Genomic DNA, 101,777 nt, shown 5'->3' on the forward strand with positions numbered 1-101,777 from the left:
AAATTATTTTAAGCAATGAAAATAAGATGTACATATATCACCAAAGGTGATAACATATAGACAACAATCATTTGGGTGTATATATTGAGTTTTGTCTCCCTAAAAATATTTTATTAACTTCCAGGCACTCTTCATTTATATCTGTTTGTTACAATATTTATTCAAAATATTCATTCATGTTTACTGAGTGCCTTCCTTGTGCCAGGCACTACTCTAAGTGTGAGCATAGAGATGTGAACAAAACAGACAAAAAGAGGCAAAAAATCTTTCCTCTCATGAACCTTATAATGTGAGAGGAAGAATCTTATAATTCTACAGTACCTGACTTACTTGTAAAAATATAACAAATGATTTATTTCTCAACTGCTTAAAACTGAACACTATCTTCTCTATAACAAAACATTTGAGGTTCAGAGACCAATTCATTATAATTTAGATACGTTTTACAAGAAAATCTGTGGTATAATTAATATTTGGTCTGTTTTATAATTTGGTCATTACAGATAAGAAAGAAATCTTCTCTGATGTATGGATATGTACCATGTAGTAGAAGTAGTTGATTAGTTTCTCTTGACAAGTCAATGTTTAGAATTCCTGGTAGACAGTCCTAGTAATCATTTTTAAAAGTAATCTCTGTTAAAAGTCCTTCTGAACTGTTTTTGATAGTAAAGTTTTTGCATAATCAAATCACATGCTTCTTAATAATGCATAATATTTATTAGCTGATTTAACTTGCATTAGGATTATCCAGGTAATGTCTTATAAATTGATAATTCTTTCAGTGAGAAGAATATTTCTGAATGTAGGAATGTATTCTTAGTTACACATAAAATAATTGATTTCAGACTTGGGGGAAAGGATGGGTGTAGGATGACGATGTACTTTTAAGCTGCTAAAAGTGGTGTGGTCTTCACTATTATCAAGGGTAAAAAGTGGAGGAAAGAAGCATTTCAGATGGAATAACATTTAACATCCTTTTTCTTTGTTTCTTATATAGTACTTACATACGTTACCCATTCTGTACTCTATTTACTCTTATATTAAGACATGTTGACGAGAGACTTTTGGATCAGGAAGGGATGTGAGGTGTGAATCATGATTATTATTAATGTTTGTTATGGGTTGAATTGTGTCCCATCTGAAATTCCTATGTTGAAATCTTGACCACAGTACCTTAGAATGCGGCTGTATTTGTAGATAGGGCATTTAAAGAGGTAGTTAAGGTAAAATGAGGTCATATGAGTGGGTCCTAATCCAATATGAGTGGTGTCCTTATAAGAAGAATGAGGACACAGACCCACAAGAGGGAAGACTGAAGACCAGGTGAAGACACAGGGAGAAGATGGCCATTGACAAACCAAGGAGAGAGGCATCACAAGAAACCAACCCTGCCAACACCTTAATCTTGGACTTCAAGTCTCCAGAATTGTGAGAAAATAAATTTCTGTTGTTTAAGCCCCCCAGTCTGGGGCATTTTGCTGTAAGTAGCCCTAGTAAATGAATACAGTTAATAAGAACCTTTAAAAAAAAGAATTGGTGACGAATTTCAGGATTATATTATTTTTAATTTAAAACAAATTGGCACCAAAAATGCACTTATTTTTGTCTTATTTTGCACTTTCGTTGAACTTTATTTTACCCTCAGGGCTTTTAGGCTAGCAGTATATTTTCTCATGCTAGTCACAGGGTAGCTTTTCTGAAGATTCTCTTACTCTGTTACTTGATGGTTTGATGAATGAAATTTGCTGATGTTCTTCTGAATGTTTTCTTGTTGTCTTCAAATGTAGAAACAATATTTGAAATTTAGACCAGTTAGACTGTATTACAGCATTAGACATGTTTTGGACTTTTTGTCATCACCACCACCTCCTGAATCTTCTGCAGCTAGTAAAAAGGAGAAAAGCAGTATTATTGGGAGTCAGTGGATATACAGTGTTTTTTTCCTAATATTAGTGTAACTTTATAGCCTACTTCATAGTTTTAACCTACAGCAAGTACTAAGGGTTTGACCATTTAAAAACTTGAATTCATATTCAGAATTAGTCCATTTAGAAAATAAAATCTAATAAATGATTAGCCAATTAACGTCTCAGTTTCACAAAAGAACCACTGAACTATGCGATCCGGGAATCTGAGTTGTTGCTTTGTGCCAGGCACAAAGCTTGTTGCCTGGAGATAAAATAATATTCTTAGTTTACAGAGACTTCTCAGTGTAGTAGGAAAAAAATTTGGAAGTAATATTTTATGTAAATAAGGATAGAAGATCCATATCCAATATACTGAATACTAAAAAAAAAAAAAGTTAGGAGCCACTTAAAGGGCTTGATAACCTGTTCATCATAAAATTGAGGTAAAGATTAATTGTACTAAGAAATACCTTTTCTTTTCACTTGCTCAGTAAAAATGACCATTTTTGTTATCTTTTTGAAGTGCAAATCAGATGTTATCGCTTTCCTGTTTAAATCTCTTTAAGGATTTCCCAGTGCTCTCTGGAGGACAAATCCTTAGCAAGGCCTTCAAGGCAACACACTGTCTGGCAGAGCTGCCTGCATTCCCAGCTTCATCTGGCACTTTGCCCTCCTTTGTAGCTCTCTAGACTCCAGCTACACCAGTTTTTAAGTTCTTTAATTGCACCAAGCTTATTTCCACTTCAAGGCCTTTGTGCACATTCTGTTCTTTGCTCTTCAACTCCTCCTCCTTTCTCCACTTCGGCAGAGCCTACGTAGTCTTACGTTTAGCATAAGCATCCTTTAAGAAAGCCTTCCCAGTTAGTATAAGCATCCTTTAGGAAAGTCTTCCCGGATGCCCCAGGTACATACCTCATGCTTCCTCTGATAGTTATAGTTAGTTAGATAATCAATTGTTCATTTGTTGGTTTGTCTAGCTCCCCCACCAGGTGGTAAGCTCTATGAGATAAGGACCCCATCTTTCCCCAGGGCCTGCCTAACACAGGGCTTCATACAGACTACACACCCAATAAATATGTAAATGGATGTATATCCCAGAGTCAGTAACTCCTGTTTTTATTCTGTTGAAGGCTATCCTTAACCCTTTAAGCAAAATGCTTTCTCCCTCTATGAATTCTTTAAAATACCAGTAAATATAAGAACCATCTAAAAAGAATGTTGCATCTTCTTTTTTTTATGAGGCCTTTCCAGATAGAGATGATTTCTTTGTTAAACAATAAGAATTTCTTACAAAACCTTTTGAGTGTTGAGCTCTTGAGACAAAATATAAAATCATGATATTAGTAGTCCACTTTCCAGATGACGTTTGAGGCATCTGATGAACTAACAGGTGATCCTAAGCATCTTAACAGAGGCTTTCTGAAGATTATCTTCAACCTAACTGAGTGACTTTAGGAGTAGAAATTTCATCAGGATAAACAGCACTAAGTAGAGACATCTGATGCATAGGCAAAGTCTTGGGGTACCGGTCAAGTCACCCCACTCAGCTGACCAGCTTTACATCTAGGGCTTCCCTAGGTCTGGAAGTGAGGCTGGAGATCTGTAAAACCTTCTCATTATCTGGAGAGGAACGTTAGGCTCAGACAGGTTAAGCAAGATGCCCAAAGTCTCACAGCTAATGCATAATGTTAGGACTAAAATTATTTTCTCACCTAATCCTGATTGATCCCACTGATTCTATGGTTTTCATATTATTTCTAAAAACTCAGTATTCTGCAGAGGTACCTCAGGAGCCATATTCTAGAGTGGATGAAGAAACCTAACCCTAACCTCTACTTCAACTGGACCAATCAATTCCATCTGGAATTACAAAGTAAGATCTTGTTTGAGGGGGATAAAAATCCCTGAAAACCACTAATCAACTTCTTGTAATTACCAGTCTGTGTGCAGTAAAGCAAATTTCCTGTTTGCATTTACTTTTTATGCTTTTGTCGTGAGATTAAGCTCTGCTTGACTTTCAGCTACTTTACAAGAAGTCAAAACAGATTCCATCTTACCTTTTTCAGTCATATTTCCTTCTTCCTGCTTTTTCTTCTCTTCAGTTACCTTCATCTTTGCATCATACTCATCAGCTAGGGATTTCCATTCCACTCTGTTGTTTTGAAGACCATTCAGCATAGGTATGATTTCTTTGTGAAACCGTGAGAACTCCTAGATAGAATTTTAGGTCAGAAACTACTTAGATCATATAGTTCATTTTTAGTACTTTTCATATGCAGAGAAGGAGCCCTAAGGAATTATTACAGCGCTCAGAGCTGCTAGGATGAGATTAACTCAGTGCCTCAGAATTGGGAAAGGTAGCTGTTTTCCTTCCTGCCTGCCTAAGTAAGTCTGTTCCATTTGCTTACATCTGAGTTCTCTCACCTTTCATTCCACCCCTGAATGAGAGATTAAGGTAATACCTCAAACTACCTTGGAGAAACAAGGACACCCCTAATGACTTTCCTTGAGGGTGACTTTGATTTTGGTTACAGTTTGAAAGAAAAATTCTCATCCAGAAGATGATATATTTCACTCAGATAATCAGTTTGTTTACTTACCTTATATACAAAAGTACAAACAAAGTCAATAAATCCAACTTGAAGTTTAGGTAGTTAATCTTTTTTGTTTCTGTCCATCATAGGCTAGAAAGAGAAATAAATTCTTTAAAGATCTTTTTCTGAGATTCAGTGAGCAAGATAGACTGATTTGTATTGATAGTTTTTAATAAGTAGTGCATTTTTATGTCAAGGTCTTTACAATTGGTTGTTGCTGCAGCACTGTTCTCTCCAGATCTCCTTGTTCCCAAAATTCATTTGCAACCTGAAGTGCTACCTGCAAAGAAGGACATGATTCATGAAAGTGACTTGTTTGCATTTTATTGTGACATTTAAGGATAGAATTTATAATTAATGCTTGAGGTGTTGTTATACCATGTGCTCTTTGGTTTTAAAAGGATGTCATTTACAGATTATATTGAAATGGGAAAAGGGTATTTCTTTTCCTACTTCAGCGTGGTAGACTCATTCTAGGAGTGCCTATCTCCTATATGCTATTGCCACCACCTCTCAACAATAAAAGGGGGAGATGGGAGATTGTAATTCCATTACATTCTGCTTCATGCTCTAAAGCTTCCCAGATCCTCCTCTTGTCCTGCTTATCTCTTAGCATCTAGCATGTATCTGCTTGTGTGTTAGTGCACATACATGCAGTTTAGAACACAACTTCACCTGATTATGGTGTGAGCATATTTGAGGGTTCATTTATAGTTTTTTAAAAACCAGTATTTATCAAGTTTATTGAAAACCTGCTAGCTGCCTTACATTGGCATGAGCCAGGCTTACCAAGAGGAGTAACATGTGACCTTTATCTTTAATGATGCTCACAGTCTAATGAAGACAGTCATGTAAACAATGTGGTAAGTGCTATAATAGTAACAGTATGAACTGCTGTGGATCAAGGAGAAGGGAGAAAGATAAGGGAGGTTGCATTTATGCTGTATCATCAAGGATGACTAGTAGTTTGCCAATAAAGAAGAGGGGGAAGACTATGTACAGATAAAATTCAACATCCAGCTTTTTTTTTTTTTTTTTTTTTTTTAAATTTTTGGCTGCGTTGGGTCTTCGTTGCTGCGCGCGGGCTTTCTCTAGTTGCGGCGAGTGGGGGCTACTCTTCATTGCGATGTGCGGGCTTCTCATTGCGGTGGCCTCTCCTGTTGCGGAGCACAGGCTCTAGGTGCGCAGGCTTCAGTGGTTTTGGCTCACAGGCTCAGTAGTTGTGGCGCATGGGCTTTGTTGCTCCGCGGCATGTGGGATCTTCCCCGACCAGGGCTCGAACCCATGTCCCCTGCATTGGCAGGTGGATTCTCAACCACTGCGCCACCAGGGAAGTCCCCAACATCCAGCTCTTATGTGAGTAGGAGCTTAGAGTGTGAGGCGGTGACACGGGAAAGAGTGAAAAGAAAGAAACTGGGGAGCAGGAGTTAAGGACAGGTAATGACAGGCCATGTAAGCTTTGCTGGGAAGTTTAACCTGATTCTCTGGGCCAATAGTTCTTATTCTTTGAGCCATAGGGTCCCTCCAAAGTGCATGAGTGGCACAAAAGTGGATGCCAAGAGAAATTTAAGCTAAAGTAACTTTGCTTTTTTCTCTTTTATAAAGCGATCTTTGTACAACTTTGTGTGTGAGAAAAATAGACTTTGCTTCTTTCTTTAAAAAAAGGTTGAAAACCTCCAGCATTGAGGAGTTTAGAAGGCTTTTAAGCAATGCTGTGGCCAAGCAGAGGTCTATTTATAAGCAGTCCCAGCAGCAGCTCAGAGGAAGGTTGGAGAGTTCATGATAAGAGAGGATCACTTAGGAGGCTGCCACCATAGTTCTGATGAAAGAGGGAAAGTATTAACTAAGGTGGTAGCAAGAGTGATGGACAAGAATGATTTTGCAATGAGGGAGATGGACTCAAGCAAGACCCCAGGTTCTGGCGTGGGTGATGACGTAGACAAAGAATAGAGAAGGAAGAGCAGGCAGCCAGTGCAGAAGGACCACAAGTGTTTGGTTTGGGCGTTGATGGCTCCGATTATTCTATCTTTACAAATAAAATCCATATTTATAGTTGAACCCAGTGAATTCTGGCCTCTTCTGCTTAGGGTTTTCCCTGTGCATTAACTGAGGGAGAAAGAGAAGCTTCTTTCATCGATTAGTAAGAAACCAAGTGGTAAACGAATGGCTCCCACTCTCACTCCCCAAGGTTGGGGAAGAACTTCCTTGGAAGATGCCCATAAATATGACCTCGCAGATAGTGCCATCTGGTAACTGACAGCACACTGAAGAGGAGATTGTAAGTGCAAAGCCACCCTTGACGGATGAAGGCACTAATGATTCATCCTTGTCTCGTCCTTTATCTCCTCTATTAAAAATGCAGACACTCCCTGAATAATTTTATATAAACTTCTTACAGCCAGTCCAGTGATAAAGGAATTCTTTTCAGAAAGCATTTTCTTTCCAAGGTTCCCTCTATTTGCCTTGTTCTGGGCCTGACCAAATGACCTATTGTCTCACTGACATTTGTGAGCTCTTGAAAGCTGTTTGCTTTTCTTCACTAACAGAAACCCAACAGGGAACATTGTACTTTTGTCTTAACTTCTTAAATTCCTTTTTTCTTCTTTGTAAATTATAAACCTATTGTTTTAGAGGACAAGACCAGGGTAATGAAGATAATTGCTTACAAAATATATTGTCATATAACTGATAGCTATCATTAAATTCTGAGGTTGCCTGATACCTTCATGTTCTCTTTCACATGGGACCTAGACAGAGCCCGAGTATGCAATAGAAAAGGGGAACTACTCGCCTGACTTTGTATCTCCCAGGGCTTGGTTATAGCTGACAGGTCACACGCAGTCATCATCATTGCCCTTTAAAAGAAAACAAAAAGTGTTAAAATAGAAATATAAAACAAGTTATTTTTGCCAAAAGAGAAATAAAATTCTGACTACTCACATGATAATCTCTTTTTTGGTTGGATCAATGGTTACGTATTTGATGCCCTCTTCTTCAGTTTCCATTTTTTCACAGGCATCAACAATTTTTTGAAACATGGTTCTCTTCCTAAAAAAGGTAGAGCTGTGCAACAATTTTAGCATATAAGACCAGAGACAAAAAGTGTCTTTAATGCGTGCTTTTCAGGTTTCATGTTCCCAGTTTTCATCAAATGTCCATGTAGTGGATCAAAGGGGCAAGGGAAGCAGAACAGGGAATGGCTGTGTAACTTTGGCATAGAAAGGGTTTAAGACAGAAAAAGCAGCAGCCAGGAAGGGAAAAGAACCGGTAAGTTTGAATACATTAAAACTAAGAGTACATGTGACAAAAAAAGATAACATAAAGGCCACAGGCTGTGATGAAACACTGTAATGCATAAAACCAACAAAAAATTAGAAGCCAAAATATATGAAAAGATATGAAAATACAAGTGTGAACGATAAGATATCATCTCACACTCAGATTAACAAAATAAATAGATTTAAATAAGCCCAGATCAAGAAGAGTCCAGATATGGGATAACAGGGACTCTTGTATGCTGCTGGTGGGAGTTTAAATTGGCATACCTACTCAGGAGTGCAGTAGATTTGCAATGTGGTATAAAATTAAAAATATGCAAACCCTACAACAATCCCATTTCTAGATATGTACTTTATAGAAACTCTCATATATATACAAGGATATACAATGTAGGCAGTGATGAAAATTTGGAAATAATCTAAATGTCCATGAATAGAAGAATGGCTAAATTATGGTATATTCACACAGGTGAATATACATTTAAAAAGAATGAACTGGATTTCCATTTACCACCAAGCTAAATCTTCAAAACATTGTTGCGTGAAAACAAGCTGCAGAAAGGTATACACGGTATGATACCATTTATGGAAAAATTTTAAACACACTTAATGCCATATAAAAACATGAATGGCAAGGATGAATACACAGCAATATCAGGATGGTGGTATCCGCGAAGGAGAAGGGAGAGGGTTTTCATGATAGAGTGGGCATGGGATGCCTCAATTGCATCACTTTTTCTCCTCAAAAAAAAAAAAAAAGAGATGTAAGACAAAATCTTAGCATTTGTTGAATCTGAGCTATAGCTATTTGGATATCAATTATATATTTCTAAATATCTGTCTTCATGTTTGAACTATGTAACAAATTTTTAATGAAGAAGGATCAGAGAGGCACAATTTAATACTGCCCATCCAAGTTGTTAAATACTTAGATCCTATAACTTGTTCACCTTGTTCTAATGCATTTTAAACTTTATAATTCACCGACAAGAAATTGTACGGAAGCTTGGAGTATCTGGCCTCCTTGGTAATCATTATTATTATTATAAATAGGGTAGCGCTCTGCTGTATATAACTCAGCATTTTTTGAGTTTGTTAATGTGCATCAGTATCACCAAGATTTTTCAGCTCTCAGACTCTGGCAGGATCAAATGTCTGAGCCTGCAACTCTAAGTACCAGATTGTGGACTACAATGAATTCACCAGGACACAAGGCACCTCGTAAGGTTTTGTCGCATCGCTCTTCTGGCAGTGCACCTACCTTGCTGCATATTCTTTAATTCAAATTTCTTCAGATAAACTAATTAATATTAGGGGCTTAGCTTTTTAAAATATGTTTCCAGATGTCATTATCAGGCATCTTAAGGGTATCCTATTGATAATCCAAAAAGAAAAGAAGTGTGTGTGTAAATAAATACCTTTTAACTTTAAGGCAACAGACCATTTACGGAAGGCAGAACCACACAGAGTACAAGGGAGTTCTGTACTTACTTGAAATATAAAGCCAGGTCAGTTGCTATTATTGCAACTTCAAACGAGTAACTGTTTCAAACTGGCGTTTATTTAGGTTCTGGAAGATGTTTAAACTCTGTAAGATGAAAATTCACAATAAAGTGCCATCGTTAACTTGCCTTTAATTCAACATACAAACCAAACAATGCTTAATAACATATAGATTATCCTATTATAGAAAGAAGAGAAACTAGGTCTTTCACTTTTTTTGCTTTCAATTTTCTCTCTTGGATTAGGTTACCCCTCTACTGTACTTTGAGTAAGGTAATTTAAACTGTAAAAACAGATATCATTAGCAAATATTCAGGTAATCAATGTATAAGATTTTGGAGCAAATAAAAATGTTTTCTTCCAGGACCATTTCAACAAAAACAATTGATTTAAAATTTTCTGTAGTAATTGAGGAGCCTTAATAAAGAATATCTGGTATTTGTCCTATTAGACATGTTGAATTATTTACTAGATAATTTCAGAGTGATTACAGAAATTGCTGGAAAACTTTCAGAAGCTGCAGATTACAACAGTACTCACATACTCATAGGAAAAAGTAAATTCTTCCAAGTTCTTAAAATGATGTCTTGCAATTATATTTTACAAAGACTTAACTATACCTTTCTTCAAAGAGTTTCCCACTAATTATCTCTTCATACATGGATCAGCCTCAATTTTTAGTGTTCTAGAAAATGAGAGTGTAAATCTGGGAGTGTGTTTTTAAAAGGTATGATATTCCAAAAACACCATTTTAGGAATACAGGCCAAAGGACAAATGTATAGTGGTTTTGCCAAATGAAGTTAACAGTTATGAAATACAGAAATATTCCACTGGAAAGGAGGAAACAGTCTATTCACCTATGTAGAGATAGAGGCAGCATGATGTAGAAAAGAATACTGGGTCAAGCACCAAATAATAATAGTAAACACTCACCTAATTAATGCTTACTACTTCCCAGGCACTGTTCTAAGTGCTCTATGAACACTCTTAATTGCACAACAAACCACAGCATAGAGAGGTTAGGTAATTGCTCAAGGTTAAACAGTACACAGCAGAGCAGATATTTAAACCAGAGCAGCACGGCACTACACTGCCTCTCAGCAAGGAGCCCAGGTTCAGCTCCCAGCTTCCCCAATTGGTAGTTGTGTAATCCTGAACACCTCACTTAACAACTGTATTTGTTATATCAAATGGGGATAATAACAGCTGCCCTGCTAACTGCCTAGCACTCAGTCTGTGATCAATAAATATTTATGGAATGTTGATGCAAATGAGATAACTGGGAATGCATTTCAGAACTATAAGTTGCTACAAAATTTACTTAAATTATTTAATTATTATATATCAGTATATATAAAGTTTTGAGGTAATCCCCGGGTAAAAATAGAATTGCAAACCCAAGACCAAATATAGCTCTGTCATTCCAGGAGATTGAAATATTAGCAAGAAGTAGACTAGAATTACGTGTTACTGTATACATAATACAAACCTCCACTTAAGTCATCTTTTTATAACAGCTTCCATGACAAGAAAAATGGTATTTTACACAGCAGATATAAGTAGTAGAAAAGCAAGCTGTAATATTTGTTAAAATAATGAGTTTATAATGGCAGTTATATTTTTAAATTGATAGAAGGAAGAAATGGCTGTTGGACACTACAATAAACAAAAAGAAAGCTTGTCTAGATCAAAATTAATGTCTTAACTTGAGACAGTGCACAGCAGCCCCTTGGGCATAATCTCTGCACCAAATTGTCTGGATACAGGTTATTTTTAACCTGGTCTGGATTGACCAAGAAGAAGGAAGAGTGGGCCATTTGTCATTTTAATCCCACTTAACCTGCTCCTGATTTTGGTACACTGGTGGCCTGCCCTTGGACTGGTGAGCACCCAGTTGCGTATTTACATCACTGAGTCACTGCCTTTATCTGTTCACTGATACACCTTATTATGTTCCCAAAGTAATGTGTATTCTGTAATTCCGACACATACTTTGTAGATCCAGTAGCACTTAACGTCATCCTTGACTGCTGTACTAAGGACAAAAAGTTGGGGTCATGTGTGGAAATGCCTTAAACTTTTAGACAAATTAATAGCACATGAAATCATTTTAATCCTTATTATATACTGAAAAATTTGCTAAAAGTGGATTTCAGGTGTTCTCACCACACACACACAAAAAGGTTAATATTAATTAACTTGACTGTAGTAATCATTTTACTATATATGTATATCAAAACAGCATGTTGTATACATTAAATATATGTAATTTTAAAAAATTAAAACAAAAACTTAGAAAACAAGAGCCAAATAAAAACATTATAGAATGGGGAGAGGGGGCACACAAAGCAGGCTGCTGAATTTAAAGAAATCCCTTAGGATAGACCTTGAGTCTACCAAATGCCAGATTGTACAGACTACACAACCATCAACCAAGTAAATCAATATTTTTTATGCACAAATTACTTTAATACAGGTACTTTTATTTTTAAATCTGGATACCTGTTGCTATTTACTAAATATATGTGTGTAAGAGAGAAAAGCTATATATAAAGAGATAAAAATAAATGACTTAATACTGTTATACTTCATTTAAGTCATACCTTTTTCTAATCCAAAATAATAAAACAGCTATATTAAAGCAGACAGATTGTCAAAAGGTCTTTCACTTTACAAAGTAAATACTGGATTTTTAAAAAAGATGATTGTCACACTTTTTAAATTAGTATAATTAAGAAAAAAGTGTACATTCAACTCTTTTCAGTAGTGCTTCCTTTGTTGATAGCACAATATTCCTTATTTTCACTCTTATCTTTTTCTTCTCACTCATTTTCACTTTCATCTAAAAACACTGTACAGGCCTCTAATTGAAAAACCCTTTCTTAATTCAATATTCTATTTTCTCTTTTCCTTCTCTCACAGCTAAGGTTCTTAAAAGAAGAGCTTCTAAGTGGTTTCTTTTTCAGCTATGGATATAGAGTCACATAAAAGATCCTGTTTCTGTTTTGTACTGGTTGCTAGAAAGCTCTTCACCAAATCTGTGGCCCATGTCTAATAAATGTTTATACTTTTCACCGTATACATTTTGGGCCTTCACCATACTTCATCTTATTTTTATATTCCCATTAGCCCTCATTTTTTTTTCTTTAATGTTATATTAATTTTTGGACACTCCATTAAAAACATTTTGGAACAAGTTGAGGATTAAACATATATACATGCATGCAGTTTTTTTTTTTTGAGTAAGCAAAGGCAGAGCCAGTGATCTTTTAATCGGAGCAAGAGGTCTTAGGATGTGGACAGCACACAGAAGAAGGAAGGATGTCCCTCAAAAATCCAGTTTGACAACACAGAGCAGCAGCAGAAGAGGAACTGATGGGAAAGCTATGCTGACATATATCTGCACTGACTCCGATTACTTAGTCGTCTGTGCCAAAGAGAATGTCCTGGGTAACAAGAAGGGATGGCAGGAAGTTTGGCATCAATGGCCGGATCCTAACACAGAGCCTGTAGCTTCAAGGGCTTTGCTTAATATGAGCCTTCCCAGCTTCTGGAAAGCCCAAATTAAAGAGGTGTGTTCCCCAGACCAAAGAAATAGAATCGGTGAGGCAGTGTTTGAGACAATAAATAGGAAGCTGAGGCTGTCCTCAGTGCATTTCTGCCCTTCCTCACAGGATTCTTCAGCAGATGGCAAATTCCATTAAGGAATGAGTCGTTTTCAAAACAAAACAAGCGTAAAACCTCTGCATGAAAACCACAAGAACACAAATCTATGGACTCAATGCAATTCCAACCAGAATACCAACAGGTTTGTGGATATGTGTATGTAAATTGACAAACTGATTTTAAAATTCAAATGAAAATACAAAGGTTTAATAAAAGCCAAGGCAGACTTGAAGTAGAACAAAGCTGGAGAATTTATACTGAAAGAAATTAAGGCTTATTATAAAGCTATAGTAGTTAAGATGGTATGATATAGACAAAGGAGAAACTGATCAGCGGAACGGAACAGAACAGAGAGTACGGAAGCAGTCCACCTTATTTTATAATCAGTTACCTGATTTATGACAAAAGGTCTCACTGAAGTGAAGTGAGAAAAGGGTGGCCTTTTTAATAAATGGTGCTGGGTCATCTGGATTTCCACCTGGACAGAAAAATGTATATTGATCTCTACATCAAACCATATATAAAGATAAGTTGTGGACTTCCTTGGTGGCGCAGGGGTTAAGAATCTGCCTGCCAATGCAGGGGACACGGATTCGAGCCCTGGTCCAGGAAGATCCCACATGCTGCGTAGCAGCTGAGCCCGTGCATCACAACTACTGAGCCTGTGCTCTGGAGCCTGTGAGCCACAACTACTGAAGCCCGCACGCCTAGAGCCCATGCTCCGCAACAAGAGAAGCCACCACAATGAGAAGCCCGCGCACTGCAACAAAGAGTAGCCCCTTCTGGTTGCAACTAGAGAAAGCCCGCGCACAGCAATGAAGACCCAACGCAGCCAAAAATAAATTTATTTTTTTAAAAAAAGGTAAGTTGTAAAAAGATTGTGGATCTAAATGAGAAAGGTAGAACAATAACAGTTATAGAGAAAAATATCTTCATTACCTTGAATAGTCAAAGATTTTTAAGATGAGAAAAAACAGCTAATCTTTAAAAAATTGATCAAATGGACTACATTAAAATTAAGAACTTCTATTCATCCAAATCCAACATTAAGAGTAAAAAGGCAATCCACAGAAAGGGAGAAAATATTTGCAATACAGATTTCTGACAAAAGATATATAAACCAGAATAAAGAATTCCTACAAATCAAGTTGAGAACAACCCCAAAACAGAATTTCAAAAGGTCAATAAACATAAACTGTAGTTCATATGTTAATCAATGCTATTTAATTTGACACAAATTAAATTCAGTGCAGTGTCACTGCATTCCCATCAGAGTGACTAAAATGAGAAAGACGGAAAGTACAAGGTGTTGGAGACGATGGCGAGCCACTGGAAGCGTTGGTAAGAACATATATTAGTACAACCATTTTGGAAAACTGCTTGTCAGCATTCACCAAAGTTGAACATATGCTCATCCTCTGGCCAAGCAACTCTATTTCTAGGTACATACCAAACAGAAATGCACACGTGTAGTCACAAAAAGACATGTACTAGAGAGTCACAGAACATCATACGTAACAACCCTGAATCAGAAATCACATAAATGTCTTTCAGTAGTTGACTGAGTACATAAATGTAGTGTACACACACACACAACAAACTAAGAAAATAACAACGGAAGAAAGGAACACAAAAAGCAAATGAAAAATATATCAAAGGAAATACCCAGTGGAACATGAAAAATTCACACCAGTAATATCCATAGTTTCAAAACCATAAGAACTTAAAGAGGAGACTGCAAGGCAACAGTAAAATTAAAAGTGAACTAGCAGAACTAGTAGTAGAATGAAAAAAATGGAATTGAACATAAAAGCAATATAATTGATGAAATCCACGTGAAAGCTATACTCAAGTAGAATAAGCAACTGAACTGCAGCAAGGGACATAGTCCACAGTCTTGAGGAAATTAAAATGGAAAAGAATAAATCTATGAAAATATACAGGCACCTCCCTGGTGGTCCAGTGGTTAAGAATCCGCTTTCCAATGAAGGGGATGCGGGTTCAATCCCTGGTTGAGGAACTAAGATCCCACATGCCGTGGGGCAACTAAGCCTGCACACCACAACTACTGAGCCCTCGCACCACAACTACTGAGCCTGTGCGCCACAACTAGAAGGCCACGCGATGCAACTAAGAGCCCATGCGCCACAATGAAAGATCCCATGTGCCGAAACTAAGACCTGATGCAGCCATAAATAAATAAATATTTTAAATATATATATAAACATAATAGAAATAAATGGCAAGAAGACTCAATATATACATAACTGGTATTCCCAGTGTATTAGAAAAATGTTCAAAGAAACAATGAAAATAAAAAAATTCCCTGAAATTAAAAAAAAAAAGAATTCTATGTGTCATAAGTGTAACCCATGACAAGGAAAAAATAGATGCAGAATGGTCAATACCCAGACATTCAGACAAAGTTACTAAAATATGAAAAATTAAGAATCATATGAAAAGATATACAATGGAGAAAAGACAGTCTCTTCAATAAGTGGTGCTGGGAAAACTGGACAGCTACATGTAAAAGTATGAAATTAGAACACTCCCTAACACCATACACAAAAATAAACTCAAAATGGATTCGAGACCTAAATATAAGACCGGACACTATAAAACTCTTAGAGGAAAACATTGGAAGAACACTCTTTGACATAAATCACAGCAAGATCTTTTTTGATCCACCTCCTAGAGTAATAGAAATAAAAACAAAAATAAACAAATGGGACATAATGAAACTTAAAAGCTTTTGCACAGCAAAGAAAACCATAAACAAGACGAAAAGACAACCCTCAAAATGGGAGACAATATTTGCAAACGAATCAACGGACAAAGGATTAATCTCCAAAATATATAAACTGCTCATGCAGCTCAATATTAAAGAAACAAACAACCCAATCCAAAAATGGGCAGAAGACCTAAATAGACATTTCTCCAAAGAAGACATACAGATGGCCAAGAAGCACATGAAAAGCTGCTCAACATCACTAATTACCAGAGAAATGCAAATCAAAACTACAATGAGGTATCACCTCACACCAGTTAGGATGGGCATCATCAGAAAATCTACAAACAACAAATGCTGGAGAGGGTGTGGAGAAAAGGGAACCCTCTTGCACTGTTGGTGGGAATGTAAATTGATACAGCCACTATGGAGAACAGTATGGAGGTTCCTTAAAAAACTAAAAATAGAATTACCATATGATCCAGCAATCCCACTACTGGGCATATACCCAGAGAAAACCGTAATTCAAAAAGACACATGCACCCCAATGTTCACTGCAGCACTATTTACAATAGCCAGGTCATGGAAGCAACCTAAATGCCCATCGACAGACGAATGGATAAAGAAGATGTGGTACATATATACAATGGAATATTACTCAGCCATAAAAAGGAACGAAATTGAGTCAGTTTTTGAGACGTGGATGGCTCTAAAGACTGTCATACAGAGTGAAGTAAGTCAGAAAAAGAAAAACAAATATCGTATACTAACACATGTATGTGGAACCTAGAAAAATGGTACAGATGAACCAGTTTGCAGGGCAGAAGTTGAGACACAGATGTAGAGAACAAATGTGTGGACACCAAGTGGGGGAAAGCCACTGTGGGGTGGGGATGGTGGTGTGCTGAATTGGGCGATTGGGATTGACATGTATACACTGATGTGTATGAAATTGATGACTAATAAGAACCTGCAGTATAAAACAAACAAACGCACAAACAAAAAAGAATCACATGAGTATCTATGCAGAAAAATCAAGTCACATTAGAGGGAGAAAATCAGATTGGCCATTTATACCTCTCAGGGCAATGCTTCAATGCCGAAAGACATTGGAGCAAGGTCCTACAATTTCTGAGAAAAACAAAGTGTGACCCAAGACCTTTATATTCTGCCAAACTGACTTTCAAAACTAAATGTAGGGGCTTCCCTGGTGGCACAGTGGTTGAGAGTCTGCCTGCCAATGCAGGGGACACGGGTTCGAGCCCTGGTCTGCGAAGATTCCACATGCCGTGGAGCAGATGGGCCCATGAGCCACAATTGCTGAGCCTGCGCGTCTGGAGCCTGTGCTCCGCAACAAGAGAGGCCACGATAGTGAGAGGCCCGCGCACCGCGATGAAGAGTGGCCCCCGCTTGCCGCAACTGGAGAAAGCCCTCACACGGAAACGAAGATCCAACACAGCCATAAATAAATAAATTAATTAAAATTTAAAAAAAAAAATTAAAAAAACAAAACAAAACTAAATGTAACAAACAGATCTTCTTAGGCATGTACTTAGCTTAGACTCTCTGGGAGAAACTACCAGATAACACAAATCGAGCTAATCAAGATAAAATAAAATACACAGGAATGGACAAGCCATGGTAGAAAGACTGTGGTTAAGTATCAGGCTCATTTAAAAGTAGAATTAGGAATAAACCCTTGTGCCTCTTTGGTCTTGGCCACAGAAGAGAGATGACAAAGGGAACACTGTCATTTGGAAAGCATCACAATGAGACGCACACTGTGGCTCTAAGGCCTCCCACCTTCAGAAGCACACCTGTGACGCATGTGGCTGCCCTACCAGGCAGAAGAGGAAGTGTGCCTGGAGTGCCTAGGCTGAGGACAGAACACCACTGGGGCCGGGCAAGTGAAGCACCTACAGACTGTATACTGAAGATTCAGGCATGGATTCTGGGGAGAACAACACCTAACCCAAGAGAGCCACTGGGGTAAGATCCAGTTCATCTTAGGGATTTCAGCCATTAGTCATGCAATAAATGCTCTGGTTTAAAAAAAATAGACAATTGTGGAAATTATAGAGCAAAATGAATTTTATAACTACTGATAACAGTAAAAAAAATACTTTTAATGATAATAAATACCTTACAAAACAGAGGTGGAGATGCTGGAAGCAGTATAAGTATTCTATAATTGTTTCACGTTTCATAGCAGGGAGTTCATGGATGATGTAAAGTTAACACGTATGGTCTAAAATCAAACATCTAAATGCTTGTTATAGTTTTTCACACTTTCCCGTAATCACTGGTTATTGATTTTAGGGTTCTCTTTAAGAACTAAAAGTTCTGTAATTCTTTCCATTAAAAAAAAAAAGTTTCTTCTGTTAAATTCAAGTAAAATTAAAATTTTCATTGAAAATAAATGGACTACCACTCAGCAATGAAAAGGAATGAATCACTGCTGATTCATTCATTCAGCACGAACAAATCACAAAATTATTATTCTGTGTGAAAGAATCCAGCACAAAAGAGTAATAACTGCATGATTGCATTTATATAAAAATCTAGAAGATTTAAACTATAGTGACTAAAAACATTTCACTGGTTGCTTCGGGCTGGGAGGAGAGAGAGGCATCGACTGCCCGGGGGCACGAGGAATCCTTTGGGATGACAGAAGTGGTCTGTATCTTGAGTGTGGTAGTTCCCAGGTGTATGAATAGAAGCCATAGAATTTTTATGAAAAACACATTAAAGGGATGCCGCTTATTGTACATACATTACACTTCAATAAACTTAATAAAAACTCTAACCAAAAAAATAGCTTGGATAGTAAGATCCCATTTTTCTAAAATTGTTTCTATCCTTCTCCCTTTATATATTCACAGAGGGCTACAATGAAGTTCATTAAATGTTAATGAAATGTCTATTTCTGAGTGATAGGATTTAAAGTGATTTTTTAATATTTATCTTTGGAATGTTTCCTATTGCTTGAATTTTTATAGTGGGCATGTGTAATTTTTACAACAACTATTGTCATTAATTTAAAATATAGATAAGTCTATAATATTCCATGTGTTCTTCCGGGGAATTGTGCTGGACACGTGATGTAGAGACAGGTGCACAGAACAAGATAGGAGGCCTCTGTCCCAGCCCCACTCCAGCTGGGCCCCCATCTGCTCAGCTGGTTTCACGTGCCCACAGAAAGCGTCTAACTTTGCTCCCCCTCTACCAATAACAGGCCATTTTTGTTCTCCTAGTGCCATGAAAATAGCAATAAAATATAAGTTCTGCATAGCACACCAAAATAGAAATGGCTCCAATTCATCCTGATGAGGGCACTCAGGGGAGATGAGTTCTAATCTTCAATGTGGTACATGCGACACCCATAAGAGAAGATTGCCAACATGTTTGTGGTTTGCTGGTGACCATACACAAGATATTTAATTTCTTCTTCATTCCTTCTTTGTATAATACAAGGTCAATGTGAAAAAGCATAAATAAAGTTCGTGAAGAAGTGTTTTGAATAATAAAAGTGTTGTTATTTATGCTGAGCAATGCATTTTGTCATTCCGACAGTACACTGTAGTATTAAAGTTTCTATTCTGACAAATTTGGCTAACGACTTTTCCACCTATTCATTAGGTTAAAGGGTGGATTTCTGACTAGTTTAGAATACAGATGGTTCTGTCCTCAAAGCACGGAATCCAACTCTACTGGGACATAACGATATTTTAGTTCAAAGCCTGATAATATACAAAACAAAATGAGTAACGTCCACAATATGACAAAATTGCTAGATAAAATCATAAGGATTTCCCTTATGTAAAAAAATTAGTTTTAAGTGTAAACATTTTCTTTATACAATAAATAAATAAAAGAACTATTGTCTCTCAAAAAAAATGTACTGAGACAACTGTATTGTCTCAAAAAAGAACATCTGATGGTTAAAATTTCATTTTTTTCAGCATTCAATTTGCCTGCTCATAAAATGCTCTGTGATTGCATTTATTGCCTAGCGACTCTATTTACAACCCTTAAAAGTCTGCAATTAGCAGGTCGAATAGCACTGTAGACAGGTCCTCGCCAAGGCGGTACGGATTACTAAGATGCAATATTCCTTTTTAGAAAGAATAATAAGCCTTTATATAGCCATCAAAACCAGTTCAGACTGCAGAGTAAATAACATTTAAAAAATTAAGATGGAAAACAACAACTCTATTATAACTCTCAAATCCCAGAAAGGAAAAACATATGAGCTACTAGGAGCCTTCCAAAGTTAAGCACTTAAACATTTGGCTGTAAAGGTTTTAAAATATATTTTGCGTTAGTAGGTAAACGTGAAATTAAATAAATTATTTTTGATACTACCTGCCTGTGGTATACGTCATCAGTGGGATGAATGGAAAATTCTTACTCAAAAATACAAGACTGTCCCAACCAGTAAAACAAAGACTCATAACAAATTGGATAATAACAATTTACTCTTATCTTCCTGAACTACTTTCAATTTTACTCTTTCTAATTCTCATAGGACAGATATTATCATCCTTTTTATGATACTACTGCAGGGACAGGTCCTGGCTACACATGAGAATTATGAAAATTCTTATTAAAAATGCAGATTCCTGGGTCCAATCCCCAGGGAGCCTGGTAAGCGCGAGATGAAGCCCAGGATGTGTTTTTAAAAGCCTGCCCACCTCCGCCCTGTGAAATCGATCATTCTGACACAGATGGTCTGTGTCCCCCTGTCTGGATGCAGCCTGCAATCACAGGCTGTTAAAAACATTTAAATCATGTGTTTGTTTGTTTTGTTTTTCCACTTTTCTGCTGGTTGCCCTGTCTTACAAGTTTTCCCACTTGGCTTTTGATTATATAGAAGAATGTAGTGTTATCTTTCTAAACTTGGACATATTTCCATATACCCCCGTCCCCTGAGCCTAAAAAAAGATTATTATCGAAACTGAAAAAAGCTCCACTCTCCCGAGGGCTTATTTATCCTAACGAACTCATATGATTCTAGACAGTTTCTCTGTCGAGACAAAACAGTATTCCCCTCCATCTAATAATGATTCATTCTGGGTTAGAATTTTCTCAAGATATTTTTTTTTAAAGTATAACTAGATTATATTCACCACCTTTCTCACAAGCCTATATACCCCCCAAATAAAATCAGTAAAAAGAATAATGACTGCCTTCTACAGAAGGTTAGTAGTACATGATGTTGCGTAAATCAAAGTGAATTCAAGACCAAGCTTAAGCCACTTGCTGTGAAAAGCTTCCTGATCCCGCCCCTCTTCTCCCCTGTGTCCTGCCCACTCCTGATTGTGACACCTCCCTCTGGAACTCTGGGGAGATTCACTCAGTGCCTCTGATGGCAGTTGTCCGATCTGTCGTATAGTCTGATTTCACGCCTGCCCCCCAGCTACCAAAGCTTGACTTTCTCAAAGATACAGACAGTGCCTTACGGTACATGCCACACGAACCAGAAAAGCAGTGGCTGCGTAGCCTCCTTTTCTCTTTACATTCATACATACCCAGGGTGCACAGAGCCCTCTCAAATCCACCTTAAGCTTTTTCTTCTTTCTTCACAAACCCACAGAGATTCTGTGACTTTCCATGGCTCTTTTCTCCTCTATCTCAGCTACTTCCAACTTGGCTGTGCAAAAACTATTGCAGGGGCTTCCCTGGTGGCGCAGTGGTTGAGAATCTGCCTGTCAATGCAGGGGACACGGGTTCGAGCCCTGGTCTGGGAAGATCCCACATGCCACGGAGCAACTGGGCCCGTGAGCCACAACTGCTGAGCCTGCGCGTCTGGAGCCTGTGCTCCGCAACAAGAGAGGCCGCGGTAATGAGAGGCCCGCGCGCCGCAATGAAGAGTGGCCCCCGCTTGCCGCAACTAGAGAAAGCCCTCGCACAGAAACAAAGACCCAACACAGCCATAAATAAATAAATTAATTAATTTAAAAAAAAAAGAAAAAAAAAACTATTGCAATATAGCAATTTCTATCAATTGACTTCAATAAGGGTATATACTGTCAACCGCCAGAACTCAAGGCCGTCCTCTTTCTAAGCGTTTTCTGTGGCTTAGTGCTTTGATCCAGAGCTTGTGAGCTGCCCTAGAGAGAGACCCACGTACCTCATCCTGCAGGAGAGTCTTACTGTACTCCAGGTGGTGCCTCTCCAAGATGGACGATCCATGAAGCCTTGCTAATGGAGATGTGGATCTAGGAGGAAAAGGATAATTTTAGCTATTTAAACATTACACATAAGGTTACATGATACAGAATCTTTACAATCTGAGAATTTTTTTCGTTTCTTCCCTCTCCCCTAATGCCTGTGAAACAGTTGGAAGTAACATATTGGAAAAGAATTTTTAGATTTAGAACAGGAGAATATGCTCTTTTTAAAAAATCCTTTCAAAAAAAAAAAAAACCCTAATTTGTTAAATGCATAAAATGATTGACTTGTTTAAACTACGAAGTTTGGTTCACTCCCTGCATCTAAAATTGTTAACTTCCCTGGAGCTTATGGAGGTGACTATGACTTATAGAACATGTAGCAAACTTGTTGAAGCCCATAGTTTATTTGCACAGGAAGTGTATATTAAGAATTTCCAGGAACCAAAATGAAAATGATAAAGTAACATTTCTTTTCTCCTCTAAGACAGTGACATAAATTTAAATTTCCCATTTGTTAGTGGTGAGGTCACAGTTTTATGTAAAGTGGGGTCTTTGGTACCCTGTCTTTCTATAATTCTTCCTGTTCAAGGAAGGGGAAGCAACATTGAAAATAAAAAGGTGTGCACAGGGAACTCTGTTCAATATTCCATAATAACCTAAATGGGAAAAAAACTTGAAAAAGAACAGATACATGTATATGTGTAACTGAATCACTTTGCTGTACACCTGAAACTAACACAACATTGTAAATCACCTATACTCCAATACAAAATAAAAATTTTTTTAAAAAAGAAAATAAAAAGGTGAAAAGAAAAGATGGAGAGAAGCTGAGGTGAAAGGTCTAATAGATAATATGAAGACTTTGTTATAGAAATATGGAATAAATAATTTTAAGGAAGGGAGAAATCAGAAATATGGGTGGCAGTCTTAGTAGAGTTTCATTTAATTTCAGAAAGAACAGAACTTTAGGGAGGAGAGGAGTCATTAACAGGTCACTAACAGGTCTGGTAAACCAAGTATTCTAGTTAGGGAACAATCAGACTATGTCCGATCCACACTATAATTGATCATAATTTTAATACATATTCAAATACCTACACTGTGTCAGCACTGGAGATTTAAACAAATAAAAAAAGCTCAATTTCAGTTAGAAATGAGTGGTATCTTAGGTCCTTTAGGTTTAAAAACATTACTCAAGAAAGGCTACTGGGGAGCTAGATATTCAACCAGTCTCAAAATAACACCTCACGGATTACGTATTAATACAAAGGAGAAAATGTACTTTTGCATAAAGAGATCTGCTGAATATTACTCATAAACAGTTTAACTTAACCTTATAGTTAATGGAACAAATTGATATCATGAGCCTCCTGATGCAATGCACTGAGGACACAACATCACCTACGTAGAATTCCCACCAAAAATGTTTACCCTGAATCCAGTAATCAGAAAACAACTGGACAAATCCAAATTGAGGGATATTATGCAAAACAACTGGTCTAGACTCTTCAAAAATGTCAACATTCTGAAAGATCCAAAAAAGTTAAGGAACAATTCTAGATTAAAGGAGATTCAAGATATTTGACGACTAAATGCAATGTGTGAGCCTTGATTGGACCCAAAACAGAGAAGAAAAGGACATTATTGGGAAAATTGGAATAAACATTCTATATTAGATAACAGTATTCTACCAATGTTAAATTTCTTGAGAGCGATCATTATATTGTATTTATATAAACAAATGTCCTCCACGTTCTCAGGAAATACGTGCTGAAATATTTTCGGGTGAAATGTCATGCATGAGGCCTGCAACTATCTCACAAATGGTTTAGTAAAAAAAAAAAAAAAAAAGAAAAAATTATTTTACACACACACACATCTGTTAACCCAGTTGAGTAACATCCCAACTTCCTGAAGGAATCTGAAGATGTGGGGTGGGTGTGGGTGACTATTGTCAGTATATTCTGGGAAATTTTGCAGTGGTAAAGATGATTGAAGACTGGATACAAGTAAATTTTAACCTAAAATTTAAGAAGTAGAAAATGGTATAATCTGTAGATGACAGAACAGGGAGATTGACGTTAATCTATGAAACAGTTTAAACTGCTTCACAGTTTGTAAGCACTTACAGAATAACTACTAGGAAATTCCAGAGAAGGTTTAGAAAGAGAAAATGATGCTGAATTGATGCTATGAACACTTTTGTGATATGGTTTGTGAGAGAGGAAGGCCAGAAACCGTGTGTGTCTGGATTTCAGCAAGACAACTGAGAAGAAGCTTCAAGATATGTTCTGTATGAGTTGGAATATTGAGTGTGGACAAATACTGAACAGCACCACCCAGTGAGTGCTGTTTAATTAACTGTCTTCCCCAGGGATAGGTTCTAGCCCCAAGTCTCAGAACTCTGCCCTGGTTTCGTCCTGATGCACAGTTTTATCAGTGACTTGAATGAATATTGATGGAAATCATGACTATCTAATTTTCAGATGATAAAAAAGCTGGAAAAAATAACTAATCCATTGGCTGACAGACTGCTTTAAAAGGCAATTTCAATTAAGAGTGGAATAAAGAATCAGATTAACACAGCAAAGGAAACCATAAGTGAAATGAAAAGACAACCTACGGAATGGGAGAAAATATGTGCAAACAATGTGACCGCCAAGCGATTAATTTCCAAAATATACAAACAGCTCATACAGCTCAATATAAAAAAACAAACTAATGACCCAATCAAAAAATGGGCAGAAGACCTAAATAGACATCTCTCCAAAGAAGACATACAGATGGCCAACAGGCACATGAAAAGATGCTCAACATTGCTAATTACTAGAGAAATGCAAATCAAAACTACAATGAGGTATCACCTCACACCAGTCAGAATGGCCATCATTTTAAAAATCTACAAATAATAAATGCTGGAGAGGGTGTGGAGAAAAGCGAACCCTCCTACAGTGTTGGTGGGAATGTAAGTTGGTGCAGTCACTATGGAAAACAGTATGGAGGTTCCTTATAAAACTAAAAATAGAGTTACTATGTGATTCAGCAATACCACTCCTGGGCATATATCAGGAAAAGACGAAAACTCTAATTCAGAAAGATACATGCACCCCAATGTTCACAGCAGCACTATTTACAATAGCCAGGACAAGGAAGCAAACTAAATGTCCATCGACAGATGAACGGATACAGAAGATGTGGTGTATATATATATATGGTATATATACCATACAGAAAATGTGGGAGATATATATATATAGATATAAATATAGATATATATATATGGTGGAATATTACTCAGCCATATAAAAGAATGAAATAATGCTATTTGCAGCAACATGGATGGACCTAGAGATTATCCTATTAAGTGAAGTAAGTCAGACAGAGAAAGACAAATATTATATGATATCACTTATATTTGGAATCTCAAAAAATCATACAAATGAACTTATTTACAAAACAGAAATAGACTCACAGACATAGAAAACAAACTTAGGTTACCAAAGGGGAAAGAGGGAGGGAGGGATAAACTAGGAGTTTGGGATTAACACACACACACCACCATATATAAAACAGATAAACATCAAGGGCCTACTGTATAGCACAGGGAACTATATTCAATATCTTATAATAACCTTTAATGGAAAGGAATCTGAAAAAGATAGATTATATATATACATATATATATGTATATATATAAAACTGAATCACTTTGCTGTACACCAGAAACTAACACAACGTTGTAAATCAACTAAACTTCAATTTAAAAAAAAAGAACCAAATTAAGAAGATGTTGGTGGGAATGTAAATTGATACAGCCACTATGGAGAACAATATGGAGGTTCCTCAAAAAACTAAAAATAGAATTACCATTTGATCCAGCAATCCCACTACTGGGCATACACCCAGAGAAAACCGTAATTCAAAAAGACACATGCACCCCAATGTTCACTGCAGCACTATTTACAATAGCCAGGTCATGAAAGCAACCTAAATGCCCATCGACAGACAAATGGATAAAGAAGATGTGGTACATATATACAATGGAATATTACTCAGCCATAAAAAGGAATGAAATTGAGTCATCTGTTGAGACGTGGATGGATCTAGAGACTGTCATACAGAGTGAAGTAAGTCAGAAAGAGAAAAACAAATATCGTATATTAACGCATGTATGTGGAACCTAGAAAAATGGTACAGATGAACCAGTTTGCAGGGCAGAAGTTGAGACACAGATGTAGAGAACAAACGTATGGACACCAAGGGGGGAAAACCGTGGTGGGGTGGGGATGGTGGTGTGCTGAATTGGGCAATTGGGATTGACATGTATACACTGATGTGTATAAAATTGATGACTGATTAAAAATAATAATAATTAAAAAAATGCAAAAAAAAAAAGAAGATGAAATTTAATTAGGATTAAATATAAAGTATTTCAGATCATGTTTGGATTATTATGTCAAACCCCAAGACCCACATTTAAGGAATGACATAAAAACACTGGAGTGGGTTCAGAGAAGAATAACAGATAAAATTATATGTATAGAAAATATTATATGAGAAATGATTAAAACAAAACTTCAACCAGGTATATTCAACCAGGAAAAGAGGAGGGGGAAATAATAATTCTCTTTAATATATGAAGGAATAGCCTGTGGATGAGAAATTATACATATTCTAACAGCTTCAGAGACTTGAACTAGGACTAACAGAAGTTATAAGGAGACCAATTTCAATTTGATATCATGAAGAACATTCAGCCATTAGAATCATCCAAAAATATAAGAGTCTGCCTTGTGAGCCATTATAAAAAATAACGGAATGTAGACTAGAGACTCGGGAAGAAATACAGTAGGGAAGAGGCCTGCGTTGAATGTGGGGCGGGGGAGGATGAGATAAATGCTAAAATTCCTCAGATTTTTTGCGATAACCACATCTCTTCAGACACAAAACAGAGGTGAGTAAAGGAGACTGAAAGATGAGAGAATTGAAAAACTAACCAAGAAAAGGGGGATGAAAGGAACAAAGAAATCTATGAACCTATAAAAGAATGAAGCAGAAAACAAAATGGCCAGAAAAGTGAACAAAGAGAACAAAAGAACTCAAGGGAATAATAAAAATTTGAAAATGGCAAGGTTTCTAGGGCATTGCCAGAGGGCATAGTCTAAAGCTGGGAGATAAGGATGAAAACCAGAACCCAGAGGGTTAGACATTTTGGAGACAAGAAATCAGACCAAGGGCACAAGGTCAAGCCAGGAAGCTGTGTCCCAACAGCTTCAGCTTACACTGCACAGTAGCCTGATCGGCACCATCAACATGAGAATAATAATTCAGTCTTATTCAATCTTCTGCTAACTGTATTTACCAGTGTAATGTCTCCAGATCTTTGTGGACTCCTGAGCAATTCCCCTAGCACAGTAAGGGCACATAATGAGATTCATCAAGAATCATTATGGAGGACAGGGTGCAAAAAGACACTTGATCACAGCAGCTTAGCGGAGCTGCCAGAACCATTACACCTGTGCTAAGGTGCCTGCGGTCAGGAACCCCTCACACAGGTCCCAGTCCTTCCATCACCACATGTTCTTGCTGTCCAGTCCACAGAGAGAAATGCAAGAAGGTCAGCACGCCCATCGCTGATGAACAGAAGGACCCACGTAGACTCCCAAAGTCAGGCCAAAGCAGCAGCCTGGGATGTGGCCTCATCCTTTCTGCAATCCTGGAGACGAGATGCCACATCCAATTTGGCTACTTCTTTTAATCTAAGGCAAGTTAGATTTGACTGCTTAGAGGCGGATAATAGTACCTCCCACATGGGAGGGCTGTGAGGATTAAAAGAGGCCATGGGTATCAAGTTCTCAGCCTGATCTCCAGCACACAAGAAGTGCTCGGTGTGGTACATATATACAGTAGAATACTACTCAGCCTTTAAAAAGAATGAAATAATGCCATTTGCAGCAGCAGGGTGGACTTAGAGATTGTTATACTGAGTGAAGTAAGTCAGACGGAGAAAGAGAATATCGTATGATATCGCTTATATGCAGAATCAAAAAAGAAATGATACAAATAAACTTATTTACAAAACAGAAACAGACTCACAGACCTAGAGAATGAACTTATGGTTACCAGGGGGGAAGGGTGAGGGGAAGGGATAGTTAGGGAGTTTGGGATTGACATGTACACACTGCTATATTTAAAACGCATAACTGGTACTTCCCTGGTGGTGCAGTGGTTAGGATTCCACGCTTCCACTACAGCGGGACACAGGGAAGAATCGATACATTTATATGTATAACTGAACCACTTTGCTGTACACCTGAAACTATCACAACATTATTAATCAACTATACTCCAATATAAAATAAAAGGTTAAAAAAAAAAAAAAGTAAAGGGCTGGAACTCTCAAGACGAAGACGTTGCTTACCCGGAACCCAGAGTGGAGATTCCCTTTTCAAGGCAAAGCCTGATTGGTAGAGTTGCTGAAGGTGAAAAGTCACTGCTCACAAGGTGCATTTCATTCACTGAGTAAATTTCTTCAGCATCTACTGTTTCACATATACAATTTCATGTGATTCTCACAGCAGTCTTTAAGAGGTCGATATTATGCCCATTTTACAGTTAAGAAACAGAATCTCAAATAGATTAAATGATTTGCCCAAGATCCCTCAACCAGGAAGTATCTGGATCCCATAAAACCAGACTCCAAAGCTCATTCTCTCTAAATTGTCTCACTCCCTCTGGTACCTCTGGAGAGGGGTAGGTCATGTGTCACAGATGAAGATACAGTGTGGCCAAGGCAGATAGAGCTTCTTAAGTGTCACTATCAAGGAGTTAGGCTGGCTATGGCATTGCTGATGAATTTTGAAAAGTGCCAATGACACAATAACAGTAATAATAATAATACTTAATAATTATTAACTGCCAAGAGCCAACCATGAGCTGAGTGCCTTATATGCCTAGTCTCATTTAATCTTTACAATGACCTTAATTAAGTATTAGGTACCGTTACTATAATTCTTAATTTCCCAATGAGGAACTCGAAGCTTAGAAAGTTTAAATAACTTGTGAACCCAATAAATCCAAATCTGTCTGAGCTGAGGGACTGTACCCTTACAATTGCACTTCCTTTCTTGGGCAAGAGAGGAAGATGGTGATGTTGTTAAGATGCAAGGTCAGCTGAAGGTCAGTTGGTGGAAGTATAAGGACCAGGGATGTGAGAGGTAGTTAGCCCGGGAAGAAATGTTCTCTAGCTTGAGCTGGTGGGGTGCTACCCAGGTGTGTACAGGTGTAAGCCAAAGATCAATGCTCTTTAATGTATGAATTCAATACTTTGATGAAACAAAGTTGAAAAAAGGAGTGAAGGCGTTTACAAATAAGGCGGGGGCACCAGAACACATTGACGTGGCCGCATGTGTTCACTTACTTCATCTGATACAAATTATTGGTGCCTCTGTGGTCAATGTCATGGCAGAAGGCAGCAGTAAGCATGGCAAAGGCTTCAAGATCCGTGTAGTATTTCTTCAGTCTTCCTGTCTAAAAAAATAGACATATATATTTACTTGGATTAATGCACCTCTGCAGCATGTGCAGTGAGGCCAGCCTGCAATGGAGAAGGGGGTCTGCTGTGTTTTTAGAGCAAGCTGGCTTTATTTCTTGAGGACTGTAGCTCATTCTGGGCAGTTACAAACCCAGCAGTAACTGAATTTTCCTTTATGGATATAAGGACATGAGTGTCAGAGTGATAATTCAGCCAAATGCCCAGGGATACCCACGTACCCTGGCATTATCTCCAGGGGGGTTGGGGGTTTATGGGACTGTATCCATGAATTCCAAAATTACTGATCTAAAGTGATGGACTGTATCCATTTCTCACCACACTCAGGAGGGAGATGCACAGGTTTATGATGATTCACGGGCTCTGTACCTACCATCAGCAAAGTGAACATCGTCTGCCCCACATTGAACCCGTATCGCCAGTTGTGGTAAGTGACGGCACGGTACCCCTTCCTCACCGTGTACATCCATCTGGTGAGAACCTGCCACCAAAGAAGACAACACCACTCAGACTTTGGAGTAGAATTCTAAAGGTAAGAAGGTCTGTGACAACCTTATCTGAAAAGATAGGTTGGCCTTGTTTACAGGGTTTAAGTGGACATATTGACGAAGTTAATGATAATTTAAAATCCACACTGCAGGGAATCTTTTGAACCACAGGAAATTTTAGTGGAGTACAGCCACAGAATCACAGCATTTTAAATTAAATACCATCTGACCTCTACAGGTACTTTGAATTTCTCCACCACATTTATTTCAAAAAACAGCCGAAGTCCACACTTAATCAGTTCGTGCTCTGTGATGGGGAAGTCGCTGAAGCGGAATTCATACAGGTCTACGGCCTGTGGGTCTGGTAGGTCCTCTTTCTGTTGAAACAAGGACCAAGTGTTCCAGATTACATTCATTTTTTTCCATTTAGTCTCATATACCCGACATTGGACATAAAACAAAATTACAATAAAAGGATGCCACATGCAATTCACTGAGCTTCTACCTGCCCGGTGCTGGGTTATGCCTTATTATGCTCACAACAAACCTACACAATGGTCCTCAGTTTCCAGATGGTGAAACTGAGGCTCAGCTATACTAAGAAGCTTTCTAAGTGATGGCATTCAATTCTAAATCAGACCCTAGTGGCTATTTTCTTTCTTTGATGCAAGATAAAATGTTTACTTGCAGCAGCCTAACCCATTTTCAATACTCAACTTCTCTTTTTTCCTTCCAGAAATATTCAGTAAACAGTAAACGATGGCTTAATTCAATTCTATCGTATTATCTTTACCTGTTCAGTGATGCTTTCCTACTCGTCTGTGGGCTCCATAAGGATGGGATCTGGTCTGTTTTATTTGCTGTGGTATCTCAGAACCTGTAGGGCCTGTCCCATGGAGTTGCTTGGTAAATGTTTGTTGAGTGAATGAATGAATGAATGCCCCACAGTGTACTGGTACACTTGCAGACATCTCATTTAACCCGCCCCCCTGTCAGGATTTAGGACTAGGTGAAAAAACAGTGAATTAGTCCCATGAATATTGACATGGCTTGGGAGAGAAAAATATGGATCTTGGCCTTAAGGAACTTAACTGACTAAAATGGTTATAAAATACAGACCAGTGAAAGGTGAAAGCTTAGAACATTCCCAGAGCACAGTGCCAGGGCTGGGAGAAATTGCAGGCAGCCTGGGGGAACTGAAGGAGGAGAGACTCTGGAGGGCTGTGTATTCAGCTGATGTGGTAGAAGGCAGGTCAGAGACAGTCCCACGGGAGGAGAGAAGCAGGCGAGGGCTGTGTGGGTCCAGCAAATGGACGTGCAGGAGCAAAATTCAGTTCAGTGGGTATTTACTGAGCCCGTTATAAATCCTTAATACTGTGCTAAGATCACGTCCCTCAGTAAGTTCAAGGTTTCCCAGAGGATGATTCATGCTCTATTTGTACAAATGTCAACACCAAATGGTATATGGCTCTTTTAAGTACAATTATGGTTTCTGTTCCCCTAACCCCCGGGTCTGGGCTGGCCCCTCAAACCCTTGCCCTTCTCTTCAGGGAACTTCCTGGTCCTCCTGCGCCCCCTTCTCATCAAGGCCACTCTCACACTGTCACTTTAGGCAGAGATCTCTCTCCTACAACGCTATGGTTTGGAGCCAGAAGACTAATATTCAGTTCTGGGTTGGTATTAGCTATTGGGTTGGCCAAAAGGTTCGTTCGGGTTTTTCCGTAAGATGCTACCCAATACATCAATGTTCTCATCTGTGAAATGGGAATGACAAGAGTAACATTTTTATCTTTGTTGTTTTAATGAAAAAGCAGTGCCAATTTTATTTGCGTGTGTCAGAGAAAATTAGAGGGGATTCAACTCATGGCCCCTAGTAACACTTCACAAAACTCCTTTCTCATAGGACCTCCTGTGTCCTCTGCCAAAGCCTTCTCATCACTTTCTCTCTCTCCAGACCCTCCCAGATTCCTTGCCCAAAGGGGCTCTTTTTCTGCATTCATTTTTATTCATTCAACAAACATTTATTGGTTCCTATCTATGTTGTAGGCATTATGGATAAAGCAATGAAGAAAGCAGACATTGTCACTGCCCCTGAAACACACATTCTCGTGGGGAGAGACAAAAAATAAGCACACCTTTTTAAAAATCAGACTAAGGGGCTTCCCTGGTGGCGCAGTGGTTGAGAATCTGCCTGCCAATGCAGGGGACACGGGTTCGAGCCCTGGTCTGGGAAGATCCCACATACCACGGAGCAACTGGGTCCGTGAGCCACAATTACTGAGCCTGCGCATCTGGAGCCTGTGCTCCGCAACAAGAGAGGCCGTGATAGTGAGAAGCCCACGCACCGCGATGAAGAGATGGCCCCCACTTGCCACAACTAGAGAAAGCCCTCGTACAGAAACGAAGACCCAACACAGCCATAAATAAATAAATAAATAAAGACTTTAAAAAAAAAAAATCAGACTAAGAAAAGAATTACGGGGTATGGTGGGGGGTGCCCAATGCCCAGAACCTCCCTGTTGGAGGTCGCCTCAGCCCTGCTGTTCTCAGAGTATTATATAAAGATCAAACGTGAAAATGCTTTTTAACGCATTATCGGGTCAGTCACACTAAAGCGTAAATGTGCATTTCAGCAGGAAACAAAGTAAGAAGTTCTCAGAATTATGACTCCCAGACCCCATTTACAGTTACAGGTGAACCGATAAAACAATACTACAATATGGAAATCACAGGTTTTGAAAAACAGCAGTCATACAGCAGTGATACACAGAGGTTGATAGAAATAAAGGCTTTTGATTCGTCTGATAAGTAGGAACTCTGGCCCCAAAGGCTGGTCTTCCCCTCTTTGAAGGAACCCACAGCTGAGGTGGAATGAGAGGAGGGGGCTGCTGCCACCCCACGTGCCATAACGTGGCGCCACCCACCTGCTGCATCCCGGCTGGCTCACTCCGTCTGCTCCGGGAAGAAGCCCCTGGGTATCTGATCAGGTCCCTTCGCAGGTCCCAGTGTGCCAGGCTGCCATGGTCTCGTCCCACCGCCCTGCCAGGCCTCACGGGCTGCTCCCCTCTTCCGCTCACTGGGGCTCCGGCCATACCCAGCTGTCTTCGGTCTCCTGTGTCCCCATGCCCTGGTCTGCACTGTCCTGCTTCCCCTTCCCCTCTCCAGCCATCTCCAAGCCCCCACTGTCAATCTCTGCCCAGCCAATTCCTGCTTTCCCTGCAGGCCTCCATGCCATGGCCTCATCTCGCATTCTGTCGTCTTCTGTGAGCGGAATCAGGCCCTTAGCCTCCCCAGGGCCCTCGGTGCTCACGCCCTGTGAACCCATTCATTCAAGGCAGTGTCACTGCTTGTATTTTTTGTCTCCCTTCTCTGGGACGCCCTCTCCTCATCTCCCATGGTCTGGTAAACATGAGCTGCAGGGCATGCGCGAGTGAACTGAAATGTCCTGGGAAGCAGAGGGGAAGATGGGAGGACGACCTTCCCCACTTCCTTTGCCCGAGTCACTGCACTGCTACCTCAGTGCTTCCCAGCCCAGCAACATGCACCTGCTGTTATACCTATAAAAGGGACCACACCTTCCCTGGACTGAGAGCTAAAATGCATCCCTGCAGAAAATCATGGTAAGTGGAGATGCATAAATATTTATGTAGCTTGGAAATTATGCCAATAGTTTTGGAGAACCCCTCTGAAATATGTTTGTTTCTTGAGTTAAGTTTTATGTGGCAATGATTTGGGATGAGGTTAGAGCACATTTTATGTTCAAAATAGGCCATTTTATTGTAAAGCTACTGGTTCTTTGCCCATTTTATTGCTTCTCCATCATAAGACCCTTCCTCCTCTAAATAGGGAACTAGAAAATTTCCAACATGTCATGGATGTCAATTAAAGCTTTGTTTTACAAGAAGATAAGTTTTGTTGTAGGTAAATGAGGAGAAGGAGTCATCTTCTGGACCAAGTGTGAGAGGAAAGTGCTCAGAGGTAAAGCCAAAGAGAGTGAGAGAAGGAGGAAGAGCCTCAAGTGACATGAAATTATAAAGGTGGGAGCAGATCCCTGAAAAAGGGGTCACAGGCCACTGGCTCTGTGGTGGTACAGCCAAGGGCCAGGACGGGAGGATAGAGCCCATAAATATGGGAATGCGGAAGGTGAGATATTCAGTACATCTTAGTTCAGAAAGAAGAACACATGTCGTGGATTGGATAGGGGCAGTGGAAAACAGGATGAGGTAGTTAGGGAGGGAAATAAGTGTGATGTTATTTCAATTTCAAGTAGACTGTATTCAAGCCTCTGAAATTGAAGGTCTAGGGGCCTTGGTAATCCCAGGTTCTTAATTGGGATCCCAGAAGGGCCACGCTCTAGAAATAAGGGCTCTACCCTAGTAGCAAGAGCAAAACTGAAATAGACCACCCCTAACAAAATCTAAAACCAACTCCTTCGCCTGCCAGAGAAAATCTAACCCTTTGAACAGAAAGATAGTATCTCCCAGAGCCCCTACAAGTCTTAATCCACAGTGTCTGGTTTTCAATTTAAAAACTATGAAGTATGCTTTAAAATGATCAAATGACTAAAACCCAAGAGTAAAAATAGACAGTAGAACCAGACATATAGGTGATTCAGGTATCTAGATGGAGAATTCAAAATCACTATGGTGAATAAATTTAAGAAGATAGAGAGATAAAGTAGATTAAATGATGGAAAGTTTCAGCACAGAGTTGGAATCTTTAAAAAAAGAATTAAATATACATTCTAGAACTGAAAAAGATAATCTCTGAAATTAAAAACTTACTGGGTGGGTTTAACAGTTGATTGTAGAACATGTGTTTGGGTGGGTTTAAACAGTAGACACAACAAAATACAGGCTTAATGACTGGAAGAGAAGTTATTTCAACTAGATATAATAGGGGTGACCCAATGGCAACAATAGGAAAGAACTGAATTCCTCCAGGGTCCAGAAGAGAAGCTAGCAATGGCAGATGATAATGGTGCCTCTAAGGGTCTATCTACATTCTATTGTAATTCTGCCATGTCTTCCAGGGTGGCCATACTGTAATCCAGAGCTATTAAAATAAACCAGGCCATGCTACCCCTAGAGTCTGTGCCTGCATTCCCTTATGCAGTAATCTAGTTTAACCATGATTCTAAATTATCTTTGTGGATTGTACTGTAGGGGACAAAGAGAAAGAAAAGCAAGGACCCAGAAGATCACTCTGTAGAAGAAATCTCTTTCCTTTTTAGCTTTGAAAGGTGCCAGAGAAGAGGAAACTCAACACTAACTTGAAAAATGAGAACAAGTGTCCTACTATATTTTATTTAAAAGGCATTAACGATAGAAGTAAAACACTTACCAAAATTGTGACAAGTTGTTTTTCTTCACAGTCTTCAATTACATCTATATTTAACTTCTCTTTAAATTTCTAAAATGTAAAAGCAAAGGAGGTGTGAAATTCCTATAAAGTTGATTTCTATCTGATTCCTTTACTCTTAAAATCAGTTAAAATAAACTATGTTGTAATGAGTTCCATGAAAGATGCATTCTGGATACAAAGAAGATCTATAGCACTTGATTATGTAGAATTTTCTCTAAAAAATAATTATTCTCTCTTTTCCCCCCAAAATGTAACAGTAGCTGTCTCAAAAAAAGAGAGAGAGGGAGAGGGTGAGGGAGACGTCGGTTGTTTGCATGTAGGCGAGAAAAATGAATAGCTTACATCTGTTTTTCTTTAGTTTATAGCAATTTCCCTTTATTCTCCCCAGACATTTTCATCTTCAACGTCTCAAACTCTCAAATCAAATTTCTTTTAAGTCTCAAACCATCCAGCAAAACCAAAACCAACCAACCAACCAACCCAACAAACAAAAACACCCCAGGAAAACTACATCCACACACACTCTGAAAGCTTTTGAAATAAAGGAATAGAGACAGTGGGTGTGTTATATTTTCCCTTCATTTGGTGGTGATTAGAACACTGTTAGCGAATATCTACTTGTTCTCCAATCATCCGTGATGCTGATCTTGGTCATGTTTGTACCTTGAAAATTTTAGTGAATTTGATGTGAGGAAAGAATTGAATTGAGCTTGCACAGCTGGGCTTGCTCTCTTGTACTTGTCATCACCATGAGAAGAACATCTATCAGGTAGCTGCTGATCAAGGATGATAGATGCAGAAAGCAAATCAAACACACAGCTTGGAGCCCAGCCCAACCAAGATTAGTTGAAGTCTGGTCAACCCACAAACTCATAAGTGAGAAATAAATGCTTATTGTCATATACCACTGAGAGGTTATGGTTGTTATACAGCATTACACGGCAACAGCTGACATTTCGCTCCCTAGAAATATTTTTTTCCTTGCTAACACTCTTGAATCTAGACCTCATTACTCCAGCTCCTACAGAGCTATTTTTAACAAAGTGCTATTCCAACCAAGCAGCCTGGAAATTCAGTAAGGCTCTGTGTACTGTGGACCACTCAAGTTCCCCCCAACCCCTCCTTCTTTGTTTCTCCCCTCCTTAGCCCAGAACTAAACCTATTCTCATTTGTCAGACCTCTGGGTAATTAGGCAAATTCCAGAAGCCATGGTTAGATAGCATCTAATGTCACAGGACTGAATTCCTCACTTACCAAAATGGACTTGATTTCATCAGGAGTAGCTTTGGTGTGGTTCATGAGCATTTCCTGGGCTATGTCCTTTCTGTTTTCTAGTTTATTCATTTTCTCATAGGTGTCAGTATTTAAAAGAGACCATCCGAGAAATTGTGTGAGAGTCTGAAATAGATAAAATGTGATTCGATTCTCTAAAACTAAAGAAAAAACGATTTGGAGGCAACAGTTTGCATGCTTTCCTATCAATCAATCTCCCTTCCACCATCCACAACCCAGTTCCTTGTTTTAATCTAAGAAAAAAAAAGAAAAAGTAAAATAATCAGCCCCAGACAATAAAATTGGCTAAGCCCTTGCTTTTCAAAGTGCTCCATGCACCATGAATACTTTATTAGAGGAGAGGAATTACAAAAATCCAGTAGATAAAGCATGACCTGAAAATCAGAGAGGGCTGGAGGTGGCAGCAAGGGTGAGAGGTGATAGAAGGGGAGTAGGAAGTAAGGAGAGAGAGACCTTTCCCCAATTCCCTAGTACTGAAAAGAATTTTATTAAGCCAAAAGTTCACACTTTGGTAGAAAACAGTACAGTTTACGGAAGTCAGGAAACAGAAATGACACAATAACAACATATTGACTGCAACCATGTGTGACTCACGTCTTAATTGCCCTTCAAAAACATCATTCCAGAATAACAAATAGTTATGCATCTTCTATTATTTCATGCATTTCATCTACTTCCATTATTTTATAATTGCACTTACCTCAGTGATGTGTTCATCATACTCATCAAAAGGCTTTCCACCCTTCCTGTTGTAAAATGTAGCTACGCCCACGATGTCTTCTTTCTTGTTGACAATAGGCAGGGACAAGACGTTTTTAATGACCCAACCAGTCTCATCTACAGGTCCTTTCTACAAACAATAAAGACACTGAGGTTATTTTTTAACTTTTTTTTTTTTTGAAATAACTATAGGCACACAGGAGGTTGCAAAAGAAATGTACAGAGAAGTCCCATGTACCCTTTAGCCAGTTTTCTCCATGATAACATCTTGTGTCACTATGGTACACTAACAAAACCAGGGAATACATATTGGTACGATCCATGGAGCTTATTCAGATTTCACCAGATTTATATGTATGTGTGCACGTGCGGGGGTATGCAGGAGTGTTTCTATGCAAATTCATCACATAGGTAGATATGTGCAACCTCCCCTAGAACCGAGATAGAGAACTAATCCATCATCACGGGGCTCCCTTGCACTACCCCTTTACAGCCACCCCTCACTATTCCCCACTTAGGTTATTTTCAGTTTAAAGAAAGAATAATTGGGGGGTGTTAGATGCACAATTCCTATGTTGTATCAGAACATGGCTAGAACTATACAGCCATGAAAGTGCTGTAGTACATTTAAGTGTCCTAGAACCAAGTGTCTGTATTGTGACAACCCTATCCTCTTCTCTTTGACCTCCCCCGCTCCAGCCCTAGAGATGGGAAGCATTTACCTGTGTTACCTCAGTGTCCCCTGTTTATTTCTTCTGTCCTCCAACACCTGTTTAGCTAAATTCTTATATTAAATTATCTCTGTTGAAATACCTAGTGTGGTTTCTGCTTTCCTGACTGATCCATCAAGAATGTTTTCTGTTCTGTGGTGTGATTCCACTTAGTAAACATCTGTCAAGCCCCCATGATGTTTCAGGACCTGGGCTAGTCGCTGAGGGTGCAAAGGTGGATAAATCACAGTCCCTAACCTCAAGATAACAGTCTAGTAGGGAATGTAGACACAGAAGTTCAGGAGTGTTTCTCAAAGTGTTGCCCAAAGATCAAGGACAACAGATTTTTTTCTTTTTAGCTTGTTTCATAATCTCTGGGCATGCATCTTAAATAGGCTCCCCAGGTAGTTCTAAAGTCCTCTGAAGTCTGAGAACCATGGTGTGGCACCTGCACAGCATGCAACAAGGCAAAGGTAGCCGAGCACCCATCACACCAGGCTATTCCTTCTTCTGCCTGTCCTCGGCTTATTTAGTCATCCTCAGAGGCTCTGATTAAGTCTCACCTCTCCCTTGAAGCCTTCTCTAACTTTTTTCACCCATATGGAACTTTTCTTTTTCAGAATTCCATCAGCACTTCTAGACTTGACCATACAATTTAGCATTTAGATAATTTCCAAATGCTTTGGAACTGTTGATTGTTGTCGCTGAGGCTATTTTCTAATCTTACCAAAGAGCTGTTTCATAAACTGTTAAATTCTACATAAGTGACAGGACAGTGATGGGCATATAAGGGATGCTCAATAAACAACTGCTTATTAGTTGAAGAGCTTGCCTTTATACTTAGAATGAAAAGCAGAGAAACCAAACCTCAGTTCATGCTTCCTAATGGTCAAAGCTTTGGGGGAAAGAAAAAGCAGTGCACAGTGGCTCTTAAAGTCTTCATTTTTGGAAAATATTATGAAATATTTATATACTTATATCCTCACAAGGATGAGAGACAACATCAATAACAGAAAATATTACCTGTGTGCAAGGTAAGCACCTATTTATTTTTAAAAAGCTTCCAAAATAAGCTTTACTGACTGCCTCTGTTTTTTCAGTACATATTCAGCTGTTACCTGTTCATGCTCATGTGTCTTGCTATTAAGTTAGAGCTTGGTCACAGAAAAGTGATAGAAGGAACTTAAGATTTAAGAAAAATAGGACAAAAACTTAAGACAGAAAATTCTATGTACTTTTTCTTCTGTGAATTGGGGTCACTTTAATTCATGTTAAATGAAGAGCCCCTTACTCCACTTCAAGGAACACCCTGAAGACGTCTACTTCCTAATCCCTGGAATCTGTGAATAAGTTACTTTAAATGGGGAAGGCACATTAAACCAGCAGATGGAATTCAGGTTGTTAGTCAGCTGATCTTAAAATAGGGAAATTAGCCTGGATTTTCCAGGTGGACCCAATGTAATTACAAGGATCCTTAAAAGTAGAAAACAGTCAGGATCAAAAATCAGAGAAGGAGATACGACAGCAGAAGCAAAGTCAGGGCGATGTGACTGCTGGCTTTGAAGATGGAAGGGAGCCATGAGCCAAGGCAGCTCCAGAAGCTGGAAAAGACAAGGAGACAGGTTCTCCCCCAGATCCTTTAGAAAGGAACACAGTCCTGCCAGCACCTTGAATTTAGCCCAGTGTGACGCATTTCAGACTGCTGACTCCAGAATCGTACGATAACTCAGTTGTGTTGCTTTAAGCCACTAAGTGGTAATTGTTACAGCAGCAACAGGAAGCTAATATGTACACCCTGCCCCCAAGAAACATAGTTTGAGAATCATTGCCTTTGCAGGTTTGTTCTGACCATAGTTCACTTTGAATCATTGGTTTTTTCATTAAACTTCTCAGGTGCAAGAGGAACTAGTGAGAATGGAGGTGGGTGTGCGCAGGTGGAGACAGAATGGGAAGGTCAAGCAGGGTGGAGGCTTGGGGAGGATGGGCACCCTATCCTGAGTCTGCCCTTTGGAATGATCCACAGGGGCAATGCCTGTGAGGGAAAACAGAAAGGGAGGCTGAGAGCCCATCAAGATGCAGTCCTGGGCTTCCCTGGTGGTGCAGTAGTTAAGAATCCACCTGCCAATGCAGGGACACGGGTTCAAGCCCTGGTCCAGGAAGATCCCACATGCCATGGAGCAACTAAGCCCGTGCGCCACAACCACTGAGCCTGCGCTCTAGAGCCCGTGAGCCACAACTACTGAGCCATGTGCCACAACTACTGAAGCCCACGCACCTAGAACCTGTGCTCTGCAACGAGAAGCCACCGCAATGAGAAGCCCACACACTGCAACTAAAGAAAGCCCACATGCAGCAACGAAGACCCAATGCAGCCAAAAATAAATAAATAAAATAAATAAATTTATTAAAAAAAAAGATGCAGTCCTGACCCCGGGGCTAAGGACAGAGGGAAGGATGGAGAGCTGGGTGGGAGTGTCTTAGACCACAGTGCAGTTCTAAAAGAGTTTGCAGGGCTGAAAGGGATTCCTAGGACCAACAAGTGCTGGTCAGAGGAGTCTGGCGTCTCCCAGGAACTGGCCTGAGTGAGTATCCCGGCCCACAGCAAGTGTAGCCTCTGCGCTGACCACGGATTTCCCAGCCCAGCAGCCATTTGACGGTCGTCCTTCCTACAGTCAGAGACCTGAGAAGCACGTTTTCACGGGCACTACGCTGATGTTTCTTAGGGAGCTGGGCAAGTCCTATAGGCTGGAGGTTTACCCCAGGTGGGTGCCCAGCTTCCTCTGCGCCGTCAGAGCCCTTGTGTGGCTGCTCCCATGGGGGCCACACGAGCCCCCCCCCCACCCCGAAAGCACAGGCCCTCAAACCTCTGAGCACAGCCTGATTCTTCTGGGCCAGCTCCCTGCCCTCCCTGTTCAGACTAAGACTGCTTAAGGCTCAGACACCTTAGAGAGTCCTTGTCCCTTTTTCCTGCCTGTGCACTCTTTCCTGGCACCCAGTTGCCATAAACAGAGGGGTCAGGGCTGGGCACAGTGTGGTCACAATTAGGCCTTCGGAGGCAAGGAGGAAGGAGCTGGAGCAAACGCCGTGTGGTGTCTGCACGCTTCCATGGCAGTGAGCAGAGAGGAGTGCGGAGAACAGAAGGAAACCTGCCCCGTAACTGAGCAAGCAGCACAGGTTTCCCAGGCCTGGGGGCCCTGCTGCTGAGGGTGTGCCCCTCACCCCACCCCAGGCCGGCTTCGGCTTCGCCACGTGGGCAGAGATGGGGCTCTGTGGGCGTGTCTGGGTGAGACCAGAAGATGGACGCTAGTGGCCCCCACTGGGAAGGCTATCTCCACTCCCGACTGGGGCAGGGCTCCAACTGGATGTCAGCTAAAACAGGACGCAGAACGGCAAGGGCCAGAAGGTGGAAAAGGAGAGGTTGCCGGGCCACATGCCAGTTTATCCCAATGGTCAGGTGGGGAGGGGGTGGAAGAGGGGACAGGTGGGGAGGGGCATCTCTGGATGTTGGAGGAGGAAAGATAAAACCAAGAGTCTGACAGCAGGAGGGGCCCCCAAGAACCCAACAAGAAGTTCCTTTTCCTGATAACAGCGGCAATAAGCCGCCGGGACGGGCCCGAGAAACCTCCAAAGGGCTGAATCCAGGTGGTAGGATGTATCCAGCTAATCATTCAGGCAGAGATCATTTACTGAGCACCTGTGATGTGCCAGGGCTGTTTTAGGCACTGGGTGGGAGAGAACGGAGAAGTGGCAGCCCCCCCGCCGAATGCTGGGGTGACAAACACCCTTCTCTCCTCCCCCTCCTTCTCCTCCCCCCTCTTCTCCTTTCCCTGAAGAACGTGCTACTTGGTGGCCACCGGCCCAGCCAGGGTGAGTGGGACTTAAGCCTTGCGTGTGCCTCCTGGTCACCCCCGAGCATAAGGCAGGCTCCGGGGATGGAGAGGGTCAGTGCCGCCCCCCTCCCCGCACTGACAGGGGAGGCCTGGCAGAGGGCAGTTACCTGAAATGTGAAGTATTCATCCGCTGGGGCGTTCAGCATGTTGCAGATCTGTTGCAAAGCAAGAGGAGCCATTAACCCACAAAGCAGAACGAGAAAGAACGCGGGGAGCAAGGGTTTCCTCCCTAGGTCTCCACAGCTCGCAGGCAAATTATTCACCCTAGACCTCAGTGAGGCCACATGTGCTAACAACACGCTGGAGTTGAGATGGGCTGGGACCTGGGCCCCTTTACTGGAGTGCTTGCCTCTGAGCAAACATCTCCTGGAGCAACAGAATACAAAGAAACTACAAGGGACTAAAAACAACTGCATGCATGCCCAGTTGGGGCAAATCACGAACGATAAGATACAAAAAGGCCACAAACCAACTGCCACTTCTGAGGTGCCAGGAGCAAAGGCAGGGTACTGCGCGTGATCCCTGCACACAGCACGGCCAAGGAGGTGGGCAGACTACTTAAACCACCCCTGCGGCCCAACCCACCAATCCGCCCCTACCCTCGCCCCGTGTAAGGAGCCAGCTCGCCCCTCCCAGGAAGCAAACAAGGGCACCTGTGTCTTGTTTTTGCTCCCTCATGCTGCAGCACGAGTGCCAATAAAGACTTGCCTGAATTTCTCCTCTGGCCTCTTACCAATTGCTATTGATTAAAGAGTCCAAGGACCTGGGTGGGTAACAAAGTTAGCTTCTCTTCTACTAATTAAGTCATTGGATGACATTTAGCCCCATCTCTGCTCCTTCCTACTCTCTCAGCCTCTAAGGATTCTTCTTCCAAATTCAAAGCAACTAGTTGTTCAGACCAAGGAGAGGAGGAGCCCAAGCACAAAGGCCTTTCTGCCTGGGCAGGTGTGGCAGCAATGCTGGGAAGGCTCTGTTTTCTTTCTTTTTTTTTTTTTTTTTTTCTGATGTGGGATCCGGGTTGGAAGAAAGTGGCTAAGGGGCAGGAGGGAAAAGCCAGACAGCCTTTTAGGTACGTCAAAGTAAATATTCATTAGGAGACATCACTTTAAGTACTAAACTCAGAGACTATTGCTCACATCCATAAGGACAAGAAATCATTCCATTTTTGGTCATTTTGGATTATCTTTACATCAGGTCAAATCAACAAATGGGTCTTTTTTTTTTTTTAAGTAACAAGCAGTGGATTTAATTTTTTGGGGGGGGGATTTTTTTTTTTATTCAAACAGAAAGTCACAAAAATTATAATCATCCTCATCAGTTCACTCAGTCCCATGTAATTAATTTTTTTTATCTTGATCTTTTGTTAGCACTTTTATGAATTCATCAGTTTTCCATTAGAGTTCTGAAAATGCTTATTCATTCAGTTCAGCAGTATAGTCAGTTACCAGAAACCTGTACTTGTCAGAGTCTTTTCCATGAATTCCTTGAAGATGAAACCCTTTTATAGGAACATATTTGCAAAAGCATCAGAGTACACCCAGAACTGTCTGTAAATGACAAAAGACTTAAAAATGACCACGGTTAAAGATTTGATGAAAGTTCATAATAATGCAATTGACAAGGAAATTTAGTTATTTCTGAGATATACATTTTAAAGTAATAACTAGAATTATGACTTATAACATTATAGCAGAACATATAAGATTTTTAGAAATTTCATGTAATGTCTGAAACATTTATATTAATGTCTTAATAAAAGACAATATCTTTCTTTCCACCAAAATTACATTAGATACTTTTTGTTTGTTTGTTTTTGTTTTTCCAGCATCATGATTTAATTAAGGGAGCATATTCATTGTAGAGAATATATTGATGATTGTAAATGTGACTCCTCATTACAGCCTTAAAATTTTTGAAACACCAAAGCACAAAGATGTAAATTATATATCCAAACTACAGGTACAAAACAAATACATGCATTTTCCATGCTCCAAAACTGAGTACACACTGTACTGTCACAGGGAAGTGGTTTACCAATGAAGACCTGACAATAAAGTACTCAAGATTGATATACCAAAATAAAATATAAAATAGGAGTTTTTAAAAACAAGTTTGACAATAGCAGAGAGGACCCTTCGCATTTCTGAGCAAAAATGCATTTCATTATATGTACTCTCTCCTAAAATGAATAAACTGGTCACTTGAGAATGCTCTGTTTATTTCTTCTATTATACTACAACATTCTCCATGTCTTTGGAAAAAAAATTTGTGCAGGATCTGTGGGATAAGCACGCATGTTGATGGAACAGCACAATTGCACTGGTTCTTACAACTCACTTCTAGATAAGGAGAAAGTGTTATTCATTAGTATGGCCCAGTCTTAGCCAATATTCAGTTTGGAAAGACACTGGGTTAAGATCAGAATGATCTGAAATTCCAAGTTCTAGAATTGATGATTTTATATGCCATTGTATTAGCCAGACATCTTTTCTTTTCTTTTTATTTTTAAATTTTTATTGGAGTTTAGTTCATCTACAATGTTGTGTTAGTTTCTACTGTACAGCAAAGTGAATTGGCCACATATACCCATATATCCACTCTTCTTTACATTCCCCTCCCATACAGGTCATTATAGAGTATTGAGAAGAGCTCCCCGATAAATTAGATACTTTAAATCATAGCATTTTAAAGTTAGAAGGCACTTTAATAATTGTTTAAGCTTTTCTTTTCAAAGATGAGGAAATGGAAGCCCAAAGAGGATAAGTGATTTTGTTCAGATTCCTGGGATGAAACGAGAACTGGGGTCTCCAGCGAGGGTGCTGGTGGAATCACCTCTCTTGCTAGTGGGTGGGGAAAGTCCTGATTTGTATCATTAACCAATTCCATGTTGTAAATACTCCCAGCATGGAGGATTTCAAGTTGCCAACAGTTTAACAACCTGCTTACCAAATTCCCAAAAATCTACCAATCTGGTGAGTAGGCAAGAGCAGGCCCCTCCATCTGGTGCACTAACTGCGCCGGCCCCTCCGGCCCAAGGGAAGTGCTTTCTGAGAGTGCTTGAGCCAGGCCTACTATTTTTGTACTACTCTTACAATGCAAATGGGACCATCTTTCAAAGTTTTTGTTAGTATATACAGTCTAAGAATTTAAGGACTCGTTTGTGCTATCCATTCATTTTATAATCTACTTTGAATAAATAACATGAACTGATTGGCTGAGCATCCTTCAGGTGTGTGTTAAAGAGACAAAAAGCAGTTTAGTTCTCTTTTCTGACCTTTCCATCAACAGTATCTGTTTTGGTCCAGGCTTCTCCAGCCTTTAGAGAACATCTATAGATGGGTCAAGGTCCTCGAGGCCAAGTATTTAACTCAATATTCAAAAATGCTAGGGCTTCCCTGGTGGCGCAGTGGTTAAGAATCCCCCTGCCAATGCAGGGGACCCAGGTTCGATACCTGGTCCGGGAAGATTCCCCATGCCACGGAGCAACTAGGCCCGTGCACCACAGCTACTGAGCCTGCGCTCTGGAGCCCGCAAGCCACAACTACTGAGCCTGAGTGCCACAACTACTGAAGCCCGCGCGCTTAGAGCCCGTGCTCCACAACAAGAGAAGCCACCACAATGAGAAGCCCGCGCACCGCAATTAAGAGCAGCCCATGCTCGTCGCAACTAGAGAAACCCTTGCGTAGCAACGAAGAGCCAACACAGCCAAAAATAAATAAATAAAATAAATAAATTTATTTTTTAAAAAAAATCCTCTCTACCTTCCCTGTCTCTCCCTGTCTCTAAGTTTACAGGTCATCTTGATTCCAGCTTGGTTTGATCCTGTATTTAATGCCTTCAATTCTATAAATGTAATTCTACAAACTAATTTTCATTTTTAATATCTCATGTTTTCAACTCTAAAAAGTCACTCAGCTGAAGTCTGCTGTTTCCCATTCAGAGCTGGGATTTACTGGTTTGATGAGAACTCTGTGGGCACGTGTTCCCTAAGTGCAGCAAGGTCCAGCTGAAGGACCTCTGAGACTGCTCACCTGAAAGCCTGCCTTTACTCTATTAGAAAGGGTTTGCGAGAAAATTATCAAGGGAAAAGTTTGAAAAAGCTAAAAGGAAAAGTTTCAAGCAGTCGAGAGGAGCATCATATATATACAATTAATTATGATTTAAATTGCACATCATGGACTTCCCTGGTGGCGCAGTGGTTAAGAATCCGCCTGCCAGTGCAGGGGACACGGGTTCGAGCCCTGGTCCGGGAAGATCCCACATGCCGCGGAGCAAGTAAGCCCGTGTGCCACAACAACTGACCCCATGTGCCACAACTAGTGAAGCCCGTGTGCCCCAACAACTGACCCCATGTGCCACAACTAGTGAAGCCTGCGTGCCTAGAGCCTGTGCTCCGCAACAAAAGAAGCCACCGCAATGAGAAGCCCACACACCGCAACGAAGAGTAGCCCCCACTCACCACAACTAGAGAAAACCCCGCGCACAGCAACGAAGACCCAACGCAGCCAAAAATAAATAAATGAATAAATTTATTTTAAAAAATTGCACATCATTTTTATTATCCAGAAAACAGCATTTAAAGATTCCTGAAGGTCCCGTCTCTTAAATAATTAGGTCAACAACCTCATTTTACAGATGATGACATTAAAATCCAGAGAAGTCAAGGAATTTGCCCAAGGTCAAGGATTTGCCAATGGATTTGCTCAAGGCAGGACTGACTCATGGCACCCAGGGATCCTGAGTCATAGCCCCTTGCTCTCTTCACCAAAACCCACCATCATATCACAACAGTCCCCCAGGAATGGCACTGCTCTGGCTGGGTCTGCTGAAATGTTTGATATCATCCTCTAGACCAGTGGTTCTCATCCATGGGTGATTTTACCCACCAGGAGATATTTAGCAACATCTGAGACATTTTGAATTGTCACAGCAGGGTGGTGTTACTGGCATCTAATGGGTAGAGGGCAGGGAGGCTACTAAAAACCCTACAATTCAGAGGACAGCTCCCCACTACAAAGAATTATCTCGTTCACAATGTCAGTAGTGGCAAGTTTGAGAAATCCTGTTCTATACACAAAAAATATGTTTTTAATAGATCCTGCCTTTTGTAAGCACATAGTATAGAGTGACACATTTGGGAGTGAAAGGGAAGGCTGAATAACTCATGAGGACAACAGGTGTAAATGGAGGATGTCCCATACAAACTGGGAGGTATGTTCACCCCAATTCTGGAGTCCCAGGAAATGGCTCAAGGTCAATTCTCTGGAAATCACTTTGGGAATGCTAACTTGTCTAATGAGCAATTTGGTGAGAAATGCCTTAAACTAGATTTACACCAATTTGCCATCAGTCTTGGGCTTACCAGCAGAAAGGATAACAGCAGGGGTGAGGCCAAGGGCAGGAGCTGAAAGGTGAAAGGCAACAGTAAAGCAAATGCAATGAATCTGCGATAGAACCAAAATCTGGGGGGAAAAAGTCCTCCACAGCTTTGGAATCGACTCTGGCAAGTTGGTTATATGGCAAATTGATGATTTGGCAAATGAACCATTCAATGAGTTGGCTTTTGATGCATTAACTCTCTCCAAATTGATTTTTGGACAGTAACATGTTTACCTAGGAAACATCTAGGAGAGAAGAGGTGCTTAAAAAATGGGCATAATAAAAAAGAATAAAATAATGCCATTTGCAGCAACATGGATGGACCTATAGATTATAATGTTAGGTGAAATAAGTCAGAGAAAAGACAAATATCATATGATATTGCTCATATATGGAATTTAAAAAAATGGTACAAATGAACTTATTTACAAAACAGAAATAGAGTCACAGATGTAGAAAACAAACATGGTTATGGGGGAGGGATAAATTGGGAGATTGGGATTGACATATACGCTCTACTACATATAAAATAGATAACTAATAAGGACCTACTGTATAGCACAGGGAACTCTGCTCAATACTCTGTAATGACCTATATGGGAGAAGAATCTAAAAAAGAGTGGATATATGTATATGTATAACAGATTCACTTTGCTGTAGTACAGCAGAAACTAACACAACATTGCAAAGCAAATACACTCCAATAAAAAAAATTTTTTTTAAGTGGGGCATAAATTTCTTTATACCGGCTACAGCAGCTTTGGGGTATCAAACTTGATAAAAACCCTAAATAGAGCCTAGTAGATGGGATGCTGGGAAACCGAGGACAGGGGCCAATGTTCAAGCTATTTGGCTATTTTGGTGAGGCTGAAAAATTGTGGTATCTGTGGATTCAGTTAGAAATGAATTGCAATATTTTGGTCATTACAACCAAGTCAGGAATGACATTTAAAAATATTTCAATTATAAAAAAAAAGGGTGGCGGGAATTCCCTGGTGGTCCAGCGGTTAGGACTCCACGCTTTCACTGCCAAGGACCAGGGTTCGATCCCTGGTCGGGGAACTAAGATCCCACAAGCCACGTGGGGTGGCCAAAAAAAAAAATTTTTTTTTTCAAAAATTTTCAGTTATTTTGGAGCAATTTTGAAAACATGACATTTGTTAGTATATATTACTGTTTACTCCTAAAAGACATAAGATTGCTTCTCCCTTCTTTTTCTTTTCTTCCCCTTTGGCATATCTCTACACTAAGAGATCATGTCACCTGGTAAGGCCACCTGGTCCTGTAACCAACTAAGCCCAGAGTTTGGGCATCCTCCTTGAAACCCAGGGTAAATCATCCCCACATAGAAAGATTATCTTGCAGTCACAATAGAATTTTCCTTACTCTGTCACCATTCTGAACCCAGAAATGTTCACACTAAGCAGAGGCAAATTCATGACAGTAAAAGAAAAAACACTAGACAACCTAGATTTTGTTTCACTTCTCCTATGACCCTTGGGTGACTCTTTTAGTCACTGTAATTTGCATGCCCATTTACTAAATAATGAAGATGCATGAACACTAACAAAACACAATGCCAACACTAAAGAAGAAACAACTATGCAAATAAATGCTGTAAAAAATTTTTTTTAGAAACTTGGGTTTGAAGGGGGAAGAAGGAAAAATGCCAACATAAAGAAACGTTAAAAGCACCGGAACATTCTTGCGGGGAGGAATCTTGATGCAAAAAAAAAAAAAAAAATGACACAGATGGTGGAACAGCCCAACTAGGGAGAGAAATCAGCCATGAGAAGGAAGGAAAGTATGGTCACGGCCGAGTGGGAAAGCTACAGAGACCTGGTCCTCTGGCCCTGAGGCCTATGGGACCTACCGGAGACCTCTTGTTTGTTGTCTTCCCACCCCTGACCTCTCTCAGCCAGACCTGGCCTACTGTCCCCCCATCCCACCCCACCACCCTCCCGAGAGACCAGGGCAAAAATCTTCACTTCATCTATCAACTCACTACATTTTTGCATTGCAATCAGTGGCAAAGTTCTTTCTTTATATATATTTTCCTTTTTGTCAGTAATTTTCCTTGTTTCAAAAGTCTTGACCAAGGGAACTATACTTGAGATCAAATTAAACCCAGCATGAATCATAGTCATGAACTGCCAAAGGATGTCTGAAATTTGTGTGGCCGCAGAATAAGAGGTTGGGGGATGGATTAATCTTTCTTATGTTAACTAAATATTTTCTTGTAGAGTTTAGGAGTTTCTAGTTCACTTACATTTGACTGCCAAGATTCCTCTCTCCTATGTCCTGTGCCAAAGCGGCCACCTCACCCTTACCTGGTGCATACTTGCTTTCGTAATTGTTCCCATCTCTTAGCTAATAAAAGTTTCATCCAATGTTATTTAAGATTTGAATTTGTTCAATAACTTACAAATCCATTTTCAGCAACGTATGTTGGTAACCCACTAATGAGAGTCCAGTGGTCCGCAGCAGGTGTCCTTGAAGAAGATTAGAAGAAAGAAAATCAATGCTATACAGAGAAATGCACTGGATACAAAAATAAAATGGCAATTCCTGCCGCTGCTTCATGGCAATACTCACGGAATGACTCTGATCTCTTCTTTTCCATGTAAAATGTAATCGATGATTTTATAAAACATGACTTCCTAAGAGGAAAGAAAGAGAATATGAGAAAAATCTTACTTCCCAAAGAAGACACTTTTCCTTAATGAACTTATATTTTAAAATTTAAATAACACCTTATTTCCCAACCACATTTCTCTGCATAACATAAATTACCAAACTACTCATGTCCTAATTATAAGCCTGTAATAAGACTGGAAATATCACTGGCCACTTATCTATATGAACAAGCCTACTGAACTAATTCTAGAAAGTTGAATTCAGCCTAACTGCTTCTAGGTGAATCTTGGGTTTTCTTTTAATTTCTTTCTATTGTCCAGAAATAACCGACTAATCACTCCAGTGGAACAAGTCATGGAATTTCTCAACCACAGTCAATGTCTTCCCTTCCCAGCTGTACAGTGCACTTACCCCCTTCCAGCACTTGCTTATCCGAACAGGGTGCCTCAGAAGCAGGATTCGGTGGACACATTGTCAAAGCTGGAAGCAACTTGAAAACTAGTCTTTCTACTTCTTTGGGCAGATGAAGAACCTGAACGTTCCATCCCATGCCTTCCCTTTCCTGTGTGCTGGGGATACCGTGGTGGAACAAGCTTCCTATGAAGCCTGCAGTCAAGGGGGAAAGTAAAACTAACCCAACCCTTCCCTGGAGATCCCAGTCTAGGGTGTCAGAAGAAGGTCCTGGGCTCAGTGTGTTTAAAAAACTGTGCAGGAGGCTCTGATGCATCCCTCCCTATTGAGAAGCACTGATCCACCAAGCCCTGGCTTCACAGAAAACGAAACTGAGAAGTTAAACAATGAGTGAAGGCGAGAGCCACCCAGCTGGTTTGGGGCAGAGCTGGGACTTGAACCTCAACCTCCTTGTCCAGTGCTCTTTCTACTACTCCGAGGTCCCCCAGGAAGTCACAGGACTAGAACCCAGTCCTTCTCGGGCCAGCGCTCTTTCCTTTACGCACGGCCTCCTCTAGTTTTAGCACCTGGTACAGATATCATCAACAAAGATGTCTGCATTCACTCTGCCATCTGGTGTCTTTGGACCTTTATAAGGCTCGACTTCTCCAAGCTTGACTGGCCACTCATCATAGAATTCCTGGAAGCAATTATATTTAAACATTATTAAGCAAACTGTTCCGTGACCTACCATATCTTATATGAAGGTCATTGGTTTGCATGTTTTATGTTAACTTATAATCCTGGAATTTTAAAGCTCTTTTTCAGCAATACCACTTATGAACTTGTGACTGTGAACAAGTCAACCTTTTTAATCTGTAAAATGGGGACAATAATGAAATTTATACTATAGGGTCATTGCGTGGATTAAATGAATAATACAGAGCACCTACCCTGACACATAGCTAAAGGTACTTAATAGATAGCAGCTCTTTTATAGACAATTAAACTAAATCCAGATAGGTTAAGAGGCTTGTCCAAAGTCATGCAGAATGGACAACAGTGTTGCTTGCCTTACCCAACATTCAATTCCCCCTCTGCCTTGCTAACAAAACCTGATTTTATTTAGTTATCAGGTGGTGATTTGTTCAGGGAAGATGGGCCCTGCACAGCTCACGAGTGGTCTATGTAAGGTGCCTGGAATTAGTTTGAGGGCAGGTATGTGGCCTGGATACGGACAGTGAAGGAGAAGTCTGCCAAGGGCCTTCTGAAGAAAGGTTTTATTTAGACAAAAAGTGATGAGGATGATATTTGTAGGAAATGTCTCCCAATTTTGTCATGTCTATGAACCAGGTCTTGAGCTGCAATAGCCATCTTACCACCACAAGAAGAGACCTCACCAACAATGCTGAAGGGAGCAGAGACTTTACCAGGAAAAAATGAAAAGCACCTGGGACTCTGATGCCTGTACCGAGTTCTGAATTAATCAGCCATAGAACTGCCCTACTTTGGGACTTCTTGTTAAATGAGATAATAACTGTCATGTTATTAAAGATGCTTTTAGTTGGGTCTGATGTTACTTGCAGCCAAAAGCATCCTAACTAATAAACTCAGCTAGAAATTCCCAGAGCCAGGATCAGAACTCAGCCCTCCTGACACTTGGTCCCATGTTTATCCACTTAGAACAATTATTGTGAAAAGATAATTTCCAATCACATGGAGAGTAATAAATATAAATGATATGGTATTCATTAGTTATGTTGAACTAGGAGAGCTCCAACAGAATTAATGAAGCAAGATGAGAAATGAGCATTATATTGTGTGTAACATTATATATTTTTTAATTTTTACTTTAAAATAATTTTAACTTTTCAGAATATAAATCCTCAAACTGGTAATAAAAATACACTTTGGGCTTCCCTGGTGGTGCTGTGGTTGAGAATCTGCCTTCCAATGCAGGGGACACGGGTTCGGGCCCTGGTCTGGGAAGATCCCACATGCCATAGAGCAACTGGGACCGTGAGCCACAACTACTGAGCCTGCGCGTCTGGAGCCTGTGCTCCGCAACAAGAGAGGCCACGATAGTGAGAGGCCCGCGCACCACGATGAAGAGTGGCCCCCGCTTGCCACAACTAGAGAAAGCCCTCGCACAGAAACGAAGACCCAACACAACCAAAAAAAAAATTAATTAATTAAAAAAAAAATAGCTCTTTAAAAAAAAAAATACACTTTATTTTTATGCCCTAATATGTGCTGGACACTATATAGATATAGATTTAGACATATAGCTATAGATAGATAGATATGGATATATAATTTCCAAATAATCTCAACCCTCACAACTGATGAGAGAAGTCCTCATTTTACAGATGCATAAACCAAGAATCAAGGAGGTTAAAAGAACTTGCTGAAAAGAAGCACAAAGTCAAAGAACGGACACTACCCAACTTCCAGACTTACTATATAGCTACCATAATCAAGAGGGTGTGACACTGGTGGAAGAATAGACGAATAAATCAATGGAACAGAATAGAGAGCCCAGAAATAGACCCACACAAATATAATCAATTGATCTTTGGCAAAGCAGCAAAGGCAATGGAGAAAGAATAGTCTTTTCAACAATTGTACTGGAACAATTGGACATCCACATGCAAAAAAAAAAAAAAAGAATCTAGATATAGATCTTATGACTTTCACGAAAAACAACTCACAATGGATCATAGACCTAAATGTAAAATGCAAAATTATAAAACTTCTAGAAGATGACATAGGAGAAAATCTAGGTGAACTTGGGTTTGGTGGGATTTTTTAGATACAACACCAAAAACGGAAAAATTAGACTTCATTAAAATTAAAAGCTTCTGCTCTGCAAAAGATACTGTTAAGAGAAAGAAAATATAATACTCTGGCAGAGAATATTTGCAAAACACATATCCAATACAGGATTTGTATTTAAAATACTTAAAACTGAATGATAAGAAAATAACCCAATTAAAAAGTGAGCAAAAGATCTGAACAGACATCTGCCCAAAGAAGACATACAGATGGCAAATAAGCATATGAAAAGATGCCCACATCACATGTCGTCAGGAAATGCAAATTAAAACAATGAGATAACACTACACACCTATTAGACTGGCCAAAATCTGGACCACTGACAAAACCAAATGCTGGCGAGGATGTGGAGCAACAGGAACTCTCAATTATTGCCAGTGGGCATGCAAAATGGTACAGTCACTTTGGAAGACAGTCTGGCTGTTTCTTACAAAGCTAAACATAGTCTTATCGTGTGATCCAGCAATAGCCCTTTTTGGTATTTACCCAAAGGAGTTAAAAACTTATGTCCACACAAGAATCTACACACATTAACATCAGCTTTATCCATAATTGCCAAAATTTGGAAGCAACCAAGATGTCTTGCAGTAGCTGAATGATTAAGCAAACTATGGTATATCCAGACAAGGGAATATTATTCAGCATTAAAAAGAAATGAGCTATTAAGCCATGAAAAGACATGGAGGAAACACAAATGCATGTTGCTAAGGGAGATAATTTAATCTGAAAAACCTACATGCTGTATGATTCCAACTATATGGCATTACAGAGAAGGCAAAACTACAGAGGGAGTACAAATATCAGTAGTTGCCAGGGAGCTGGGGTGGGGAGAGGAAAGGATGAATAGGTGGAGCGCAGAGGGTTTTTAGGGTGGGGAAACTATGCTGTATGATACTGTAATGGCAGATATATGACACTATGTATTTGTCAAAACGCATAGAACAGTATAATACAGAGAGTTGAATGTAGACTGTGGACTTTAGTTAATAATGACATATCAATATTGATTCAACAACTGTAACAAATGTACCACATCAAGGCAAGATGTTAATAACAGGGGAAAGGGTGGGGGTAGGGAAGGAAGAGGTCATGTATGGGAACTCTCTGATCTTCCTGCTCATTTTTTCTGTAAATCTAACATTACCCTAAAAGAATAAAGTCTATTAATTAAAAAAAAAAAGACCTGTTGAAGTCATATAGCCAGGAAGTGGAAAAGCCAAGCCTAGATCTTTTTTGCTCCAAAAACGTACATGTTTACCTCTATACCATACTTTCTTGGCACTGGTTCTTATGATCTACCATGACTAGTAGTTTTCATAGCGTATCCATTTTTTTTTTAATGGATTGCATTTCATGTGATGTGCATTTTATAGGTGATGTTAGGTGAGACCAAATGTACGGAACAGTGACCTTCTCCTTGGTCATGTCCAGCAGTCCAATGGAGTATCGTTCACAGTTCAGGTATGTTCTAACAGTGTAGAGAGCTTTGTGAAACTGTCGCTCAACATCTGTGAGCTCTTCAAATACTTTGTTGGCTGACCACATGAGGATCTGAAAGTAGGTATTAAACAGAAAACAATTAGAACAAAATACAGTACGAAGAGGAGCATTAGTCAGAAGAAAACAGGAGGTGCATCAAATAAAATGAATACATGTCACCAAACAATGCAATTCCACTTTGGCACATGTACATGTCCAACAAATTGCTCAGATTTTCTGAGTGGGATGATGAGTAGACCTTTTGCAAGGATGTGGGTTTATGAAAGGGGAGAAGCCATGATTGGTCCCCAGGTCCAAATGTTTTGGCTCCAAAGGGCAAGTGATCTAACAATAAATGCAGAGACAGTTCCTGGACAGAGGGTCCCGTATTGGTGGCCCACTGGCTCCTCCCGGTCCCTATGGGGAGGAAGCCACACGCCTCCTTCCATGCATCCTAAGCTAGTCAAAGGTCACCTTACCTAGACAGTGAGCACAGGATGGGACCTTGGAAGTCCTCCATCCCAACCACCCTCCCACCATTGTACTGATGAAGAAACAGAGGTCCACAGAGCGGTCCAACTCAGGTATCCTGGCTACCAATGCTGCTCTTTATCCCTCTGGCTCAAGGAGGCAACACAGGAGTGATTTGCTTCTCAGATTAATACCTTTACTAGGTATTGGGTCGGCCAAAAAGTTCGTTCGGGTTTTTCCATAAGATTTTACAGAAAAACCCAAACGAATTTTTTGGCCGACCCAATACCAGGAATACATAGTTCTGCTAAAAGCTTTATGCGAACTAATTCATTTAATGACCATTTGATAGTCACAACAACCATGTGGGGTAAGTACTATAATTATCATTGCCATCTCATAGAGGAAGAAACCACAGCTACCCAGGATATGGACTGAAGAAAGCAAGCCAGCTGTACCTACAGATAGAGGGACAGGAAGATGCGGTGGGGGGAGGGGACCATAAGAGGACACTGAGGATAGAAGTTTGGGGACCTTATCCATGTGGTGTGGATAGGAAGGGTCTGGGCTTGTTGCCTCTGGGTTGCTTTGTCAGACAGGTCAGCATGGAGTGGTTAATGTCACCTTCTCTTTACCTGACTTCTTCGGGATTCAATACTGTACAAGTAGTTGGTATGATGAAGCTCTAGGATGACAGAAACAAAGTTGAGGTATCTGGAAAAGACCTACAGATGGCAGAGAAAAACAAATTAGGTGTGACATCTTTCTTTCATTATACAACAAATAAGTTTCCTGAGCCTCCTATGGGATGCCCAGGGTTAGCGCTACCTCTTCATCCCGTTTGGAAAATTCAGATGCATCTACTTTGTTAACTGCCATAACCACAGCAAAAGCCTCCTTGCCCATCACGATGGGGGCTGCCAGCAGGTTCCTGGTGACATATCCGGTTTGTTTGTCCATGAAGTCAGAAAAATGGCTGTTCTGCAAGATACATTCACACATTTGCCAAAGCAGCATAGGACCATGAGTGTAGATGTAGGGATGGCAACAGATCGTCCTCTCTAGTCCAAGTCCTACCAACAGACAACCAGGGCCGCTGCACAGTGGTCCCGAGCAAACATTCCCCACCCACCTCCCACCCTCAATTAGAGAGAATGAATGAAGCACAGAATGAAACTGCCTGTTTCTGAATGAGCATTTCCCGCCTGAGCTACGGCCTATCCCGGTTAGGCTGAGGTTGGGCCAGGAGAAAAGAGGTGATGTTGTGGCCAAATGGAAAGTGAGGCTCTAAGAGGTGGGGAGGGGGAGATGCAGGATTACAACAGGCGGAAAGTGTGTGTCAGAAGGAGAGCAGAGCTGGGATTCCATAGAGCTCTTCTTTTTAATCACAGAAGTAAAATGTGCACTTGAAACCACCCAACCCATCATAACACAAAGAAAAAATTATTAATCCCCCAAACTCCTCCTCCTTGAGGAAATCCATGTTCCTGCTTAAAACATCTCTTTCTATGCCTTTCTCTCTGCTCGGACAAAGGGTTCACTTTTCTTTTTTTAAATAAAATTTCCTTTTCTAATTTTATACAATCCTTTCATCACTTAACACTACCTTGCGAACTTCCGATGTGTACGATGTGAACTCATCTTCTGGTTTCTTGTAGACCACTCCACAGTGCGGGGGCCCCGGATCTGCTCAGCCAGCCTCTACTGATTCCGTCTGTTGATAGTTTTCCCCACTGCAAACAATACTGCACTAATCACTCTTGCTTTTATTTTTATGTGATGGACTCGCCAAAGTGGAAATTCCTTTTGCTGGATCAACAGGTATATGCAGTTTTTACTTACACTAAGGGCTTTTACAGATGGTTGAAATTCTTACCTCTCCTGGTCATGTACGAGAGGACCACCCTCTTGCCAGCACCAGATACTTATCAGTTTCTCAAAGTTCTACCAAGTCAATGTCTCTCATTCATATTTTTTCTTTCTTTCCTTGGGGAAAATGAAGTGGATCATCCCAGATACAAGCTTCAAGTAGTGGAAGCGAGAGATGACTCTAAGACAAGAACCACGGAAAGGGCAGAGCGATGAGTTTGGAGAGGCACACAAATGGAAGGGCTTGGGAAGAAGGTCAAGGACGGCAGTTATCTTATTAGCTGTAATTGAGAGGAACACCCACTCTAGTTGGGTGTAGACTCAGCCTGCTGTGGGTCCTGACTGTCTCCCCTTTGAGTCTTCTTCAATTAGAACTGAACTTTCCACCTGACTTGGAGACTCAGTGGCCAAAATTAACGTGGTGTTCCTTTCACACAAGCTGTATTATGTTCATTTCTGCGTGTTGATGGTGCTTCTAAGAGCAGCACAAATCGTGGAGGCTGGGCTCTGTTCAGTTTCCCAAAGTAAAAATGTCCACTGGTGAGTGACTTCCAGGCCAGAGTTTCCACCAGAGAACAAGGGCTGCTTCGTCAACAGAACCACAGCTCTGCTCAGAGCAGTAGACCCGGGCTGTGCCTCAGAATCACCTGCAGACTGATGCAGATTTGCAGACCTCACAGCAGACCTACCGAATCCTAACTGCCTACAGTGGAATCTGTCTTCACCAGGAGTCTGAACTTCTGGTGGATGAATCAGTTCTGTGGAGGATCCTTAGAGATGTGAGATGCTAAGGGATTCAGATGCAGCCCCTGACCCCAGATTTCTTCTATACCTTCCCGAAGTGGAACCACAGAAACGAGCTACTTATGTAGGAGGCAGCATTGCATAAGGGGTGAAGAAGGTTCTGGAGTCAGACCTCCTTGGCTGAAACCAGGCCCAGATTTACTAGCTGTGAGACCCTGGGCATGCTACTTACCCTCTGCATCCTCATTTTTTAGTCTGAACATGGGAACAATGAGATCATCTACTGTCTAGAGTCCCTGATGTGAAGAGAGAATAACATAGTGTGGGCAGAGCACTTAGAAAAGAGTCTGACACATATTAATAGTAGGTGCTCAATTAATACTAGGAAGAGAGACCTGGGACTTTGGAGGCCTCTCTGGGTGAGAACTCATTCTGATTTTGCGTTACCATTCTGCTTCTACTTCTAGCTTTTCTAACCCATTCCAACCACTGAAGAAATTAGATGCTCTTAGTTGATGTAGGCCTCCTATGCCCAGGAGCATGCTCGCTCCTGAGGGCTGAGTCTCTGCCCCACGCCAACAGAAGCCCCATTTTTTTTGCTAACTGCTTTATCTGTGACTTCTCTCTACCTCCTGCAGAACCTTCACTCAGTCCAGAAGAGCTCCAGACTTTGGGAGGTTCTTTCTCTTAATCCACTGCTATAGCCCAGGCTGGCTCACTGTTCATCTTCCTCCTAACCTGTTATCCATTACAGAACGTGATCACTTTCACTTACACAGCGATGCTGGGCACTAACGGAATAACCAAAATGCCCCAAACATGCAGCGTTTCTTGGCAGACGCTCTTCACTCTGCAGCTTCAAAACTGGATGCTATTTTATTCTAGATTCTAAACACAAGGAAATGTTCTTACTTTCAATTGGCTGTTTTGAGAAAATGACTTATAAGTTTCAAAATTTAATGCTTGCTTATCATTGCATCTGAAAATCCTGGATAAAACCATCTGTCAAATTACAGGGTAGGGTGAGGCAAGGTTTTCCAGCTTTGTATTTTCACTGGTTCAAACAATCCTTGGTGAAGTTGCTTTGAGTAAATCCTGTATCTTTCGGACTGACAAACTCCCCTTGGTGGTCATTCTTCAAAGAAGCCAATGGAGAAACATGGTTTAGAGCAGCGGGCCACCTGGATCCCTCATCCAATCTTAGCATTGTTAAATTCTGATTAAACATCTCGAGATCCAGAGTCAGAAAGAGAGGAGGGCAGAAAGGGAGCTATAAGCACCCTGTTAATTATTGAAAACTTAGGATTCTCGCCTGGCTTTCTTTTAAACCACAGTCTGGAGAACCACCCATAGAGTTAATCACCGGCTTTCCCAATAGAATAAGAAATGATTAACTTGAGGAGGATATGTCTCAGTTTCCTGTTATTAAGTTTCCCTGCTTTTAACCTGTTTTAAAAACAGGCCATAATCACTGACCCAGTTTTGGCCACCTACACCCAGCCCCCAACTTCTCTTGGCATTAATACAATATTACCATAGCTGTCATTTATTGAGCATCTACTAGGAGTCAGGCACTTTATGTACATTTCATCTGTACATTTGGTTACTCTGTTTCTCAGGTGCAGAAACACAATCCATCACGCAGTTACCTTGTCTCAGACCTGGATCTACGCCCAGGTCACCTGATGTCAAAGCTCTCACCCAACACCATGTGGCTTCTCTGTTGCCAAAGCTGGGAGCATGCAGTTCTGCCTCTCGTCTATGTGTGAGAAGTCCTTCCCTCCCTGTGCCCACACTGCCAAGCAGGGAGGAGTCCTGTGTGGTCAGGGCTATGGCAAGAAAAAGGAGGCCTTGGAAGACCTGGTTTAGGAGCCCAGACCCAGCACCTCCTGCCTAACTGACCTTGAGAGGATTCTCACATATACAGGATGGAAATAAAAATATGGTCCTTGCCCTCTGCACAGGGTCTTGGCCAGAATCAAGTGAGATAAAGAAGGAAAGAAACCTTCATCAAGTGTCAAGTGCAATGAAAAGGTGAAGCATTAATAGAAATGTCACTTAAAACATTTCCAACTCCTTTCTCTTGGCAGATTTTACCACAACTTAAGTGCGGTGAAACTGCAGGGCTGCGGGGTGGGATGAGGGTGGGAACAGAGCGAGGAGGGCTCATCCTCTCCAGCCCCTCTCAGTCACTGACCAGACCCTGGACTCCAGGAGAGATGCAGCCCCCCATGACCTCAACTTCCTGTCTGCCCAAGGGAATAAACTAAAGGCTCCGGGAGCCCTTTCCATCTAATCATCCACAGCTGATTTGAAATTCACTTCCTCCTCTTACATCTGTTCATCCAATAGACCAGCAGTTTTCAACATTGGCTGCATATTAGAATCAGCTGGGGAGCTTTTAAAAAATACTCCTGGCTGTGTCCCAGCCTCTGAGAGTCTGGTGTAATTGGTCTATTGAGAGTCTCACACATCCGTATTTTTAAAAGAGCTCCCAGTTTGATTTTAATGTGCATCCAGCGTTGAAAAGCACCATTCTCCGAGGGGAAAAAAAATGCTTAGAAGCAGTAGAGACGGAGAGCAAATGAAGTCTTTGTCCCTCCTCTGAGCTCAGGAGGGTGGGACGGTGTCTGACTTCACACATACTCAGAAAAAGGGAGAACAGAGCGAAGTGACCCCGCCTCCCCCCATTTACTGCCCTGTGCATATGGGGTGCCCATCATGGACAGCAACACACCCAGGCCACCTGATCGCTTAAGCAGCTCCTTTCTATCATCCTGTCCTCAACAGAACTGGGCTCATTCATAAAGGAGCGTAGCAGAAGTCATTTTATCCATCTCTTCTTTTAAAAAAAAAAAACTTTTTTTCTGAAAAAAAATCTTGCATGTCACTTTCTTAAGTTTGCTGTCCTAGTCATTTTGGAGATGGCCTCAGTCGGAGACTGGCAAGAAGCATATTCCTGAGAGAAAACCTCAGGGTGTGCAGGCATAGCCTCCGCGCTGGGGGTCCAAGAACTTTGCCTTAAGGGCCTTTAGTCACCGGAAGCGGCTGCAGTGGGCCCAGAATCCTACTTAAACCAGCTGAAACGCGCTGCAGGGAGGGATGGTAAAGAGAGAGGACTCTCTGGTGCCCAGCGGCAACCCTTGCCCCTCTGGGCTGTCCTGTGGCTGTTTGCTGAGCGTTGCTAATGTTTGACAACTTCTGCACCTTCTGGATCCGCACAGCCCCCGTCCTGTAATCAGCTTCAAGAGGCATGTGGGGGATTATCCTCCCGCCTCCAGCTGCCCCTCCTCCACAAGCCGGCAATAAACCTCTATACAGTAAGCATTTCAGGGGCTGCTCCCAATCAATTCTGTTCCATCATCATCGAACTCTCCCCTTTGTTAATAGCAAATCAAAATGATGGGACGTGTGTGTGCAGGAAAAGGGCAGGCAGGAGAAGCTCCAGGCTGGGACCTACGGGTATTGCTGAGTAGGGGGATTATGGGTGATTTGCATTTCCTTCTTTTTGTTTATTTGTATTTTCTAATTTTTCTAAGATGAACAAGCATTATGTTGGTTCGGAAAAAGTTAATTTTTCTGCTTTTAAAAGAGCATAATAATTTATGCAACATACAATTAGTCTTCAGGAGGGCCCAAATGTCCCATTTACAAGATTGGAAATTCTTGATAGATCTGAGTTATGCGGGGTTGAGATGGCCAAATGTACTTAATCCTCACCTAAATTCACATTTTTAATGATCCAGATGGCAACATCTGAACTTTCAGAGGGTATCTTTTTTCTTTTTGCACATTTGATCTATAGGTGAGAGAATCATTCATGAGCCAATTCACCCCCAAAGAGCTGAGTGTCCTCAAAGGATCGTTGGTGAGAAGCGGCTCAGGGGTCTTGGCATCTGGTGTGGTGGCTGATCATCTCACCAGTGAGCGGCCTGCTTTGCCCTGTGGGTCAGGACAGTGCCCAGAGCACAGAGGAGGTGTAAGGGAGTAGGTGTGGACTGTACCAGGCCCAGGTAAGGCTGCCCAACATTACAGGCCCATGTAAAACACCCAACACCCATTTACAGGCCCATGTAAAACACCCAACACCCATTTACAGGCCCATGTAAAACACCCAGCATTACATGGGGCATACATTATCCCCTGTTGATCTCAAATTCAGACTGAACTGGGAATCTGGTAATTTTATTTGCTAAATCTGGCAACTCTTGGCCCAGGTGCTCCTCTTCCCCACCACCCACTCCCCAGCCAAACCAATGTCACAAGGATGGCCCCTGGAATCCCGCTCTCTTTCCCAGTGTTCCTCCCCAACGCCACCAAGACCTCCTCTCCGCTCCACTGTCACCATCAGGCCACTTACCTTTTTCACATCTGGGACATTGAAGGTTTTCTTCGTGTGAGCAACCCAACCCACTATCCCGACGTCCAGTGGAAAAACAACTTCTCTGTCGGGGACCACCAGGTTGTCCTCGAACTTGGAGGTGGAGGTGACGTCGAGCAGCTTGGAGGCCACCTCGGGCGCGCCCGGCACAGGAACATGCTGCAGCGGTCCGCCCGCAGCAGCCGCGCCAGCCTCCGCAGGGCTTTGTGCGCCGCCAGCTCCACGCTGCCGGCCTCCTCCCGCAGGGCCTCCAGCAGCTCCAGGCACAGGGCCGCCTCCTCCGCCAGCGTCAGGCCCCGGAAGGACGCGCGGGCCGGCGCCTGCGCCCCGCCGGGCTGCGACATTTCTCCCGCCGCCTCCCCCCGCAGCTTCCGGTCGAAATACTCCTTGGCAAACTGAGGGTTGTCCTCCAGGTATTTCTCCACCGTCTCTTGGCTGATCTCACCCATGGCGTGGCTTGCTTTGCTGCTCTTGTCCAGAATGGAAGACCCTCAGAGCACCACCAGAGGCCGAGTGCCAACAAAGAGGTACCTCCTGGTCAAAGATACTGGGAAAGCCCTAAGGGGCACCTCACAGGACCCCCAAAGGCTGAGCAGAAAGGTTGTTTAGCAGAGCTTTCAAACGACCTGTAACTCTTGGGATGTGACAGAAGGTCCTGGCTTAGAGTGGGATTCAGGAAGCATGGGATTAAAGAGTTCTTCAGGACACGAAATCCCTAAGCATTATTAGCTCGTAAATTCTCAGATAATCCGCAGAGCGTCTTAGATCAGCCAGCCAAGTAGCAAGTCAAAGTGACCATTCCAGAAAAATAGCTGAACCTTGGCTGCTGTCGGCGACAAGAAGAATCATGGATATATCCATTAATTATATTCCACAGGCGTTGACAATACCACTTGTTCTTTCATGATAGCTCTATGAAATAAAACTATTTAGACCTCAGAAATGTCTGTTTGTTTATATGGCAACTTTAATGAACATTTGGGGGAGATGGAAGGGTTTAGCATAACACAACATAAAATCAAATATTAATCTTTCCTTTTCTCAAAAGTCCTATGATCAGCCAGATTGCTTGGTCTACTCTTTTTTTTTTAAATCCTCACCTCTCAGTTCCCCTCATTTAAAAACTTGACCTCAGAAATGTTTTCAGGGAACAAACCTTTGGCTTATTCTAGAGAGGTGAACATGGAAAAATATTTGCCCATGATTGAAGCCTAATCAAGCCGCAATTTATACAATAATCCTTGTCAAAAGACATGATCGTAAAAGGCAACCCATGCAGCTGCCAACTGGGTTTTCCTGCTAAGCATATTAATTTGGATTTTGTTTTCAACAGTAATAGCCAGACCTCATGCCTTTTTGCTCCAAGGTACAGTCGGTTAAATCTACTGGATAATACCTGTCTTGTCTGTTGCTAGGATCTTTCACATCTCGGGGGCTTCTGGCATGGAAAAAACACTTACCACTACTTACTTTTGTTTAATGTTCAGGCTATCAAGCTTTTACATAGATTAAGCACATTTTCCCAAATATTTAAACACTATTATGCAACTAATAAGCCGAACTACACATTTCATGAACCAATTTCCTTGAATATTTACAGGCTGATTTCAAATTTAGTCAAAGGTCTTTTAAGCATTTCAATAAAGCTACAAACTTTATATGGAGAATTCTCTTGAATGAAAACATACGTAACAGTTACAGTGACTCTAAAAGTTACTGTTTCACCCACATTTAAATCCACTTCAAAAATAGCAAGGCTATGGGTTTCATTTATTTCTCCAGACCTAATGCTTACCTCTCTAGAGTGATAATGGTCTTCTTAGCCAGAAAAGAAGAAGAGATCCATCGAGGCTTCAGGTTCTAGGTCATGAGATGAGAGATTCTTGATGGGAACATGGTTTTCCCAGGGGAACAGAACCCACACTGGCATTTGTTGAACCACGTCACTTCCTATGGTTGAGTCCACTTGCTCCCTCAAGGGGTCTTGTCAAGCACACACCCTTTCTTGCACCTCCCTCTGTCACACCCAAGTCTAGTCTCAGGAGGGTCCTCCTCAGATTACTGTTTACTTCATAATATCCTATTAGCATCTCATTATAATTAGAATAATACACAGGTTTACCTCCTAAGAGAAAGGAGTTGAGTCAGCTGGGTCACACCTATGGGACCACCATCCATCTTCTTCTAACACAGTTGCGGACACTCTTTCTCCCTGGTTGCTCTGTGTGACAGTGCAGGTCCTACTTCTCTCAAAAGCATATGTGTGCTCACGATTCCCATCCTCTCCTCTTTACACACAGAGAGACAAAAACACATACCCATATCCCATACACAGATTTATACTTGAGGTGCAAACCTGTGTATGGGAAAAAACAAAATGCCCATATATGTTTACATTCCTCTACTTATAAAAATGAAAATGAATTTTAAAATGAAGCATATTCTATTATAGTCAGCATTCTGTGTTTTGAAGACTACTTTTATTTTTTATTTATTTATTTTTTGGCTGAGTTGGGTCTTTGTTGCTGCATGCGGGCTTTCTCTAGTTGCAGCGAGTGGGGGCTACTCTTCGTTGCGGTGCACGGGCTTCTCACTGGGGTAGCTTCTCTCCTTGCGGAGCATGGGCTGTAGGCACGTGGGCTTCAGTAGTTGTGGTGCACAGGCTCAGTAGTTGTGGCGCATGGGGTTAGCTGCTCCGCGGCATGTGGGATCTTCCCGGACCAGGGATTGAACCCGTGTCCCCTGCATTGGCAGGCGGATTCTTAACCACTGCACCACCAGGGAAGTCCAATAACTACTTTTAGATTCATTCGTTTGTTCTTCCAATACGTGTCTACTGATGGTCCACTATAAGCAAGACATCGTACTAGCTCCTGTGGTAGAGACTCCATGTTCCCCTTTTTTCTGATTTTCCTCTCCTCCTAGGTGTATGGGAAGATTATTCTTCTCTGCCCCCCTCCCCCATTAGGGCCATGTGACTAATTTTGACCTATAGGTTGTGAGCATAAACGTCTCTTCCAAGTAGGAACAATCATTTGCCAGAGTGAGACCCTAGAGCTCCCCCTTCTCCCTGCTGCCATGCCAGTTCCAGATGTAGGGGCCTCATGAATCCCTGAGTGAGGATGTCATGGAACAAAGCCCCCTGCTGACCTGAGATGGACATGTAGCATGAGTGAGAAATAAATCTTTCTTGTGTTCAGCCTTTGAGATGTGAGGGTTGTTTGTTACTGCAGCATAACCAAATCAATCCTGACTGAACACAAGGGATGAATAAGCCTTGGCTGCAGCTGTACAAGCACTAGTGGTGTAGCAAAAGAGATAATATTAGGACACAAAAAGTCATGAAGAACAGAACAGAATAGGATAAAAGCCAGAAGTGAGGTACATACATATAGCTATGAGACTTTACGTGATGTGGATATGGGATCATATCTAGACTGGGTAGAGATGGAGTAGAAATCGAGTGTGAGCCAGGTAGTGGTAACAGCAGAAGCAATAGCATGGAATGCAGAGTAACAGGGGGACTAGTGAGAGATGAATCTAGAAAGGTAGGTTAGGCCCAGATTAGGGCCTCAAAGGCTAGCTGAGGATTCTGAACCCTGGAAACTCTAAGGGGTAAGAAATGACATTAGAGTTCTTCTCTACAAACAATCTGGTCGTGCTTAAAAAGGTGACTTGGAGAAAAGAAATACTGGACATTAGGATACAAATTAAGAAGCTATATTGCATTTGGTTCATTATCAAATACCCTAAAAATGTGTACAGGCTTTGACTCTGCAACTCTTCTTTCATGAATTTAGCTTACAAAAGTAATTAAGGCTGTATATGATTAATGTTACAGGGGTGTTCATCAAAAGCACAATTATAAATGGAAAAGATTAGAAATAGCCTAGGAGGTTGAGTAAATAAATGGCATTATAGTCATACAATAGGAAACCATACATTAATTAATAATCCTATTGTAAAGGTCTGTTTATTAACAGATATTTATTATGTGCAATAAATTGCAAGATACTATTGCAGTATGATTCCACATCCACACATACATATATGGAGGTGTGTATACCAAAATGTTAACAGTGATTATTCCAAAGTGGTGGAATTCAATATAATAATTTTTTTCTTCTCTTTTGCTTACCTGAGTTTTCTAAAGTATCTACAATGAACATATATAGTTTATATAGTAAAGAAATTCATTCATTATAAACAAAGTTTTTAAGGCTATTCTCACAGGCTATGGGTGAGGGTGCTTGGGAATGAAAAAGGAAGGGACAAATGTGAGACATAATTTCAGGCAACAATCGACAGGACAAGGGAATTGATTAGTTAGAAAAGGCAAGCAAGAAAGAGGGATCACTTCTGACTAATCTGTGTATTGGATGACATTTGATAAAGGCAAATATTTTTTTAAGGGAAATACTGCAACCCAGCCTTTTAGTGCACTCACAAATATCCTTCTCCTCCTCCCCTGTCCTTGACTGAATCCCATCATCCCTGCTGCTCTTTTTCTGGGGTAGTCCTTGAAGAGTCTCTGTCCTGTGTTGACAAGACTTTTGTGTCTCTGTCCTAGGCACTGAAAAAACAAAATGTAAGAAAATGTAATATTTTTAAAATGACCAAACAGACACTTAGAATAAATTTTTAACACTACAAAATAATTGTTGACTTTGTTAAACATCACCATTTATATCAGCATTTCCAGTTCGTTTAAAGAATAAGTTTTTAAAAAATAGAACAGTAACTAGTGGGAAGAATGAGGAAAAGACCAATATCTGAGACGTTACAGACATTGACAATCATTTATTTAGATAAAGCATCTCAGAAACAATAACTAAATTGATGTGAAAACTCCATTCCATTTACACAGAATATTTTTAGAAAGATAAGCCACAAGTAATGATAATTAAAAAGTGATCATAAGAATAGCTAACTTTAACACAGACATAGAGAATGAACTTGAGGACACGGGGAGGGGGAAGGGTAAGCTGGGACGAAGTGAGAGAGTGGCATGGACATATATACACTACCAAATGTAAAATAGATAGCGAGTGGGAAGCAGCCGCATAGCACAGGGAGATCAGCTCGGTGCTTTGTGTCCACCTAGAGGGGTGGGATAGGGATGGTGGGAGGGAGACACAAGAGGGAGGAGATATGGGGATGTATGTATATGTATAGCTGACTCACTTTGTTATACAGCAAGAAACTAACACACCATTGTAAAGCAATTATACACCAATAAAGATGTTAAAAAAAAAAGAATAGCTAACTTTATAATATATAATCTGTGCCAGGCACCCTTCTAAGACCCTTATATATATATCATCTCATTTCATCCTAACAATAACCTTATGAGGTGGGTACTATTATTATCTGTATTTTACAGGTGAGAAATCGAAGCACAGAGAAATTAAATAACTTGCTCAAGGTCACACAGCTAGTGATAGTGACCTACCCCAAACTACGAGCTTAAACAGGAATAAATTTTAAAATACACCCATGAGGTGTACAAGATACAATAATAGCTGCTATAGGGGAACATACAAGACTTTTCCTTTAAGGAATTTAAAATCTAGACCTATATCATAAAATGTTAAACACCAATACAAGAATTAAATTAAAATTCCAGGAACTCATTTTAAAAGCCTACAGATATACCAAAGAATGGTTTAACTTCCTTAATCTTTCTGCTTAACAAATTTACATTTTTCAATAGTATACTATATTCATGAACACATGTAATATTTAATTGCTAAAATTTTCCACTGCAATTAACTATTTCTGCAGGAAGTAATGCTTATTTAACAGCCAAAAAAAAAAAAATGCACATGAGGTTGAAGCACTAACATAAAACGCACAACAATATACTGGACTAACCATGTGTATTTTGGATCATTATATTGGACCTGCTCTTCAGCTCCACTTTAGCCAAATTCTCTGCTCCTACCATTATTCATCACCAAAAGACATCCTCTAATGGCAGGGATTTCAGGCACATCACGACAGTCAACCACGAAGGGCCCTCTCACCTTGCACATTTGCTCTCATGAGAGCTTCTGCCTGCACCAAATTGATGGATATGACCAGGTATCTCAGAGATAATTCATTTGGTGGAATCCATGTTATTTTCAGCTAAATTGATGAAACTGACTGATGGCTTTGTAATCACTGAAAAAATCTTTATTAAAAAAATTAGTTTGACTTTTTGTACCTGAAAACATTGGCTAAATAACTAATCTTTCCATTTTCCCACCAATTATTTTGACATCTTTTAAATGCAGTCAGAAGATAAATGCTACCCAATTTCCTTGTTATTAATCTTTCTTGGCCTCTCTGTCAGGATGTGGATGTAAATATCAGTTTGTACAAAATGGAGCTAGTTGGACATGCTTAATTTTTATGAGGCTAAGGACATAAATTTCTTGCATTAGTTCTTTTTTCAATTAGGGTAAAACACTTTTCAATATTTCCTAGGAATTAGTGACTTGCTTGCTGCTGTATTAGTTAAGGTAACGCTAGCTTCTGTTACAGGTAACCCCCAAATCTCAGCAACTTAATCGAATGGAAGTTTATTTCTCATTCACATAAAGATAATCACTGGTGGGGTCCCAGGCTGATGGAGGCTTCACCAGCCAGCAGATGAGGAAAGACAGACAGCAAAGACAATTAGACCAGCAGCTTTTATAAGCCCCGTCTGGGAATGACACACAGCACTTTCAGCCACATTCCACTGACCAGAACATAGGCATGTGGTCTTACAGAGCTGCAGGAAGTGAGGAGGTGCCCTCTGGCAGGGTGGCTTCTTTCCAACAACTCTACACCATGGAAGGGAAGTGAAAACTTTTTTGGTGAAAGGACAGCTAGCCATCTCTGCTACAGTTGTTAAATCCTGGGAAATTATATTTTAGAAAGAGTGACCTCTGACCGGGTCTTTTTAAATAAATATTTTATAAAGCTTACCTAAAGTGACTGATTTCAGTAAAACAAATTAAATCAATATCTATTGATCAATCACCTACTATGTGTAAGTCTCTTGAGAAATCCTGTGGAAAAGTTGGGGGTGGTGTGGATACCAAGATGAAGGAAACATGGTCTTTCTCTCCATGAAGTATGACAAGGCAATGAACTTTTGTGTATATTATATACAGTCCATAAGATGTAATTTAGACCATAATTTTACTTCTAGAAGAAAAAAAAATGTTTGCAACGAGAATATTTGTTTTATTTTCTGATTCAATATTTTCACTGTAGGAAAATTTGGAAATTACAAAAAGGTACAAATCAGTAATAAACCTTTAAATGTCCCTAATCCTATCACACAGGTAATCACTGTGAACACTTTTCCTGTTGATATTATACACACATATGCATATTTTTAAAATTATTTTATGAAGGTAAATTTCAAAGCACCGAATTTAAAAACACCAGTTGACCTGTACTCAACATGTTTATAATCATGAAGAAATTCGAGTGAGCATGCCAATAAACTGTTTTTCTTTGCTGGTGTCTGGGACATCAAGGTTCATGATTTATCATTAAAAGAGAGGGGGGTGGGGCAGGACGAACAGTTACATCAACTTTTAAGCATCTAACAAATAAATAAAAACATATTGCTGCAAAAACAAGCACCATAAAAATGCATTGAAATCCCCTATATTTATTTCACATACGGCATGAGCAAGGACCACAAGAATACGTCCTGGAAGAAACAGCTGACAAGGGCTGGGAGTATGAGGAGAACTTTTCCGGCAGGCAGTCATAATGGTCCAAAGACAATTGGGCTCAGCCAGGAGCTCTCCATCACTGGAGGTGTTGGAGGACAGGCTGATAGATCTCTACTTCGGAATGTCAAAGAGGGGATCCATGCATTGGACACGAGATAGAGAGGTACCCTAAAGTCCTTTCCCACCTAGGGAGCATAGGTACTACCACATGTAGGGACACATGCAGGGTCCCTGCAGGAGCAGCTCTGGAGCAGACCTTATTTGAGCTGTTTGGGATTATACATCTTGTGATAAAATTAACCTCACCAGAAGACCTCCTAGTTAGCTGGTAGGCCTGAAACAGGGCTTTCTTAGCAGGAAGAAGGAGGCAGTAAGGAGTTAACTGCATCACCGTTGGCATTCCCGAGACACCCCGAGACTCAAATGGAGAATAGCAGTGGAGGAGAAGGTGGGAAGTAGAAGCAGAGAACCGGGCAGGGAGATGTCCCAAGAGTCACAGGAAAGTGGCAGGAGCCACAGGTATTTTTTCAGGAGGCTCAGAAGTAACCCCAATGCCCTGTAAAGACCATCAAGTCTTTATTTCTCTGTTTGGCAGCCATCCTCCTCTACCTCCACCCGCTCTTATTTCAGGTCTGGCGGTAGCAAAATGGACCAAATTCATCTCGGTCCTTTCCAGTTTGGGCCATGGAGACACAGCTGATACTGTACAGCAGGCATTTTTACAAAAAGATAGCTCTTTGCCATATCTCTAATTCTCATTCAGTCCAAAGCTGCATCTTCTGACTGCTCTGATCAGAGCAGAGGAACTCTAACTCTGAATAGAAAGAGAAAAACACGGTCAGTGAATTGTGCCACGACTGCGCAAAATCACATAGCTAGGCGCAGCACTTCGACTTAATTGTCCATTGACGTTATAGAGTTTGTTCACCTCCCCCTCTTCTCCTCTCCTCAGTCAATTCACCTTAGCTGTTTTGAAAACAAAACAAAATTCCATTCTGGCTTTGAAATAAAATTGCAGCATAAACAATTGGTAGGTGTGTTTCCAAGTGGCTTGAGTGAAGTGCCACAGAGTAAGTAGGCGACCACCGAGGTTGCTAAAAAATTTCCTGTCCTGACCAGGGTTGCGTTTCTGGAGAATATTTAACAGGAAGGGTTTTAATGCTTCTAAAGATGTTGAAACTAAAGAACAAATATTGATCCAGAGAGCACCACAACTCCCCTGAAAGAGGGTAAAAGACGTCCTTTATAAAATGAAAAACTACTTGGCGGGAACAGTCCCAGACCGCTGCACAAGTAGCCCTCAGAGGGCCGAGGGGCCAGGTGGGCACGGCCAGGCCCGGGCACTAACGCACCGGGCAGCACCGCAGATGCCCCTCGCTCTGGGAGGCCACGGTCTTCCCGCCAGGCCGACCTGAGCCTCCAGCCAGAGCAACGGGGCCCCGAGGCCACCCCAGGCCGCAGCTGGCGGCCGCTGGCACCCGTGTCGGGTAACTAGGCCAGGGCTGGTTCCCGCGGCTCGCCGCCGCCGGAGAGTTGGGCTCCGCCGAGGCCACCCCGCGCGGCAGCTCCACAAGCCCCGGGCGGCGCTGGAGGTGAGGCTCTCGCCCAAAGGCACCCTCCCCGCGCCCGGGCGGCGGTGAGTCAGGGCGCGTTATGCAAGTCCTGGCCCGCCGGCCCCGGCGCCTCCCCCTCGGTCTTTCATCCCGCGCCGTTACGAAAGCGCGACCCCCCTCCCCCCGGAGCTTTATATAATGCGGCCGGGCGGCCCCCGCTCGCCTCCCTAGCTCCACGCGCGCCCGGACCCGCGACCAGGCTTGAGCGCAGCTCCCGACCGTGAGCGGCGGCCCGGCGGGACCGGGGGGCCGGCGCGGGAAGGATGGGGGGCCGGGATGAACGGGATGGGGGTACGGTGGCAGGAGGGATGGGGGACCGGGGGCCGGCGGGATGAGGGCTCGGCGCAGGCGGGATGGGGTCTAGGGACCGGCAGTGGCGGGTCGGCTGGTCCGGCCGCCAGGCGCTCACGGCGCGCGGTTCCCGCAGGGCGGACTCCTGAGCAAGATGGAGTGGGTGTGGGCGCTGGTGCTACTGGCGGCGCTGGGCAGCGCCCGGGCGGAGCGCGACTGCCGGGTGAGCAGCTTCCGAGTCAAGGAGAACTTCGACAAGGCTCGCGTGGGTATCTGCGTCCCGGATGCCCCGCGTTCCCCTTTACCGGCGGCCGGCCGTGCGCTCCCGGACACCAAACGCTGCTCTACTCTCTTCCCCAGTTCTCCGGCACCTGGTACGCCATGGCCAAGAAGGACCCCAAGGGCCTCTTTCTGCAGGACAACATCGTCGCCCAGTTCATGAACGAGAATGGCCACATGACAGCCACGGCCAAGGGCCGAGTCCGTCTCTTTAAGTCAGTGACCTCTCGGGGGCTGCGCTCTTTGCGCTGCAGGGTCCCCCGGGCTGAGCGCCAAACCCTGTTTGGGGAGGGACGGGAGCACCCGGGGTGGGATGCAGGGAGCCCTTCGCCCAGCCTGGCTGACGATCCCCTTGGCTTCTGCAGTAATTGGGACCTGTGCGCAGACATGCTGGGCACCTTCACAGACACCGAGGACCCTGCCAAGTTCAAGATGAAGTACTGGGGCGTAGCGTCCTTTCTCCAGAAAGGAAGTAAGTAGTCGGCTTAGTGGGACTGTCTTGGGGGATGGGAGACATACCTAGCCAAAAGGCTGGGTTTCTCCTCCAGTGGCACCCTTGGGAAGAACGGTCTGTAAGCAACCAGAACTCTCAGCAGGGCTTAAAGCTAGAGGGGTGAAATTGCAAGTAGCCAGGCCCCTTCACTGCGCCCACCCCATCCCCCAGCTCAAAAACCTGGCCCAAGCTCAAAAGGCTCTTGGGCCTGTCACGTGACCTCCTCCTGCCATTTACCCATACGGCCAGGCCAGTGTGCCAGGGGGTGTGGCCTTCTCCATGCTTAGACCACCCACCTCCTCAAGACCCAACTCGCATCACCACCCAACCTGGTTTTGCATTTCCTCCATTTCTTTAGGCTGAATCCCTGAAACTGCTTGACTACTAGGGGCCCAGCAGAGGCTCAGAGACTCTCATCCAAGGACGTAGGGAGCATTTATGCACAGGGTTGACTCACTCCAAGGTGCCCTACCTGCCGATGCTGAGATTCTGAGCCAGGCACAGTGCTCTGGGTGACAGTGACCTCTTCCCTTTCTCCCAAGCCCTGAAACTCATATGGGGGTTAGGGTGTTAAGGACTCTCAGAAGAGCATCCTAAACTTCAGCCTGATGTAGATGTTCGAGAGCATACATGTACAAGCTCTTTCTACTTTTTCCTCATTTCTCCTAAGTTTCAAATCTGCAGTCTGCTTGGTACCTAGAGAGTAATGCAGGCCACGGGGGACATATCATGGAACCATAGAGACAGAGAGTTAACACTGTGAAGGGGGTTCAACATGCAGATGAATAAACTGAGGTCAAGAGAAGGTAGTGCTTTGTCCAAGGTCATGCAACAAGTTTGTGAGAGCCAGTGTCAGAAGCCAGGGGTTCCAGCTCCCAGGTCAGGATTAGGTGGCCCTGAACAGCAGGGACTCCTAATACAAACCAGCTTCTACAATTTTACAGAATACTGTTGGAACTCTCCTGGGAGACAGGCCCCAGAGGGCTGTTCAGGGGGACTCTTAGCTTGGTGAGCCAGGGCAGAAATGTCCTTTCATGTAGCCCATCTACACGGGGCACGCACTCCTTGACTTCCTCTACAGCTGTGTTAGATGAACTTTTACTTTTTTTTTTATCGAATTGCATCTTCAGTATTGATTTACACTGTACATATGGAGTTGCTATTCAATGAGGGGAAAAAAGCTTTTATCCTTAGAGGTAATAAAAATTTTTTCAAATAACGCAGCAAAACTTCCTAAAGTGATCCATTTAGAGTAAAAGATAAACTTTTCTGATAATGGATTACAAAAATCAGTACCACGGGGCCCAAGGTTACTAATTTTTAGAATCTGCATCTTATCAAACAGATGAGCATGGCCACCGCTGAGCAGTCGTATGTCTGCCCCTGACCCCCACATCCCGGTGTCTGACACATTCCCCATGGGAAAGCCTGGGAGGTTCAGGGGTGGCTCAGTCTTCCTCCTGGCGGGCCTGCAGTGAGCTAAAGAGGGGGCTCACCACCCACCGCTGTGCAGCTCTCCTACAGGGCATGGGTTTGGGCTGAGCTCCTTCTAGGCAGGGACTCCCAGGGTTCTCAGAGCCAAGAGGCACACCCAGAGGTGACTTAGGCAAGGATTAGCGATCTCCCTTACACCCTTAATGCTGGGGGATCCAGGTTCCCCTGCGTTCCTGCAGCACAGAACATGACATAGAGCAGAGATCATCACTTGCCTCATGACCTGGGTGTGAAATGGAGACACAGAGGCTTTGTGTTTCTTATTTCCTATCTCCTGTTGCCCCAGTTTATTTATCTCCTGGAGACAGTGTAGTGTAGAGGTTAGGTATGGGGGCTCCAGAGTCAGATTGAAACTCAGTTCTGTCCTGCTCTTTGTGATCCTGGGTGAATTACTTAATTTCTCTGTGCCTCAGTTTCCTTATCTGGAAAATGGGGATGATAGTGTGCACTTTCAGGTCGTTGTGAAAAATAATTGAGAAAGCACAGAAAGTGTCCACACACTGAATGACACATAACTAAGTGCTCAGAAAGTCTTGGTCATGGTTATACATCAACAAGAATATTAAGCAGAGATGTGACACGTTTTACCAAATGTGAGGTGTTTGGATATCCACATTGTTGTTTCTCCGTGGCAAACCTCTCACATACATTCTTACTAACGTGGTTTCCCCATCCTGTCTTTATCGATGTTAGTACCACCTTTGTTTACACTTATGCTTCATGGCTTACATCCCAGTCTTAGGAAGAAATATAGTGTAAATTCTTCAAGGGCTCAGCTCTGCCTCTGTCAGGCGAGCTCTGAAGAGTATGAGCTCTAAGAAAGAATCTCTGATGTCAGAGGGTAGGCATCTTCTGCCCTCAAGGCAGAACCTACCCTCTTTTGCCAGCTTGGAGAAGTGAGTCAGGTTACTAAGCCAGAATTAGGATGGAGCCAGAAAAGCTGTGAACCAGATCATGCAGTGGACTGAGAGGCAGGAGAGCAGTGTGGATAGTGAGAGGACCGGGAACTAGCTGATACGGATCAGTGCCAAAGATTCATCCTGCTGTCGGGGGTAACATACGTTGGTGGCCGTCAATATCAGCCACAAAGGCACAAGATATTGTCAGCGGGTAGATGGAGGAGACATCAGTAGAAAGGTCTAGTCTGTGGTTTTGATGGGTCCACATTCTCGGTTGTTCTTTGGAAAGATACGATCACATTTATTATCAGGGAGAGAAAGAATTATGAAAGTGAATGAGGTTCCCCCCACCACTGACTCCAGGATTTTTTCCTGTAAAGGACAAGATCCTTTCTCATGGTCCCAATTTTCTAAGAGCTGTCAGAATTCTCTGTAGTCTCCTGCTTCCTAACTCCTGAATCCAGTTTTGGGAAGTGGCTGGTTTCTGGGGCCAGGCAGTAAGTTTCCCTGACATCTGAGTGGCGGAGGGAGATGCAGTGGCCCCGTGGCTTTCTGCCTTGCAGACGATGACCACTGGATCATTGACACGGACTACGACACCTATGCTGTGCAGTACTCCTGCCGCCTCCTGAACTTCGATGGCACCTGCGCCGACAGCTACTCCTTCGTGTTCGCCCGTGACCTGAACGGCTTTTCCCCAGAGGTGCAGAAAATCGTGAGGCAGAGGCAGGAGGAGCTGTGCCTGGCCAGGCAGTACCGGCTGATCGTTCACAATGGTGAGTGGTGTGTGGGAACAGGGCGCTGGCTGCTCGCCCTTAAGGGTCCCTGGGTCTGCGTGCCCTGAGATGCATTTCATCTGCATGCAAGAGAAACCAGGGAGTCTTGGGAGCCCCCTCTGAGCCCAAGTCTTCGTCCCTCTTGACCAGATCTTTCACTAGCCTTATCATGGGGCTGATGCAGAAGGAGTGGGCAAAAGCCTTTTTTCCAAAACCTTGGCACTTTTAATTAAGTAAAACTGCAGGGGACAGCCTCTTCCTTTTTATCTGCTACCTTAGGCCCAGTCTGTGGTCACATGATTTTGCTCCTGGCTGCACTACCCCAAAAACCATTTTGACTAGATTAATATTGTCTGGGGAATTGAGTGGCCCCAGTGAAGAGCTGGGCATTGAATGTGGCCATTGGTGTAAAAACAACTTAAAGAGAGACATCACCATAGCAAGTTCAAAAGAGAGTGATTTCAACAAATGCTCTTTTTCTAATATGGAACTAAATATCCAATAAGTTGACCAGCTCGTTTTCCTCACTTATGTTCTTTTGAGATCCCCTGGAACACCCATTGAATCTTTTTACGGATATTACTCTTGTCTGATCTTGATTTAAAAACCAGTAATATTCTGGAGGAAAGTGCACATTTTATTTTGAATAGACACTCACTCTCATGGGAAACTGGGTTTCAAAATCCAAATAGGGTAATGCTAAATTGTAGGGGAAAAAAGAGAACAAAACTGAACTTCTCTGTTGGTCATCTAACTAGCTAACCCACACTACACCAAACAGATATGAACGCAGACCAAACAAGTAAATAAATAAGATTTTGATGTTTCACCCAGGGGCAGCTTAAGTGTAGGGCAGGATTTCACCCCAGCCAGGCTCCACACCAAGCCCTTTGCCCGCCTTATCTCACTTAATCCTGGAGACACCTCATGAAGTAGGTATTCTCATTACCCACATTCTACAAGATGAGAAAACAGAGGCTAAGAAAGATTACGAAGGTTGCCCAAGATCTTCAATAGATAGCTGAGTTGGATGCAAACCAAAGTGGTTTTGTGACTCTGAAGCCCCTTGTGGCACCACCTGGTGACATATGACACAGGACACGGTGAACACTCTATAAAACTGCTAACAGAATAGCTGAGGTCAGGCTGACTTGGCCCTCACTTCCTGAAACAGGAGGACATACCCACATCCCTGTGAAATGCAGTGAGGCAAATTTAAGACAAATAAAAAAACAGCACTTTGATACAGGAGATCCTATGCTCTGGGGCCCACCCCATCACCCCCAGAGAAATTCAGAGGGTTTCAGAAAGCCTTGAAGACGTTTATGAATTAGAGCCACATCTAGCTATAACCTTACAAGAAGCATTTGAACAAAGCCGAGCCCTAAGGTCATCGAATATTCACTCTCTACATTTAACACCAGCTCCATATTTCTGTCATTGATATCTTTGTTTTCTACATTTCAGGTTACTGTGATGGCGAATCAGAATGAAATATTTTGTAGCAACATGGAGGGTGTCGTTTCATTAGGAAACTTCCCATTAACTCACTCAGCCTTCAACTCTTAGAGTTTAGTTTGCACCGCTCTCTTCCCCTCCCCTCCCCTCCCCTCCCCTTCCTTCCCCTCCCCTCCCCTCCCCTGCGTAAACATAAAACATTCAGTACACGTAAAAATATATGTGGGGATAAGTGAATCTCTTTGCACTCAAATGTCTGTGTTCCCTGGAGTTTTCTAAGGAATCATTTGAGGAATAGGACTCCAGACGCTGATTTATTAAAATATGTATAGTTACCTATTTCCTATGATGTGGGTTTTTATTTGTGTTCGCGTCTGTGTCGAAGCGAGAAGTCCTGCAGGTGGCTGGGTGGGATGCACTTTTCATATACCGCGAGGGGTTCTTCTCTCCTGGCTCTTTATGACCTTCGGCCTGTTCTAGTGCCTAACCTCCATTATTAATGAATGTGGCTTCTCTTAACGTCCTGAAAAAGGCATTTCCCCATTAACCCAGGAAGGCCTTAACTACTGAGGCCAAAAGAGGTGAGTGTAGGTTAGGCCAGGCCAGTGACCCCAGCCTCAGGCAGCCCCAGGCCCTTGAGGTGGGCGGGGTGGCGGGCTTACCCCCAGCTGGTCTGAGACGCTGAGAGGCATGGGTTGGGGTGAGCTCTAAGAAACGCCCCCCAGCCCTTCATTGTCTCTGGCACCTAATTCACTTCTTATTTCAGGTGTGGGCAAAAGGCTGCAGGAGAAGAGGCCATGGGCTTCCCTGGGGGAATCAGGAGGTGGATCATGGCGCCCCTACCTAGAGTGTGTGGGAAAGGGGAAGCAGCTGGGTCTGGGGCAGGACACCAGTGTCCCACACCATTAGCAGCACTTGTGAACACTAACGTATAGCTGCATACAAAGCCACGTGCCTCAGTTTCCCAGGAGCTCCTAGGAGCCTCAGTTTATCATCTTGAAAAGGCATCAAGGCTTTGGTACCAGTGTCTTGGTTTTACTTCAAAATTCTCCTCAGATATAATTAGCTGTATGATTTGGGGCTGGTTGTATAGTTTCTCTGAGCCTCACTCTCCTCTTGTGAAATATGGGGAAACAGTGTCTGCCTGATGGGCTGCAGTGAGGGTTCAGTTAGAGCACTTCGGATGCCAGGCTGACATTTCTGAGATGTGTCGGAAGCAGGGAAGGGCAGCTCTCTCCCGTGTGTGAGGAGAGCTCTGCCTGGGTGCCGGCATATCAGGGGGCCACGGAGGCTCCTGGGGCCCCCAAATCAATGTGCTTTGTTCTCCCACCAGAAAGGGAGAAGGCAGGGGACCGACCATGCACAGGAAAGCTCTACCTGTCATTCACATGGAACAGGGGCCATCAGAGCCAGGCCCTTCAGCTGTCACCCCAGAGACCCAGAAGACAGCCACACATCACTTCAAAAAGCAGCTTTAATTTACCAAATTTATTAACTAAAGATGAACAAAAGATCGCTGTCCTCTAGTCCTCAAGTTTGTAATAAACCTTACTTCAAAAGCAAGCTGCTCAAGAAACTCCACCAGCAAAGACAACTACTGGCTCTGATTTACTTGGTGACAAAGATTGGTTGAGCATGTACTATGTGCCAGGCCCTGAGCTACTGTTCCAGCCACTGGCCCAACCTCCAAGTGCTGGCGTGGCCCTGGGTTCTCGCTGGCTCTGGTTTCTTCTCTCTCTTCCCAGGGATATTTCATAAAACCATAAAACTGCAAACACTATCTAATGACTCCCAACATTGTATATTCAGGCCCACACCCCACATCCCTGCACCCAACTGCCTACTCTCCATTTGGATCTCACTGGGGTTTCACATGTATATGCCCCAAACGAAACTCTTGGTTCTTCTACTTCCCATTCTCCTAGTCTTCCCCATTTTTGTTGCCTGCTCTCCATCCAATCACTGCCAGGGGTGACCCTTGAATCCTCTCTTTCCCTCCTAATCTGCATCCTGTCCATCAATAAATCATGTTTGCTCTGCCTTCCCAAAGTATGTCCCAAGATCATTTCTCACAATCCCCCACTGAAGCCACCCACCTCCAACCTCCCCATCTTCTTTCTCTACTTCAACAGCCACCTAACTGGTCTCCATCTTTATTCCTGCTCCACAAAGTTCATTCCCTGCACGGCAATCAGTACAGCAGGTCCCATCAGCATCCACTCGCAAACCTCCAGTGTCTGCCCACTAAACACAGCATAAACTCTCTATGGTAGCCTCCCAGACCCTGTGCAATCCAGCCCTGTAACCTCTCTGGCCTCAGCCGATGGTCTCCAGCACAGCATCCCTCTGTCTGGGCATCAAGGACACTGTCCGGCATACAGGAGGCTCAGCCAGTAGTTTGCTTTGTTTATACCTATCTTCTTTCTGTCCCACAAGTACACAAGCCTCTCTGCACCAGCACCAGCGTCTGCTCCATCTGCAAAGCCCCATTCCCTTGGATTCACATGGCTGGCTCCTTCTTGTGGTTTACCTTTTGGCTCAAATATACCCCTCAGAATGGTCTTCGCAGACCCCTCAACACCCCATCTAAATTGCCACCACTGTCCTATTTTCTTCATGATGCTAATTCATTCTATGATACTGTATTGTCTATTGACTTAGGTTTGGTTTTTCGCTGCCCCCATCTAGAAGATAAGTAAGCTCCATGAGGGCAGGGGCCATGGCTGTCTGGTTCACTGCTGTATTCCCACCACCAAGAACACCGGCCACAGCATGTGCTTAAGAGGCATCTGACAAGTGGATCAACGAAGGGAATCACTCCTGTTCTCACTGTCAAATGTTTGGAGTCATCCGACCTCCTCTCTGACTTCATGACAAAGCTTCTCCTAAAGGGGTCCATGGCATCTCGTTATAAATGAAAAATAAAGTCACCTTTAATTCCTTGGAAATTAAATCCTTGTTCCTTGGAAATTCCTCAAGCGCTCTTGACATTAACGAATGATCCTGCAGCCTTGCAAATCCAAGGTGGGGAGCTAGAGTGGCCATGACTCTTCAGAGGAAAAATCTGGGTCCTGGACCTGTTCCAAGACTCACTTCAGGAAACCAGCAAGGCGTGGCTTTACGTGTAGGAGATGAGATTGCCGAACAGTTACAAATAAAAATTATTAAACTTAATCATATTACACAACTGAAAAAGTTCATACTGAAAAGGAACCCACAGCAAATACTTTTATAAAGGATAAAATTGTTATACTGAATGATCACCGCTTAATTTACTGGTGCTGTAAATGTACATTTGCATAGGTTACATTTTCTTAAAGCAGGTATCCTGGTGCGACCGGCCTGGAAATGAACTCCCTTTGAAAACACACCATGGCTTGCCAGAGAGTGACAAATATAGACACCTACAGAGAAAAATTAACTAGCTGGAAATAACAGACAGATCATTTCTTCTGACAGATGTGTCTGTAAACATGACTCTCTTTTCCGAGAAGAAGAAGCAGTGAAAAAATTTCCTCCATTCGTTCCTAAACAGTGACATGTTGTAGAGGATGGGGTTGACGGCCGAGTTGGCAAAGGTGAAGGCCACCACCCAGAAGAAGAGGGACGGCCAGATGACCAGGTTTTGCTTGAAGTTCTGGATCAGGATGAGGAGGATGGTGATGATGATGGGGCTCCACATGATGAAGAAGGAGATCATGAGCAGGAAAAGGGTGCGGAAGAGCCGGACGTCCTGCTGGGACACACGGAGCTGGTGGCTCTCCGAGTAAGCCAGGTTCGTCGTGAGCCTTCTCCTTGACGCCTTCGTGATCTGCAGGAACACAAAACAGAGCCGGCGCCACAGTTTACGGCAGGACATCGGCAGTGTTGATCTAGGAGGGGCAGAGGAGGCCCAGCAGTTGCAATCTGCCATCCTCGCTGCACCGGGACCACTTGGCTTTGGAGCTTTGTGCGGAGAGGGCTCCCTTCTCAGAGGCCTGGCTCGCTGCCCACGCTTAGGATGCGCTGGTCAGCTGGCCTCCTGAGAAATAAGGCATTTCATCCATGTTATAAAGAGTGTTGATGAGGGGAAGTGAAAAGCCAGAATGCAATGGTCTAGAAGAGAGATGTGTGAACACAGATTTAGGTGTCATTCAAGATTCCCCTTCCCAGTAAGAAAGAGGAGCTGGTCAGAGCACTGCTAGTGACATGTGTTGAAAAACTGAAACCATTTCCCATTTATGCCCCCAGGTGAGAGGTGGATAAACATCCTCGTGCCTATCTTTGCACACCTAGATGAGCATATCAGTAGAATAAATTCTCAACAGTGGAACTGAAAGGACCTCTAATATTTTGTACTAATGAGCAGGGTCAGCATTAGAGCAGAGGGATTGTGGGCAAGGAGGCAACTCTGGTGATACGGGTTCAGAAGGGTGTTCTGGACTCTTCTTTCAGGAGCCCTTGCAGGCACTGCTCTCTGAACCTTCTGCCCAGTCTCTTCTGGTCAGTTAGAGGGTCTTGCTTCAGTGTCACTCAGAGAAGCTGGTTACTAATTGGCTGTGGGCAGCCTTGGACATATGGCCCATCAACTGAGGCAGGCTAACCAGATTAAAATAAAGCCCTGCATGTCCTCTCACCCCACTGTCCCACGTAAAAACAGTATTTCTGGAACAGACAAATGCTTCATAACATCTCAGAACCAGAGTGTTGGAGCTAGATGGGCCCATGCATGGTTGGAGCAGCACTTCTCAGACTTCACTCTGCCTGTGAGGCATTCAGCACTATTTATTTAAATGTCGATTCTGATTTTGCATGCCCCGAGGACCACACTTTGAGTAGCCAAGGCCTACTCCACCCCTTCATTCCACAGGTGAGGAAACAGGCCCTCCCGAGAGAGGGTTTAGCCAAAGTACTTTGAAAACAGGAGCCTTGGAACTGATCACATCAGAGAGCAAAAGCCCCACAGAAGCTGAGTCCGTGAGAGAGAAGGTGGGGCTTCCCCAGAGGCTCTAAAGACCCCAGCGCTTAGGCTCACACTGCCCTGGAGATACATACAGAGTCCTGCCCTTACGCCTAATTCTAATTTTCCTCTAAGCACAGCCAGTAGGCAGAAGGCCTGCTGTCCCCCATCACCTGCTCAGCTTTAACAGTGCCAAGAGGTGGGGGGTGAGGGGGTGAGGATGGGCTGGGGTGGAGGTGGCCGCAGACTGGGGCACAGTTAGCCTGGGATGCGATGGGGCCCTGTACCCACTAGCCTGACATGCTTTGTTCCAGCCTGTGACCTCTGTCCCAGGTAAGAGATCCAATTCCGAATGTCTTGCCGCATTCATGGTGCTTGCTAACTTGCCTCTGCTTAGTCCGGCCCTGTGTCCTGCTCTTCCTGCAGGAGCAGGCTACTGGGCACACAGCGAGTGCTCACGTGTCTGGAGACTTTAGCAGCCAAAACTCTTATCCTTAGCTCTGCCCGGGCCTTCCTGGGACCATTCCCCTAAAATTATTGAATCTCAAGAGATGAAGCAATTAGAAAGTAATCAGAATCATTCAAATTTGGGGCAAGATTAACTCCAAGACCCGAATGGCTTAAAATCTTCTCTTTAGAATACTTCTAATTAGCTAATTAAAGGATAGCCGTTTAATTGCCCTGTGATTAAATTGCTTCTGTGTAGTAGTTTTGGTCCACTTCTAGGTGACGGTGACCCAGGCAACAGATGCTGAATGAACAGAACCCCTTCCTTCCCACCCACTCCCCACCAAGAACAACACGAATCAGGATCACCGAGCTTCATGAAAGGCTCCCTGTGTGCCCACCACTGTCCTATGCATTTGTTTTATAAGTTGTCACATTTAATCTTCAAAACTGCTCGTTGGATTCGTGCTATTATTATCTTCACTCCAGAGATGAGGAAATTGAATCTCAGGAAATTTGAGTAGCTTGTTGAAGGTCACTCTACTAATGATGAATGGTCAAAGCCCCCATCTGTGAAACTCCAGCTCGGGTGAGCTGAAGATGAGTGATATCATAAAAGGCTCCAGCCCTCTTCCTGGAGTTGCCCTCCACTCCCGCCCCCCTGCTCTGCAGCGGGGTGACTGCTCAGACCCATAGGCTAAAAGTCACATTGGCACATCTAAGCTGGAAGGTGCTGTGTAGAATCAAAGTTAGAATATGTGTTCAGGTGAAAGCTGGTGAATCTGAGACCTTGGAATGATAGACCTGGGAGGGTAACAGCTGCCCAGGGGCAGGTGGGTAGGCTGCAGGGGAAATGGCACCACTCTGAGTAGCCTAGGTGCAGCCTGGTGGGCACATGAGGATGATTCCAACAGCAGCATTGCTAATGCTGTCCACATTGCTCTGCCAAGAAGGATGGAGGCCCTGGTACAGTGTCTTTTAGATATTTTTTTTGGTTTGGGGGGTTTTTTTGGCCTCACCGTGCAGCTTGTGGGATCTTAATTCCCCGACCAGGGCTTGAACCCCAGGCCCTTGGCAGTGAAAGTGGGGAGTCCTAACCACTGGATCGCCAGGGAGTTCCCTAGATATTTTTTGAATGAATGATGTGGATGGAAGTTCATACTTATTGAGCACTTACTATGTGCCAAATCCTTGTACATATCACTTGGTTTATCTCTTTAAATTCTCCCAACGATTCTGTGACATATGTACTTTGATGATCTCCATTTTATTTTGCTTTATTTTATTTTATTTTAATTTAATTTTTATTGGAGTATAGTTGATTTACAATGTTGTGTTAGTTTCAGGTGTATAGCAAAGCGAATCAGTTATACATATACATATATCCACTCTTTTTTAGATTCTTTTCCCATATAGGCCATTGCAGAGTATTGAGTAGAGTTCCCAGTGCTATACAGTAGGTCCTTATTAGTTATCTACTTTATATATAGTAGTGTGTGTATGTCAATCCCAATCTTCCAATTTATCCCTCTTTTCACTTATCCCCTGGTAACCATAAGTTTGTTTTCTACATCTGTAACTCTGTTTCTGTTTTGTAGATAAGTGATGATACCCATTTTACAGAGGAGGAAACTGAGGCTCAAAGAGGTTAAGGAAATTGCCCAACAGTACCCAACTAAGCAGTCGCAGAGCTGGGCTTCAAACCTTGGCAGTCTGACTCCAGTCCATGCTTAAACTTAAACAAATTCCTTCCCACCCTCTAATATCTCCGTCAGTGGAAATCCTTCCATCCAGCCTGGAACTCCAAGCTCTAATGCCAGAGACTCCGGGAAGGCATCCTGGTTCATCTGCCGTTGGCATCCTGCAGCGCTTTGTTTCAGGTACTCACGTGGCACTTGCCACATATTCTATGGTAGATGTTGAAGCATCATTCTTACCTCTGAGTCCCACCAGACTGCAGCTCCCTGGGGGCTGGGCAGCCCTGTGGCTTCTGTGGTCCAGGGCTCTGGCAAGTGCCTGACAACGACTGTGAGCAGACAGCATAACAATTGACTCATGGGCCAAGTGAACATGTGGTTGGCTCTTTTTTTAGTACTGACTGATGCTACCCCATTTCCTTCCATCCGCAGTTCCCACAGCTTTGAGGGAGTGAGAAGGAAAATGGGCCCATTATAATAAAATGCAGCTCCTCCCCTGCTCCCTTCCCCACATTAGATGACAAGACTAGTCGACTTTTGTTCAGGGTTTAAAGCGTCTCTGGCATTACGCTGAATGCTTGGTGTGCTTTTAGATCAAATTAAAAGCTTGATTAACTTCTGAGGATTAACTTTAATCCTTAAAACAAGCCCGTGGGGTATGCTCTCACTTTGGGGACAAGAGACGGAGGCTCTGAGAGGTGAAGTGACTTGCTCAAGGCCTCACGGTCAAGTGGGGGAAGGGTACCTCAGGGGGTACGCTCTTCACCGCCAGGCACACCACTGCCACTGCCAGGACAGAGGACAGAGCTCCCGGGAACATGGCCCACGGCCACCACCATCAGGGTCACTGGCACTCCATAAAATGTAAATGCTTCAGCCCACCTTCAGATACTCTGATTCTGTGGGTCTGAGTGGGCCCAGGAATCCGCACTTTTTATAAACTCCCCAGGTAATTCTCAATCACTAAAATATGAGAACTACTCATCTAGGACAACAGGCTTGGAGTTTCTCCCCCAGTCCTTTGAAAAGTCACTTTTAAATTGCCTGAGACTCTTTGCCTTCACATTCACATGAGCGTCTGAAGGCTACGAGCGAAGCTTCTCCCCACCCCACATCCCTCTGTCACCCCACGCCACCAGACCACAGCCGTGGACGGGGGGCTGTGGGGAGAGCTCGCTCCCACTGACCCAGCTCCGGCCCCTGGGGTTGGGTCTCCTCTGAGGGCTGCTTGGTCAATCCACAGCCTCCCGATTAGAATCATCAGACAACAGACTCCATCCTTCCAGAGGACCAACCTCCCCTTCCATCACCGGCAAGCAGGCCCCAAAGCTGGGGAATGAGGTCCAGGCCTGGAGGAAGGAAGGGCCACGTGTTCACTACCTAAGACCTTCACACTGAGTTGAAAGGGATTTCATTTCCCAGTTAAGCCCTGAGATAGGTGAAGGTTTTCCAACTTCAGGCCAGACACTCACTCTCTCATTCAACATATATTTATTGAGCCCCTACTATGTGGCCAGCACTCTTACAGGTGCCAGATGCACAGCAAGAAACAAGGTAGCACTGCCCACCCCGCACTTCCATTCTAGTGTTTGGGTGGTGAGGGGCCTGGGGATGAAGGGAGAGGAGGACCAAGAAACCTATAAGCTGTCACAAAGCCTGCCATGGTGCTGGTTACTGGGTGACAATATAAACCAAGTCCCACCAGCGAGCACGGTCAGCCTGATCAAAGGCACTGAGGAGTGGCCTGGAGACTATTACCCTGGGAAACTGTTGATAGGAAAAAGCCACTGGAGATGTAGAGCACGCCTGAGTCAGGAGGAAAGAGGAAGCAGGGAAGGCAGAGGGTGGAAAAGGCCATTGCCATGAGCAGTTGAAGCAGCCCCAGAAAAAAAGAGCCCCGGTGAAGCCTCCTCTCAGTGCTCACCCAGGGCAGAAGCAGCAACCAGGGTAGGGACTTGAGAACAGCGGTTCCCAAAGGAGAGTCTGTGGACCACCAGCCCAGAGAGAGCTCTGTGGGGAAAAGGCGGTCTGCAGTCACATTTAGCAGTGCTGCCTACTCTATTCCAGAGTTGGAGATTCCCGGAAGTTCATGAGCATAATAAAGGCTCTGAGAAGGCCTGCAGCAAAGAAACCCATTCAACTTTGATTAACCCAGCATTTTCCAAACTCCTTTGATCACAGAACCCTTTCTAACATCTAACATCCCATGGAGTTCTAGAGGACGCTTTAGGGGACACTCTGCTTGTGAGGAATAAAAGTCAGGGTGATTTGAAAGAGACATTTCTCAGGCCTAGAGATGGTACCTGAGTTAGAGGCAGCAGTGACAGGTGAGAGGTAGGGCTGGTGGGAAAAGGGTCGGTGGTGTAGTTATCTGTCCTATGGTTTCAAATGATTTGCTAACTGTGTCTCTATGAATATAGCTAATTAATATTGATGTTCAATTGATTTTACAGAGTTTTGCTCTTGATAGAAAAAGCTCAGCAGAAAGGCTGATTCAGGGTCTCTGAGCTATGAGTATCTTCAGAGGAAGAGAGACGCAAGCTAGGAGGCCCCACCCAGGCTCTCCACCTGGCAGCTTACCTGCTTCCAAGTTACAAACAGGAGCAAAGTGAGAACAAATGTCATAATCCTCCTGGGAAATGGTCAATAGTCAGTTTTGTCAGTGGGGTGGAAAGTAATTTTCTGAAAGTCTTATATTTGCATTAATGTTGGAATTTTCAAAATCACATTAGATCTCTTTCATGTTAAAGTCTAACAGCTTGTTCAAAGCATTATCATATCTGCAATTCTCATTTTATTGTGTTAAATGATCCACTGAGGCCCATTTGGCTCCAGAGGGAACTGAGGCCCACATTCATTAAGCGACTTGCCTAAGGTCACACAGTAGTAAAGCTTGGACTAGAATCTGGGTCTCATGACTCTTTGTCCAGTGGTTTTCCCACTGTCCCAAAGGAGAAGGTGCTGTTGGCCCTTTCAGTGTGATCCAAGTTTGTGTCTTACTCATTCAATGAGTGTTTATTGAGCCCCTACAATGAATAAGCCAGGCTCTGTTTTAGGCACAGGACTATGGCAGTAAACAAAATGAAGTCTCTACCTTCAGGGAGCTTGCATTCTAGTGGGCAAGACAGATGATATGCAAGTAAATACACACAAATGGAATATGACAGGGATTGGAAGTGCTTTGAAGAGAAATAAATCAGGGTCAGGGGCTAGAGAATGATGGGGAATCTCTCTGGAGAAGAGAGCCTTTTGAGCAGAGACCTAAATGAAGTGGGGGAGTGGCCCAGGCAGAAGTCTGGGGGAGAGAGATCCAGGAGAGGAAATGGCAGGTGCAAAGGCCCTGAGGCAGCAGTGTGTTGGCGTGTGTGAGAAAGAGCCCCAAGGACACGAGGGAGGGGGAGAAGATGAGGCGAGAGGGGCAGGCAGGGGACAGATCACACAGGGCCTTAAGGTGAGGGTTTTGGCTTTTCCTCCATCTGTGAGGGAAGCGATGGGATCTAAATTATATCTTTGACTGCTCAGAGCACCGTTTCATAACTGTGAGTCATGAGAGACCCTCGGATTCATCCAGGAGCTGTCCTGAGGTCTGGGATGGGAAGAACGGAAGGCTGGCCATGAGTTTATAGGCAAAGTGTCTGGAACTGCAGTTAGAGGCAGACAGATAAGAGGACACATCGGGGCTCGAGGATTCCTAGGATGTTTCCAGGTGGGCCCTGGCCTGAGGAAAAGAATACCCTTTCCATAGAATAAGTCAGTCCTTCCTCAGAAGGTGGCTGAGAACCATGAGGCACGAGTGAAAAGGGACAGATCAGAACGCTCTTGCCTCTAAGGGACTCAGGAGCGGGACTGCCCAAGCAGGAGAGGTCGGATGCCGCTGCCAGCTTCTGCCCAGCCCTCATCTAGCCAGCCAGCTCTGCTCTAGGGCCAGTCCCATGTTCTTGCGGTGCTCCAAATCTGGGCCCTGCCGTTTATTCTCTCAAAAATCTCAGCAGTACCTCTTCCCAGCACGCTGTGAGAGGATTAGAGGAACAGCCTCGCCTAACAATGAACAACAGTTGTAATTTATTCATCCCCTGCTACAGGCAGGCATGACACTCACCATAGTCCCCCCAGGAGTATCTCCTATGTATCTCACAAAAATCTTAAACCGTTGGACTTTTGATCATTATTTTGCAGATGAGGGAACAGAGGTTCAGAGAAGGTAAGTAACTTGCCAAGGCCACACAGCAAGTAAGGGGCAGATTCAGGACTCAAAGCCAGGTTATTAAAATAACCCCTTCTGGTCTCCGTGTTTTTTATGGCCCTTTGCTTTTCTCTCTTTTCCCTCTTTTTTCTCTTTTAACAGTTTGCAAAGTGTTTTCACACTAAGCCTCAGCATCACTCCTTAATGTTTTTCAGGGTTTCACTGCATTGAATAGCAGCACCTTTGTCTGTCTCCCCCTTCCCTTTCTTGTGTTAAAGCTCCTTCTAGATAGAGAATGTGACTTGCTTACTCTTGACCAATCTCTACTCCCCAACAACAGTTTGCACAGAGCAACTTCTTAACAAATGTCTGAGGAATTAAAGTGTTGGGACTCTGGAACCAGACTGCCTGGGTTTAAGTCCTGATACTGTTGCTTATGAGCTGTGTGACCTTTCATAAGTTACTTAACCTCTCTGTGCCTTGGTTTCATCTGTAATTCTGGTTAGGATTAAATGAATTCCTGACACATTGTAAACACCATATAAATATTTGTTAAATAATTTTTTAAAAATTCATTCTCCATTTCTCTTTCTTTTTCCCTTCCTTCTTTTCTTTTAACATAATGATAGTAACTAACGCTTTCATAGCATTTACACATGCCAGGCTCCCACTGCAAGCGCTTTACAGACCTCAGCTCCAGGCCTGAATCTGCCTCATACCCTTGAACCAAGCCCCAGGTGGGACGTCACTTAAACAGGTCACAAGTCAACTGGTGGGGAAGAGTCTAGGGACTAACACGGGGGGGCTGTCTCACACAGGATCCAGAGATTAGAAGACTCGGATGGAGGTTGGCCTGGCTTCGGGTTCTAAAGCATCTAAGAAGGTCACAGATCTTTAGCTACAACAAAAGGGCCATAAAAGTGGCCAGACAGCAAGCAGGACCTAAGGGCCCCACTTCAACCTGCTCGTTCGCCATATGACCCATTATATGCTATAAAACCAAGATTCAACAACGGTGAACCTCGGAGAGAACTCAAAGGTTTCGCATTAAACCTTCTAAAATGAGCATGAACACATGTAGATGCCATTTGCCTGGGCCAGCACCTCGCATGCAAATATGCTGCCTCAAGGGGTAAGAAAGAGGCTGGCAAGTCTTTTTTATGTCCCTGTACATAGTCACATTGAAGGTAGAGATCATTTCCTGTTTCAGTGCACTTTTGCAAGGCACATGCCCTGGGAGTGGGGGGTAGCAATTAGAGGGATAGAGGAGGGGCTTCTCGTATGCTGTTTCTCGTTCTGTTTCTGGGAGCTGTTTCTGGGGGTGTGGTCAATTTGTGAGCTGTGCGTGTATGCTGGCTGTGCTTTTCTGTATTTATATTGTATTTCAATAAAAGTTTTTAAAAGTGTACAATCTTTATCACCACACTGCTGTTTGTGATGGGGAAACAATGGACACAACCCAAAAGCCCATAAAATAAATTATGTCACAACTATATGATGGAGAACCATGAAGCCATTAGAAATGAGGCAGAGATATAGGAACCGATACAGAAGGATGTAATAATGATACAGTGCTAATCAAAAAAAGGAAGTTACAAAGCAGATAGCGTTATCTCAAATCTAAAAAAAAAAAAATTGGGTTGAACCATGGTAATAGTTGATATTTTATAGTTGACCATTTTATATGGTTCATTATATATATACACACACATATATATATGTATGTGTGTTTATATGTACACAGATATACATACACATACATTGCATAGAAGTATGTATATACATATAAATTTATAAGAAAAATAACCTGAAAAAATGTACTTTAAATTGTCAACAGTGGGGGTAGACCATATTTTTAGTATCTGTGTTACACATTTCTATGTCTTTAATTTTTTATAATGAGTTTGTATTACACTAGTGATCAGCAAAAAAAAAATGATAATAATAACAATCACATAGATATAACTTTTTAAAAAAGACCAAACTTTTGTCCCTCAGCATTGCAGAGGGATGGATCTGGGCAGTGAACCAGGATTGGGCTGGTGCAAATTCTAAGGTAATTTTGACCTGGAAATGCTAAGGTTCATCTGAAATACCCCAAGCCTGAGTGAAGTTCAGCCAGGGCGCTTGAAGCAAACATACCTGTAAAATTTTGGAGTAACTGATCACAATAAGCAGTCCTGGTACCAAGAAGTTCAAAGTAACAAATGACACATCCCAGGAGATTTCTCCGGCAATGCTGGGCCAAACCAGTGTGCAAATCGGAATTTCCTAGTTACAAAAAGGAAGAGAAGGTCATTTAATGCTGGCTTCTTATTTGGCCTTTAGCTCAGCCCCAGGTGGGGTTACCTGGCACTGTTACAATGTTGTGTTACCCTGTCGTGTTTTGCTGTTACACAACTGGTATGACGAGAAACCCCAGACTCCCTTCCACTGCCCACACAACCCCACTTACAAGTCATTCTCCTCTGACCCTCAGAATCACCATAAGTATTATTCCCATTCTCCAGGGGAGGCACGTGGGCCTCAGGGTCCCAGGCTGGGAAGACCTAGAGTCAGTTCCCAGGCATGGCTCCAGGTCCAGTGCTCTTTCCACTTCCCTGGGCTGAGCTGCAAAGAGCCCTTGAGCCTTCTCTTCCAAGACCTTCATTTTACAGGGGAAAAATCTGACCCCTGAAAGTTTACATAGATTGGAAGTGATGTGCTACACGCACACATATAAAACCAGGAGCGAGGTGTGCCTCTCCTCTAGAGGAGAATGCGACAGCCCCAGAGTGAAGGTGCAGCCACGGCCATCAAGATGTAAAACCACTGGATGGGACGGAAGAGCATGCAGGTTTGTGACCTTGCTGCTGTCACTATGTTGCGTTGAATTCAAATGTTTGACACTAATTACAAACCCTGAAACATGTTCCCCGACCTCACTGGATAGTTACTAAGCTGCTGCAACAATTTTTTCCAATGAACAAATAGGTCAATGAAAAGAGATCTATTTATCCTCCCAAACACAAATCTCCAGCGCCTGCCTGACTATAGGACAAAACTCTTTAGAAAACAAGAGCCCTACACACTTCTGGACACATAGAACAGATTTTTTAAGAGCACATTCTGCGTAAAAAGACCACATTATTGATTTCTGGTGGACAAGGCATCTTAACCACAGTCCAGAATTAGTATCATTATTCATAGCATCATTCATTCATTCATTCATTTAACCAATATTTATTGAATGCTATACTAAGCAAAGGCAAAGAATTTTTATCATTTCCCAACTTGTATCATAATTGCATGGTCAAACTCAAAATAGAGTCAAATAATCACTCCTTTTCCTATTCAGTATCTAAAATTCACTGAGCATTTATTCTTTGCCAGGAAGCACTTTACATACATTATCTCACTGAATGTTCATCACAACCTTATTGAAATGCATAGTTATTTTTCCCATTACACAGAGGAGGAAGCTAAAGCTTAGAAATTTCCTCCTAAAATAATAGTCTAAAACACTAAAGATGTAGTCCTTTTTAATCATCTCCAAAGAGCTGAGTGGTTATAAAGGATATCCTGGAACCTACCAAAAACTCTGAGGCAAGTCAGGCAGGGAAGAATGCTTTAGTTATATTTGTACCTTGAGGGGGTGTTGGGGGTGAGAATGTTGCTTCCTTTTCCTGTTTTGTTTAGACGGTTTACAAATGCACTAGACATTCTAAAAACTTGTTCCTTCATCCCCACCCCCACTGTGCACACCTGATAGAAGAAAGTTTATTAGAGCTTTCTACCTCTTGGTGATTGGAAAGAAATTTGTGTCTCTCAAGGATCTTCTGAATATTGACAGTGCGGTGACCACGGCTCTTCAGGAAATCCAGGTAGCCTATGCTTGTACTCAGACCTCCACCCACCAGGGACTCCTTATTCCAGTACATTGGGTGGGCAACACAAATCAGCAGAAATGTTGAAGCAGCAATCAGAAGAAACAGATTCCAGCCCTGAGTGTGACTTAGTCTCTAATTCTTATGCTTGTGATGGGAAAATGTACAGGGAGGGAGGGCAGAGAAACAGATGACTCCAGAACCATTTCTTAAAACCCCCAAGAGCGCCCAACTCTTTCTGAAAACGCTCTCCAGAATGTCTGCCCAACCCTCTCCAGGCTTAACAAGATTTTGTAGAAGAATGTGTAATGATAGAGCAAGGTGTTCCCTCTACATTAGGGACAAAAATACAGATCCTTAAATAATCTGCCTGTATTAGCCTCGTATTGTCGAAGAAAATGTGTAGGTGTGAATGAAAAGGTATCTATCCACACACTCACACACACAGGCATAGAAAAGACTGGAAAGATACACTCTTGAAAATTAAGTGTCGGGCTTCCCTGGTGGCGCAGTGATTAAGAATCTGCCTGCCAATGCAGGAGACACGGGTTCGAGCCCTGGTCTGGGAAGATCCCACGTGCTGAGGAGCAACTAAGCCCGTGCGCCACAACTACTGAGCCTGCGCTCTAGAGCCTGCGAGCCACAACTACTGAAGCCCGCGCACCTAGAGCTCATGCTCCGCAATAAGAGAAGCCACCGCAGTGAGAAGCCCGCGCACCGCGACGAAGAGTAGCCCCCGCTCACCGCAACTAGAGAAAGCCCGCACACAGCAACAAAGACCCAACACAGTCAAAAATAAATAAATAAAAATAAATAAATTTATTTAAAAAAATAAAAAGGAAATTTGAAAACCCAAAGTGCTGGGCCTGCTTTGTCACTGAGCTACAGAAGCAGAGCTGGCTGAGCCAATGACAGTGTCCTTTAATCTATTTGTCCAACCACTCGCTGACTCAAGCCATGGTGACTGAGCCACTGTGAGGCCACAGTGAGGATGGGAAAGGAGGCTATGGTACAGTCAGGGAGGGAGAAAAGCACTAGGAAACTTCAATACAGAGCGGCAAGCCCAGAGAGCTACAGGTGATGGGATTGTGGAGGCACCAGGAAAGCGGCATCCAGGAGGGGTTGTGTCAGCTGTGCCTGGAAGGATGGGGCTTCAGTCAAGGGAAGGGGGAAGCTGGAGCTCAGTGTCTGGACCAGAAAGGATGTAGATGGGAGGCCACGTACAATGGTGTGAAGTGTGGTTGACTGTGACTGGTATTCCCATCCCAAGCTCCATCTCTCCCTGGCAATCTCATCCATTTCCATGGTGGCTTTTTGCAGATGCTGTTGCAATCTCCTCTTTCCAGCCCCGTCTTCTCCTGAACCCCAGGCTGGCCCCATGGCCCTGAGGGCATCTCTATAGGATGCCTCCCAGGCACTTCTAGCCTCCAGTGTCCCACCCCAAAGATTCCACCTCTGGCATCATCAACTCCTGGCACGGAGCCGCCATTTTCCAAGCTGTAAGATACCTGAGTGCTGGCCTTCCACCTTCTTCTTCCTTCTCCACTCAGAGCGAACTCCTAGGTTCTGCCTTCATAGCTATGCAAGCTCATTCTCACTGTTCCCCCTCCGCCCACAGACCACAGACCACAGGCCAGGCCATCTCTCACCTCCTAAGTCCCAACGCCCTAAAGGGTGTGTAACTGGCCCTTCTCTAGTTGACCCCCACCAACCCTTCCAGCACCATCTCTTGCCAACATTGTGGGCTATCTCCTCAGCCTGTGATGTCCCTCCAGTCCCCCATGTCACTCATTCTTTTCCAGGAAGACTTTCCTGCGGATGGGGGACGTCTATCTACAGGCACTGCTCAGGTGCTGACCCCTCCCCGCACTGGCTGACTCATTTGCAAATGCCACCTGATTCCAGCTGTTTCCGGTCAGCTTCTCTAATGACTCTTCCTGGAATACCCTTGGGGACACCTTTGTAAATAGTTCTCCCTGCCCCGCCTCTTCAAACAAAATGGAAGACTTCAAAGTCATTTTAAGGAACTAGGAATCCTAGTTATATAATATATCTCCTCTCCTATCAGCTTCCCAGCAGAGAAGAAAGAACATATCCATGGCAAGAGATGGACTTACTTTCCTATATCTTAAAAGTATCCTCTAATATTAACAAGTGTGAGCAAACTTGTTTGTCTCCTCAGCCAATCCACATTCAGTAGGGACACGACGGCATTATTGGCCCGGTATTAAACTGGGGCGGGGCAGGGCAGTGGGACCAAGCGCTCCTCCGGAAGTGTGAACTCATGGGAGAGGCACCAGGAGGAACAGACAGACCCCAGCTAACTTCTGGTTCCATCCTTTGCCCATTCTGTAACTACAGGCATCTTCTCCTTCAGAAAATAAACAAGAGAACACCAACTCGTGGGGTTACTGTGGGGTTACCGAATTGTGCAGGGTCTGGGACCAGAATCTGTGTGATCCACATGCCCTCCTTGAAGAGAAGGACGGTGTCTTGGTCGTGTGGCTCACGGCGGGGGCAGGAGGGAGGGGTGCTCAGTAAGTGTTTGCAGAATCAATGGGCAGCACACTCTGACCAGGGTGGACAGTCCTCCCCACCTGCCAGTGAGGGTCACGCCCCACCAGGGCCACAGCACACACAGGCAGGAATCCCGCTGGCATAGGCTGAGCTGACCTGGCTGAGATGTCTAAGTTGCTAGGATGTGTCCACCCTCTTAAAATGGCAGTCTTTTATTTTGCCGCAATCAGAAGAATTGTACTGTTTGAAAAATGTTTAAAATATTTATAACCAAAGATAAGGAAACTAATAATAGCTGGCAACTCTTGAGCGCTTAACTGTGTATGTGCCAGGTGTTCGCTCATTTACTGAACTTCCGTCCCCACAGTAATCCTATAAGGTTAATACTGTTATTGTGCCCATTTGGCAAATGAGGAAAGTGAGGTATAGAGAGATGAGACCACTTGCCTCTGTCTCACAGCTCCTAAATGGCAGAGATGGGATTCACTCAGAACATTTGACTCCAAAGCCTGCACTCCTAATACCAAATTATTTAGCATTTTCTAGCCTGTCTATCATTTCATCTAAGTTTGAGAGAGTCTGGTCACCTTGACTGCTTGGTACTCACTGCGCAAATGGACAAAGCTAATCATGTTCTTGGGGGGTTTTTTGTGGGGGGAGCTCAGATAAACAGAAACCTCTGAGAGGCACTGTTTCCCTGGCCGGTGCTCCTTGAGGGGAGGGAGCCAGCATGCGCCTGGGTTTAGTTAGTTCTCTCAGCTGGTGGTTTGGGTAGGAAAATGTCCCCCCATCCAAAACCTCCATATTTAGTGTCCAAGTAGGAGGGGGCAGGCAGAATCTACAGCCAGGAAGCTGGGAGTAGAGGATTGAGAAAACAAGCATTTGCTAATTTTAAATGTGAGTCTCAATTCAGTCTAGACTAGATCCTTCTCTGTCTCTTTTTTTTTTAATGGCCCCACCCCCTCCCCCCTGCCATTTCTCATTCTTTTCAACTTATTTCTTTAACTGCAGAGCCTCACTTTGCCCACCTATAAAGTAAGATGTTTCCTACCTATTCAGGTCATGGCCCTTGAGGAACCAGGAGTTTTCTGTTTGTTGGCTTACTGGCAGGTGCAGATATGTGTGTGTTGGGGGCTGAGCGGCAGGTAGGGGAAGAGACAGAGGATGGAGAGCTGGAAAGGACTGTCCCAGTTTTTCCTTACAAGCTCCCCAGCCCCACCTCTACTAATTTCAGGGAACAGGGTCCTGCAGCCAGCTCACCTCGCCGCTCATCTTCTGAGATGCTGTGCGGACCCATTCTCTCCCAGTGGCTTTCCCCAAATCCCTCTCCAAAGGCTCTTAAGACCAAGGAAGTGTTTCTGCATTGAAACAAGAGGGGTCTGTGCGCCCAGCCCCAAGGGGGACTGAGGGAAGGCCACCACAACACAGATCTCCACGGAAGCACCTTACGGTAAAACTGTAGTCATTCTGGAAGTGCTGTGTAGGGCGCCAACCTCCACAGATGCCCTACCTGGGGTAAAATACAGAGTGGGAAGGCACAGAAGGTCCTGCATCTGTGCGAAGGCCTTCTCCCTCAAACAACCCCCGTGTCCACGTCAGCAAGAAGTTTTAGTCTGGGTTTTTGGCTGGGAGGTGACAAGAGCCTCATTTTTTAGTGTTATTTGCCAGTTAATTAAGAGTGTACCTAAAACAGTTGTGAAAGGGGGAGGCACAAAGATACCTGTCTGGAAACATAAGATATCCTTAAGATATGTTCTATTTGTTTTTAATTCCCTGAGTTCTGTGAAATCTCTCAAGTCTGTGAAAAATACAGAAACACTGTAACTCAGTGAGAGAATAACTTAAAAAAATCAAAAGACAGATGGCAGAATCCCAGTCCCCCAGAGACTTTTCGGTTTGATTTCTGTTAAAAACAATATATATATATATATCTATCACACAGGATGCAGACCTCTCTCCCCAGCGAAAGGCCTGTGTGAGAGGCCAGTCTGGGAAACGTCCAGAGAAGCCCACTTCTGCGTTCACGTCCCCTGGTCAGCCTGTGTTCACCTTCATAGATAGAAGCCTTCCCCCCTCCCTCCCGGCCCTCCCACCCCTTCTGGTCACTGCGTAGGGCTCTCTTTGGGACTGTGATTTCTGCCGGGAAGCCCCACACTCCTTCCTAGGGCCAAGGTTGAGCTTTCGTGTCCCACGGCCAGAAAACCAGCGACCACCGCCGTAGGGAAAAGGAATGGGGCGGAGAACCCAGCCTCGGGCAGACACTCCAGGAGGCTGAGCCTCGAGACTCGCGCCTTCCCGTAGGGCGTAAGTACCTCTGTCCCTGGCCCTCCCCGCGAGGCCCACAGAACCTAACACCAGGATAACAGCCAGAACCGCCAGTCACTGTCCAGGTCAGGGGTCCCGGGTGAATCTCCGCGCGCAAACCCTGCAGCGGCGCCGCAGGGCAGCAAAGAGAACAAACCTGCGCCCGCAATTCTGTACCGAGGGACAGGAATAGCCTCGAGCCAATGCCATGAACTGGGCGCAGAATCTTTTTTAGATCCTGGACCCCCGCAATGATCCTAATGACAACTCTGGGTGCGGTGCCCAGAATAAAGCTTATGGGCTCAGCCTCTGGAATCTTCGGAACATTTGGGGCGCCCAAGATACTCTGAAGCCACTCTTCATTCAAAGCTCCCAGGGTAAGATCCCATGGTCTAGTCTAGTATTTCCGTCTTGCAGTTGGAAAAACTAATGCTCCGGAGAGGAAGTCACAGCCCCCCTAGAGGCAGCACTAGGTCCGGGGTCTCTGGGTCTCCAAAGCCCTTTCTCCCCGGCCCATTCACACACACCTGCCCGCGATTCTCAAAGCAGGACCCTCATCCGGCCCGCACTGAATCTGCTGAGCGCGATCTTAGCTCCTCCTCACGCTAAGGCTGAGATACCCTGAGCAAGTTACTCTCTGTGTACCTTAGCTTCCTCATCTGTAAATAGGTGTGATAATGAGTACTGCGAGAGAGCAGAATTTACTATAATGTGATCAGTCATTCCGGGTCCCCTAGTTCGGTCTGTCTGGCCGCTAAGCCCCTTACTCCATTAACCTCTCAATAGTCAGGGCACTTTACAGGCATTACGGGGACTCCACTTACAACGTTTTGGAGGGCGTTTATGAGATCTACATCGTAGGGTCATAGTGAAGTTTCACAGATAAAACTTAGTGCCGCGCACGGTGACACAACGATTAAATGCAGCAAACCGCCTATTATTGTTTTGTTGTTTTTGTTAATGACCATCCCAGATCACCGTTTCCGGCGCAACCCGTCTGCCAGCCCTTCCCGGACACCTGCCCCGCGTGCACACCCCGGCGCTCACCTCGTCGGCGCCGGAGAACCTCTGCGGGACGACGCGGAAGAAGATGCAGAGGGGTAGCGCGGCGATCGCCGAGTAGCCCCAGATAAGCGCGAGCAGCGCGGCCCGCGCCCACCGCCCCGGGCCCCACACGCCGCTCCGCAGGCGCACGATGCACACCATGCGCTCCAGGCTGACTGCCGCCAGCGTCAGGATGGTGACGCTGCCGCTCAGGGTCATCACGTAGAAGAGCAGGTGGCAGGCACCCGGGCCCAGCAGCCAGGCCTCTGTCCAGCGCACGGCCAGCACGGGCGGGATGGCGCTGGTGAAGAGCAGGTCCGCGCAGAAAAGGTTGAGCACCAGGCTGGCTGTGGTGCCGCGGCGCCGTCGGCGCGCTACCAGCACCAAGGCGCACACGTTGCCCAGCAGCGACACCGCAAAGATGAGTGCCAGCACCACAGTCTCCACGGCGCTCAGTACCAACCGGTGGTCGCCCTTGACATCAGAGAAGAACGGGAAGCGGGTGCGGTTGGCCCGCTCCAGGTTGCGCGCGGGCCCAATGCCCGCCGCCTGCGCGCACTCAAGGGACATGCCGGGCACCCCGCGGCCCGCAGCCGTCTGCGAGCGGGCTCATCTGGGAGGTGACTGAGTGCCAAGGCGGGGAAAGAGGGAGGGAGACGGTTGCGACATCTCCCCTCTGGCCCCCTCCCGCCTGAGCAGCGCCGGCGCTGGGCGTTGCAAGCTAAGCCTGGGGCGCGCGCGGGAACGAGGAAGTACCGGCGACGCCGGCTGGAAACACCCAGGCTGGGAGGGAGGCGGCAGCACAGGCAGAGGCCGCTCTCGGGCCGAATAGGAGCGCTCGAGCGGCCCGGAAACCCCACCTAGTGAACCCCCAGAAACCCCGCAAGGCCTCCCCAGCCCCTTTCATCCTCCAGGGGCACCCGGAGGATGACCTTAATCCACTGATTTAGCTAAAACTGATTTAGGAGTGCCGGAGCTGGACCTGTGATCTCAAAATGTGAGATCATTTTGGCCTGTGCGTTTCAGGCTTCACCAGAGAAGTCTCACAGGTCTGCGGATAAATCCTTGCAATGGGCCCAGATCTTTTTGGGGGCAAGGGGACCGGTTGTTTATCATTGCTTAGTAACATGTGACTGGGTAGATTAGTTCATCTCTCTGTGCCCTCGGTTTTTAAAATCTATAAATGGAGATAATATCTCATTGGGTAATTGTGAGGATCATATAAGGGGATTCACACTTGGCACACAGTAATTGCTCACGAAACTTCATCAATTATTAATTACCATAATTAAAATCCATGTAAATTCTGTGTTCTGAACAAAGATATAAAATGCTTTAATGTAAAAAGAGTGGGCCCCCCAAAATCTTGAATAAACTTAGCACCCCGGAAAGACAGACACTCCAAGTGCACACACAGGTGGTGAATGTGCCTCTGGCACCCCAATTTAAAAAGCACTGGACAATCCAGTCCCCTTACAGATGACGAAACTGAGGAACAGCAAGAAGTGACTTGTCCAGGGTGGCCCCTGGTTAGTAATAAAAGGCCCTGACCCAGATGTTTCCGCCACACCCCTGCTGTCTGGTTTTCTGTTATGGTAAATTAGACAGAGAATGAAAGTGTTCTTGTGGCCTTAGACCCAGTGACCACTTCCCTGGCCAGACAACGTCCCACCACGCACACCCTCACCGTCCTCCCCTTTGCCATACTACCAGGCCATCTGTCTTGTAATCATCTCTGTGTATTTATTAAAAATTTGGTGTACCAGCCTGAGGTGCTCTCTGGCACGGGGGTGGGGTGCATTTGTGTTTGCTTATCACTGGGGCATTTGGGGTATGAGTTGGCAATGTGACCTCTGACCTGAAGGGCAGATTGCATGTCAGTGGGAGATGTTCAACTTGAACCTTGACTAAATACAGGTAGTAAAAGAGAAGCAGTTTGCTTCCTGACACAGTTGATAAAGGGCAAGAGATTGAAATAAAGGTAACTCAAGTGGGATTTGGTAACGGTCTGATGGAGCCAGGGTATATTAGTTTCTGTGGGAGGGAAAGGAGAGCTGTGTGTGTGTGTGTGTGTGTGTGCACGTGTGTGTGCATGTGCGCGCGTGCGTGCGAGCGCCATGGAGACAGGAAGAGGTTTCCCCAGAGTGAACTCCCAGAGTGGGGTCTCTGTGCTAGAAACCCTTCTCCATCGTTACCCTCCAGAGTTCTCCCAATGGCAAAATGGTGAGTACAGATGTTCCCAAACTTTTTCCTTTCACATCACCTTCATGGCACCTGTAGGCCAAAAGAAATACCCAACAGTTCCATTTATTAAGCAGCTGGGTCCAAATAACTTAAGACTTTATGTCCTAACAACTTAGTAGCCATCTGGGTAAACAATAAATGAATGAATTTTAAAAATAAAATTTTCATTTCTTTCTTAAATAATGGCTTCCTAATGGGATGGGTGCCCCTGTTGAGCTCTACAAAGCTGGGAATTGGATGGGACAGCACCACTCTCATCTCCTGCTCCACACTGATCTTCATGCATTTGCTTTCCATCACAGTAACCCCTGAAAACCCAGATTTCTCAATGGGTTTAATGTTGAAACTGTGAAAAACCCAGAGCTAGTAGTCCATGTGGGGTTCGGTGAACGTTGAGTAGCACTGTGTTTCCTGGGACCCCCAAGCACACACGGACAGAGGTTAGGAACACAGGCATGGACACTCGCCTGCCAGGTGCTACTCACTGTGTGACCTTGGGCAAGTTATTTTAGCTTTAAGTGTTTCAATCTTTCCGTGTATCCAAAGGGTATAATAATAGTACCATCTCATAGGGTTTAGGGGGATTAAATGAAGTCCCTACCTGTAACACACTTAGCACAGCTGTCATCCAGGGGACACTGGGTCAGGCTCTGTGCTCAACACTGTGTGTGGACTTAATGGCTGACCACACATCCCTGTTTGCTGAGACCGTCTCAGGTTATGAGATTATTATTAGAACCCTCTTTCACTCTCAAATTGCTCTGGTTTGGAAGATAAATTATGTGGTAGCCTACCTTTATGTTTTTTAACTCATTCAGTGCTCCTACAGGTTGCAGGCACTAGGATTTGAATCTGAGCAGTCTGATTCCAGGGCCCCTGCTATTAGCCACTAGAGCAGTGTTTCTTAACTGGGGGGAGATTTTAGACACACACACCCTCCACCACAGAGACATTTGGTAATGTCTGGAGACATTTTTGGTTGTCATACTAGGGGGTTGCTACTGGCGTCCAGTGGGTAGGGGAGAGGCTAGGGCTGCGGCTGAACATCCTGCAATGCACAGGACAGACCCACAACAAAGAATTGTCCAGCCCCACATACCGATGGCGCTGAGACTGAGAAACCCTGTCGTCTTGAGGCGTCAGCAGACTTTACTGCTTACTATTGATTTCTGTTGTGAAGTCCCACCTTGTGGCAAAAGCCAGAAATGTAATTATTGCCCTGGTAGGAGTTTCACTGCAAACTCTGTAAACCCTTTAACCAACCCACTGGTGAAGCTCAGCTTTGTGCTGTGGCCCCAGGTGGCCAAGGCTGCGAAATCCCCTTGGTCCACGGGGCCCGGTACAGGGTCACCAGGGTGGATTGACATCACATGTTCCTTGGAGACAAGACGATAGGAAACCACAGACTGAGCCCTTGTGAGAGTTGTATTCACTGCTTATGGTCATTAATTACTGTT

The 101,777-nt window shown here is 43.2% G+C and overlaps 3 protein-coding genes across 4 annotated transcripts; 1 reads left to right on the forward strand and 2 right to left on the reverse strand.

Moving 5' to 3' along the window:
- Positions 1-1,822: 1,822 nt before the first annotated feature.
- On the reverse strand, positions 1,823-62,504 carry PDE6C (phosphodiesterase 6C). Its single transcript, XM_059899439.1, is given in 24 exon segments — positions 1,823-1,884; positions 3,965-4,118; positions 4,508-4,591; positions 4,707-4,781; positions 7,293-7,356; positions 7,442-7,549; positions 9,271-9,316; positions 9,319-9,367; positions 21,811-21,898; positions 29,274-29,383; positions 29,779-29,886; positions 30,124-30,270; positions 35,237-35,305; positions 36,512-36,655; positions 37,251-37,400; positions 41,978-42,025; positions 49,675-49,741; positions 49,845-49,909; positions 50,902-50,976; positions 54,522-54,662; positions 55,697-55,786; positions 55,890-56,042; positions 62,035-62,195; positions 62,198-62,504. Coding segments are annotated over 24 exon segments (2,565 nt in total).
- An 8,917-nt stretch (positions 62,505-71,421) lies between these two features.
- Positions 71,422-77,418, forward strand: RBP4 (retinol binding protein 4). The gene is made up of 6 exons (XM_059899614.1): positions 71,422-71,609; positions 71,817-71,945; positions 72,041-72,174; positions 72,325-72,431; positions 75,409-75,621; positions 77,089-77,418. Exons 2-6 carry the CDS (start codon positions 71,835-71,837, stop codon positions 77,112-77,114), a joined length of 591 nt encoding a protein of 196 aa, XP_059755597.1. The 5' UTR covers positions 71,422-71,609; positions 71,817-71,834; the 3' UTR covers positions 77,115-77,418.
- A 3,082-nt stretch (positions 77,419-80,500) lies between these two features.
- Positions 80,501-98,646, reverse strand: FFAR4 (free fatty acid receptor 4). 2 transcript variants are annotated; one of them, XM_059900099.1, is made up of 3 exons: positions 98,080-98,646; positions 90,488-90,616; positions 80,501-80,890 (listed from the first exon to the last, which is right to left on the reverse strand). In XM_059900099.1, exons 1-3 carry the CDS (start codon positions 98,644-98,646, stop codon positions 80,501-80,503), a joined length of 1,086 nt encoding a protein of 361 aa, XP_059756082.1. The 2 variants fall into 2 exon arrangements, with proteins under 2 accessions (XP_059756082.1, XP_059756080.1); XM_059900097.1 differs by having other exon boundaries at positions 80,501-80,915; positions 90,471-90,616.
- Between the last annotated feature and the right edge of the window lie 3,131 nt (positions 98,647-101,777).

This window comes from Balaenoptera ricei, chromosome 16, assembly GCF_028023285.1.
Source record: "Balaenoptera ricei isolate mBalRic1 chromosome 16, mBalRic1.hap2, whole genome shotgun sequence".
NCBI classification, from domain to species: Eukaryota; Metazoa; Chordata; class Mammalia; order Artiodactyla; family Balaenopteridae; genus Balaenoptera; species Balaenoptera ricei.

Coding starts and splice junctions, on each gene's coding strand:
- RBP4 (XM_059899614.1), top strand. CDS start 71,835: ATGGAGTGGGTGTGGGCGCTGGTGCTACTGGCGGCGCTGGGCAGCGCC. Junction 71,946..72,040: donor AGAACTTCGACAAGGCTCGC/GTGGGTATCTGC, acceptor TCTCTTCCCCAG/TTCTCCGGCACCTGGTACGC. Junction 72,432..75,408: donor GTCCTTTCTCCAGAAAGGAA/GTAAGTAGTCGG, acceptor TCTGCCTTGCAG/ACGATGACCACTGGATCATT.
- FFAR4 (XM_059900097.1), bottom strand. CDS start 98,646: ATGTCCCTTGAGTGCGCGCAGGCGGCGGGCATTGGGCCCGCGCGCAAC. Junction 90,617..98,079: donor GGTTCTCCGGCGCCGACGAG/GTGAGCGCCGGG, acceptor TTTTGTAACTAG/GAAATTCCGATTTGCACACT. Junction 80,916..90,470: donor CAGGTATGTTTGCTTCAAGC/GCCCTGGCTGAA, acceptor TAAACTGTGGCG/CCGGCTCTGTTTTGTGTTCC.